General features: G+C 40.3%; 2 protein-coding genes across 8 annotated transcripts; both read right to left on the bottom strand.

The window, feature by feature from the left end:
- Positions 1-3432: 3432 nt before the first annotated feature.
- On the bottom strand, positions 3433-21183 carry LBR (lamin B receptor). The gene is made up of 14 exons (XM_005523296.3): positions 21048-21183; positions 16606-16786; positions 14916-15110; positions 13488-13571; positions 12894-13068; positions 12135-12328; positions 11314-11368; positions 9873-10067; positions 9139-9242; positions 8600-8725; positions 8334-8502; positions 7119-7199; positions 6890-7012; positions 3433-5887 (listed from the first exon to the last, which is right to left on the bottom strand). The coding sequence occupies exons 2-14, from the start codon at positions 16768-16770 to the stop codon at positions 5727-5729; spliced, it is 1827 nt and encodes a 608-aa protein (XP_005523353.1). The 5' UTR covers positions 16771-16786; positions 21048-21183; the 3' UTR covers positions 3433-5726.
- A 26733-nt stretch (positions 21184-47916) lies between these two features.
- Positions 47917-137732, bottom strand: ENAH (ENAH actin regulator). 7 transcript variants are annotated; one of them, XM_014252888.2, is made up of 15 exons: positions 137535-137732; positions 93544-93709; positions 91961-92138; positions 80703-80787; positions 66307-66626; positions 64298-65098; positions 62203-62510; positions 61819-61955; positions 61378-61432; positions 61034-61082; positions 58886-58952; positions 56423-56485; positions 52994-53072; positions 51752-51809; positions 47917-50955 (listed from the first exon to the last, which is right to left on the bottom strand). In XM_014252888.2, the coding sequence occupies exons 1-15, from the start codon at positions 137537-137539 to the stop codon at positions 50918-50920; spliced, it is 2409 nt and encodes an 802-aa protein (XP_014108363.1). In that variant the 5' UTR covers positions 137540-137732; the 3' UTR covers positions 47917-50917. The 7 variants fall into 7 exon arrangements, with proteins under 7 accessions (XP_014108363.1, XP_014108367.1, XP_014108365.1 ...); XM_014252892.2 differs by having other exon boundaries at positions 64298-64408; positions 137535-137728; XM_014252890.2 differs by lacking the exon at positions 56423-56485.
- Between the last annotated feature and the right edge of the window lie 6447 nt (positions 137733-144179).

Below are 144179 nucleotides of genomic sequence, written 5' to 3'. Positions count from 1 at the left end.
GAAATTTCAGGCAAGCATATTCGTGGAGGAGCTTATGAATCAATCCCTCATGGAATATTCTGTAGTTTCTCAAAATAGAAATGTATCATGGAGAGACCTGATGCAGTCTTAAACACAGTATAGAAAATGCCACACTAATGTAATTCAGTAAGTCATGTTACCTATAGCATAATTATAATTTCAATATTAATGAGGAGTTTTTATAATGTCATGAGGAAATACTTTCATTTCATCTGGTTCCATTTGTTAAATGGCATAAAGCAACACCAGGTACATTTAATAAAATGGTTATAATGGAATAGATTGGATTTTTGTATCACTTCCTTTTTTCCTAATTACATCTGTGAATACAGACATATGTTATCAGAAATACTAATGAATGCAGCAGAATATGTATTTTACACATCTATAAGCTATTGGAGCCATGTAGATAAATGGGGACTCTGCATTACAGTAGTATAAAGGTGACAATTTCAGACAGAGGATGCTTGGCTAGCAGACTTTTACAGCTCAGATAATGGCTCTTTATAGGCAAAAATTGCTGTAAATTGTCTGGACCATGAAATATCAATTGGAGAAGAACTGCAGCCAAAAAGAACTTCGTAAGGTACAGCTAATGTGGCTCAAATGATATAACCAGGCCCTTTCTTCCAAAGTTAATGAGGTTTGCAGTAAACTACAGCTTAGATTGCTGATGAAAATGAAGAGCATGCTGAGCAATTTTTGTTTCCTCTGTAAAATACCAACATCATCAAAGGAACTGAGCACATAAAGACACGAGGTTAAGCAGGGACGTAAGGGGACTGGAAATGTGGGGCTTTGCTATTAAAATAAAAATGAAAATGATAATTTTTGTCTTAATATTTAAGGAAAGTATCTGTATTTCTTTAGGTCAGTGAGGGACCACTGACATTTATAACAATGTTTTTACCCGATTATAACAATGTCATTACCTCATTATAACAATGTTTTTACCTGAGGTTCAGAGGTGTAAGATCAGCATTTTTGTCCAAAGCTTAGGAGACATGAAAGTTGTTCTTTTTACCTCCTTAACTTAAGCAAGCAAACCCACCAAAGAATCCTTGTAAGTTTCAGGAATGCCCTATGGGAACTGTACAACAAAATTTTTCATTTTGATTTTGTTTAGGTTAGGAAGGGGGTGCGGAGAGGGGGATATGTCACAACTGATCACTTGGGCTGTGATTATTTGTTATAAATTCTCACCAGGCTGAACAAAACCACCAGGCCATGGGTCAGGAGCTCTTGTTCTTTACTGTGTAGTCATTCAGCTGCAGCAGCAGCCCACTATTGTTGCTGAGGAGCCCCTAAATTTATACCATAGACTTCCACAAGTGGTGGTTAACAAGCCTTTAATTTTGTACTGTACACTTCCATAAACTCTCAGCTCCTCACAGGAAACTTCCCAAAGGTTTATTTTGGTTCTCAGCCTGGCTAGCTTCCATTCCCTGAAGGCTGTGATAAGCAGATGTAAACACATGCAGAAATTGCTGTATGATTCCAGTGTTCACCTTTTGTCTGCAGGATCAGTTTGCTTTCAGAGTCTTGACAAGATTATAAAATTACACACAGAAAAGATCATGAAATAGTTCTGCTTTGGTTTTTTACATCATCATTTGAGCAGCCTTGCATGAGCATCATCTGCCTTGCCACTAGAAAGGCTTTTCCATTAATAGTTACAATATGAGGGGGATTTTTGAAGCTGTGTTGCCAAAAGCAAAAATGGTTTGAATTTGAATGTGGCTTTGAGTTCAACATTTTTCCCTTCCTCTGGGCATTAATTTCTGCTTATATACCCCAGGATCTACCATTTATTAGAGATCTTTTCACAGGAATTCACTTCATCTGATTCTAAGCTTTAGGTGGATCCCCTGTCTGGTCAGTTCATTAACATTAAAGTTTCTGCAGTTTGAAATACAGGAGCAAGAAGGGCTTAAGTCAGGCTGACTAAACCTAGTGATATCCAGCTCCAACAGGCAGCATCAGGAAGCTCAGAAGCTCAAGAAGCTCCTGGGAAGCTTTTCCTAGAGGAAGGGCAGAAAATCTGTGTGATGAGCACAGCACCAAGTCACTTCCATTTGCATTTCCCAGGTCCCCCAAGAGAGTGCTGTCCCTCAGTTTATGCAGGAGCATCTTTCCCTTCTTCAGCCAGGGGTCAGGAAGGAACTGAAGAGCACAAGGACACAGGGAACTGCTGCCCTCTTCCAGTCCTTTATGCAGAGGGCAGGGAAACCGGTGGTTGCCGTGGAAAAACGTGTTCTTCCCGCAGCAAGGCGGGTGCTGCTCCTTAGGAACAGAGCTGACAGCGTGCAGCAACAAGTAAATAACCTGCTCCACCCAGCGTCTGCAGGTTGAGATGCAGCACTGGGGGAGACAGGAAAAGGTTTTGCTGGAATCCCTGGCTCTGGCATTCCCTATCCCTACTCAGAGGGCAGGGGAACAGACTACCTCGAGGTACAGAAGGAAAATTACTGGAGACATTTGGCTGCAGCACCAGATCGTGTCCAGAGGAAGATGGATGGGATGTTGACATGATGGGAATATGATAACCACAAACACACACTCTTACCTAATAAAAATAAACACCAGTCCAGTTTGGCCAACTTCCAATTTTTCCTTCAAAAGGTTTCCCCACTCTCACAATGGGACACAAAATGTTTCCCATGACATTTGGGAATGCTGTTATTGCTGACACTCATATACAAAAAGGTAGAGAAGATGTTTGAAAAATACTTGTTTAAAGGTTTGCTGGTTAAGACTTCTTTTAAAATACTAAAAGAGTAAAAGCTCTATCAAAGTATTTCCTTCTAATTTAAGGGAACTTCCCCAGCAGAAAACAGCTCTGTACAGACAGTGCAATATGTTCTCCATCCACACACAGGAAAGTATTTCCACCCACTCCCCCAAACAGCTTTCACTCCCCAAGAGGCAAGAACTGTGCTTCAGGAAGGTTTTCATGAGCTTTGGTAAATGTAATTTCAGCAAACATTTTTATTACCTAAGGGTAAATATCCTTCTGTAAAGAAAACTATCATTCCTGTTCCACTACAGTCTTGTAGGTCAAACTTATATTTATTTCCCATGCAGTAACACTTTGTGTGGATACAGCCTAATTGGTTTTGGTTTTAACTTTCTATTAGAGGCTGTGGGAGAAAATACAATATCCTATAGGCAAATTGAGTGTTAATTCTGTATTTTTGCAGCTCAGATTCAAGGTTTTTTTAGAGTAGCAGAAGGGAAGAAGAAAAAAATGCCCAGGCAGACTAAGAGAAGCACCCCACATGAGCTCCTAACACTCAGCCCACAAGCACAGGTACAATAGGAACTCCAGCAAACTCACACCTGTACGAAATATAAAAAAATCAATGTAATTTTTATCAAATAGCCCCATGAATTGGAAAAAAATTACACTACTTAGTTTTAAGCAAAACCTTTATTTTAGCTCATAGGCTTGTTTGTATTAAAAACAGTTACTTCAAAATCAAATTCACATAAAATTCAGCATGTAAATGAACTGAAGTTGTCATTGGTCAGGATTAGGTTCTGAAAGACACGTGCTCTGAATGACATTTGAACAACCTTGGGTGGCAACAGATAAAACTGGGAACAACAGCAGGAGCAGCTCCTGTTTTACAGGCTGAAGAATCAAAGTGCCCCCACCTTCAGCAGATTTTAAAGCACCAGCTGCACGCCAGGGCCCTTTAATGATTTCTCCATTTCCCATAAATTCATTCAGTGAGGACTGAAAACAGCAATATCCCAGTTTAATCTGCTGCTTCACATGAGTGAATTCTCTCGAGTCTTGTTAGAGGCACTGCTATTTTCTGCCAGCAATCAAAGTACTTGTCTTAAAATAATTTCCTTACAACACCAACAATCAAGCTACATTATATACACTTCAATTGTACAATTATCTTTAAAAAATGCCCGTGTACAAAATAGGTTATTTTATTTAAAAAAAAAAAAAATCACATGCTAGATTTCAATTACATCAACATTTTAAAATAACTGAAAAAAATGATAAATAACATTCCAATTTATTAGGAACACTCCTGCAAGCAAGTGCAGAACTATCTGCACTGTATTTAATATTCTAATAAGCTGTTTAGGGCAACTTGTGCTATAAACCTCATGTACAAAGGGTGTGAAAAGCTCTTACTTGTGACAACAGAATAAAAGCTAATTAATTAAGCAAGAGTATTTCAGTAAAATTATTCTACTTATGAAGTAAATACCACAAGGGCATCTCATTTACAGCCAGTTAGACGAAGAACACAGCTAGTGACCAGAACACATACATTAGTTCAAAAGTCAAATATATACAAAAATATATTAGAAAGTGGTTGAGTTTAACCACAGGCTCATGTAAAAAATGTTGTTTTAAATAGCAATAGCAAAAAAATAGCTATTTCTCTATCTGCAACAGTACAAAAGGCAACACCTACATATGAGGTAGCAATGCCAAATTAAAAACAAAAAGAAACCAAAAGAACAACTTTGGATTGAGGAGCATTTCCTATATTTTCATAAGCATATCTGTCAATACAAATATTTAAATGAACACTTCCATTGTTTCAAGAATTAACTACATTAATTTACAAAACCCTTTATTCAATTAATTTTTTTTTAAATTACTGGAAATTTGTTTAGTTACTGATTTCTCCTGTTTCTAAAAAAGCTGTTGCATTTTTCAAATCCAAACACTGTACAGCAAAAAGTTGGAGACTTTATTATACAGACTTGGTAAACACTATGGTACATTAAGACTTAATTTACAAAGATCAGAAGAAGCCAGCTGTGGTCATTTTATCCCTTTGTGCCCAACAGGCAGACACGGCACAATTTTTACCCCATGTTCAGCGCTAAAGGCAAGCTGAAGGTTCATTACTCCCTTCCACAGCCACAGCAAGTGTTTGAAGTGTTTCCCTCCAGGAGTGTGAGCCACAGCACGGCTTCCATCTCTAGGGCCGGGGCACTGCCAGGCAGTGGCTCAGAGCTGCGCCCAGGCTGTGCTGGAACTGCCTCAATGTGGGGTGGGAGAATGGAACAGCTGTGCCCCTTCTCCCAATTCCATCTCTGTCCTCCTGCAGGTGCAGGGCGGGAGGGGCCAGCTGAGCCTCTCTGACCAAAAAAATGCGATCAATGAAAAGCCAGGAGGGGAACAACCATACAGCTGAGCTGTGCCAGCTCTGGCCATGGGCTGCAAGGCCCCTCACGTGAGTCAAATCCTGTTTCCAGCTCCACTGACCAAAAAGACCTTGCTGCTCCTCCAATTCAGGCAACTAAATTGGACATTTGAAGTTAGATGGTACAAGTAACACCAAAAAATGAACTGGATGGAATTTCAGCATTTATTGTATTAAGAAAATAATATACTTTACATCACAGTGCTTAATTAAATGCAATAAAAAAATGTAAACTCAGAATTCTAGATAAAATTTAGCTTGAAAAATTAGGGCTCAAAGTTTTGAAAATTCACTATTTTTTTAAAATTGAAGTCACAGACAGTCAGTTCACATAACTTACATGTTAAAATTTACTCGTAAATAACACCTTTGACGCGCTCCAACATTGGGTCGGGTTTTGTTTGTTTTGTTTTCTTTAAAAGCCTAAATAACAAATGACCAAGTGCAAAGGTAAGAGGTATCTTTTTCTCTGCAAGGAAACTAACTGTAGCAATAATCTGCCCATCAGGCCCTTGGAGTGCTCTAGTAGATGTAAGGGAAGATGCGGTACGGGACGCGCTGGCAATACCTCTCCCAGGCCAAGCCATACTTTTGCTTACAGTGGTGTTCATCACGAGCCTCTCGATGAACAAGCAAGCAGATGAAATAGATCACGTAGAAATAGGGTAAAATGTGATTAAAACCTGCAAAGGGAGAAAGTTAACTTAGATACAGGACAAAAATCTAGAGATGGTAGCTATTAACATGTTTAAAGCTGATGACACTTGTTCAAGGCTAAAGCATTTTATACTCCTAAAGCATCAAATATTCAACAGGACAGCAAAAATTGTGAGGTATGTTCACATGCAGATAGAAAAAGATCCATAAATGCACAGAAATTAATTCCTAAAATTTAGAGTCACAAAATCTACCAATTTCACCCCCAATGCATACAAAACTGGCACACATTTTAGGCTCTTTAGTTACCAAAACCAGGTTTCCAGTCAAATCTCTGCGCCACAAAACTGCCCCACACAAGGGTTTCTATTTTGGCCGCGGACATGAGCCCAGCTTTGCTAAGAGCACCTCACTTGACTTGCAGATGAAAAGAACTGGAAATGACCCACAAACGTGAGACTGCAGCCCAAAAAGCCAGCTGTATTCTGGGCTGCATCAGAAGGAATGTGGCACCAGGTTCTGATTCACTCTGCTCTCCTGAGACCCCACCTGAGAGTTGTGTCCAGCTCCGGGGTCCCCAGTACAAGGAACACTGTATTACTAACAAACACTTTGAAAGATAATTTCACTGTGTTTGACGACCTTTCTTTAAATGTATTTCACTTCAAGTCATCCCTGTATATGGTAGCCTTTGTCTCCAAGCAAATTCCCACTTTTGAGGAATTTCAGCTGAAAACACACTCACTAGCCTAGGAAACTTGCAGAACAGCTGACTAGCAAGTAAGTCCCATGGTTATTGAATGATAAAGTGTCAGAAAGATGAGTAAATCTTTAGTATATGTCAAATCTGCACCAAGTTAGAAAGGGTAAAATGGAAGAGAAAATGCATCGCATTAGACATGACACAGAAATCTGCCGTTCAGTAGGGTTTGCCATCTCGAATAATTACCACTTGGCATTTCAAACCCAGTCAGATACAAAACATAAAAGCATTTTTACTCAAATCCACTTTAGTCTCAGAAACTCACCACAGGGTAGGGACCATGCCAGAGCCATGATGATGTCACCGAGGTAATTAGGGTGACGAACAAAACCCCACCAACCCGTGACAAGAAGCCCTTTTCCAGTTGCAGTGGGTATAAATTTCAGATCTGTGAACAGAGCATTGTGGTGAATGCAGTGATTGAAATATGTATTTAAATATTACAAAGAGCCATCAAATAAAATCACAACCAATGGAATAAAAAATTTACTCACTGGCCAATTTGGGATCTGCTGGATTCCGTCGGAAATTGTTTTTCTGAGAATTTGCACTACGGAATATGTAATACCCAATACCTGAAAATAAACATGATGTATTTTGCATTTTCAGTATTTTCCAGTTTTCTCAGATTCAACAAAAGCACTCACGTGCCCTCTGCCACACTTATGCCATCGAAGTTTTTTCCCCAGAGATTCAAATGATATTTTCTGATTCTCAGAGTTCTAACAAGATAGAAATACCATTGGAAACCTGCATTCCATGTGCTCCTTTTTGTTACTGTCCTGCTTTAGGTCACCCCAGGACAGTTACTAACTTTGAAGAGATTCTGAAGAACCTGAGCTTTTTAATGTAATGCCGACATACGGTGATGTGCTGAGCTTTGTATGGTTACAGCTCTATTTAGCAGCCTAGCACTTTGTTATAGCACCTACTCCATAAACTGACTACCCATTTACAAGATCATGATAATAAAAGAACCAGGCAATGAATGATCTGGGTCTGAAATTCATATCCCCCATAATTTTCACACAACAGCTTAAAGTTACTTTTGCTAAAGCTGCATTGAAAAAAGATGATCACAACATACTTCAATAAAGATGCCATTAAAAAAATAAATAGAAACCCAAGAAAAAACATTAGGTGAAGATGAAAAAAATATTTTCTGTTTTTCAGTATTGCACATATATTAAGTTGTACGTCTTCTCATTTTTTCCAATTCTTTGACATGTCTACAAAATATGAGTGGGTTTTTTTGGGTTTCCTGTGCAGATAATAGAGACAACAAGGCTATGTTGCTACAAATTTAATGTTGCCTAAAGATGTGAGATCTTTTCTCAAAGCACTCAGCTTTGATAAAAAAAGATGTTTTCTACTGACGTGTTTGTAACTGTGGTCATCAGGGAAGGAGATGGAAATAGTTACTTTTTCCCTAGGTTCAGTAGAGAGTTGCCAACTAGGTACTGACTATTTTTTTTAAAAGTGAACTCAGAAGTCACTTCAACTCCAGACAGCACCCACCTAGAGCTGCCTCTCAACAGAACAATTAGGCGTTTAGAGTCCCACCTATCCTTCATTTGCTAAAATGAAAATTTATTATATTCTTCGTATTTCACAGGAGCCAGACAATGACTGCTGCATCTGAGCTAAAACTTCACCTCTTCACAACTATGTTGTAACCAACAGCAACAATGGCATTTACTATAACTTACAGTTCAGAACAGTAATTGCAGCAGCAACAGGCCAAGTAATTGTGATGGGATGACCCACTAAGTAGAAGGCCTGCAGGCTGTAGACAAATGGAACCCACACCAAATCTCCAAATGCCAGCATGAATCCAAATCCATCATGGGTAATATCCATTGTAGTCAAAATGGCTTCCTAGAAACAAGGAGAAAAGAATTTTAGCATTTCCAAAGCCTCTCTCTCTTAACATTGTAATTAGAAATGGAAACAGTTGAAGGGGATTGACATTTACCTCATTCCAAAGAGCATCCACCACATAGAGGAGCTGGAAGCTGTTCACAAGAATCATGGACAGGGATGGCACACTGAGATTGTGGATCTTCATCTCAGCCAAGAGCATTGCCAAGTTTATAACAACCTAAGTTAGAAAATACTTTAATTTTAAAATTACTTGTAAAAGAAGGTGGTCTTTACTATTACACTACAGGCATTTTGACCAATGTTTAGGTTTAAAAACACTATAAACTATATCACAAATCAGTTTGCAACTAACCACATTTCTGAAGCTGTATAATCTCAACATATTAATACTTTAAAAAGAGTTTTCATTTGCCACAAAACAAAGGTAGAAATTTCCTTCAAGTGAATAAAAATGGTCATTAGAAAACTAGCAAGGTGTAGCTGTTTTTCAGTACTCATTATAAGTATATATACAGTATTCATAAATACATACATATGAATTTCCTTAATATCAATTGTATGTGTGTGTGTGTAAAAAAATCCCTCTGTGTAATATTTTAGCAAATAAAATAACTCAGATTACTGACTCACCCAGCCAATTAATCCTGGACGCAACTCACAGAAGTATTTGAGGTCAAAACTGCCAATACGAGGGTTTAATTCATGTCCAGTAAAAAAATCATAAATAAAATATCCTGCAGGTAAGACACAACCTCTGTTAGCAATACTCTTCCTTTTTTTATCTGCCACTACTCTCCTCCCCATAAGTAAAATCCCCCTTTCCATTAATGTTCTCTCATTACAAGTTTTTAGAAGTCTTCAGATTGGGAAAAAAAAATAAAATTTCAAGTGTATGTGCAAAATACAAAACAAAATCTACACAGTTTGTATTTTAAGATGCCCTATTTATTAGGAAGACTAAGCACTTTAAAAGTTCTCCCTGACACTTGTTCCTTCTTTCTTTTCAGCTTTATCCTGAAGCTCACACCACAGCATCTATGAACATAATCATATGGCTTTAATTAGTTATACATTTTCTTCTATTTAATTGCTTTTGTCTGGGAAAAATAATTCCTTTTAGCTGTGACAATTACCCATCCATCAAAAAAGGTGGACAAGAAGCAAAATACCATGCCCTGACTTCATGATATGTGGGACTGGGATTGCAATAAAAATAAATAAATATAAATAAATAAAAAGCACTTCACAGAAAAAAGCAAAAGTCACGGTCTTAATATAACCAGCCCTATATCTAGCCTTCAATTTGTAAAAATGAAACTACAACAAACAATTGGAAAGAAATTATCCAGAATGTTCTAACTCACCAGAATTTCCACCTGGTGCTAGTTCTTCCTCAGGTGCTTTCAGGGATCGAACGTACAGATAAATGCTCAGTGCCAAAGAAAAAGCTGCAGCTGACACTGCAAACTGCATGAAGTGGTCATACAAATAATGAAGCTCAAATTGAAAGTATAATAAAACTCCAATAGCTGCAGCAGTCAAAATAAAAGCATAAAACCCTAAAGGATGTAGAATAAAGGCATATTAGTCAAAATTTTAAAAAAATAAAAATTGTTCTAATAGGACCTACATAATCCAACATTTCTGCATTTTTACTTCTTACAATATTTGTCTATAACCCAGTAACATCTTGGAAATCCCACAGTTCAGACTTTTAGGGTACAGCAATATAACTAAGAGACTCTAAGCCCTGAAACTGCTCATCAAAAGGACAAGAGGCAAGAGCACTCTGAATACCTCTCAATTTTTTATGCCATAGGATCCAATTTCAGATTTTAGTGGAAAAATGGACACTGACACTACAAATGGATAATGATAGCAGGTCACAAAACCTTATCTGTGGGACAGCTGAGACAACCATATTCTCTGAATTATCTTCATATATACCTTGATACAGATAGCAGTAATTAAAGTACTAAGATGATTTACCAAGTGATAACATAAAACCTTTTGCATATGTTGAGAGTATAAAATCATGCAGAATGTATTGATGCCCAAACAGGAGCAGGTAGTTCTCTGCTGCTCTCAGCTAAGAACTTTCTATGGATCCCGTCACAGGGTCACAGGGGTTGAGGTTAGAAGGAACCTCCAGAGCTCATCTGCTCTAGTTCAAATGGAACCTTTTTGTACTTCACTTTGTGTCCCAGTGCCTCCTGTCCTGTCACTGGCCATCTACCTTTCTTCAAAAAAGCTTCTAAATTTGCTTATAAAATTAGCCTTTGAAGCACCAAGACGATATAGTTTGGTTTTTTTTAATAATCCAAATTACATAGCTTATTTCCTCCCTTTACCAGAATGCAGAAAGAATAGCAGCACTATGGCACAACTGAAGACAAAAAAAAAAAGATAAAGACAAAACAAGAAAGAGAGAAGTCCAAAACCAAGACAGGTATGAGACAGCCTCAATGAGACTCACTTTTGCAGGATGTAATTCTCCTTGTTTCTATTACTTACAGCCCTACTCCAACTTTAAAATGGTGCATCTTACCAGACTATGACAAAACTCAGCTTTTTCATGTGGTATTTGGATTCCACTACCACCCCTGTACAGTGTAACGTCTTGCTCTTGGGGCACTTAGTTCCTGATGATTACCAAGAAAAGGCTCATCCTATTTTATCCAAGATTTACAACAGATACATTCTCTGGTCAAACCATATCCTTCAACATTTGTATTTCATGGTGCTGAGGCACTGCAAATCACACAACAGAATCACTTTTAGAATAATCAATTGCAACATGCTTACCATTTATCCGGTACTGCAGTTTCCTTCCACTGGAAAGGGGCAGGCCTTCTACAACCTAGGAAGAATAAAATCTTGATGTTCAACAAAGTATCTTCTGTGGGCCCTTCAGGGGAGGAAAACCAAGCTCAACTCTGCCAGAAAGACATTCAGTCAAAGCAACCATCTGGAAACATTCAAACCTGAATCTCATGCATTGTTCTAAAAAACACTCGGGATAGCAAATGAAAAAGATTAACAGATTCAAATAAAAACATTTTAAAAAATAAACCTCTTCCTAACCAGCTTGAAGAAAACAGAACTGCTTCAATCATTGTGAACACGTACAGCAGTAAAACATGACTGATCTACTTCAGAGTGTCCTTTCAGAATCTGCCAGTAACCCTCAAGTCACAAAGAGAGGGAAGGAGAGCCTCTGCCTCATATGCATACGGCCAGAATGGTTTATAGCTTCCTGTAAATGAAGATTACATTCCAAAATGCTGGATATATCCATAAGAAACTGAGTATTGAAACAGTGCATGAATTTAAAAGTCAGATACCTAAAATTTTTCTAGAATTCTATCAAGCAAAGTTTATCCACACTTTGATCTGAATACCTATAAAATGCCTTCTGTGTTCTCTACTGAAAGGCTCTGAAACAAAAATTCTTAAGCAGCTGCACTGTTTTAAATTTACAGAAGTCTGCAGCAGCCATATTCCAGTTTATTATGAAAAACTCATTAAATTGCTTTCAAACTCACTGCATTTAGAACATACCCCACCTTCCAACCTAACACACAGTTTAATTGCCCATAAAGACCCAATTGCTCCCAACAGCCTACCTTTCCAATTGGCAGCAAGTAAAACACAGCTTGAAGGAAAAACCACAGAAGAAAGACACCAAACACTCTCCCCTCCCAAAGACTCTCAAGTGCTGGCAGAGGAGGGAAGTTCAGAAGGCTCGGATCATCTTGTTTGCACATCAACAGCAAGTAGAATACAGTAGCAGGCAGAAGAAATATCAGCATGAAGGTCCCTGTAAACAGACATCATGGCGTGTTAGAAGGTAAGCACAGAAAACTTAAAAAATTGTTTAAATCCCACTAAAAAAGCTCAATATTAACTTCAGTAACAAAGACGAGGTTGTCATTATCTTCTCCTGAACAAGACAGCAGCAATGCCAAAGTCATGTTACAGGACACTGAGACATTCCTCTCACTCCCATACAAGGTCATCTACCACAGGATCACACTCATTACATCCCTCAAAAACAATCAAAAAACTATCGAAAAAATACTTTACTGTCAAGTTTCAAGCAGCTAAGTTTTGAAAATGTGAAAGCTTTGCTGGTTATTCTTAATTTTAATCTAGAAATATATAAATCTCAGTGTGCAAGGAAAGGCACAAGATCTTCACTGTACTTCATGCAAGAACTAAGTGCAACAAATGTTCTTTGCCACCAAATCAAGTGAAACACAACAATTTTACTCTGAATTCTGCAGCCAAGGTCCAAAAAGCAGTGGTTGACAACAGTATAGTCAATAAGTAAAAACCATAAAACAGTACTAATTTTCAACTATTAAGACAATTTGCACACGTACCAATTCTTCCCCCAAATTCCAGCTCCTTTGTTTTTGTTGGTACTTTCTCAATTGGTTTTACAGCCACCAAAGTCTTTTTCTCTGAATAGATCTCTTCTTTTTTGTCATCTTTCCTCGAACGCAAGCTGTACTGCTCAAGCACACGCTTGATTTCCAGGTCTGGTTTTAACTTTTGCTGTGAATGAATAAAAATAATTTACTAAAGAGTTGCTCAGTGATTTTACTTTATTCTAGTTCAATACTGTATATTTCAGAGGACATTACTCACTATAAAGCACCAATATACAATTATCCATTCATATAAAGAAACTTCTATAACCAGGCACTGTAACCTGTTGGGCCATAATTATAAATCATCAGCAGTTCCAGTACAGATCATCCACTGCCACCCTCCTCCTTTCCCTTCTGCCATATGCCTGGGCATTAGATAACAATCAGGACTAAGGAAAAAAAAAAAATCACTTTCTCTGTAGCAAATTTACTTAACCTCTAAGTTTTATTTTTGCTTGATTATTGTATTGCCCTTTTCTAGGAATTTCTGAGAGACAAGCTAGGAACATGACAAAAAGCTACGAGCAAATTCCATGTTCCTACCTCCAAGATGATGCAGGATGTGTCATTTTTTTCTGTACTCTCAGGTTCACCATTGTACCTCTTGGTGTTATTCTCACTCGGTTTCTGGTTAAAGGAAGAAACACAGTTTAAGCTTTCAGGGTCCTGTACACTGCACTGTTCTGCGAAACTGAAATTTTTGTTTTCTATAAAATATCTCTGAAGAAATAAATTCTCTCATAAAAATTCTTCTCATGAGTCTAGCTTACACAGCTCTGGGAAGACATGACTTACATGTTTTATTTCAACCAAAGTTTTGTTGAAGAGAATACGGTCTTTCTAGTCACACAAGAGCAAACAGATCAATCCTACTCCTCATATAGAATCCAGGACAAGACCACCAAAGATTTCTGAACCTTTTATCCCAAAAGGTTAAAAGTACAAAAAGTAAACAGCAGCTGCTGGCTAAAAAACGACATACAACTAGCTTGTGATCCACAGGCACTGGATCACACAGTTCTAAAGGAGTTTACTGCAAAACAAATCCCACAACTGTCTCAGTGCCTAAGAGCAGCAATTTACTAAACCTATCTAGCTAGTTTATATTAATCTGCTTTAGTTTAGCTGAAACCTAAATAAACTATGATAATTTTCAATAAATCAGCAGAATGCATTTCCATTTCAAGGGACTGTGCCTCAGACAAGCGAGAAGCCATCTCAAGGGCACAAGAGGCAGAAGAAATGCTGTTTGTCTCTTGACAGAGAAACATCACCTCTACTCATCTTCACATAAAGATCACCAGAACCATTTTTAGCACTCAATCTTCACAAAAATGGTAAGAACAAACCTAATGAGCTTCAGCTAAATTACCAGATTTTGGTAAACTTAGAAATCCTTACAGTTTTGCAATATTATCCATCAGCAAGACTGTATTTAAATATTCCACACTGCATGCTTTCCACTACTATTGTAATAAACTGTATATGATAATAGAACTAATTTTATTTCAAATCCAAATACATACCTGCTACATACCAATTAACACACCAAAAAAGTAAGCTAACTTCCTTTTTCCCCATTTCACATGTGGAAGCAGATGGCTAATGACTTCAATATTAAATATTAAAAAATTTGTGTTTGTTTGGATTCTGAGAAGTTTGCAGTATCACCAGATTCAAGTGGAACTTTATAATCTTGGTTTACCTCTCAAGAATTTCCTCAAACTTTGCAAGCTAGAAACCCTATTTCTAAAGAAAAAAAAGCAGTTATGAGATATATTTTTGCAGGTAATTATGCTGTCCAGGGAACATGAGCTGCAGCTCGCTTTTATAAGCTTTTTTTTGCAATGGTAAACCCAGCCTGCATTAAACCAATCTTACACAAATAGCCGAAGATTCTTTTAATTAAAAAAAAAAAAAAAAAAAAATCGAGCAAAACCACATACAAAAAAAACAAAACAAAACCAATACCGGTAGAGCTAAGCTGGTCTCCTGAATGGTTTTCTTTTTGTCATCTTTGTGTTCTCTGCTTTGGGAAGCAGAACGACGTCTGCCCCTTGCTGGCCGACCAGGAGACCGAGACCGAGATCGAGATCTGCTGCTACTTCTTCTGGAGGGAGAACTTGAAGAAGACTGACTCTTCCTGTGTTTGAATGCTGACTGTGACTAAAAGAAAGATGGAAAGAAAGCAAAATCTTATCCACATCCTAAAGAACAATTTTAGAAACATGGGGTGTTTTTGTGCTGAGGACTCTGGCATACAGTTCTATAGATCTGTCTCGTATTTCCTCTACTGATGCTCTACAAAGGCTGTTGAGAAAGAGCAACTGAAGAATACTCATTTTGCTGGCAATTCCCAAACAAGCCTGTTCCAAGTCCAACTGCTGCTGGCAATTCCTGTTGAAGCTACAGAAAAGAGGATATGGATGTAAACTACCAAAGTGAGCACCAAGCTGTTAAGCACACCACCCTCTCAATCCTGTGCATAGGGAAAGGAATTGAGAGCTGTCTTGTAAGTCCTCAGAGACTGCTCTCATTTCCACTACTCAGCTTAATTAATACGTTTAAGATAGCAAGATTCATCATCTGTGTGAGGCAATACAGAGCAAATCAACACTAAAAAAAAACCAAGTCATCCTAAGCATTTCACTGTATCCTGTAACTATCTTCATGAACAGCTTACTCCAAAAGCACTAAGTGATTTCTCTGAAGTCTACAATGCTGATTTCCCCATGTAAAATTCCCACAATCCAATTTTTATAATGCATAAATGTTTCATGACAAAGAAAGGCATTTTCCCAGCTTGAGTCTGCTAACCTGCATTGCAGAAGTAACAAGTCAGAAAGTCTTAAAGCAGTGAAAACAGTTGTGTACCTCAAGGCAGAAACATTTTGGTCCCAAAAGAGAAGGCCAGTTACTGGGCATGGACACTGCCACCAAGAAGTGACACTATAGTTCACATAAAGACACACAAGTTGGCTTTGAAACTATGCAGGTTTCAGAACAGGCCATGGAAATGGACTACAGTGAACATTCAGACAGGGTTTTTTCCTCCTGCATTACTCATTTTCAACTGAAACTTCTACCAAGTTTCAAAGGCCTCGATGATATGAAATAATAACAATATGTAAAGAGGAAGGAATGTGTTTATATTACATGAACCCTTCTCAAGGGCTTGTAATTGTAATAAATACAGCAAAATACCACATGAAGCCTTTGAGGACTTAAACAAATAAAAGCTATTTGCAGATGTTTTAAGTATGTGCTTGAAGGGCATGCATTGTTTATATTTACAGTGACCTTTAAATGCATCTTCTCATTTATGACCAAATTTTCTTATTTAGAGATGGAAAACCATCAAATTAGTATCAACCCACTGATTACTACCTTTGTAAGGTACCCAAACCAATTTTTCATGAAAAATCATGCTATAGAGCTCCTGAAGGATTAGATTTGGTTGCCTCAAAAATATTACACTTTTTTTACAGAAACAGAACAACCACGATACTTTAAAGATGGAGTCATTCTGAACTTCTACTTGAGGCGTCGCATAAGAAACTAATTTAGCGCAGATTCCTTGAAGACACAGATAACAAGAATTTGAAAAATAACAACCCAGTCCTAAGTCGAAGTACTGATAATTAAAAACATGTGTACTCACCCTTATATCACTTTCTTTCAGTGCAAGTTCAGTTCCATCTTTGTACTTGACAGTATAAAGATGAGCAACATCATCGTAACTGGTCACTTGTACTTCATAGTACAGGACACTTCCCGGCCAACGGCCCATCACCACCTCGCCATCAGCAAACTTCCGGCTTGGCATTTTCCAAACAGAATCCCTAAAAAATAAATCAGTCAGTCCACATGAAAGCTAAACATTAGGCTTCATTTTCCCCTACTCTTTCTGTATCATGTAACTGAAAAGGGGACACTTAAAACAAGTCTCCGCTTTAAATAGGGAAAAGGCTGTGTGATAAGAAAACAGCAGTGATCTCTTTTCCAAACCAACAGTAGACAGAAGAAATAAGTCTTAAAATAGAGAGAAGATTGAAGCTGCATGTTCTCAAAAAACATCAAGATGTATTAGACTAGTACTGAGCTATGATATACAATCTCCAGCACCAGGCAAAGCACATCTTTGACCAAAATTACATAATGAAGCTCATCTTATCTAGAGGGAAATGCAAATTACATGGTATTGAAGTGTCCTCTAACCCTGCCTTCTGTGGTTCTACAGAAATTACAGAAGCAACGATTTCTGAGCATCAAACATCCCAAATCTCTTCAACACTTCCAGCCACATTACACACTTTCTTCAATTTATTGTGTCAAACACTCAAAAGTTAGGAAACTTTGGAATTTAAGCTCTTGTCTGGGTTGAATATTTTTCTTTTCCACCTCTTTAGCACAAGGGCATAATGCCTTTTCCAGGGCTCCATGGGAAAACAAAGCACAGCATCAGAGCAATGACAAAGTAACCTGAAAAACTAAATTCTATCCCCCTGTCTGCACCATCAGGTTTTCACTTGATATTAACAAAACATGGTTTAAGTGACTACTACCCTTGGTTCACCCCACCAGGTGCTGGGAAAAAACACAACTACAACTTAAATAAAGTTGGCTTTGAATGTAAAGTCCTGTATAACTGTTTGTAAAGTGCTTTGTGTTTTGTCATTGCCTTCTGAAAACGGATATCCAAAGTAGAAAATATTTTTAATCTGAATGTATCAAGTGAGACTACATCAAAAGTCTAAGGTAAAATGTACACTAACATCTGTACTGGCACCATGTGTACAACCTACACGGGAACTCAGAGGGGACAGCAGGGACAAAACACAAATGACAAAATGTTAGTGTCAAAGTATATCATTTTAACTTGTTTGCTTTATAAATAAGATATGAAGCCAAGCCAAGACAAGCTAAGGTAAATACTAGTCCTTAACTAGATAATCATTACATATTAACTAACCTGCAGTAAAAATTTAAGATTCTTGGGGAAAAAATACTGTTAATATTCAATCACAGACCTTCATCACATGTTGGGGGATGGGGATCAGTGAGGTTCTACAATCAATATTCATTTGATTTTCTGCATTTTCTGATGTTGTTGCTGTTGTTAAATTTTACACCTGTGTAGCTCTCCAAGTCAAAAAAACCAAAAAACCCAGCAGAATTCCCTCATGTGGATTTTATTACTAATATTCCAAACTGCTTCAGAACAGAAACATCTGGCCATCTCCTTTGCTGTATAATATGAAGGGAAAAAAAAAAAAAAGTTTCATAATTTGGTTTCACTGACACTTGCCAGTCAGAAAAATTATGAGTTCCAGTTCGTGCTTGTTAGACATGTGCTATTCCAGCTCTTCTGCCTTCTAACCAGTGTTTCTTGTCCCAGTTTCTTGTTTCTGTCATCTTCTTTCTGGACTCCTACTCCTCCAACTTTCTTTTATGCCAGTCAGCTTACCCCTTCAAATTCATAGCCCTGTTTCTTGTGACTTCCATATTTTCATTTCAAACTCTCCATTCTCTCCTTACCTCCCAATCTTGGAGTCTTTGTGGATTTTCTGCCTTTTGTGCCCTTGTTCACCAAACCAGTTGTGGTCCCCCTTTTCCACCTCTGCTTAAATCTGATCTCAATCCCCATTTCTGTCGCCTTGCCCAGTCTTCTCCACCCAAAAGGCACTTTAGGAGACCCACATCTACTACTGCTCTTTCCTAGTCCCCTGCAGCCAGTTTCCTCCTGCTCTTCCATAAATAGTCTGAAGACTGGAGCTCCCCCGAGTGCACTCAGAGCTGTCACCAGATGTCATACCCTGACCCATGACTTCATTTCCCCTCTGCCTGCTGCACTTCCTACACCCCAGCCAACTGTTTCTTCTCCTGACCTGCAGCACCTCAGGCATCAGCTGCAAACCTGGAACCTGACCAGGACAAGGCTGGCGGATCCTCAGACAAAGTTGTAAAAATCAGAACCTTTGGAGGATAAATCTTTTTCAAAAAGGGTAACATTTTTCCTTAAAGTTGTTACTAAGGACACCTACACTGTTTTTTCCAATTTATAGCAAGCACTTCAAAATTTAGGTGCAATTTCATGAGATAATAAAATGCAATTCTCTGCCAAATTTCAAAACCCAGCAGTTCTGTACGCAAACACAAAGCCCAAAGAAAAAGTAATCTGATGATTTAATTATTATGAAAGGCAGAAAGACTTTCTCTTCTTCCAACCTTGCTCTCAAAAGGAGCTGAAGTTAGTTTTAAAAAACTGAAAAATGTGGTTGAAAGACTGGTAGCTAAATCAGTATCACGAAGTTCAGCCTGAGGTAGATTTCACCAATATGAGATTCCAAAATAAACAAGTGGAAATATCTTCTGACTTAAAAGTAATGTACAATTTTATTAATGGGAAAACTTAGGTATTTCTCAAGTCTTTTCTTTAAATATTACAGCTTAATAATAAGCTCAAACATTAAAAGAAGTAAATGTAACTTCTTACCCTATCAAAAATTATCACCTTGTTCTGCACCCCAGTGCCTCCTGTGAGGGAGGTTTGCAATCCTCATTCCTTATATCCCACTTCAAAAAGCTGAACCTTTTAAAGGCAGCCTTCATCTGTTCAGATAACAAACACAAGTACTGGCATCGAGAAAAGACAGGAAGTCTTAAAAAAAAAAATTTGTTTAGAGATTACATTTTTAATTTACTGCTGTTTCAAACTCTACACACCCCTGATCATTTTCATAGTATCAGCTGGCATCAGCCTAATATTCCCAGTAGTTCTGCACAAACTTCTGAATTCCCAGGCTTCAAAACATGAATCCAAAGAAAATTATCTCATCTGATGAACCCTGCACTGTACAGACACCTGACTGCAAGTTTAGTCACTTATCAGGAAATTAAATTTATGTTTTCTGAACCATTACTATTTTCCTTTAGGAATCTATAGTCTAAGAGAAAGGATCAAAAGGACTTTGTATCCTATACCAAGCCAATTAATGCAAATATCCCTGAAGCTTAAAAGTTGGTAAAGAATAAAAGTTTCTGCTGACTCAAACAAGAATGAAATAATTAAAAAGAAACTTGGCTGCGAAACATATTGCCCCATGCATGCATTTCTGGTCTTCTTAATGACTCTCTCACTAGATATGTGGGAAGATATTTCAGCCTGGAGAAAGTGATGACTGTTACCTTGTAGCCACAGGGAGAGCACACCCCATCAGCAGAAGTTGGGTACAGTTTTAAGGATAAATAAACACTAAAAAAGTTTTCCCGCTTGGAAGAGCAAAGCTCTCACACACTCAGTGATTCCATTTACTAATTCTGCCATCTCACCACTGTTAGATAACGTTCTTGATGTCAGAGGAGGGAGCCAGTTGAATGCAAGAAGAAATGCAGGAAAGTAAATGAAATGCTGTCAGCCAAGGCTAACAGTACACAGAAAGTTACTACTGAATACACCAAAGAAAGCTTTGCAGGACGTTTTCAGCAACACCATTACTCTCTCCACATTTCTAGCTCTTCACCTTCAGAACGGTGGAGGCACCTATCTCTATCCAAGCCAACTTAAATTCACCACTTTAAATAAGCGCAAATAAGCCTCGAGGCAAAAATAACAATCCATCAACCCTCGGGCTGGGACTCGAGGATCTTCCCTTCAGAGAAGCTCCGCGAGCGGAGGAGACACAGCAAGACCCTGAACTCCCGAGGCAGGGCCCGAGAGCGGCGGGGCGCAGTTGACAGGAAGGGCCCCACGTGCCGGCGGAGGCCCGGCCCCTCGGCCCCGCCCCTCCCGCGGCCCGGGCCTGGCGCGGGGCCTCCGCCGCGGGGGAAGGGAGGGGCCGCGCCCCGCCTCGGCGGCCTAACGCCGCTCGGAGGCCGACGCGGAGGAGCCGAACAAAGCGGAGGCGCTCGGCATCGCCACCTCCGGGGCCCCAAGCGAGGGGCCCAAGCCGCCCGTCCGCCCACCGGGAGCGAGGCCCGAGCGCGGGCGCGGCGATAGGCCGGAGCGCTTCCCGCCCGGAAAGCCGCCAAGGAAAAGCTGGGGGAGGGGAGGGGGTGGGAAGTGGGAGTATCCCGGCCCGCCCGCGCCGCCATTCCCGTTACCTGGAGCCCGCCCGCGCCGGGCCGGGCCGGAGGCGGTTCCGCGGAGCGGCGGGACCGGGGCCCGAGCGCGCGCCACTCTCCGCTGTGGGGAACAACCGCCCCGCCGAGCGACTGTTACGGCCGCGCGCACGGCCCCGCCCCCTCTCCCGCCCGCCAACCGCGCCCATTGGCCGGGACGCGCCGTTTGAATCGCGGGGTGGCCGCGCGCCATTGGCTGCACGAGCGATGGCGCGGTCCGCCCCCCCCGCCCCGGGGCGCGCGCCCGGCCCCGCCCCGTCCCGGCGTGAGGGGGGGGGAAGGGGAGCGCCCGCCCCCCCCCCCCCCCCCCCCCCAGAGGTGATGGCGGGGGGGGAACGGAGCGCACGGAAGGGGGAGCGGGGCGGAAAGGTCGCTGTCGTGGCGATGGGGGCAGGCTCAGACCGCCTGCGCCACCCAGGCCCCGCCGCCCGTGTAAACAAAACCGAGTGTTTTGTTTACGGAGCTCTCGCGGCGCTGGAGGCGGCGAGACCGCGAGTATTCCTACGCTCTCCGAACAACAACCCGTGTTTCTTCCAGGCCTGCACCTCCAGCGCTCAACAAACCACAAAATGTGGTAAAAATGCAGAAAACAACATCCCCTCTCGCTCAAAAAGAAAAAAAAAAGACGAAAAAGCGGAGATGGCGAGGCAGCGAGTGCTTCTACACTGACCGAACAACAGGCTGTCCTCCGTCCAGCACTAAACAAAGCCAAAACGTGGTAAAAATGTGGTGAAAACGCATTGAAAACACACGACATTGTCCAAAAAAACAATAAAAACGGGCAAAAAAGCAGAGGAGGCTTATGAAGCAGTGAGACGGCAAGTGCTCCTACTCTGACAAACAACAGGCTGTGCTCCGTCCAGCCCTGCGCCTCAAGCACTCGACAAAGCCAGAATGTGGTAAAAATACGGTAATAAAAGTGCAGTAAAAGTACACCCACTCTGTCCAAAAAGAAAATAAAATGAGGGCTAAAAAACAGCAGCGTGTGGCGTGGTTACCCCTGTGCTTTTGGAGCAACTTTTCCAGAAAGGCCATTCGAGTTCCCCGACAGATTTTGAAATCAGGAAGTCGAAGCAATACTTGAACAGGCAGAAACAAAATGTATTGTGAAAAAGTTAACAAATCGTTCTTAACATTGAGGTTTAGTGTTCAAATAAGCTGTTTCCAGTGTTGGGATCTTAAAAGTGGTGAAGTGCTTTTAGAGTGAAATACAGATGTGTTTGTGCCTGCACAAGCATATATCTTTATGAACCTCCCAAATTTTCTAAATTTGGCTAACAAGTGATGCTCTGTCCCAATAAAGCTTCCTAAAAGAAGGGAAATTCCCTAAAGACAAGATCACCATTGTCCCATACAGAAAACTTGCCAGTGCCATGCAGACACAGCAAAAATCTCAGATAAAAAAGAACCGTGAAACAATAGCAATATCACAATGAAATAAAAAAAAAATAAAAACCACAGCCAAAATGAACTGACATGAGCAGGCCTCATGGTAGTCATGAGCTGAACTTGTCTGAGACATAATTGCTTATATTTGGGGGTTATTTTTATGGTTGTTTGTTTGTTTATTTGTATTGGTGTTTAAGTTTCTAGCTATAATTTTTGAATTAAGAGTATGGCAAGCTTTTTTCCTCTGAGTGGGTGCAGGAAATGGGACTTTCTGGGTGAATTATAAAAAATATATTTTTTTACTATTTATTCTGCTTATGTTCTCCTTGATCTTTTTAATTTTCGCAAGCAATTCTTTTTAAATTACATTTTGTATCTCCCCTATTTTTGTACCACAGAGGTCCAGTTTAGTTTGTCAAGCATTCATTGTATTTTTCACTACATGATGGAGTAAAAGATGTCTAAAGGAGTTTAAAAGTTACTCAGTCAAACCAGTCACATGTAAGCATAGATTTTAATAAATGCAGTCAGAGTAAATTTGGTTTTTAGTTGTGTTAAGGCAATCAGCTTTATCTGAGAGACATTTGATCATTTACTACACAAAAGAATGCAAGTGAAGCTTAATTTCTGGTTTCAGATAATGAATATTTTGGCTCAAGCTAAGATTTCTGCTTTATTTACTATTGCAAAGTTTACAACTATAATTTTAAGAGCTGTTCAGTCTAAATTACAGCAGGTATTGCTGGGAATGAGCCTGCTTCATTTTATTGGCAGCAGAGGCCTACAATTAACATGTTTAAATATGAAGGCTTTCAGTTGAAGTCTTGTTTAGAGGATAAACTTGCCTTCAGATAAATGGTTTGGATTTGGGATTGTTTACTGAAAGTGGATTAGAAACCTCTTGGGACACTAAGAACAGTTTATTGCAATTCTGTCAGTGATAATTGGTATACATTTAAGAGATTATTTCAGAAATATTTATGGGACCATCACAGGACAACTATAAAAATGGGACAAGTGTGAAATACAGTCAGCATCACTACCACCAAAATTATCTGCTGCAAATTAGGTCTGAAATTTGCCAAGATCTAATAAAGCATCTCAATCCCACAATGTAAAACTAAGAAAATAATTCTCTAGGCTTTCATTTTAATGAGAATCCCCAAATCATCAAAGTTGGAAGAGCTCTTCAATGTCCCCTAACCCAGTCATCACCCCAGCACTGCCATAATCACCCATAACCCCTAAAAAGTTGCAAAAACCTAAAGCTGCCAACACAAGAAAGTTGAGAAACATTCTGATAAATGGCTTTACCAGAGGCTACAGGGTGGGTGGGGTAATAAGCTTCTGTTTCCTCTCCTGATTAGGCCTTTACTTCAGTGGAAGAAAACACCCATAAGACTCATAGTAATGTGGAGGGTTTTATAGTCTGTTAAACAACCCATGTATTCATATATATTCATATATATGTGTCTGTGTATATTCTATGTGTATATGCCATATACACACAAATTTATATATATATATATATGTGCTTCTCTTTCTCCTTCTGTCTAGTATCATATTTGATCCAAGCATCCCAGCCTGTCCATATATGAAAATATATATACTTTTTGCAAGAGTGCAGGAAAATTCCAGGCTGGCAGCTGTGTTCCTGACATGAAGCCAAGCATTTACCTGCTGCAGCCAAGCTGCTGATGAAGAACACATGCACTGTCACATCACAAAACATAACTGGAAAGGAGGGCAGACTAAATTCTGCATGTGGACAAAACACTTCTCTCTGCTTCTCAAACATTGAAAAGCTGATGATCCACTTCTTAAAGGCGTTGTGAGTATGCTCGGGCATTTTGGGGATTATTCCATTAGTATATGTAATCTCCTTCCTATTTTTTCAGTGGTAGAATGCTTCTTATTGAAGGAGAAAGAGATTTGGGATTAACCTCTGAATGTTACCTAACTAAATCAATAAAGGTTTTGTTTGGACAGACCTCAGTAAGGCAGGGATTCCACCCTTGACCATGGAAAAAGTTTCTCATTATATATTCATTGATGGTGTAGTTTGGAACTTCAACCTGCCTATAAAGGAGCAGCCTGCTAACAAACAGTGGTCTGGGCAAATTAAGTTGAACACTTGCATTCTGGGAGGTTTTGCAAAATGTTTATCTTTAGAAACAGCTTTAAAAAAATACTCAAGGCTATCAACCATGCTGGGCTCAGCAAGAAGAGGGACACAGATACATGCAAACTGACTCCAGTTCTCTAAACAGGAGGAGAAAAAAAGCACATTGAACCTTTGATCTCCACAACAGTGCAACAAGTTTCCTTTCTGTGTTGTATGTGAATTTATAAATAAGACTCGTTATTGACTGAGGGAAGTTGATGCAATTCTCAGAGAAACGGGTCTTGAGATAAGAGTTTTGGCTACTGTATCTTCTGCTGGGCTGCTTACCTTGCCATTTTTGCAGCATGGCTGTTAAATTACTCCAGCAGAAAGCCCTCGGTACCGTCGAGTTTCTGAAGACTTATGGAAAACACAGAATATAGGATTTCCCAGTATTGGAAAGACAGACCCATTTCTTTGTGGCAAAGTTATATGCTTGAAAGAGTCGTGAATGTTTAAACAGAAAGTGTCTTATTTCCTAGAGAAAGATAGAAAACTTTAAACAGATTATTCTGAATACAAAGAAAAGCCACATTCATCCCCTGGGTACTCACTGACTCACAAGCAGTTTTCCAAAAGTCTTCTGGCTTTAAAACCTATATTCTTGGTCTTCAGAAAGAGGTTACAGAGCAGAGTGACTTCTGCAGGGATCTCCAAAGGATAGGAGGGACAGAACCTACCTTTTCCTGGTTCCTGTGTGACAACCTGCCCTGCATGAGGGGAGAAACTTGGCCTCAATCCCCACTTCTGGCACACTGACAATGTTACATCCCTAAACATGAAGGCACACTGGTACCTGAGGAAAAAGAAACAAATGAAACACGTGGCAAATGCAAAACAGAGCCCAATGGCTTTGAAGTGCTAACACAAACAAGTATACATGTATATATGTGCATGTGTATGTGTATATAATGCACATAAATATATCTATAGATAGATAAAGAATGAAGAAAACATTAACTTTCCTGTCTTATTTTTGCAACAAGTGCATGATTTTTATGCCCATGGCTGCGCACAGCTCTCTGCAGTAAGATGAAACTAACATTTCAAATGTATTTATTTGAAAAACAGGCTGGAGAGGATGCTGGTCTGAACAGGCATCAGAGCCATGGGACACAGACGGGCAGGGATCAGCAGTGAGGCTGCTGACTGGGCCAGTGGCAAACAAGGCCCTGCATCAAGGCACAATATTGCAACCCCCTCCAGTTTTCTAAATTGTGTTAAAAATTCACTGCAGTGTGGGGGAATATTTAAGGAAAATATCTCGGGCAAATTTGGACACAAAATTTGTAACAAATATTTATAATACTGGGATATGTAGTATCCAAAGTATCCAAAGACATGATTTTATTTAAAATAGCATTCACATTCTGTCTCTTGTATTTGATGCAACTGCTATCCTCCTACCTCTAATCTTATTCTAGAAAAAAAAAATTAATTACTCCAAACATGCAGGCCTAAACCAGAAGTGATAAATGAAGTTATCAGCTCAATGCATCTAGTGAATGATGAGCTCACATACTTTGACTTTAGGAGCTGGTATCACTTAATATCTACTCTCAATAAAATTGACTTCTTCTCTGATTAAACCTGTTCAACTGGTCCTGCTTATAATTCTTTAAAACACGGTAATTTAAATATTAATTAACTCTTTGAATTTAAACATCTATCTTTCTAATAACATGTTAAGATATATATACATGTGCTTAATGTGTCCACTGTGGTTTATGAGTATGGAGGGTTTAAACTGATTTAGACCTGGTGTTTACTTTTTAGAAGAGATTTCTAAAAACCAAACTAGAATATACGCATCAAGTTCAGCATTTCCAGAAGTATTAGTAATAAATATTAGAGAAGAGCTTCAATATATGTGTGATCTTAGGCATTGTTCATTGCTTAACATTTAAAATCCTTGCTTCAAAAATTATCCACATAGATTTAGTTTTGTTAGAAGCAATTTGAGTAAATGAATCAAGATGCTTCAGAGCAGAATTTGTATGTACAAGCCTACACCTCCCTCATCTCCACAAATCTCTGTTACCTTTATTCCCTACATTTTACAGTCTACCTGTGTATATTCTGGCTATGGCTTTATATGTGGACCATTTCTAGCACAACAACAAATCTGTGTCCAGATTCTTGATTAAGCACTGAGCATCCAACAGCTGGGACAGAATTGCTGGAAGACACTGTCAGTGTGAAAACGTTTCCGGTACCTGGAGACAGATAAGCAGCAAACAGAAATACTTCAGAGTCTTCTCTTTGTCTCTCTCCCCCGTTTCTCTCCACTGTTCCCATTTACCAGGCAGGACGAACTCAGCCCAAAATATGAGTTATGGCAAGCAGAGCCTAATGGCAGACTTCTCATTTAATTAAAGGAGAAATGATAGGATCATTCCTAACCTAAACTATACTAAACACGAAATTCATATTGAATTCTGGCACTAGGCAGACTGACCGTTTTTAGACACTTCTATGCTTAATTTTAACTGCAGAACCATCCCTGATGTTATTGCAATAATTGTCTGTTCCCACCATGGATACCTCTGTAGTTCTTGAGTTTCACAGTCACAGGCATTCCCAAGGGTCAGTGCTCTGATAAAAAAAAAAGTGACTTGGATATTTAAAAAAAAAAAAGGATTTCTGTTAGGACCAATTCCCACACAATGTTTGTTTATTCAGCACACAAAAGGAAACTGTACTTTGTTCTCCAAGAAAGCTGGTGGTGCTGCAGACATCATTACACTGACTGAGAGTCCCAGTAGGGGAATTCAGATGGCTCACAGGATATTTTTCCCAACCTGTGCAGAGCTGACCAGTCCACCAGTCCCAGAGAGCTTTGATGAGGTTTCTGAGGCCAAAATGAGACTGCTGTGCACACACCACATCTGGCATTGTCATGAGCAGCAGGTGGCAGGATGCTGGTTTAAGATTCAGTGTAGTTAAATACAGCGTTAAATACAAAAAGCAAAATCTTGGGTGCCTGATACTTAACTGCATGAAATTGCTTCCCCCTGCCAGGTAGGATGGTCAGGCTGCTGGGGCAAGACCTTATTTTGCTAGCCAGAAGTGCACCTCAGTGATAACCTGACCTGAGCCCACTCCCCTGCGCAAAAACAAAGACACTTCCTGCTCCTAAGTACTTTGCATTTGTGCCAACAGGCAACATGACTCACTGCCTTTACTTTTAAATTGTGCTTTCCCTTCAAAATGGCTCTGGCTGACCTGGTCTGGATGGATCCTTCCTTCTACAACAGCCAGGCCTGCGGTGGTACCCAAGTCCACCTGCTGGAACACCCACAGATCTTAACTGTGCATAACATTTTGCTGCACTGGAGTTATTTTACCCTTTTTCTCACTTGTTTAATGAAGAAAAATCCACTGTTGTGTGGCTCAGAGGTTATTCCTGTAAAGCACTGGTGTTACTTGTCTTACACAGCCCTGGTGAAGGCACATGGCAGGAGGGCCTTGTGGTGCAAAGACGATGGGGCAGGCAGGGCTGAAAACCACAGCAATCGAAAGATACCCAGCTCATTTGGTTACTTCTCTGTTCCCTTCCTCTTTGCTATATATAATGACATTTCTCAGAGCACATTTCCCCCAGTTACAACCTCTACTGACATTGCACCAGCCTTTGGTGAAGCTGTGGTAGCTTCACCAAAGCACGTTTCCTGGACTGGCTGAGCTCAGGCTCTGTGGAGGTGCAGCAGCCTCCCCATCTTCATCTGCCACTTCAGCACTGAGATACTGCGTGAGCTTTCACCTGAAGGAGGGAGAACAAGATGAAATCCAGGTGGAATTGGGGAGCAGCTTCTCATGGCCAAAAAAGCTAGGACTGCTTTTGCAGGCTGCAGCAGGCAAGGCTAAACAGAAATCAGGAGATCATCCCTGCATCCTCAAGCCTTGCTTCAAAGCTGGAGTTTTACAGCATTTTCAAGTTTGACATAGAGTTGTTCGAGGTTTTTTTTCTGTGCATAAATCAGCATCACTTGGCTTGAAAATATGTTTTTCAGAAACACTGTAATATTCAGACCACTCATGCCAGTTTGTAGACAGATATTGATCCAGCATCTCTTGTAGTTCCCCCTTTCCCTGCAGCCCTCACTTCAGAAAGGTCTGTTTCATAAATGCACAAAGTCTGTGGAGGCTTCTCTTTCAAAGGAAAACCTTGGGGAAAAGCCTTTCTGTATATCCTTTCTTGCCTACATATTTACATTTCAGTGAAGGAACTGTGCAGGTCACCCAAAATGCAAACTTTGCCAGTGACGCTGCTGCTCTGCTGTTCATTTGGAACCCAGTTTTGCTTTCAAGTTCAAAATGAAAAGTTTTTCTCTTCCTGCACACAGCAGCCAAACACTCCTTGAGCCTTCTGAGGCGCAGCACGTTTCCTTTGCTGGGAGAGGGGAAATTCCTATTTTCAAAGCATCAAATCCCTCCCCACGCCGCAGTCTGTCCCTGGTTACTCTATACACCCTCTAAGAAAACTGAAAAAAATGTGAAATACAACTTGTTTGACCACTTTGTATTTATTCGGTTGTTTTGCTTGTTAGTTGTATTTGTCTAAACTTTCCTTTCCCTGCAGGGGCATGGAAAAGGAGTTAAAATCATCACTTTTAAGACCAAAGGGAGCCCAGTTTCTGCTTTGCTTCCTTCCCTTAATGCTCCCCAGGTGTCTGTAAGTCAGCACCAAAGATTTCCACTGACTTCCCTTTGCAAAATGAGAGCCCTGCTAGTCTTTAGTGACTTCTGCCTACTCATCCCCTTTCTTCTGCCTTATTTTTGTTAGCATGGTAGAGCTGTTTTGGCTTTGCCATAGTTTTTCACGTGCAGGCAAACAGACAAACAGACACAACTCTCAAGGGTCCTGGGAGGAATGGAGTCATACACTGGAGACAAATTGTCTATAACTCAATAGTTAAAACAAATCAGAGCTTACAGGCTTATAAACATGCAATAAACTGTTTATAAATACATAAGAAATCTGTAACTGCAAATTTATCTCATTATATAGGTTATATATTGCAAATAATCCCAAATAATTACTGCTATAGAATTCACAACTGTACAGTTATGCAGAATGATGTGATTCATAACATAAAACCCCCATGTGTTATATATATATATGTGTGTGTGCAAAAGAAACACTTTTGAAAATTTCTAATACAAAATTTATATGATAAAGACAGCTATGAGCCTTCTCTGAAATTCCTGAAAGTACTTTTTACTTGAAATCTGCTCAACCCTCTTAAAACCTAGTTTATAGTTTCAGCACATTCAGTGTGTAAGAAGTTTGCCTGTGTTTCCAGAAGCCATGTGTTTGAGCCTTATTGTTTTGTTTCTCAGACAGGAAAAGTATTGTATCCCTGGCATCCTGAGCAGCTGCTCCAGGGAGAGCAGTTCTGAGATACAGTCTTCAGCCATGCTGCCTGTCACACCAATTTCTCCTAAGCTCCTGCAATATACCCCGTTTGAGAACATGGCACAGTGCAAATGTGAAACAAAACACAAAAAGAAAGGGGGTAAAAAAAGAAAGAAAAAAATTAAGAAAAGAGGAAAAAAAAAGCACTTCAAGCTTATGATTTTAATCTATTTGGTTGCTTTAATTACTTGTTTGCATATTTCTTCCCAACTCTCATTATCCCATTACAAAGCAGCCAAACTTGCCGAACACCTACGCCAGCAGCACAGTAGCAGAGCTGAGCTTTCATGTTGTGCTCTGGATATATGTAACTTCATGTGAGGAGCAAAACAAACCCTCAGCCATTCCTGCTCCCTAAATTTCATGCTCAGAGGGTGAGCGCTGGGCTGCAGAGCACAGCAGGGGCACAGGGAGGGAAGAGGCAGCACCGTGCCCTTCCCAGAGCAGCATTACTGCAGTGACACCACAACCATACAGTTTCCAACCTGAAGTATTGGGGGGCTTAGATTTGGGACCATCCCCACAAGTTATATCTTTATATCTATATATCTATATATCTATGTATCTATATATATATTTTTTTTATTTTTTTTTAATAGAAGCTGTTACCTCTCAGTAGAAATAGCTTTTAGAGATATTCTCAAAGAAACCACAGACAGCAGGATCATGGCGAGCTGCCTCTGGGCTTCACCTTGTGGTCTCAGGGGGTGGGTCCTGCAGGACCGTACAGATGGGAGGAAAAATTGGACAAGGCAGAGAGGAGAAACTATAATGAATTAGATATCTTTTGCACAAAACGCAGCGTTGGGGGTTGGGTGTCTTTCCTTTTGTTCCTTCTCAGCTTTGGAATTTTTTTGCGGGGAAACCTGATTGCTGGTTCTTGTTGGGTGCCTGAGAAACACTGGGAGTTTTGGCTGGGCCCGGGGGGAAAGGGGAGCAGGGGGTGGGGAGGGCGGGGGCAGCTGGGTGTTGGCTGATTTCTTAGGCTTCAAAGCACGACACTCTCGGAGATGTTGAGGCCTGGAGAAGGGAATTTGCCATCACCCAGACGGAGCTGCTTATTTTGCTGCTTCTTTTTCGTCTGCGGGCCCCCCGCGCCCCCTGTCCTGCCGGGACGTGCGGCAGTGCCAGGCACCGCCGCGGAGCTGCTGCTGCATCTTTCTCGTCCACTCGCCCGGGATTTCTATTCATTCCTGCCGTTCCAGCCGGTTGTTCCGCAGAGCCCTGTGCAGTGTCCTGTAGGAGCGCCGGGACCGACTGCCCGAGGGGGTTTGTGAAGCAAAGCCTCTCCTCCATCCTTTCCCTTCTCGGCCGAGAAGGCTGTCACGGGGTCCCTGGTTCTGTTTTGTTGTTAATGCTGTAGTTATTGTTGTTTGTTTGCCTTGTTACACATACTAGTGAAGAACTGTTATTCTTATCCCCAGATCTCTGCCTGAGAGCCCCTTGATTTCAAAATTACAATAATTCGGAGGAAGGGGGTTTACACTTTTCACTCCAAAGGAGGCTCCTGCCCTCCCTAGCAAGCACCTGTCTTCCAAACCGAGACACACAGCTACTTTATTCACAGCTGTGGTATCCTTGCAGTCTAGTCCATGCAGTCTAATCTAGGCTGTATTAGCTCTCTGGTATACAGGATACAGACAAAATAATTTTAAAATAGCAGGGGTAAAATTAACGAATACACTGATCAGTTAGGAAGAATCTGGTTTTGGCAAAGAGAATAAGACCTCCACCTAAACTGGAGTACTATGCTGGTAAGAAACATGGGAGCATTATCCATATCCAACAGGACATTAAGACTGTGGGCTACCCCATGCCTCACTAGGATAATTCCTCGTTCCTTTGGAATACATATTTCAACTGCTGTAGTTTGTGTGTGATTGTCACTGAGCAGATCCCAACAGCCCCCTCACCTGTCTACTTTATGTGCCTACACTGAGGGCCTGCCTGCCTCGGTGACTTAGTGACATTGGCTGCTGCAGGCTGGCAGCTTCTTTTAGGGATGAACAGCCCACACAATGTTCACTGCTTGGAAGGAAAAGGCATACACAAATTATTCTGGTTTCTTCCCTCTCCTTTCTTCAAAGTTGCACCTCTCAGCTGTCCCCTGCAGGACCAGGTTGTCAGAGGGTTTTGGCTCTGAACTGCCACTCGCTGGGTTATGGGGAGGATCCATCTTCTTGCTGCCACAGTCAGCTCTTCCTCTCCTGGGCTATCTGAGGCCTCTTGGAGAAGCTTTCACAGAGACAAGAAGAAAGAGAGCAACTCTTACACCACAGTTTATTTTTCCCGATATCTGGACAACCTCAGGAACTGTTGGGACCTTAAAAAAAAAAAAAAAAAAAAAAAAAGGCTTTGTTTCACTAGCTTGATAAATTATATTTTCCAGGAAACAAAGTTTCCTTTCCATTTTATCTATTGACATTGTAGCAGCAAATTCCATCTGTAACAGCTTCTGTGTTTGTTGCAACTCTCCCTTCAAAGACCTCTCATTACTAAAGCTTGCAGGGAATATTTATCACTGGATAAAATCACAAAATTCAGTGACTGCAGAACCAGAATTGGGTAACTTCAGGATGTGATTTCTGAACCTGCATCTACCTCCCTCTCAATATATGTATTTATTTTATCTTTTCTTTGAGGAAGCCATCTGAAAGCCACCTCAAGTACAACTTGAGGCAGACAGAGGTAAACCTATTTTTCCACATTTTACCTAAACAGTAGGATTTATTTGTTGTGTACATCTAACAAGCTGATGATACAGCAATGGGATGAGTTGAGAAATGTTGCTCTGTGCCAGTGCTATTAATTTATTATTAACTGAAAGATACCTCCCAGTGTTGAAATGGCCTCACAGGTTTTTTGTTTTTTTTTTTTCAAATGCTCTTGTGGGGATCAGAGATGTTCTCTAGGTGCTTTTATGTCCAATACCAGCACTCTGCAATAGCCTCTGGGTCTCACCAAGCAGCAGGTTGGCCAAGGCTGTGCTTCATTCTTGGATTCACTCCCCTCATTAAAAATCCATAGGAATCAGCAGTTCACATGTGTGTGCATGAAGCCAGGCTCTAAAGATCAGGGCTGTGGGCAGGGTTTGCATCATTAGCAGCCCTCCCTGATGGAGGACCACACAGTACTGAGAGAGTTCAAGGTAAATTACACTTTTCTCAGCAAAGCCCTCGTCCTCAGCGTCCTCACACACAAAACCAGAGAGGCTAACACTCTCAGAGCACAAGAGACTATTTACCAGACCCTGCCTTGCACGTTGGAGCACGAACCATGAACATGTGGTTTCTGGCTTGACAGGCTGCAATTAGACCGGGGGAAAGCAATCAGTGCAGGCTGTGACCCCTCACACTAGGTGTATGTTAAACACATCGCAGTTAGCATGCTAATTATCTGTGAGAAAAGCTGCTGTAAGGCATCCAGCCCTGCCTTCTCCTGGGAAGGGGAGAAAGTACTTGCTGGACACAAGGTATCTCACGGTATTCAACTTTTTTTTCCTATTTTCAGTGGAAGTGGAAGCCACTGCTTCGTAGAGGGAGGACTGAACAAAAGGCTTGAATTTCTTCATTTTCCTCTATGTTTTCTTCAGTCACTGGCAGATCACCGAGGGCTCATCGGCTGAGAAAGGCAACACTTCCTTGCAAAGCAGTTTGACCTGGCTGCCACCAAGGCATGGCCCAGGTTTCACTCCCTGCAGTGGTCTCCCGATGCACCCCTGGGCTCAATTCCAAAGCCAGGAGCCTGTGAGAGAATACGTGTGTGTGGTGTATTTGGGAGCCAGGGCTTGTGCTGTCTTCCCCAGCACACAGCTGTGACCTCGTCCTGGCCTACTTTAGATGTTGTTCTTGGGCTTATGCCCCACTTAGCCAAGTAAAACCAAGTCTGATTTACGAGGTGCTGGTCTTTAACAGGCTGTTCCAAAAAAAAAATACCAAGGCTAAGATACTTCTCATCCCTGCTCCTTCTCCCTTCCCACCCTTGTTTGTGGGAAATAACTTACAGTATAAAATCTTGCTCTGATGCTTCTTCCATGGTCTGTTCCTTCCCAACCTGTACTCGATGCTGCTTAAAGGCCTCCAAGAGCAAAGCCTGCATTTGCTGTGCCACAACACCAGTGTGTTATTTACTATATGGTACTTCTGCAACATGGTTTTGATGACCTGAAACACAGAAATATTTGTCTACCACTCTACAAGAGTAATTTCAGCCTGTGGGGATAAAAGGAACCAGTTTTTGTCTGTGATTTCACAATTGTGAGGTTAACTGTTTGCACATAGGCTAATGCACATGTGAAGATGCTGAACAACACAGAAAGGATTGGTCTTGTGCTTACTGGATCCACCCTCAGCTTCCACGTGGTGCCAAAAGCAGGGAAGGCTGCTCTGGCTGGAAAATTGGAGGAACTAATTGGGCACACTCTTTCATCAGGAAACAGCATCAAGCTCAGAACAGCATGCTTTGAACAAGCAAATGAATTTTTATCTGAAGAGAGTCCATGAAAACACCAGTCTTGAGGACCCCGAGGGATCTCAGCAGAAGCTGTGGGTGCCGCACAAATCAAAAGGTACAGCATAAACACACAAGAATCTGCTCCTTTTGAAAGCCCAGGAGACTCCAAGGGAATCAGTTGTTGTGAACCCAATGCAAACCCCCCTCGGCACCATCACTGCCCCCACAAAGCGATCCCGACACCGCTGTGACCTACATTGCTCTTCTCAGCCGTGCTCCCGCTCCCAACGCGTTCTGCAGGGTGAGCACGCAGCCCTCGCCTCTCGCAGCACCAACAGCCAACACAGCATCATTAGTGGGTCTGGCAGCCCACAGAGCAATAATTGCAGGCATTATGAAGCAGCCACGGCGATGACAGGCTCAGAGGGCAGTGCCATAATCAAGGGAACGTATAGATGGGAACAATAATAGCATACGGGAACTCGGAGGAAGATAACAAGAGGGTTATTGAAATGTGCTTTGAGGAGTAGAAAGATAACTCAGATAGGAGGGAATCAAGCTGGCATTTATTTTAATTCAAATGCAATCTCAGCTATAATCTATACATTCAGGACTAGCTCTAATTCAGACAACTAACAGACCCATATACACCCCACTCCTTCACGTATGGAATTGAGTTAGATCGCTTCAGACCTCAGCTGCACTAGAAATATTTTAAAATGTGGATTTATATATTCAGGGGTAAATTTATCTCTAGAAGGTTTTTGTGTTGCTAGGCAAAAATGCAGGAATCATTCTGATTAAACCTTAGACTCAGGGGACAGAATGATTATTTAACTTTCGATTATTGAAATACATAGAAGAGATTTTTAAAGCATTGACAGTGTTCAGAAAATTAAAAGTTTTAACATACTGGAAGCTACACATGAAAAAACAGTAACATCCCTTTAACATTACACCTGTGGCCTCATCAGCTGCACTTGGTAGCAACTTGTGCATATTTTGATTTTTGGGTGAGATACAGCATTTTATGCTACTCCCCAAAGCCTGCCAGGTTTTATTGTATCCCATTCACAGTGGGATACTTCTAGGTAAATATGCAGCAGGGCAGCATCAGTTCTAGAAGAACCTGCCTCAGAAAAAAGGAACAGAGGCTAGTTCCTGTGATTTTCTGGGTGCAGGTACACCCATAGTACGGTCATTTACTGCTTGCTTTCCTCCCGTTTCCCAAAATAAACATCACACACTTAAACATCACGTATTTAAATTCCTGTAATTCCAACAACCAGGGCAGGACCTTCCCAAAGCACAGCTAACCCGAGGTACTGGCTCCAGCCGTACCTCCAGGACTCCCCATCCATTCATCCCCCTGGGCTGCCGGGCTGCGGGAATTCAGAGCCTCTTCCCCAGCCCTCGGATTATCCAGGAGGGCTTTGCTACTGAAAACCAGAAGAGACGCTGAGTATGGAAACTGCGAGTGAGGTTCAGAGCGAGTTCACGGCCAGAGTTTGCAGGAGGGGCCAGACGCGGAGCGCGGCTCAGCCCCGCTCTGCAGGAAATGAGTTCTCCGGGGCCGAGCCTCTGCAGCGCCGCTTACAACTTCATCCGGCCCCTGCTGGCCCCCCGGACAAGCTGGTGGCACCTGAGAGGTGTGGGGCGAGCGGCCAGGGGTTTTGTTCGGGTTTTTATTGGACTTTTTTTTGTTCTCTGGCCGATGACAGCGCTGACAGCGGCGGTCCCTGCGTCCCCGATGGTTTCCTGAGCGCTGCTCTCGCCCTGATCGTACCCGCCCTGCAGCCAGGGGCTTTCCGAACGAAAGGAAGTTTCAAGTAATCTGTCGGGAATCGACTCCCCAGATGGCAGGGCAAGAGTTTTTAAAAAGGAATATACTGGATTATTTAGGTCAGCCTTAAGCTGCTTTGTGCCTTTTGTTCTTCCGTTCCCGAGCAGGTCCTTTGTAGTGTTCCCAGAGTGTAATATACTGTATCAGAACGTCGATCCTGTTGAGTTGCCTTAATGAAAACCTCAGACACTGCTCAGACAACAATTGCTCTCTATTAAAATAGTCTGAGCTGTGCTGGGTTTATGCTGTTGCAGCTCTGAAACGTAACACTGAAAGCAGTTTGGTTTGCAGTGCACAACAGGCTTCATAAAGGTCCAGCAGTGCTTTGCTGTGTCATTTCTCTCGTGTTTCCTGCAGTAGAGGATAAGTTACGTGTACCAAATGGCACCTGAAACTCTGCAGAAAGAAGGTAAGTGGTACTGTTATGCACTACAGCAGTAGGCCCATCTAGCTAATTTAGTGTTTCACCCTATAATTATAAAACATAGGTAGATATCTTCTACAGAGATCTGAAACACTGAACCCAAAGAGCATCTGTGCAGGACTACTATGCCAAGTTAAAAATTTTCCCAGGGGAAAAAACATGTATTTCAGATGATTGCTTTTTCCCCCCTTTTTTTAAAATTACTTATTTACTACTACAATAATTACTTATTATTTAAAATACATTTAGTGCCACTTTAGATAAAATATGCAGCTTGAAACCAAACATATAATTTGGGCCTTCAAAGACAGCTGTACCAGATTGTTACTTTGAATTATACAATAAAATGAGCTACGAGGGTTTTTAAGTTTCTATTACAACTCTTTCTCATTTGGCAGTGATTTTGCATATAAAGAGGTGTGTTAACTGAACTGAATGCATCAAATGCAGCCTTTTACATCACCTGGAGAACAGTGAGTCCCTTCTGCTTTAAAAGCAAACTCTATGTTCTTTCACATGACGTGTGAGATTCAGATGACTCCGGATCTTTCCTGGTGGGGAGGCTTGGGGGTGAACAAAGCAGAGTTTTTCTTGTTTAGTTCAAATCACTGAATCTTTGTTTCCAAAGTGACTTCTTTCAGCACTTAGAACAAGGTCTGTCCCTGGTGGTAAAGGACAATTCCCCAGGCTTGCACGGTGTTTGATGGGTTTTCACAGCAATCATAATTCGAGTGTGATTTGCATGACATCCATTCTCTCTTCCACACATGCACATCAGCGACTTAAGGTGACCTCAGAGAGAGCACACATCTGGATGAGTGCCAGGAAAACGCTTACAAAGCTGGAGATGTGTTCAGGACCCTTCAGTCCCTCCTCTTGATTACATTGCTCCTGTCCTGGGACACATTCCTTCCTTGGACAGTATCCCATTGAAGAGCATTGAAATTAACCAGCCTGACTAGGGAAACACATCTGCCATTTCTCATTTGTGACAAACATCAAAGAAAAGTGGCTTCAGTTGAGCTGAGATGTTCCAGGACTGACATTGATTCAAGGAAAAAAAATTCTTAAAGTAAATAAGAATCAGTGGGTTTAGTACATGATATTTAAAGCAAAGAATCAAACTCATAAAATGGACTGCAGGGAAATTCCAGCTGGAACAAACCCAAGCCTCATCTAACCTTCATCTCAAAACAAGGTCAGCTGTTAAGGTCAGGCCTGCTCACTCAGAGATTTAAACGTCCTTGATATGGCATTTTAAGTAGGTCAGCAGAACACTCCTTAGTGCCTGTGTTAACACCCAGCTGTCCCGCCCTGCATCACATCCCTGCAAACGCTGCAGTTGTTAACCTTGCCAGCAGGTGCCACTGCAGGAAATTTGTTATGAAATACATAAACCAGTCAAGATTAAGAGTTTTTGTTACTTGGTACATCACCTACTCAGCAGCTTTCCAGAATTGCTTAAATCAGAAGCTGGTGATTGGAAAAAAAGGCCTAAGTGTCATATCACTGTCCCCCCTGTCAGGGGACTGAATTCTCTTGGGTTTGGTGCAGAAACCACAGCATGGCAAAGAGTGAAGCTACAGCAGAAAGGCTGGGCATGACAGCTGCTGGTCACTGCATTTAACCCTCTCTGGCAGACGGACAATGAGTGACAGAAACCTTGAGAAACAGCCATGTTTGCAGCACCCTTCCTACAGTTTGTGCTGCCTGAATCCTCGGAGACCTGCTGGTGCTCAGGCAGCCTGAAGTATCCCAGAAGCATGGAATAAGCTGAGTTGGAAGGTATCCATCAGGATCGCTGAGTCCAGCTCCTGGTCCTGCACAGGACATCCCAAAAATCCCACCCTGTCTCTCAGCTCCTTCCATAAGGAAGGGACTAGGGAAATGCTTGGGTTTTTTGTTAGCTTCTTTCTGAAGTTTCACTGTGAACTGTTGGTTCTTGATACAAGAAACCTGGCCAGGCACACACACGGAAATCCAGCAATCAGCAGGCACCAGCAGCCACCCGTGGGGAAGATCAGGCTCCACCTCTGCTGGAGCACTTTCCTGGTGAGGCTCTCAGTCTCTGCACATCCTGACACTGCTCAGAGTAGGAAAGAGCCAGTAAACTGTCCAGACAATGCTTATCTGTCCCTCAAGAGGTTGTGGGAGAGTGGTGGGAGAACCCATCTGCTTTTCTTGGCCTACGTTCGCTGGAGACAGACACTCAGTGACAGGAGAAGCCCAGCTGCTGGAACACTCCTGCCTGCTGCCAGCTCAGCAGCCTGAGAAGCCTCGATAAAGTTCAAAACGCCGCGTGGGGCTTGGCGGTGGCAGCCTGTGACTTATCCAGGCAGCAGCTCACTCCAGCAGCCAGGCAGGAATCACCACACCCCAGCCACCCCCAGCTGCAGCAGCACCTTGGCTTTGTTTGTAATGAAACTCGTGGGTGTGGAGGTGGTGGTGGGAGATCAGGTGTGGTGGGTCATGTGCTGGCATAAAGGTGACATGGAGGCAGACCTGCAAATTGCAGAGCAATAATTAAGGGATTGCTGCTTCTGAGGAGAGTGGTGGTGAGCACAGGAAGGCAAGAAAACCCACCTGAGAGAGGGGAATAGGAGCAAGACAGACCCTTAAACAACAAGGTGTCCACACAGCTCCTGGACATCCTCTGAACTGAGGGAGCTTACCAGCTTCTGAATGGGGTGGAGAGGGACATAGGAGAGAAGCACTCACCTCCCAGCAGAAAATCCTACCCCAGGTTCTTGGATTTTTCAGAAGGGAATTTCTCCGCAGGTGCATCCACAGGAGTGCACTCCTTGTGTAATGAGCCTCTTTCCCTTTGTAATCTCACTCATTTCAAGTTAAATTATTAAAACATCCTTACAACAGCACCCAGACCACCCAGCAGCAGCACAGCAGCCAGGGAATTGGAACAAATTCCTTAGGGTAAAAAGCAGCCCAAAGGCTCTTCTTGAGCAAATAAGGCCCCCTCTTGTCAAGCCACAGTCAGACAGATGAAGCCTTCATCCTCTGGAGATGCTGTTTCACTCCAGTGCTTTGTCTAGGCTGGGCAGTTTAGAGTTGGAGGCCTAACCAAGATAGGAAAGCTGAGATGGTGCCAGTCCCTCCTGGAGCTGTAGGTTTCCTTTAGGACTACCAGCATGACCCTTGGCATCTTTAGCTCATGACTTTTCCCTGTTCCCAAGATGATTTCTTCCAGTCACAGGAAAAGAGGATGTTTCCTTTTCCTCAGCACCACTCCTGAGTTACTCCTCCATCACTCCATGGTCAGAGCAGACTTTCAGGCAGATGAAGATGGCATCTGTTCTGCAGCAAGGTGTAACCCCCCAAACACACCCCACTGTGTAGCAGCACCAACATTCACTTAACAAATAATATTTCCAGGCCCCTGTCAGCAACAACTCTCACTTTATCAACTCCCCAAAGCCTTTTAGCCCTCAAACTCCCCTGCCCATGGGATGGCTCTGTTCTGAATACATGGGCAGGGTTAGGAGCTCACAAGACCATTTTCTGCTAACTTTGATGAACTCTGTGTTTGTGGCACACAGAGACATTGCCTCATGGCAGGAAACAACTCAAACCGCAAAAACATTTCCTTTTCTTTCTTTTTGTCCTGAAATTTTAGCAGCAGGTTTTGGGGTCAGCCCCTTAGAAATGTAGCAGTATTATTCTCAGGCTCGTGCTAGAAGGTAAAATGCTTATTTTTTTACTGGGTGATTATTTGAAGGATGGTTATTTTTGCTCTTCAGAAAATTCTACCTGAATGTAACACCAAGAGCTGAGGTCCCGAGCCACTCAGTCACTGGAGTAAAACAAAAGAAGCAGAGGAATCATTTAATAAAATCCCTTAGAAGAATGAATGCACTTGAGCAAAACCATCACTAACATGCACCAACTGCACATTTGGCAGAACTGAAGCAGCAGATGCAGATTTTCCCTTTTCCCCCAACAACTATTGGTGTTTGATTGTGCCCTACCATCACCACTTGACATTTTAACAGTTTTTTTTGAACATGACACAGTATCTGTGCATGCTCAATACAAATTTTGGTCTATGGGCAAAGCACACTAAACACACAGGGTACATCTGGCTGTCCACAGACAGTAGGTTCTCTCATCTGCATCTTTTTTGCACTCGAGAGAAGTGGAAATTGTTAATTGTGCACTTAAGTAAGAGTTCAGATTTATGGATTGAAAGCCTATCATGAATTAAATTGCTTTGCTAGACTAAGAAAAAAGCACATGCTGATACAAATAGTGGAAATAGCCTAAGTTTCTTGTGAAATCTCCTATGTAGTTTGCTAGGAATATTTAACCTGAGTATGGAAAATTCCTTTTAAACAGTAGTCCTTGCACAAGCAAAACTTTGGTTTTGAATGAGAACAAAAGGACCAGATCCTCTAATCAAAATCTATTGCCATAATCTACTTTGTGTTCATGCATGGATTTTCTTTGGACAAATGTAAGAGAAATGTGGGTATGGATGGATCATGTAAGGAAACTCCACTAATTTCCATTCTTTTCTAAGAAAAACACACCATAAGACAGAGAGGCTGGGAAACTACAGTGATATCAGTCATTTCTTGTAAGAAAAAAAATAAAGGATGCAATTTTCCTTATTGCTGTCTTGGTCCAACACTGCCAGTGAGCCTTTTGTCTCTATCCCACACAAACTGCCATCTCACCAATTCCATTATATCCTGAGACCTTGGAAAGATCTTTGATCAGTTTTTAATTTTAAACAGAATCTTGCGTGTTTGGGAACAGAGGTCATACACAGGAACATTTTCTCCTAATGGGTCCATTGTATTTTTCCTGAAGCTGGTAGAGTGTAAACACACACACATCACCATTTGTACCTTGGTTCCCACAGACCTTATTTTCCTTCTTCATCAGCTCCAGCTGATTTTATTTTATACCTTTCTCATGACACAGCACAATTTTGAGCATTGGAGAGGAACCACCCTGCCATTCACTCCTGCTGCTGCCTTTGCAGGGGGATTTCCCAGCAATAATTTACTTCTCAATGCACAATCACCTGAGCAACACTCCAGACTGAGCATTCCAGAGGGGTATTCTGTAGGATTTTATTTTTAAGCTGTATCCTTGATACTGAAGTACTTGGATGTTTGTACTGCTGTGTCCTGAGGCTTGCCAGGTGTTTTTCCTGCTTGTCCAATGGCAAAGAGCATTATGCCAAGTAGCACAGTCCACATCACCTGCCTCCTCTCTCCTTCCCTCCACAGCTCCAGACTATTTTCCCATTCATTCCAGCATCACTGTTTTTGGATAACAACTGAAGAAGACCCTGTTGTGGTGGGAAGAGAATGAACACACCACTAACACAGGATTGTTAATAAAGCCCCAGTAAAATCCCAGGGAGGAACAGGTCTTCTGGAACCTAAACTTTACTACTGATAGCCAATAACCCAAATCACCTTGGCCAAGTGTCATGGTTTAACCTCAGCTGTCAACCAAGTACCACACAGCTGCTTGCTCATTCCTCCCTCGGTGGGATGGGGAGGAGAATCAGGAAAAAAACAAAAAGTAAAAAACACCACTCAGGGGCTGAGGTATTGATAGTACTACTACTAATGGAGAGAGAAAAAAAACCCAAGGGAAACAAGTGATGCACAACACAGCTCAGGCTCTGCCATGAGCTGAGGAGAACCATCTCAGCGAGTGAGAGGATGCCAAGGGAGAAGATTTAGGAAGTCTGGAGGAAAAATGTGAGTCCATATTCATATGTCTACCTTTAAAGATGAATTTAAGCTTTAAAAGACCACAAACAGACTGAACAGTCACCTCCTGCCTCTTCTGAAGCTGTTTTTAAGACTAAAATCACTTTGTGGAAATTGTTCAGATTCAGAAGGAAACAGTTCCATTAATAGTTCAGTGATGCTTCAGCTGCTCCAAAGGGGATTTTCAAGGGGAAGAACTGAAATTAATTGGAACATGAAATCTATATGCAGTTCACAACATACAAAAACACTGTTTTTAAGTCACAGTTTGCAATACAGAATCTCAGTCTGGCTGTGATGCATCTGTGCAGCACTTCAGTGAAGTTTTCGTCTGGGAGCATGAGCTTTGGCAATTAAAAATCCCTTCTGAGATAACTCTGTAATGGGAGCATTTTCATTTTCATTCCCTTTAAAGCAGGCCTGTAGCCATTTCTGAAATTCTAGTGAAGAGCCTCTCCCTAGAAAGGACTTTTCCTTACTTGTTGCAAATTTAGTGTTACTAAAACTCAGTAGCAGAGCTCCAAATTCCCTCAAGGCTTGCAATGGTTGCATCCCTCTGCAACACCTGCTCCAAACTGCACTAGCTGGAGATGCCATCCAGCTCCTTGCTCAAAAAAGAGCCCTTACTTGTCAGTATCTCTATCTAGTATCTATGCCTCAGCTATTCCATCTATCCAGCAGATCACCAGTAAAAAAAAATAATTTAAAAAAGGTGCCATTTCCTGCAATTCACATTATATTTTATTGCTTAAAGTATTTTTCATAGGTGCATAAAAAATGCTGGGCAGTATTTACTAGATTGTAGTAACTACGAGACGATTGCATCTGATGGCTGGTAACATTTCAGACTGAAAAATCCCAAACTAGTATTGACTTCAGAGAAGCTGAGAATACTCAGGGCTTGAACATGTGCAATGTTTTTCTTCCTGATAGCTGAGAGCACACAGGGAAACCTTCACGATTTGGGTCCAGTAAACAAAACGCAAACCCTTTTGCCTTTAGAGTAACATAAAAGATAAATTTGGTCCTTTTATTGACTTATTTCTTATTGACTTATTTCTCTAAAGGTTGCAGGTTGACACTGAGGAAGAGCAATGACTTCATGGCAATGAAGCTGTCCTTCAGCAGATACATAAAATTTAATTATTACACAATGAAAAACCCCTGATTTCCTGGTGGTGCTCAGGGCTTCAGGGCCAGGCTGTGCTGGATCCTGCAGTGCTCAGCCCCTGAGTGATGTCCCTGCCAGGCTCTGCCTTCAGACCTGAACTCATCTCCCTTTATGCTAGTCAAATATGTAAAAGGCATGACTATGGTTATGTAGTTCACCTCTAATGAAAAAAAAATCATAAAAGTGAAAAGTAATGCACCAAGAAATTGCAGTAATTTTGATGCATTCCCCTTCTCTTATTCTCCTCTGGCTTTCCTCACATAGTGCTTGGGAACACACGAAACCCAGATGCTCTAATCAACATTAATTGTTTAAACCATGCTAAATGTGCCACCATCTTTGAAGCCTTTTGCAACTCTATTCCTTCCTTTTCAAGGAAGGAATTTGCATTTTTGGCTGTCAGAATCCCTCTCTTCTGGAGTCTTCTCATTTGCCCACCACTGCTGTGGACTTGTGACTTCCCTATATACTTGCCCTGAAGGTGCAGCACCCAATTCCTTCCCTAAGCGAACCAATAAATTGTATAACTGTCACATTTTCAGCTTGCAAGTTATTTTGTAAAAGTCCTCAAAGAGTGCTTTTGTTTTTATTTTTTTTAAAGTAATTTATTTAAAGAGTACTTGAAAGCTGTCACTGGTATGCAATGTGTTCCCCTTCCTTGTATTTTGAGATCTGTGTGGGAAAATCTTCTTGTGAAGATTTTGTGTAATTTTGCCACCACAGCTTCACAAATGCTCTCCTGACTCCAGAGTACCTGAGAAGAGCATTGAAATCTCTGAAGGATTTTGTTTTCCCCCCATGTAACAGAACAACCAAAGCAAATTTTAGGGCCTCACTCAGCAATGCTGCCTCCAAAAATATCTCAAGCACACACTGAGCTGCCAGGATAGGGAGATACCCCAATCTCTAGCTTTGTTGAGTATCACTTACTCATCTCTTTAATAACAGGCTTTAGGGTGAAAACAAAAGAAAAAAGGTGACAAGCAGTGGATTTCCTTTCTCTGCTGGACTAAGGCCTCCTGATCATCAAACAAAGCCTGAACCTTCACATCCACAGCGGACTGCACTGTCCCTCTGGGGACACAGCATTTATTAGGCACTGCACCTCCCACGTCCTGAACTTCCAGAGTCCAACAGGACTGAACTCCTGGGCATGGTGGTCACCTCCTCCTCACTTCACCAATCCCAGTTTTCTGAGTGCCTCACCTTTGGGAGGTGGAACACATTAACTGGCTCTGTGACTGAGACATTCACTCCCATACAGCTAATAGGATGGACAGTAAGAGTAGGATATAAAAAAGGTTCTCACCTCTGAGAATCCAAACACTCTGGCCGCATTTCTGTCATCACTCTGAACACAGGCAAGGATTTTTCACTAACCCCATAAACTCCTTGATGAACCAACTCCATCAGCTCTGGGCTCCTTGGACCCCTCTCTGCTTCCTACACTGCAGTGTCAGCCTGGGACTGAGAGCCAAGCAGAGCTTCTCTCATTAGTGGAGCAAAGATTACCGAGCAGAATTGGCCTGGCACTGGCAGAGAGAAAGATTTCAGTCTAAAAGCTGTGTACAATTCTGATTCTCAACTTCTCCAACTACAAGGCTTCCTGGCAGTGACAGACACCCCTAGATCCAGTCAGGATGCATTTTTTCCCTCAGGGGGCTTTTGGGGCTGGTTCTGCAGTATCACAGGGCTTACTGGGCTGTGTAGAGTCTAACAGGTTTCACAATAACAGGACTGGGGAAAAAATGTCAAATAACAGAAAATTTACCTTCAATACAGATGTAATTTTCTAAAAAAAATTTAAACTTCCTGTTTAAAAAGTGATAGGCAAGCAGCCTTCAGACTGCCCAGAAAGCCACCCCTCCTGACTATCTCAATTTGTGGATTCCATCAGCATCCAGGGTTAAAAGCTGTTTGTGTTTTCAAGCCTCCTGCATCCCTGTTCATTCCAGCAGCATCCTTCCCTGCAGGTAGACTGAACACTTCCAGAATCCCTTACACTCCTCTTCCTGTACCCACTTCCTCAGTACTTTTTTTCCCTCTGCCTGTGTCAGCAGGACAATTCCAGAGACTCTGCAAGGGAAAGCAGTTCAGCATACTTAGAGCACATTAGCACAGACAACTTTATTGCTGAGTTGATGTTGTTCAGGGAATAGCTGGAGGCTTAAGTGGCTCCAGCTGGTTGGTGATGAAAAGTTACATTAGAGATGGTAAATATCAGATGATGATGGGAGATCCCTTCCAACTCTACGGTGCTTGAGCAGCTGAGGGAGAGACCTGCAGTCACAAAGAGAAGTGAAAATGTCACACAGGTGACAGCTCTAAAACAGGCTGAGAAGGAGGAGAAGGTGGTGCCCATCACTGAGTAACAATGATGGCAAAATTATGCATCTCAGAGGAAGTATCAGCTTGCAGCTGCCACAGCCAGAGCAGCAGCACAGCCCAGCTGCAGCAGCTGCTCCACATCTTCTGCAATGAAGAGTTTATCAGTAGGACATGAGAATAATATTCACTAAGATCCAGGACAGCAAGCTCTACAACGTAGATGTTAGAAAACACAGTTATATAATGACAGAGTTCAACTGGGATCCAGTTACAAAAGGGAGGCAATTTCCAAAGGTCCTTGACTTTCAGCATCACCGTGACAACCAACAACCCGAGGAAGGCCCTGAGCAATGGAAGACGCTGATTACCAGGTATCCTGCAGACTGGGCTGTGACTGTAAGGTTTGCCTGAGCTCTTCCAACATCCAGAACCACCCCTCCTCTGCCATATCTTGGAAAATTACATCAATTTCTATTGCACATGTTTTTAACTAAGATTATATACATAGACTGACTAGAATATATCTCCTGATGTATCAATTTCAACAGTCTCATTGACCATTTCCATGGTGTTTAAATAAATATTAACTCCTGGTAGGTCCTCATAAAGACTGACTTAAAAACATGCTCTTCTGATCATGCAAATACACGTTGTGACAGTATTGATTAAACATACTACCTCTCCCTCCTTTAAGATTCCAAGATAGCATGTAAAAGAAGCCCCATTTCCCAAAACCATCTCCTAAGATAAACAATTTAAGTGATCTTTAGCCTGTTTGTCAAGAACTTTGAACTGGCCCCACCCAGTTCCTCTAGATCACCGACTTTTCCCTTTTTACCCTCTATCCATCACCTCCTACCCAGCAACAGCCTACAGAATCAAGAAATTTACAGCCTTAAAAGGAACTGTTAAGTCTTTGGTAAAAAGCCAGTTTGGGAAAAATTTTTCTTGCTTCCCATCTTGTTCACCTACTGAAAACTGAGGGAATCCTCTTGATTTTTAATTTTCTTTGTATGACTAGATGTAAAAGACATTGGCAAGAAATACTCAGCACTGGAACTGAGCCAAATTAAACCTTTTCAGAAGAGCCCATGACAATCCCCACTCTGACCAACCACAGACCATCTCCCTTCTTTTCAATACACAACTTTAAAAAGTAGCTACCATCTGTATCTTGACACCGATGGACTGAGTTGGTAACACTATTAGGACATTTACATCAGAAATGTTTACACTTGGTGCCTAAACACTGCCCCAAGAACAGCAGACCATTTTAGAATCTAGTGATAATTTAATTTAAAAAATCCCAAACCTTTATAACTCAGTAAGGTTGGTGCCAAACTTGGCACTGGGACCAAGGTTTGCCAAACAACAGCAGCAGCCAAGTACAGCTTCAGGATGTCAAGTCAAGGACATCTGAACAGCTCTGCTCAGTATTCTGCTCTAAGACAAATCAAGCAGAACAGTCCTTAGTGCACAGAAGCCTCTGATGATCTGCCATGGTAGGTTTGCTTTATTACAAGTATTGAAAATAAGTCATGAACATAAAAGCAGCAAAAGAAGTCAGACTGACTGCAATTATTTCCCCCCACAGTCTTTCCTTCTCCCTCCCATGTTCTCTGTGAGACCAAAGTGTGTATATACCATGTGAGAATGTAAATCACATCATGCATTTGAAATGAATTTTAATTTATGTACAGCAGTTACCATTCATGAACGTACACAGTCCCTGCAGTTACATTCTTTATAAGGTTAAGTCTTCACTGCTCTCTACTGGACCTTCTGATGGAGAAACAGCAAGGAGAAGTGGAATCAAAGAATAAGGAAAGATCACAGTCATTAAAAATTTGGGGACTTTGAGTAGTAAATCTCAGAGGGTCTTATATGAGGTTCCAGAAATAAATGGTGGCAACGTATATATATTGCAATTTTATTTCATTCGCTCAAACAAAACGTTAGCATGTAAGAAATTTAAAATGACACAATATGATAAAAATAGCAGAGAATGAACTGAGAAACTAAAAAGAAGGTAAACCTAAATGCGTGAAAAGTCAACATTCATTAGTGAACAGCTTCAGTCTTTGATTGACACTTGATAACTTTAAAACAACAAACTGGAAATCATTATGACTGTCTGAAGAGATTTCAGCACCAGCACTAAGGGTTTTACATTCAGTTGGTTTGCGGTTGACTCGGTAGCCACTTGTCTATAGTGCAGGTTTATCACAGGTCAGATCACAGTGTTGAGGAAAGCAACGCCCCCCTGGCATTACGAAGGATCCCTTAAACTGCCCTCAGCTTAAGACATCCATTGTACAAAAGCACAGAACCACCACAATATGGTTTTTAAGGAACTTAGTCACCAGTAAGCAAAATAATCGTAGCTTCTGCAGTTCATTTTCAATACTGAAATCTCTGGAAACGGCGCAACTGTCAGTAGGTCAGGAAATGTCTACAGTAATCTTTAATTCAATCAGATTTTCTGGAAAGAACCAGTTCTTCAGATTGGGATTACAGAAAGTATGAATGTAGAAGCAGCACAAAAAGACAACAACTGTTCCTTTTTCTTTTAAACAGAAATCATGTTAATTGTAGACCAAGGCACAAAACGTTTAGTGCATAAGCCAGTTCCTTGCACAATCTAGAAGTTCAGCCTTTAATTTTGGACCACTTATAGCCATCCATGCTATTCCACTATGTAACTCCTGAACCCTCCTAGAAACGAATCAAACGTGATTTCTGACAACGGTAAACATCCTTACTGCTCAAAAGTCTGTGTAAAACAAAAAGCTACATCAACAAAGATGAAAATGCCTCCTCTTGTTTTGAGAAAAACAGTACTTGACAAGCTTACTATGGATTTTTTCTTTTGAATGCCTTCAATAAATGCATGCAGAAAAGTGATGTTGTTTCTCCTCTTTACTGAAAAAAAAGAATAAATGGAGTTAGGCAGTATTTCCACTGTCGTCTTCCCTTAGAATCTGAACCTGTAAGATCAGGCAATGTTTGAATGGAAGACAAATTTCCTATTGAAGCCTTTCTGAAGCTGTTAAGTGCTGTTTTGCTTTGGTGTTCAGCACTCTAGACAGTCTGTTATTGAAAGCATCTGTGCCACGAATGGAGCTGCCTGTACTCGTAAGCAAATCTCTCCACAAATTGTAGGTAAACTTTTCTTCTAGATCAGCACAGATCCCAAAGCAAACACAGCTTGGAAAAAATGGATAGTGCAAAGGTAATGAGAAGATTTAAATCCATATTCTTTATCCAAAGCACTACAGAGCCAATTTGCAGAATTTCTATCCCACTGAACTTTACCTCATTAAAAAACAAAATTAAAAAAATAAAAATTTACACTTGTAAGATTGAAAACCCTGGGAAAGAGAGAGGTATCACCTCCCCTAAAAATTATTCCCAAATTGTTGAGCAAAATCAATGGCATATCATTGCTGTTTTTTTTTTTTTTTCGGGATTTGCGTTGTGTGGAGCTGCAGGGGTTTTTTGTTGGTTTTGAGTTTTTTTGGAAAGGAGGGTGGCAGATGAATTAGGAGGAGAAAGGGCCATTTACTGTGACCTGATCGTTGTCAGGTAACTACTGCTGTTCTGTTTCATTAAACAACCAAAAAAAAAAAAGGAGTCTCAGAAAAGAGTGAAGCAGAGGGTCATGGTGAAAAGGTGAAGGACAACGCACTTACACAGGGGCACCCTCAGCAAGTCGGATGCCTACAACATTTTTTCTCTCACTGAGAAACGAGTTTGGTTCACCTGGGAGTTTCAGAACCATACTGGAAGTTATTACTGAATTTCAAATAGAAAACTGAAAAAAGATACAAAAGGATCAAGTACCTGGTTCCATTAACATGGTTACTGATAAAAGTCATGTTTTCCTCATTATTACACATGCATGTAAGATGAAGAAAAAGTGTAGAAAGTAATAAAAATGTGTCACCTTCCCCCTCCCTCTTCCCACATCTTTCTGGGCATAAATTAAGCCTTACAAATGAAAAGGCTACTCTGTGACATGCAATTTTTCTTTTAATTAAAAAGCTGGCTGTGTTGTGTTACATTACAAAATGTCCACATGCATAAATCTAAAAAAAGCCCCAAAATCTACTGTAAATCTACAACATACTAATGATTTACATTTGACTGCTGATTCGCTTTATGTCGAAGTCTTAGATTTGGTAAAGCATCGTAACAATGTAGGAAGGCATCTACATCTTTAAACTCTGGACTGTATTTGCTTTTTTTTTATTTTTTATTTTCCTAGAAAATTGCATGAAGGCTAACTAGAGAGGCTTCCTATCATAAAATTCCAAAATCTTGATATGTCATCACCGTCTAGGTCATCCTTACTTACAAATATTGCCCTTTAAAAGCACACATCTCCAATTGTTCCTTGTCTTGTGAACCGAACCTCTGCACATCTGATCTCTTAAATTACTCATGGAAATGTCAGATATGATAGGAAGACAAACCTGAGATACATTTGAAGTACAACAGTATAACTTGCTAACTCCTTCATTAATAAAGAAAACCTCTCTGAAAAGCCTTCCCAAGCTTTTCCCTGTTTTTTTTTTGTCTTAACAACAAATTCTGAAACATGTGCAATTTTATCTTGACATGAGTAGACTTCAAAGCACTGTGATCTTGTCTGATAGATGTAGGAATTTCTGCATAATCATTACAGTAACTTTAAGAGTCTTTTCCACCCCGCTGTAAAGGTCAGAAAAAAGCTGCAAACTAGGAGGGGAATAGCATTATCACCAGAGTGATGTGTCTGAAGCTTTTCAGAATAGGTTGTTTCTCCCTCCTTCCAAGTGTCTGTCTGTCTGTCTCCGTTTTCTTCTAACAGCTCACAAAACGTAATCAGTTTTATATCAAGTTAAAGAGTCACATCGGCTTAGTACGAGTCTTTCTATGCAGTGTTGGACTTGCTGAGCTCCTGCCTGATAGCTGCAGAGAGACAGAGACAGAGTTAGCAAATCAAATAAAGTCAGGGCAGGAAGCTGGAACACAACACTGACCCATCAAAGCAGGCTCATCCTGGTCTTACAGCATGAATAACCTGCACCTAAGGCAGCCCCATGTGGCTTCAGACAAGCTGCATTATCAACCAGGCACTAACTTTTTCTTCCTGTAAAATTTATGTTGGAATCTTAATTTTTAGTTCTCACTTCCGCCAAGGTTATACATCATAGAGTTTTATTTCGTTCCTGACAGGTGGACCTTTAATATTATGCTTTCTCAATGATTTCCCTTAAGTACAGAAGACTACACAGGAAAATAGCTTCTGTTAAAATAAAAATGAAAACTGTGAGAATTCTTTTCTTTGCCTTTTATGTTACAGATCAAAGAGGTGACTGAAAGCTGGAAACACAATTCTCCTCTGAATGTTACTAGTTTTGAAATACATGCATGCCTCAGCAGCTCTGGATTATTTAAAAATAACCCACCTACCACCACATGATACTAAGGGTAACTTCAAATCACTCCAATACAGCATCACTTCAACCACTCTTCAAAGACACATTGGTGTCAATGTTCCACTAGAACAAAACCCCCCCAGAGAGAAATCACTGAAGCACATCGATTGGAATAGGTCTGGCGCAAGTGGTTTGCCACCAGACAAAGAACAACGCTACTTTTACCAATAACTCACTGTCAGGCTACCAATATATTGTATTTACAATTTAAAGCACCTGCAGCTACTCTAAAACTGAGCAGCAGCAGTGAACAGAGCAATACTTACCATCAATGAGTTCTTCCTTTAATTTTGTTAACTCCTTCCTCATTTCATCTAAAATGTCCTAAAATGTGTCAGAGCATAAATAACAGATTAGCAAACAGGTTAGTTTTGCCACCTTTAAATTTCTGCAGAGACAAATCTAGAATTCTCCCACTACAACCCTTCCCATTAATCCTTAACCCTTATGAGAGGCATAGCTTCCAAGTTAATCCTCAAAACCTAAGGCATCCCTACAAGATTATTAGTGCAGGTACAATGGAGAAAAAATAGTCTCTAGAAGTGCCACAAATTGATTCCTGTAGAATTTATGAAAGGAGAAGGGAGAAGAGTGAGAAAGCTTTGCTAGAGGTGAAATATGATGTGGAATGCAAAGAAAGGAGCTCACTAAACACCACAAGCCAAGGAAGTATTCCAAGAAAAACAAGCAAAGAAAGAAGAGTAATCAAGGTATCAAGGTCCCAGTCCCAGTGGAATGTGATGGAATGAAGGCAACAGAGGGAAGTGCTGTCCATGCTTTCTTCTAAGCTCCTCCAGAACCACTCACCAGGCCAGAAGCCACTCTAGAACTACCTGTTCAACCAACCAGAACCAATCCATGGCCCAACCTAAAGCCAACCACAACGTGGGAACACGGTCTAGAAGCAACCAGAAGTTGCTACCAAAGTAAAACTGACTCTAGAATTACTCAGCGAGCTGCAGCCTGCACCAGAATCTCCCTCCCCACTTGGGGATGGACCCACTGATCCAAACACCGCTTGGAGATCCTTCACCTCCAACTCTGCAATTCCCACAGGATTCCTCTGCTCTTGAACTGGAGAGTTACACAAAGGACAGCATCCCTGTATGCTTTTCCACCACCAAACTTGTGACCACGGGTGCTCACATCTGATATTAAAACATGGTGATACTTGTTCTCCTGGAGCTGCCCCAAGGCCTTGTTGCTTGTTTGGGTACACAGAAGAGAGGGAGAGGTTTTCCAGGCAAACTCATTTCCCAGTTCCATCTCTAATGTCAACACCATCCTGTGTGTGCTGCCTAATGCAAAAGCAGGAACTTTGGCTTTCTAAGCCACCATCCTACAGCTCCAGCTCCTCAGAATACTGACACATGGTCGGGCAAAAATAAAGACTAGTAATTGCTAAATCATTGACTTTAGAACTGGCTAACAAAACAGTTAAAACTGGTATTGGACAATCCTTATATCCAATTTATATAGCAATCTTTTTTAAAGCATTATACACATACCTGCTTCAATCTGTCATAATCTAGACCTTCTGACTGTACTCCGTTGGCACTGGGCTGTCCCGTGGGTGTAGATTTTGGTCTGCAGCACAAAAACACATCCATGAGTTACTGGCTGCTCATTAATACAGGTTATATAGGACTCCCCCATCAAAACTGATGACATTTGGTAAGAAAAACATTGTAAAAATCAGAATGGAAAAAAAAAATGTTGGGAGTGGGAGGATGGGAAGAATCAAGCAGACCCAAAATACCACGCAGAATAGAAAACACCACCCAAGAATGTTTTCCACACACTGGGAATATTAATTATCATAGGGGTTATTAGTTCAAAACAAGAACTTTAAAAGCAGCAGACAGATTTCACTGTCAGTGGTTTCTGACTTCTTCATAATGGGCATGAAAAGCTGAATGCCTTCAAATGTCAAGTACTTTCCTTTTTTAACTGCTTGCTCATTCAAAAGAGGCTCTCCCAAGGAAGCACTCCCACCAGCTAATGACTGCATGTTGATTCTGACTGTATGAGTGCTGAGCAATCACCCTGGGGGATTTTCAACAGTTGACAGACCCAAGCAATGTTATCCAACCCCTCTGCAACCTCAATTATTCCATCAGTTGCTTTCTAAAGCTACTGAAATCGAATACTGTAACAGTAGCAAGATTCATCAGGTGATACTTGAGAGGAAGTTTTAATGTTTTGGACTATGTCACCTTTGATGTTTGCTTATGAGATACTCTGTTTTAGACATCAACAACTTGCTTACCCAGATCACCCTGCATTTTTAACACATATTCCAAAAAAAGGGCGTTTCCTGCCTTTTCACTTCTCTTTCCTGATCCCTGCTTTCATCCAAAGGTAACTCAGACTCATGGACTTACTAGAACTATGAGCAGAGACAGAGCCTGGATGTTTCACAGCAGGAATACCAAGAGTTCCTCAAAGAGGGAAGAATGTTCTGCTGTTCTTAAATACATTTTACATCTTGGCTAGCATTCTTCCTCCCTGTAAACCTTCAAGCCAAAAAGGAGCTGTAGATAAAATCCCTGACAATTCATCTCAAGAGGTTTCCCCGATGTTTAGAATTATCACAGTAGGCTAAGCTTAAGGAAGGGCAGAGTATAAAGCAGACTAAGCTGGGTCCTACTTCACTGCCCTTGTACATGGCATCTCTGAACAAAATAGCCTGGCCTACACTCAGTGTGTCCCTTCAAAATTCCTACACAGGAGGATTTCATTTAGCACTGCATTTTTCTGCATTTGTTTCATGAGGGTGCAGACTGATTTACTGCAACAAAGGTGGACAGGAACAACAAAAAAAAAACCCCACTCTATTTCTTTTTTGTTTTACAAAATCACTACCTTGAGTTTTCATGCATTTTCCCTTACAAGACAGGAGTTTATCCATAAGGAAATGATCCTTTGTTCAGTAAGAGCTGAATGAACCTCACTCTAGATTGTCTTGTTGATTTTTACAACCTGACAAGACTATTTTCTGACTTGCTAACTGAAGAACAACACTCAGAATGTGACTCCCAACAGAAAAAGGTGCACACATCAAAATGTTGGTTTGATACTTGTTCTTCCCTTGGGATCACAAGCCTCAGCTATCACAGCTGTAAAGACTGAAGTCCACACAGTTTAAATGTAAGTTTTCAGAGAGAAATTGCTAATTACTATTGCCTGAAACACACCAAAAGCACACAATCCACCGCATTAGACAGAAGATGAAATATTCGATAACTTGATAGTGAAAGAAGCTGGGAAACAATTCACCTTGCAACCACCAGAGAACCTACTACTGTGTGCACTAATGCTATGAAGGCAAACCACAGCTTTTGATCTTTTACAAAACTCTACATGTTACAGTGCTTTGTTCAGTATGGAAGAATTCCTTGCCCAAAAACATTCATCAGCTGAGATCTTTGGCAATTGCTGTTTCATCAGGCACCTGGTATTTAAAGAGTTACTTGAAGTTTACACCTGAAATTGTGAGCCTTGACCTACTCCAGGCAGAACAGCTGAGTTTTTCAGATAATTCATATATAATTTCTGATCATTTCCACTGACTCTCGTTCTGCTCCCATACACTATGGCATGACAGCATTTATCCAACATGACTGAAAAAAATCCTCTTAAATGCAGCTTCTGGCAATTGGTAACAGGAACCTTGCCTTAATGGAAAAGCCCAAACAGTAGTGTACTTTCATTTTTTTTGAAATTACTTATGAATTTAATGTACTAATAAGATGACTTCAAAGAAAAGCTCTACAGAAACTGTTTCTTCATATTTTTAGAACAAAAAGTCAGTTTTACCCACCATAACTATCTACTGCTGCTGTTAAAAATCTCCGCAGGAAACCTTTATGAACACTGCCCCTCAATCTTGACAATGTGTTTGTTCCCTTTTTGCTTTCCAAAATGCAAGACATTCTTAATTCAAATACTGAAATACCATAATTAGCAAAACAGATGATTTCTAATCTCAGGAAAATCTAGCTGTGTTCCTCCTCAAAGTATGCTTTTTTTTTTCCTTTTTTCAGCCTGAATGCAGTTGTCATTTAACAAAGCATTAACTATTGAAACTTAGTGAACAAAAACTTCCCAGCTATCTGATGCCAATGTGGCTAAAGAGCTCTCCCGTGTGGTTTTTCATAGCATTGCCTCACAGGACAGTGAAGCAACCCTGAGTCCCTAACACACCTTCAGTCAAGCATGCAAAGGAAAGATTTTATTCATGCCAACATGCAGAATACACCACCCAAGATAAGCAGCTAAAAGGGGAACTTTTCATACAAAAAAGATTAAGTAATCACCACAACAAGTGCCTTCATGTAAAACAAAGCTGGAATTTGACTCGGTAATTCTGAGGGGCTCTGCAACACATTTACCTCTGGAAAGGTCTCAAAACCTGAAGGGTTTCAATGTCAGTACTTTATGATCACTAGAGAGTGAAACTTAGATCTCCAGTAAAAATACACATGATGTTAACTAATTTGTGAATATGTTCCAAATAGAAACATTGATTTAAGTTTTGAAAGTCTTTAATCAAAAAGCAGATGTGAAAACACGCCTAGAAAATTAATTCCCCTTCCTCTATATCTAAACTCACAGTTTTGAAAACCTGCTTCTTAAAACACTGCAAATGGTCCACTAAATCCTGGCAAATTCAACAGGAATTTGGACCTTTGCAGGTGGAGACTGCCAGAAAACCAGTATTTTATATTAATTCATACTTGGTTATTAAGCCATCTCAATTTGCCTTTGACACCATCTGCTTTTAACCAGTCCAAAAGTGGGCTCACCTGGACAAACAAAATGTGGAGGAGGAATGTGGTGGTGCATGTGGTGATTACCAACCCATGTAGAAAAAGTCCAACCCTGAACTGGTCAAAGGGGTTATTAGGAAGTCTCAAATCCCAACAGGATGATACCTGTTTAATGAATCATAGAACCTGTTTTCAGAAGCAAGCAGATTTTTCCATGGAGATTCCCGTCTATTAGGGGGAGAAACACTACCTTTAAAAGCTATAATAGGTCTTAATTTTGTTCAGTTTTAGCACCTTAAACACCATGGGGTTTCAGTAGATTCAAGAGTTCTACTTGCATGTTTCAGGAAACAATAAAAGCCTACAGCTTAAGTCTTTTCTGTTTGCTGTAAAAAGTAAAGGCCTGATTTTAGGCAGGACACACTTGTTTTAAAATACTTATTGATTCTGAATAACAACAACTGCATCGTCTACCTCTGTGGAAGCTCTGAGGAGAAAATTCTGCTGACTTGCCAGTTTCTAAGTCTGCTTTGCTTAATTCCTGTAAGTTATCCCTGACTTCTGCTGGGAGAACTCACACCCTCCCTGCAGAAATCAGGAGCAGGCTCTCCAGTCCTACCAGGTGAAAGAAATCCCATTCTGGCAAACAGAGTATTCGTGTTTCAAACAGCAGCTCCCCTTGTCTAACTCACTCAAACAAAGCTAGTTTAACAAGCTGCTTGCTGAGAGAGACTTGGCAAATGTAGAGAAGTAGGAAAAATCCAAGGCTATTCAAGAGAGACTTCTTCTAACACCTTCTCTTTCTATGAAATTTTCCTCATCCTGGCAGAGCAAGCCATCAACACTGACTAGAAAATTGTATCAGAAGGCCTAAAGTACGTGCTGTGGCACCTTCCAGCAGGTTATGACAGCACTGGAAAAGAATATTGATGTTAAATAAAAAAAGGACTCTTATGTTGGAAGTACTTTTACAGTATATACCCAGGGGAGCTCCCATCAAATTAAATTCTATCAGCATTTTCCACTGGATGAATGAAGACAAAAGCTTGACGGAGAGAGTGCCCCAATACATCTAAGAGAAATCTCAAAAATCCTCTGTACTCCTCTAGGTCAGAAAACATTTTTAAACAGACCTCAGCAACCTCTGAATTTCACCATCTGGAAAAAGGTAAGTGAAACTGGATGCATGAAACAGTTTACAAAAACCTACTGCTGTAGAGGCAGGTAGAATCAAGACCTCAGAACAGCCCAGACTCCCTAAAAGAGTCTGATATTGAGAGCTGCTCTACTTATTAATCCCTTTGCCCTAAGGATAAGCAATTTGAGGAAAGTATCTATAGCCAAAGGGCCAGATCAGCAACTGTTTTACACAATGTGAACTCTAAAATGCTCTTTAGGACTCCTTACATCAATGACATCTGTTCCCCCTCAGTGCCACATTTTGAAGCAGATCAATGTATCAGTACAAGAGACCTTGGTTAAAGCAGGTCAGACCTACTGGGGAAGAGGGGTAAGAGGGCAGGGGAAAGTCAAGGCCAAAGGTGATGCAGTATTTTGTTACACTGACAGTGTAGCAGAGAACAACACCACCAATGGCACCTGCTCTTTGACAAAAATCAAAGCAAGCAACCAGAACCAAGGCTGCAGACACCTCAAAATCCTGGATTTATTCTGAAAGACAAAGATACTCACAGTGTTTAGGGCTGCATTTTACAGGTGAGGACCTCAAGGGCAACTGCAACTACAAGTGAGGCCACTCAGAGAATAATTGTTTTTAATACTCTGATCACCCCATCTTCTACAGCTGTTTCCAACAGCCAGATTTTAAGGAGAATTCAAGTAATTTCAAACATTCCCAAGCTGAATATGTTCTTTTGTTTTCTCTCAAGAAATTTTGCTAACTTTCTCAAGATTATTGGGGGTCAGAACCCTTTAACCTCTGTGTACACAATACACAGGAATTAAATGAACCACAAACCTTCTGCTTAAAGTAAACAACAATTAAATATACCTCAAAAAAATTGCTAAAGCAGCCATTTCACTTACTGGAAACGCCTACCAAAACACTCCCTGCCTACCAAAGTTCCAGCTGACAAGTTACCAAAGACTGGTTGATGCACTGAAGGATTTGAAATATTGCTACACTTCTTTGGGATGGACTTTCTTAGATTGGTGTGAGAGTTACTTTAAATTGTCACAGAATCAAATCTTAGCAAGATGGCTTAAATATCCACTTAGGCATTTTATGAGCAGCACAGAAACAGAAAGAGCACCTATTCTCTAGATTTACTACTGAACATGTGAACTACAGCACTGAATTTGGTTTTCCCTTGCACGAAATTTCAGACTACAAATAAAGAATTAAACATTGCTGTAGGCAAATACACACCTTATTAATTCAGGTTATACACCAGCAATTGTTAAAGAAACTTTTGGGTACTACTTTTGATTTTACTGTCAAAAAATTTCACTTATTAGCATCGCAGTTTCACAGCAGCAATTTCAAACCCATACATTTTGCTTTTAACAGTATCAAGATGATCTTTACTATTCTAGTCCAGTACCTTTAGCAGCATGTGCAACAAGGACAAATGTAAGGAAAAGACAGATGGTACAAAAGGGGAGTACCTGGAAATAACAGGTGACTTGCTTCCATTCACTGTATTTGTCCTTTCCCAAGGCTTTCTTGTTAGTTCTGGAAAACAGAGTGAGAAGATAAAAAACTGACTTGTTCTAATAACTGTGCCATTTATGTGAGGAAACTTCAAGCACCTGGCAACTCAAGTTAGCTGCTTTGGTGTTTTGCTCTTTTTCCTACATTGCTTTAGCTCTTTCATATATTAAGCTTCCTCCTGTTGTATTCATCTGTGAATGCATCAAACAAGAGCATCTTAAAGTCTCACTGATCTCCCAGACACTGTAAATGCCATTTGATTCTTAATCCAGCTGGGAGGTCTGCCTACACTTTATGTATTTGATTGCTTCAGCTATGAAACATGGAATCCTGTAACCAGTCAGCTTCAAATACTTGAGGAAGAGGTTTTTAAGCTAAAGGAGTTTTCCTAAACTGTTAATGATGTAAAATATTATACAATTAAATGCCATTTTCAGTGACATGCCAGCAGACATCTGACACGACTAGAGTACCTTTCAGCAACGAGAAAGAAGAAGGCTCATTCCTTACGATCTGCACAGATTAAAACAGCCTTTCTGTAGTGTGGATTGCTATTAGTTGCTATCATTACTTACTCAGGATTTCAGTGTGCCACTGATCAGTCTTCATTTCAGATTTGGAGTTTGTTTGGTCTGCTCTCTTTATTTCATATTGCTTAGCTCTGCTAAGCTGGGCAAGCAGAGAGGCAGAAAGGCCCTTTCAGAGTCTCATACTGACCAGAAGATTCCCTGGGATGCAGCTGGATACTGAGAATATCTAAATTGCAGAAGTCTGTCAGCACAGTCTGTAACCCAACCAAGTACAGGCTACTTATGCTGGTAACAAGCCTTAAACTTAATTTTATACACCAGTCTTCAGGACTTGCCCTGACATAGGAGTTGTGTCTGCAAAACTGAGAAACTTCTGCTATGGTTGCAGTTTGCTCAAGGATGCCAAGCGTTCCTCTTAAAACACTTTATAGACCTGTTCCAGTGATGGGGCTCAGCATTACCAGAGCATCTCACAGCAAGAAGGGAAGAAAAATTCTCAACTGGAAGGGAATGGTCAAATACTGAATGCATTTGACATTTTTACCAGGTTTGATGAGGCTTCTTACCATCACCAATTAAAGGAACGACTTCCACTGGCTTTAATTTCTTTGTTTTTGGGCCTGTGTTATCAGAAGTGTTCCAAAAGCAGTCATTTTCCTTAGGCTAATGTCCTTTCTCTTTAACAGAATGTGTTTAACAGAATGAAGCAGACTCTCTTAAAAGAAGAGAAAAAAAAGGGGTGTGTGTGAAAAACTTGATTTGTGTGATGTCATTTATTTCCTTGCAGTCTGACTTCTCTAGATGAGTGCCTGTATCTCAATACTAAGTTTGCCAGTTATTTCCATCTGGACACACAACTCCTAGCACTCCTTTTTATTCCCCAGCCAGGTGTCACCTGGGTTTTGTTCACACTACAGCAGTGGTTTTCAATATTATAAAGCCTGCACATCGTCAAGTGGATGAATCATCTAGAGAAGTGCACACACGGGCAAGCAATCAGCAGAGGAAGCTGGAACAGACTGAATGCTGGTATATTCATTATCCAGTTATTTCCCTTCTGCTTCCACTGCTTTTTGGGATGACAAGCTGCAGGGTTATATGGCACAGCCCTCCCTCTTCTGCAGGTATGTACTGAGAGGTGGCCAGGGCCACTGAGGGTACAACAAGGTACTACTGAAGAGCAGGAAAAGAAAGTCTTGAACATCTCTTGAGAGACAATAATTTACAGTATGAATACATATGCCTGCTGACAATACCTCTTGGCCAGCTGCAGAATGTGTAAGTAAGTTTTCCTTACTGAATGCAGCAGAGGTGCTGGCTATGCAGCTCCAAACACTGCCTCTTCAGCAGAGGGATCATGGGCAAAGCATTTCAACACTCTGCACTTAAATTCTTTTTCACTTATGTTCTTTTTATCCATCATCTTCTGAACCAGGACCCATTCTACAGCAAAATCCCAGGCTGTAATCATGGGAGAAAAGGAAGGCTCCAAAATTCAGCAGAGTTGACTGAGATCTGTCACTAGATTTTAGCATGACAGAGTACCAGAGTTCACAAAACTGAACTACTTACCAGGTGTGCTTGTTGAAGAAACCTTAGAAGATGAAGACTCTGATTCTTCCTGGTTAAAAGGGAGAAGAGAGGGAATGGGGAGAGAGAAGGAAGGGAGAAAAAAAAATCTTTATAATCTGTTCAATTCACAAGAGTCAATCTCAACTGTTAAAATACTTCAGTTTTTATATATATTTAAAATGGTTCTGCTCAACTGTATATAGAAAATGAGCAAGCATTTCACAAAGTAGTGGTTATATGTGTGTATATTTATACAGTAAAGTATAAATAATCTCTTGTACACCACTGGAATCTGATAATCCTTGTATTGAGTAATGTGCATTAGACAAAATTTCTCAACTCACAGTTTTATCTTCTTTCTGCTCTGGTTCTGTTGATCCCTTTTCAGCAATTCTTCTCCTGTAAGCAGAGACAAAAGTTACCAAGCTCATCATGGCTTTAAGATGGAAGAATGTTGTTTACTGCAATTAAAGACTTATACAGCCTCATGAAAATTAGTGTTTTAAGAAGTGCTTTCAAAACACCTTCAAAGGCAAAGCCCTCCTGCCAAAGCAACTGTGCAATTTGAAGTCTGTATGCCCTCCCCTACTGCTGCACAAAGGCTTACACAGAAATACTGGGTTACACTCAAATAAAAATGGCTATTCATGAAACACCATCAGCTTCCCAAAGCAACCATGAGCTGCTGTCTATCTGATCCTCAGCCAGCTGCAAGCAGGCAGCCCAAATCCCACCTGTGTGAAGGATGACTAAGCAGCTGGAGCAGAGCAAGAACAGCTCCTCACCTCCTGGCCAGCAGGGCACTCATTTCTTCCATCAACCCACTGCCTCCCAAGGGAAGGGGTCCATTTCCACGGCCACCGTCTGTTTTGGATGAAGCAGAGCCTCCTGCTCCTCCACTCGAACTGGAGGAGTCTTCACCCTTCAGAGTGCACAAAAAAACAGCAGATGTGCCAACAGAATGAGAGCTGACTTCATGAAACCAGAGAAGTCCACGTGCAAGAAAGACGCAACTGCATAAAGAATGGGATGGGCTGGCAGCACATCCTGTAATGCTTTTTTTTTTAATGAATTAAGCCTACCCCAAATGTCTTGATACTGCTATTAACCTTGAACAAAGGTTAGAACCAGGGACAGGAATCAAAAAAAGAAACCAGAGTTATATTTACCCGTGAAACTTTCCTAAGTTTGGCTCCAGCAAGCGCAGCTGCTAGTCCAGTTAAAGGGCGATTATCCTCGGACACGAATCCCACTGAAAATCCAGAGGCTGGGAGGGGGGGAGCAGGAGGTGGCAGGGGAACGGGAGGAACTTGGCTGGGCAGTGGAGGAGGCGGAGGTGGCGGCGGCGGCGGCCCCGAAGGTGGGAGTGGAGGAGGTGGTGGAGGGCCAGGAGGAGGTGGGGCTGCTACTGAAGACTGAGCTGGGCCAGGGGGCAGGGGAGGTGGAGGAGGAGGTGCAGGTGGTCCTTGGACAACACCTAGTGTCAGAGAGGAAACAAACAGAAGACGTTAAGGATTTAGAAAACAAAGGTCTTACTTCCATTGAAATGGTGGTTCTTTTGCTCAATGTATGAGACATTAAAACTGCTAAGATATTGGGCAAGAAAACACTGAGTTTCAGCAGGAGAGAAGCATTCTTATTCAATCTACTAAAAATATTACACAATATGCTGTGAGAGATCAGACAGTTCCAAAGACATTTACATGAAACCCCTCCAGTCAGGTTCTGTGCTGCAACCAAGAACAACTTTACACCAGGAAACAGGCAGAGAGTCAAGTCAGGCATGAGCATTGTAGCAGGAGGAACAATAGAGTGTGCTCACATGGTTGCTAAACAGTATCTCATTGTATAACAAAGCACTAACACATCACCCAAACATCTGAACCCTTGAACTGTTTGAGTGCCAATGCTAATTTCTAAGCTATATGCAAATCTTTCCTTTAAAATAATTCCAGCAATCGACTTTTATAATTTAATACAAACACTAATTAGTGAGTTAGAAGACTGACATATTTCAAGCTGATGGGAAGAAGCTCTTCTATTTTTATCTATCATTCTTTTACTTCTTTAAATTCACATTGTTATCCAAAGTGTGCTTTGAAAAAAGAATATTCTGATGATCATTTTATTATTATTATTATTAAAAGAGTTGAAGAAATTTTGACTTAGACAACAGCTCCACACGTCCACAGATTCTACCTCTGTCTCACCCGAGCTGCCATAAGGCAGGAAAAATGCTGCATAACTACCTTAAACTCTGAAGGCAGGAATTTCACACACCAGCCTTCCTGATTTCCTTATCTGCTAACCACTGCAGAAATTTAAAAGCCTGTTAAACCCTCTTGGCATCACTCACTGTCTGAGTGCACACTTTTATTCCATACTAAAGTGAGGCCATTCACTCTATTTCCACTGCATCCCAAAGCAGCTCAGACCTTCATTTCAGACAGGAGGATATAAACAGGGTCCATTCTGCATGGCTTGTACCAGGCTGCTTACCCCTAGGAGCCCCTCTGCCCACACCTTCAGAGCTACTATAGAGTTCTGTACAAAGACCTATGTCTATTAAAGCAACCTAAATCTGTTAAATCAATATAAAAGCAGGATTCAGGTCAACAAAGACACGTATTGCCATGTAAAACTCATTTCTATCATACTGGTGGAGTGCTCACTGAGGCTGTCACCTGCTTAATCTAATTTTTTGTCTGAAGTCATCTTAGCTATGCTGGTAAAATACTGCAGAAAGACCTGTCTCTCTATATCTAAATACACACATATATATGTATGTGCACACAGCCATGCATCAAAATACAATCAGTGTCCAGAAAGAAATGCTGTAGGTCACACACTACTTTCTAAATTTGAATTATTCCTCACTGAAGGTCATTTACATGTCCAGAGCCACACATATGCCCTTCTATGCTGGCTGCCATTAGGAAACTAATGATCCTGCCTGGTAACACCACTTTCCAAATAAACCAACAGTGCAGGGTTTACCAAGCAAGAATTTGACAAACTCCACTCTCAATAGGTGAATTCTTAAGAAATTAGAGTTTTACTCATGACAGGCCACAGAACATCGGCTCCTAGGCAGAGATCTGTTCCATTTCCCTTACCCTGGTTTTCCAAAGGGCGTTTGGCTGTGGCATTAGGATCGCTGCAGCTTTGGAAGCAGTGTGTTAATTCCTGGGGGCAGTTAGGGGCTCTGACACCCACGGGCTCCGCCCTGCTTAGCGCATTAGTAGCAATAACAGAAAGCCTTACCCTGCTGGCTCGGAGGTTCAACCGGCTGAGAGGCTGCCTGCAAGACTGGCTCAGAAGCAGAGGAGTCTCCCAGCACAGAGTTTAGAGAGTTCTCAACAGAGGCAGGGGTAGCTGCAGAGGGAGAAGGGAGAACACTAGGCTTGGATGAGGGAGTCGAGGCATTCGGGGAGTTGGGAGAAGGAGAAGCTTGAGGTCCAGAGAGTGACAGAGGCGGAAAGGAAGGCAGTGGGGGGGGAGGAGGTGGCAGAGGCGGCGTTGGACCTGAGGTAGAAGGTGAAGGAACCGGATAAGCCAGGTTTTCAGGAAGCCCGTTAGGAGCCGTGGGAGACGTGGACATTTGGGTCACCGGATTGGAAGCCGACACTGGGAGGACAGGTCTCGGGCCAGTAGCTTTGCCTGGTGGGCTGCTTATCATGACTGGAGGAGACGGGGGCAGAGGGGCGAAACTGGGCGCGGACCAGGCAGCGGGCTTTGTGTTGGGAGGCAAAGTCGCTGCGGCACTGACGGGAGAAGGGGGCCGAGAACTTTTGCTCAGCGGACGAGGAACCGTAGCGTAATGGGGGAGAACGGGGTGGAAAGCTGAGCCTAAGGATGTAGCAAAACGTGATGCAGAGTGCCTTAGAGGCGGTGTAGGGGGAGTGGAAGTCGGTGGTGCAGAAGTCACTACAGCGTACTCCGGTGTGGCCTCTGCCATTGGTGCTGAGACTGCTTTTGCATATGATGGAGGAGGTGCTGAAGGAGGCTGGCAACTGGAGTATTCAGGAAGTGGAGTGCTATACGGGGAGTTGTCGAAAGATGGAGCTGGACAGAAGATGGAAAGCAGCAGCAAAGGCAGGATAAAAAAAGGAGAAAGAGAAAAAGGGAGCTAATGAAGCAACAAAACCAGCATTCAAACAAAATGTAAAAATGTAGACTACAGTTAGTACCAGAGGATTAGGCACAAGTGAAAATACAGTTAGGAAAGTTTTACATATTATCAACAGCTGCTCTTAAATTTTACCAACTCTTTTTGTGCCAACAATTGAATTTATAAGTACGCTCTAGAGAAAGTTTTCTCAAATCCCATCTGTGAGATGGATTAGATATAGGGTTGAGCAATTGGTTTTTTACCAGCTTTTATCTTCGTTTGGTTGCAAACTGCAAGCAAATGTAGTGATCTTAACATTTGTTTCAACTCCACTAATAAAACTCTTACCACAGGCAGCAAGTGTCATCTCTCTATTCCCCAGAAAAAGCTCCATAGCAAATATTGAAAGTACTGGGAATAAAACGACCAATAAAATCCTCTGCTCTAAAATGACTTACACAGTATTCCTTGACTTTCACCATGAGCTGACTTATGTAAATTGAGTTTGAGACCGAAGAACAACCAAGCACTTGACTAATGTTCCATTATATTACCAAAATGAGAAAGCTTTCAGTTATCACTGGATACATTTCCGCAGGCAGTGCATTATCTTATCTACAAATACACACAACACGTTTCACTGAAATGTTACTACAATGATACATTAAGCAAGACCTCAGACTGAAAAGCATTTCTCACACTGTTACTTCGCCTCATATAGGAACATACCTTCTGTGTTAACACACTCAACCTGATACCTTTTAGGGGTCTTTTTCCAACTTATGTAATGACAATACATTTATTGAATAGAGCAAACAATGATAAAGTATTTAGAAAGTTTAACTCATCATACTTTAACCAATGCTGGAGGTGCCCAAAATGACTCAGGTTCTTCCACGTAATCAGAGAGTGTGGCAACAGAGTGAGCAAATAGTGCAAAAAAATTTATTTCAGAATTAATGGAAAATTATGGCAGGAAAGTCAAAGCTCTTGGACTTCTTGCCATAAAAAAAGGGAAGGAATTCCAGAAAAATGAAGCCTGAAAGTGACTGTTGCTACACAGCTACACTCACTGCCATTTGTTTGTTCTCTCACACTCCATCACGCAAACACATAAAGAGCAGTCTGGTGGTAGAACATGCTCGGGTTTTGAAATTCTTACCAGCATTTGAAATTCTTCTCTCTCTTTCCCATTCCAACTGTTCCCTTTCCAACTGTTCTTGCCGTTCTCTTTCTTGCCTCTCCCGTTCGAGTCGTTCGAGTCTCTCCCGGTCCTGCCTCTCCTTCTCTTGTCTCTCCCTTTCTAGGCGCTCTTGCCGTTCCCTTTCTTGCCGTTCTCTCTCCAGTTGCTCCTGCTCTAGGCGCTCTCTTTCCAGTCTTTCCCTTTCTAGCCTCTCTCTCTCCAGCCTCTCCCGTTCCATTCGTTCACGATCCAGCCTCTCCCGTTCCAGCTCCTTCTGCCTCTGTTGCTCTTGCAACTGTCTACAATTGCGAAAAAAGGAAAGAGACTAAGCTGCAAAGCAAAAACCAAAAATATCAAGCAACTGTTTACAGGACAAGGAGATAAACTAATCAACAATCGTGGCAGCAGTGAGAACAAAAGCACAGCATTTGTACCTACGTGGAAGTCTTAATTCTAACGTGCCATTTTTCTGAGCTGGATAATAGTTTTATTATGTTTACAGCAAAAGGAATCACATATCCGATTTCCTCTTAACTAATTGAACATTCTGAGAGACAGCCTTCAAGAGGTAAGAATAGAAAGCTGACGCTGCTAATTTTTTACTAACTGATACAATCTTCCCAGTTTGGGATATGGAGTTACATTTGTTCTTTGCATGGTATTTTATACTCGAAGCAGTGAATAGAAGTACAGTGAAATAGCAGTAACACAAATACTCATTTAAAAAAACACCCCCAAATAAATTATGGTTTTTGGACTAACTAGTGAGGTAGAATTTACCCAAATTTTACAGAAGCATCAAAATGCACACATGTCCATCCCCACTTGCATAGTAACACACACAGCTGAACTGGCAACAACACGAGAACACCCTGAAGGCACAGAAAAACTGGACATGGTCAAAAAAATCCAGGGTGCAGCAGCCAAGGAAACACTGCAGGGAGCTGGCAGGGTTTCCAGCTCATGGGAGTCTTTGCACAGCAAAGCAGAGAGGGGGAAGACATGAAGAGGAGGAAAGCAAGTATAAGCCAGGCTGTGGAAATATCCTAAGGGTAAGAAAAAACCTTCCAAAATTCTCTGCCAAAGCCACTGGCTTGGCTGAAAGGACTTTCCGGGAAAAAAAACAAAAACAGTGGGAAAAGCTATATACCACCTTTTTGATCCTCTCTTCTCACCTTGTTTTACCTTTTCTTTAGGGTTGTTTAGGGCTTTTAAAAAGCTATACCTTTCTAGTTGGTTAAAATACAGTTTTTTGATTTTCAAAGCTTTTTCATCTCCTTGGGATACCTTGCTGCTGAAACAAAAATTAGGCAGATCTTCCTCCCAGCTGTGGCCAGTACGTTCCTGTCAGTACATAATACTGAAAATGTTGGTAGTTGTTGTTCTCTACTTGAATTCTTGTTTCCAAAAAAAATTATAAAATCATAACAGCTAGAAAGAAAATCTTGTCTATAAAGCACAGAGCCATTTCTTCTGCCATGTTTCAGATGCAAACTGATGACAGCTTCTCAAAAAACACAAAGCAGAGCCAGCTTTTAACTATAAAGTAGAGAGGAGACCTGAATTTTGAAACCTCAAGCTACCAGATGTGTGATTTCTATACTATGCCACTGGGCAGTTTTAATTGGGACAGTCATTGGCAATACTCTGCTGTATAAGTAGAGTCGTAAGGACTGAATTCTGAAAAGGAACTTCAGCTGTTTCACTCCTTTTCATGCCCAGAAAATAATGAGCATAACTGCAAACCCCAGCCCATGAACTATTGTTATTGAATTCCAGCTGATGTTTTTCCTTTACAAACAAAAAATTGAAATTTCATAATTTCTTTAACGAAATAAGTTCCAGTTATGCACAACAAAAGGACTTTTTTCACTATTTAGCTCATTACCCATCAAAAGCACAAAACCAGTTCTGCTCCTTTATAGTTTCTTCCCTCAGCCATATAGCAAAGCTATAAGAGCAGTCACTACGAAATCAGAGCTGCAACGCAGCATGAGTTAATGACTGATTTTTAGCCTCTGAAGCCCACTAAAAAGTCTGGTGATTGACCCATACACATTTGGAAGCAATGGAAGATTTCTATAAATGTTAAGAGAATAAAATATAAACCACATAAATTTAAGCTCCAAGAGGTATTAAAAATATTTTTGACATTATATTTTTGCTTGTTCTGTACAAAACTGATTTGACTATGTGCTCTTTTTTTCCCCTCATATAAAACCTATTATTAGAGGGAAACAGGGTTTTCATCAAGGCTAACTTCAGCTTGGCCATGTTAAATTTTCTTTTTTTTTTTTAATTTTTTTTTTTTTGTAAAGGAGAGGTGGATGCACATGCTTGTATCTAAAAGGCTATTGAGAGCAGAAGACAACACTGACAGACTCCAAAGCAGCTTTGTATATTTTTGTCATTCTTTTGCTTTCATTTGCCAGAAATGAGCATATTCTACCTAGAAATGTACACTCCGTTCATCCTAAACCTAAAATGTAGATATGGCATTTGGGATCATAAACATTTAATGTTATATTTAGTTTATAATACTGGAAGGTATCAATTCCCTGGATTTAACAGCACCTCAAGCAATTGCCAGAAAATTTCTTCTGCTTAAGTTCTTCATTTCTTCACAGAAATAGAAGCTCAATATAGGTCACTCCTCACACAAGGGCAGCACTGCCAAGGCTGTTTTGCAATAAACCAAACCAAGAGCTCTCCCATTTCATATTTCCATGAGCAAACTGGAAAAGAAGCAGCGAGGTGCTCATCATAAAGCTCCTCAATAATATTTAGTTATTTAGGGTAGCAAGGATGATGGCTGATTATGAAGAACTACTGATGGATCATCTAATTCCAACTAAGCTGCGAATAAAAATGGCAAGTAAAACTCCACTGAAGTGCAGCAGGACAGAGAGAGGGAAATATCTGCTAAAATAGTTTCCAAAGGGCTGGACTTTGAGTTGCCTATGGACTCAGGAGTAAGATATTAGGGTTACACCAGGCAGTTCTACAACATCCATTCATTGATGTGTCCTGTTCAAAAACCTCAACCAGATGCTATACATCAAGAAAGGATCACAGAGCAGTACAGAAATGGCACCATCTTGCCTCACAATCCCTGCATCCCTGCTCCCAGGTCAAAACAGAGAGAACAGCAGAACTGAAAATATTCAAAGAGCAGCAACCCTTCACAGGTAGTTCAAATGTACCCAACACCTTCCATTTAAAAACAGTTCAGAAAGCTGGAATTCAGCATTCTGGGAAAGACAACTGGAGCTGTATGAAATCCTGAGTGATGAGGACACTCCATCACAACAGTTGGGAGGAAATATTCGATGCAAATAATGAGAGAAAAGCTCAAAGGAGAAGAGCACCTCTGCACATCAGGCAGATGAGCTGTGGAACTCCTGGCCAGAGTGATTCAAAGAAAGAGGAGGAAAAAGCCCACAGGAAAAAAAACCCCAAAACAATCCAACAACAATGGGAAATCCTTTAGAAGACAGAAATTGCATCATGCAGAAGCTGTTGAACCAAGGGATGCCCAGAGGATGGGAGAGCAGCGGATGGAAGTATTCCAGGTGTTCAGCCTGGCCCAGAAGGATTTGTGTCATAAAAAAATAACAACATAACAAATCTAAGTGTTTAAACTGAAGCAAAAATTATTTCAACTGGCAATGAACACTATCAAATTATATTGGCTAAGAAAGATCTAGATGAGAAACAGTTGAGATACCCATTTTTATCCACACAGGACCTGAATAACAACGTACCCATTATTTAGTAAATATTGAGTGACACAGTATTAATTTTTTTTTTTTTTGTAAAAGAATCCCCATTTTCCATTTCTTCAGGAAATAAAAGGAATAAACCCAGAATTTTTTTGCTAGAACAAAGTAAAGCACTTTACTTACAATACAAATGCTCTACCAAGAGAGGGCAGCAAAATACCTTGAAAGCATATCTCATACATATGAGATTAAATACTCCATTGTTGAGAATAATTTCTCATTATATGTCACTGAAGCATCCCTTTGTCAACAAAGAAAAAAAGAAAGCCAAAACAACAAGCAAAAAAACAAAAAACAAAAAACCCAAAACCCAGCCAAAAAACCCACAAAAAACCTCACAACTCACTACGTTTCTACCGTCATTTTAATAATCTTAATAAACTTTTTGAATAGCAAACCAAAAGGTGCACAGGTCAGAAGATCAGTAAGCCAGTAATGCAATTACGTTGCTTTAAGACAACTTAATAAGCAAGGAGGAATTCCATAAACTACACACTAGATCTTAGCAAGTGTTACAGTTGTAGCTAAAAAAGATTAGAACCACATTTGATTATTAAAAAAAAATGCATCAAATCCCTCTGGTTTTGTTTAGCTGGCATCAGATAGCATAATTCTATTTTAAAATTTTGTCAGAGATCAAAATTATATTAGACAAAAGCATTAGTAGATTAAGGAGAGTCATCACACGTCAATTAAAGTACATCTGAATGTCAAGACTGGCAGTTCAAGAACCCTGTGAAAGCAATACCTGAAAATCCTTCAGTCTTAGAAAGCACATCTGGCCACCAGGACAACTTCTGAAAAAGCTAAAGAGGTACACAAAATGCCCCAGAAAACTGTCTTGTAGAGAAATACTCATTATATTAGACAATGTGATCATTCTAACTATTTTAGAAGTGTGACTTATTAAATTGAAGAGCTAATTACATGAAATAGATGCGCCTGCTGTAAAACTGCACATGTCAGTCACACACCAGGTACTGTTACTCATGTTTAGATTCAGAGTCAACTCCAGAATCTCAGAATAGCTGCCAGCTTTATCACAGGGACTGCTCATGACATTTTCTTTGTGGATTTCAATTAGCTTCATGTCAAAAGCGTTTTGGGAAACTTCAGTTTGGGGTGTTTTGGGGGAGGCTCTTGGTTTTGTTATTTTTTTGTGGTGCTGTTTTTAAATTAGCTTACTTTAATACTGCATCAGCTTTTAAAATTATTTCCCGTCTTGCCCTTATACTTCTGTCCAGTTAAGGAGGTACTGGGAGATGCTGTCTGAGGATAAAGAAAGAATCATATTTACAATACTAACTTGTGACTTAATATGAGCATTAATCCTGCAGTTCTTTGGGCAGCCAAGCAGCAGGAGCATGACTACATTCTTGAAATAACACATGGAGAAAAAAAAATGCAATGAGCAGAATTAAGCACACACTGTTGCATCCCTGCTGAAAAAATCCCCCCACACTCTGTGATGGTGAAAGTGTTTAGAATATCTCCTACACGACAACTGCAAAACAAAATTGCAGTTAATTTACTTACTCAGGTACACACAAAGCCTTCCTGGCTTGCTCTTGATCATAAAAGGAATAACAATTAAGAAGTCCTGCTGTATCAGCTCCTGTTATTATATGAAATGAGCCAACACCACATGCACATGGAGATCACTTTCCATTTAGCAAGTAACACTACTTCATTCAAAACCCTGTGTGTATGATGGGTAACTAGGAAGCTGTCTCAAATTAATCCATTATTTTTTGATCTGTATTGGGGAGGGGAAAGGGAACAGGTGGGGTTTTAACTTCTGCTCCTGAAGGTGAATGACTGTGAGATCCTGTGATCCTTTTGCTGAAGACCTCAACAATTAAAAGAATTGAGTCCTCAGTTAAATCTCTTAAAATATGGCCATTACCATACAGGTTGAAGAGAAGACAAAGATCTCACCTAGATTAAGAAACTTAATCAGTGTTTACTGGTAAAACAATACTCTGTTTCAGAGCAGACTTAATAGCCAGAGGAAAGCTGTTCTTTTCTGGGACACTTTCCACATTCAAGCCTCCGTATCTTTGTCACCTGCAGCAGAGTTACTGTATTTGTGGAAAGACTCCTTTCACCAGAGCAAGGATGCCTTGAAACATGAAGAAACTCCCATTGTGTCAAAACCCAGAGCCTCTGTCACAAGGCTACCAAGAGAAAAAAAAACTGTGAGCAACAAATCCAGAGTTGAAACAGTTTGCAAAAGCAAAGAGCTGCCTGCTCTGGCAGGTCACCTTGCATCCTCAAGTGGAAGTTGTGCTGTACATTCACATAAATCTTCAGGATTTTAACACTAGCTTGCTTTGCTCTTGGCTGTGAGATCAAGCCATTACATTTTTTCCTAAATGGATGATAGGGAACTGCACTGGGAAGCCCATATATCAACCTGAATAACAGAGTTCAGCCACGAACCTGGAAGGCTTCTTGTCACAAAGCCAGACACATTAAAAACAGAGGTATTTCCATGAACAGTACAAGGGCATCTTTGTATCACATCCAAATTCGGCAGGCACTGAGCTGACAGACATTCCAAGATGAACAGAAACTTGTTTGAAGCATTTAGTTTTAAAACTCACTGTAGAAAACAAAGATCCAAGACAAAACGGGCAGAAAACAAAATATCTTGAGGAACAGACCTGACTGAAGTAATTGCTGCGTTGAATGAAGAGGTCAGCTGCAGCAGATAATACATAATATTTGACAGCTGTTAGTTGTCATTTATGAACACACCAATTTCATATTTCATTCTTTGCTGGCAGAAAAGCTGTGCGTCAAAGCAGGGCATCAAATCATTCAGAAAGGTCAATATGAATAATATCCCTGTTTTGTCTGCTTAAAGATACCAAAAAAAAAGGCAAATGGGGGAGAAAAAAAAATACCACTAACATGTACTGAAAGAAGACAGCAGAAACCATCACTTGAGTCATTAAAATATAACATGGTCTTAAAACACACAAATGAGGGGAGATTTTCTGTGTCACACATGATGTTTTTTTTTCTTTTTTTGAATAATAGTTACTTGCTTGTGCTTCACTTTTCTGAAACAACAAGGTGTGGCAGAAGAGAGATACAAGGATGACACCCAGAAGGCAGCATGAAGCTTGCCAGACTATTTCTGGCTTCAAATATTGCAGTAATATTCTGCACTTATTGTTCTGAAAGTTACTGTTAAGGTATTCAGTGTAAGAAGCCAAATGTGGTTCTAAGAAAGTACTCAGAGTATGCATCTTTATTTCTATGCTTCACTAGGGGTTTCTTTATGTTTTAAAGAGAAGAAAACTAGGAATAACCACTGTACTGAAGTTCTAAAAGTAAATGTATCACATCAGCTATGATTAAAGCTGGGCTCATCAATCCAAACCAGCTGAGTTGTTCAGCCTGGAGTGTGTCAGTGTACCCAGGCTTTCGGGGCTGCCCCAAGCTCCTCTAACCCTGCCTCAACTGCGGAGCAACAAACAAGACAGCAATGTTTTGAGTTTTATTCTCAAACGCTGTTAGCCCCAGCATGTGGGCACAGATAGCATTATCTAATCCAACAGTCACTACTTACTAGAATACATCTCACATGATGCTTCTCCTCCTCCCACCACTGAGTCACTGCAACAAACAGAGCAGCTGGCTGCAGACAGGCTACACAATGTCTGGCTGAGCCACAGGCACCAGCACCAGATGCAGGCTGACCTCAGCTCCATCTGAAGCACGCTGTCCTCTACACAGAAGCAGCTACCTTCTGATCACCAGGAACTCTGGACATCAACAGAAGTAGACACAGACACAGCCAACCTACTTTATTCCTGTTGAAACTATTAACAGGGAGAAAAAGGGCTTTGACACATTATTTTGAACTTAGCTCCTAGCTTGATTTTTAATAGTTTAATCCTCTGATCATCTTCTGCACAAGTTCAGGGAAGTGTGTCTGTTATGGCCCTTCAAATTTGCAGGAACTTATCTGAGTAATCAAAATGGAGTACCAGCATTAAACTTGCTCTTCCATCTTTAATATTAAATATTTATTCACCACTCCAAAATTCAGCATTAACCACAGAGCTCACTCTCCTGTATGGTCACACAAACCTACTGAATACATATCCAGTGCCCACACATTATGTACCATGGAATGAACACACACCACCCCCTAAATTTCATAATTCATGTACAATTCTCATCTTAGAAATTTGCAATCTGTATTGACATCAAACAGGCAGCCTCCACAGAGGCTGAGAATCTTCATAAATAAAAAGTACATGGATGCACTAATAACGTAAGCTCAGCAGAAGTGATCAATATTTAACCCCTCTCCTAAGCAATCTCAGCTGCATAAACTTCACTTTGCGTTATCTAAACTAAACTCCTGCTCTAAAACTCTTACCAAGTCAGCTTTATTTTCTGTCAAATGCTTGACAGTCAGGATAGCTTCTACCTGAGCATAATGCACATGGTGTCAGAGAAACCCAGACAAGACTTAGCTTGGTACAATGACCAAGAAACAGGGACTCAGAAGATCTGCCAAGTCTGACTGTTAAAGGCCAGAGGTTTGTAAAGTGAGTTTATGTATATGCTCTGGAACTGAACTACTGGCACTCTGAACAGTGCTGTGGACCTTTGGTTCTCTAAGCAGCAGTAAGAGGTGAGACTGTTTCAAATTATGGTTGTTTTTTTTACATTTGTATCAAACACTTTACACAATGTGAAATGATAAAGGCATGTAATTGACTATATGTATCATGATTTCAAAATACTGCAAAAATCCAGGTCCTTACAGCTATATTTTCCAATGTTCAGGCAGCTTTCTCTTGATCAGTCACCATTACATGTAACACTTCCAATGTCTCTTTGATTTCCCCTGTACACTAATGTGGTCTGCAGGTTGGTGGTTTTCCCCTCTAAAAACAGGATGCCTACTGTGAACTCTCATTCTATTCTGATCATCAAAATCCGCAATATCAACCAACTCCTCCTGTTCTCCTTCATTCTCACGTGTCTCATCAGCAACAAGGACTCGATTAGTTCAGCAAAACACCAAAACAAATTTGGTTGTTACAGATCCCACTGGTGCACTGATGCCTGTTCTTGTGCTCCTCACACTTCCACAGAAATCCTCCTCTCTTCCACATTAACTAGGAAATTCCCTCTTGGTATCTGTAAAATGCTTTACCAAAACCCAGGAACAGCCTTTCTGCTTTTGCAAATACTGTCTGGGTCCAGTTTGCTGTCCTATGCTTTATCTGTTACCAAAGTCAAATTAACAGGTTTTCATTTCCTTGATCAAAAGGGATTTAAGGTTTAAGAAGAAGCTTTTATGTTATAAGCTAAAAATGCATTAGCTGGAAATAAAAAGAGCTAGGTTTTATCAGTCAGGCAAAAATAAGTAGCCAGCCACCATGATAAAGACATGAAGAGACAACTAGAAACCTGAAATGTATTAGATAGAGGAATTCTAATAGACTAAGGGATCTATTAATGTCCTTGGATCAAACCCCATTAAGCCTAACTTTCTTAATCTCTGTCTTTTCAATGTATTATCTCAAACTAACAGAACATGAACTTTCCTGGCAGAAGCTAGATCACAGAAAGACACCTGTAATAATGGAATTTTAGAAAAAAGAAGGATCTCAGCAGTAGGAAAACCTACTTTAATTGGTGACTTCCACTCAGTAGTGTATTCCACTGAGTACAACTGGAGCACAATCTCGTAAAAGGGAACCACAGTACCCAAAAATCTGGGAAAATGTAGAGCAGCTTCTAACTCCAATTTCATGTTCTGCATTAAGCAGAAAAAAAGCCACAAGAACTGAAAGATTTCAAAGACATTCTATCGATGTCATCAGAGTACTGCTTGATGGAAAAATGCTCTTCTCAGTCTTCTGAACAGATCAGTGTTACCAGCATCTACAGTTATGCTTTAACCATACAGCATCTATTACACCTATCCATGAAGCCAGGTAAGTCTCTGAAAACTACAAGTTGAAAGAAAATGAAACAGGCAAAAAAACCAAACCAAACAACCACACACAATAATGAAATGAACAAAACCAAAAAAGCCAAACCAAACAAAAAAAAAACCAACCAAACAAAAAAAGCCCCTTTTGATTCCATCTAAACCATGTCTATGCAGTTACAAACAATACAATCACATGAGTGGGACCTCTCAAACCCTAAATCAAAAAGCCAACAACTACATCATATTCACGTGTATCTCTAGAGCTGTGTGCTCAGTTATAATCTAATCAATCCATATGCCTTTTAAAGAAATCCTACCTCCTTGAAAGAAGCTGTTGGATAAACAGCACGATTTCAGAAGCAGAGGAAAACTGGAAGCTGTACATCTGGCCACTAACTAGGCAAAAGTTACAGGCTGTAGGAAATCAGTAGAAACAAGGCTACCAGGGACACACAGCCATAGGCAAACTTTCATTCCTTTAAACTGCAATAGCTACATTCATACTGAATTGCAGGATGCAAATTTTTTTCTCTTAGCATTTCTATATATGTTTTCAAAGCAGCTCAGGTGTATGTAATAATTACTAATATGCAGGGGGGGGAAATATAAAACATTTTTTAAAATAAAAAAATATTATTTTTACTGTAGTTAAAAATTAAGATTAGAAAAATTCAGAAAAAAATGGTTTTAATATGTAAAATAAGAATTTTGCCTTCGAGCCTCTTAGTGAATAACACACTGCTACATTTGACAGTCTCTGAACTTGCACTAAAACTAAGAATCCTTTCACAGGATGTTATGAAAACCACACCATATCAATACTAAATTCTAGCACAGGCACACCCTGCGTTCTCTTTAACAGTATCATCATAAACCAAACTAATCCTATAAGCAAATGAAGTATTTAATAACTACAATATCTCTTAATATTCTGCTGTTGCGTTTTGCAAACTTGAAATGTTTTCGAGTACTTACGAAAGAATTCGGTCAAGTTTTGGTCCATGACGTCCCTGAAGGACAGTAGGGGGCTTGTACGTCCTCATCATTCCTTACTATCTATACAGTTCCTCTGTTCCTGGAGCTCCTGGTCTCTTTATTTATGAAGTGGTGACCATTTTGAAGTTATTTATAAACATTAACTCATTAAATTCCCAAGTGTCATATTAGATACCAACTCAGTGACTCATATTCCTGACAATGTATTTACCACGGCTGGGAGAGAAGGTAAATTTATGTGCACGAGTAGCACACACAGGCATGCCATGAACTAATCTTGTATTTTAAAATGGTCTTTGGCCCTAGGTAACTCTGGAGTTATTAACAAATACGTATGTCAACTGAAGCTGGCTCATTATCAATCAGTGGAATTTAGAAACGCTGCCTGGCCACCATTCTGACAAAATGAAAAACAACCCACAGAATAAAATACCCCTTCAGCTCAGGGTCAATACTCCTCAGTCTTGAGGATCAAAAATGGAAGCTGGAGTGTTTTAAAGCTTGCTATTACTGTACTCAAGTGAGTGCAAGTTAAGGAAAATTACAGCTAGCTTCAAGTACTCCCTGAGAGGGAAAGCATGTGCCATTTGTTAAGGTTTCTTAAAGGACAGTAACAAAGTTATCAATTCACCAGAAAAATTACTTCATTACACCTTATGTGTAATCTTGGCTTCATAAAAAACCTCAGTGTTTCAGATGGCACATCTGGTCCTAGCAGCCTTAGAAACTGTATCACTGCACAGCAAGCAATACAAATACTTAAGTAGGAAGCTCTGCAGCAAAATAAACAAATGCTTTAGCACTTTTACCCAAAATGTAAGGGCATCTAAATCCTTTGTAAAATAAAAATCTCTGAACCAAAATAATGTACTTCTACTGGCAATGAACTAATTTCACTCTTCAATTCCCAATTTTCCCAAGATCCTGAACACTGGTTATAAAAGCAAAGGCAAACATCAGATCCGTTGAAGAGCTCTCTTTATCATGTATGTCACTCTTCACTGGTCAGTCCTTTGGCAAAATATTTCTGAAGAAATGTTTCTATTTCTGCCTAGGAAAACCCTGAAGGTCCAAACCACATAATTTAACTTTGAAATTAGTCCTTCTCTGAGCAGAGGGTTGGACTAGACCTCCACAGGGTCCCTTTTTCAACTTTTAATTTTCATGCAAGCAGATATTTTTCTCCAGCTTAGAATGATTTAAAAGAAATTTTCCTGCACTTAAATGGGTGTCAGTTACACACTACTAAATCCAGGTACACCTAAGAGGAGAGACATGAGAGCAGAACTCAAAGACAACTATTATCAAGCCACATTTTAAAGAAAATCCCCACCCAACAGACACACATTCCACAAGCCATAGACTTGGCAAAGGCTTTCTTCTGATCCATCACAAACCCCATGTTCCTTCCCACGCAGTAACATTTATTCCCATTTCTTGCATTCCCTGTAGTCTTACTGCTCCCCACAGGATTCAAGTCTGCCCACACTGCCTTTACCCTTTACTGAGATTGGAAATGTCACTTGTAGATATGTTAAAAGTAATATATACTCAAACCTTTTCTTTCCAACTATTTACTACTCTCTACATTATGGTAGTAACTCTTGTTCTTACAGTCTGAAAGCTGCAAGAAAGTTACTACAGAAGACAAGTGCTAGCTTAGAGTTCATTGAACTTTATTATAACCACATAGTTACAGGAGTAATGAGACTGAAGAAGCATTTGTGATATGTTTTAACAAAATTACGTGTTTTTCTTAAGCTTAATGACACAGCAGCAATAGTCTTTCCACGGACAATCTGTCTAGCAGCATGAGTAAACACTCACTCCAGTGCTACATCCTTTTTTCAGGGAAAAACAAAACAAACCCAGAACCAGGCTTCAAAGAGGACATTGCATTAAATGGAAACAAGTAGAGCATACTGATCAAAAAAGCCAAGCCATAAGAATGCCATCTGGTAGGATGTCCTTCACATACCAAAAATTTCAAGAGACTTCCAGAGCTCTTAATATAGGACAGCACTTTTTTCTGAGGAGATGCCAATCTACAATGCTTCTCTCAAAAGTATTTCAGCATTATAAATTTCAGATAATGCAGCCTTCTAAAGGAACAGACAGCAAATTAAAATACTAAAAGCCACTAATGTAGGACAGAAAAAAATATCAAAAGAAAAAAGGCTTTTTAAAAGTCTGTCAAAGTAAGTGACATAAAAGACTTTTATCATGACAGCAAACTTGCACATAAAAACATCAAACAGACAAATTTGTAATGAGCTTCTTCCTATTTGTTTTTAAACAAGGTAACTTTCAGATAAAGTGATTCCTGCTCAGATTTAAGAACACACAGAAGAAAAGAGAAAGACAAGTATGACCAATTTTGATGTCAACCCTTTGTTCAACATACATAGCTTGTTTATCAAGTGAATTATTCCTAAATTGGCAATCTAGTTCTGCTCACCTTTTCATGAACAAACTAAATGCTGAATAGCAAAATAGAAAAAAACTTCTAATTAGACCCAGCATGTTTAAGCATTCTTCCAGTTACCAGAAAAAGTTATTGAGTGCATTTACACCATCAGTCTGGACCACCTCCCATTTATTCAAGGCTCCTGGTTCCCTGTATCTGTCCTGCATGTTCCCAGCATCCCTTCAGGAAGGGAACAGCTAATCTCCTGGAAGTATTTTGATGGTAAAATAATCCAGGACAGCACCACAGGCAATGTGCTTGGGACAGCCCAAGGTCTTACTGTTCTCTCTTAGCCCAGTGCAGCACTGTCCTACAAGACTTTGCCACTTCATACACTCATAACCCAAACACTCACCCTACAGCACCACCCCATAGTGCCACAAAACAAAAGTGGGAATATGGCAACCACAGACTTTGTAGAAATTGGGCGCTTCATCAATACATAATGATTATTAAAAGAAATAGGAAAAAACCCCACATGTTCAAAATGCTACAGGTCTGAAAAAATATTCCACAGGGATAGAAAGGGAATGGAGCAGCTTAGCTTGGAGGAAGCACCAGCTGATCAGGGGAACACAGATCAGTCACTGAGGGCAGCACAGATATAACCAGCACTGTTCCAGCTGAAAATTAAACTGTTAAAGGCTCTATCAATTTATATACAAAAAAAGCAGAAAATTAAGGTTTTTTACTAAAGAATACGGTGTAAAGGCAAACAAGATTTCCAATAGAATGTTCTGATTTAGTACATCCACACTCAGGACCAAAACCCTGTCATTCATGATGACTCAACTCTCTGCTTCTAAAACTTCCTCTCTTGCTTGCTGCTTTTTTCAGTGTCAAAAACTGAACACACAACAGTCACTGGAAAATTAATTAGCCTGGTTGAAAATGACAACAGTGAGATCTCCCAAGGCTTCCCCTCTGATCTTCAACTATTTCCTGGCATGCCAATTCCAACTGCATTGTTTGATGGGCAGAGAGTATGAACAAGGGATCCAGAGACAAAGCTTTTACAGAGGGGCACTAATGAAAACTGTGCACATACAAATGCTGCCCTCATGCAGGACAGCAATTCCAAGTCCTTGACATTTATTTTCTCCTCATTAGGAGTTATCACTTCCTTGACCAGAACAGCTGTTTGCTTTTAATACCGTACCTTCTCTGGATTTCCATTTCTTCTTGTGATGGACCATTTTGTACTTGAGGGGGAAGCTGTGAATTCTGTCGAGGCAATGTAGGACCTAAGAGCAAAGACAGATCGTAAATTAATGGTTTGAATTTTTACCATGCAAAAAAAAGCACAAAATAAGGAAAAAGGCCAGCCATCACACAGCATTTTAAGAACTGCTCACTTCTGCTTTTTAAGCCAAACAAGCTCAACATAATGCAGCAAATAAAAACTGCAACCTCACGCATGTAGAATGTTACCTCACACATCTGCAGAATGAATTTATTTCACATGGATGGAAAGGTCTCACAGAAATGCAAAACAAACTTTCTATATAATGGAATTTGACAAAAGCTTTGAAAAGCACTCCAAGTTTGAATTTTTCTTAAAACAACGAACAAATACTCTTGGAGGAGCAGGAAAGGCTCAAAAAATTAAAACACTCACCTAAATAGAACACTGGAAAAGGGGGAGAAAACAGAACAAGGAAAAAAAACAAAAGAACAGGAGAAAAATAATCAGAACCATATAACCACATTGAGAGAAGGAAGATAAAGTATGCTTCTACAAGTCACACCAAAATTTACTCAGATTTCAGGTCATCAACTTGGATCAAAGACCTTTTGTGCATAGGTAAGTATTGTGTCCAAAGGAAAGGGGGCATATAAACAAATGTGCAAACTGTGAATTCTGCTTAGCATGAGAGAGGCAGAAGGGAAAGTCATGTAAAATCATCTTCAGCCTTTACTGATGGGAAATTATGAACCAAGTAACTTTCAAGTAATTGTCTGTGTGAGACCTGTATTCTAGAAACAAAAAAAAAGCTTTACCATTTTAATCACAAATGTATTTACAGCACAAAACTGTGTGAAAAAAAGTGAAGGATGAAGTGTGGAATGGAATACAGGAGACCATGAATGCATTGCTGCTGTCAGGCAGTATCCAGGAAATTATTTAGACTACAACTATGATCAAGATTATGGAATTTATAAGAAACAAGAATTAAAATCAATTAAAATGTCAAGTTTTGAAAATGTCCAAGAGCAAAGCAGCAATTTTTCACTGAAATTCCACCAAACTAGTTAGAGTTACAGAGTTGTAATGAGATCTTCCCTGTCTCAAACATCAAAACCCAGAATTTTTTCCTATCTGGACTTGTGGAAGTCACCCAAACCCATAAAAAGACCATGTGTGATACACTGACACATCATGGACAGGCAATTTGCTTGAGATGCAGCAAACAAGTCCCTTGTTTAAAAGCCATACAAAAAGATTAATTTCCTCAGAATGTCACAGTATTGTGTCCACTGTGATCTTTAATCATGAAAATTATAGAAGTGTACACTATCTATGTACCCTGCAATTACAAAAAGTAATGGAACTTAATTGTGGAAGATAAAAGCAGGCAGTGTACTGCAGAGGTGGTGTCTTCCTTTAGTTATTTTTCCAGCAAGTGTTAGGCCCTTATACCTAATGGCTTGTTGCTGCTTGGGATGCACTATTTTGGCTTCAAGTATCTCCAAGAGACACCCACAGGTATAAAACCTATAGTATTTTAAATGCAAAACATTGAACTGCAATGATAATTTAATTATTAATTTATCATTATGTAGAAATATCTGCCACGTGGCTCATCTGGAAAATTTTTCTGCTTTAAAACTTCCGTAAGATGCATGTCCTCCTCTCCTCTCCCCTGAGTGACAGGTGGAAAGCTTTAATGACCATTAAGCCATGACTGCAGCTCCCAGGCAGCTGGGCTATTTGCTGCACCAGGCTGCAGCCTTTCATGGGCTTTTACAAGTAGACACAATCCAGCAGCAGTTAAAGGTGCTATAAGCACCACTGCTGCTGCTTGCCATGCCCAACAGAACACCTGGAGTAAGTCACGGCTCACAACTTGAGCTGCAAACTGCAAGCAACACTAAGTATCAGGTATGTGATGAAATTCCCATCCTATTCCTCAGAAGGAAACACACTGATCTAAAAATTAATAATGAAGAACAAAAAAAAAAAAAAAAAAAAGGTTACAAGGTGTCTGTATACCAACCAGAACCACTTTGTACTAAAAATGCAGTAAAAATGAAAAGCTGAAGCTTCTACCAATTTAATCTTTAAGAGTATCTAAGTTTGTTTTTTTTGAAGAAGGTATTATCATGCTGCAGTAGCTGGATGCAGACCACCACTCTCCAACCCTTCTACCCTTAGTCCTTCTTTAGCCAACACTTCCAGAAAGAAAACACCAAGCTTCAGCTGCACTGGCTATTCCAACATACCTAGCTATGAGAAAACCTGTTCTTGCAGCCTCCAAACTTTGTTCCAGAGCACTGTCCTTCAGAAAACCACATTATCCATCAATTCTACACAAGGCAAACACGAGCAATCCAAGTCAGCTTTAAAATGGCCACCCTACTCCAGTGATGGGCTTCTTTCATAGCTATGCACACAGGAGACAGAACAAAATCACCTGCTGGCAATTAACCTCGTGGTTCCAGTACTTCTTATACATTTTTGCCACAAGGAAATGCAACCTGAGTATACCAAAGGCTCTCAAAAAAGGAAAGTTCAGCTCCCAAGTCATCCATCCTGTTTTCTTATGAAATTTCCCTCTGCAGCCACCTTGCTAACAAACATTAGAAAATTAAAGGCACATGCCAGGTGGAAAAGTGTGTTTTATCCTGGCAGGTTTATTACAGCAAGCAAAGACTACCACTTCATTGCTAAAATACAACTGCCTGGGTAGGACAGGTGGCATATTAAATAAACAGGAACTAGCTAATAAAAGCCTCTCTCAGAGGCTTTTGAACACTTCAAGATACTTCAGAAACATCAACCCCCATGAGAAATACTCAGATACCGCCTGGAAAAGAACTCTGATCCTCCTACAGGATTACTTTATCTTCAGAAGCCAATATAAGCCAAGTGAGAGATGAGGTTGAATGGTCTATTCATTCTGAGTTTTAAAGAAAACCTAACATCTCTCTTTTTCTAAAAAAGCACAGATGGTGCACTCTGCAGCACATTCTGACAGACAGAGGATATAATTTCATACTAATTTGTTCAGCAGCCATTCCAGTTTCAGTGCTTTCTGTTTTTCAGCTTATTCTCACCTTTGCATCACCCTTCCTTCTCTATGACAGTTCAGTCAACTGTGTGGTGAGAGATGGACTGGAAATCTAACACATTAAAAATCCCAGGGAAAAAAGCCTGCATTGAGCATTTCCACCAGCTAGATGACAGCCAGACCTGGTTCTTCATGCTGTCACACAGACAATTATAGTGGCATCAACATCACACATGAGAACATCAATATCAGGCTGCTGGGGACTGCTTGAACCAAACCAAGCATCCCAAACATCACCCTTTTAAACCACAACCAGAGTTACAGTTTATCAAACTCCTCAATTTTTCAGCCCTAATCGACTGGTTACCTTGTATCTCTATTCAAAAGCCAAGCCAATTGCAGTTGCACAACCCTATGAAAGCATAACTGGCAATCTGGGGAAAGAAACACATGGTTTGTCCTCCCTCAATGCCTTTTGTTCCTCTGTTGCTTTCCAGTTACCTTGTCTGTTTTGGAGTGTCACACCACACCCTACCCCACTTTTAATGCCAGCTGCATTGTATGTTATCAGTGTTGACACTGGCTGATATTGAAAATAGCACATTCCTATAGCCCTAAAAAACCCCAGGCATCAGCTGTTCAAGATTGGCACAACACATGTCCTGCAAGTCTCACACTGAGCTACAGTTTGTGCTTTCATTTGGCTGGACAGGCTTACATGGGAGCTGGTAACATAAAGATGGATGAAATGGGGTTTGGGGGGGACCAGTGGGGCAGCCAGATCACGTGAAATCTTCCTCAGAATGCCACATGCTCCAATTCAAGAAGGCAAAACCACAGAAAACATCACTCCTGTGATGTTTTTCAGAGTTATTTTCAGAGTTAAATTACTGTATTTCAGAGTACAGCAGTAAAAGACAAGCCCTAATTTCTGAATAAATCTAGAAAAGCTGGTCAACTATCACATGTAAGAATTTTAGTTTGAGGTGAAGACCTCCATTTTCTCCCCAGAGAAACAGTTTATATAAACAACTCAGTAACTAAGAATTTCCACTCATTCACTTCTCAGTATGTTAGTGCCAAAACTAAGCAGTGTTCCAATTATACAGTCTGACATCCAAATCAAAGTATGACTTTTTTTGACTGAGATATGTCTTTTACAAGTCTTTTCAAAGACTGAAAGCGGACAGCAAATTTATTTGTACATGTATATGGTATAAACATAAGGGAACCGGCTAATCACAATCTTTAGAAAATATTTTCTTTAAGGACAGTTTGAATACTTCTATTAATCAGAGCCCACACCCCAGGCAAGAGTTCAAAGATACAACAAAAAATATGTATTTTTGTTAGGGTATATAAACTTATTTTTTTAAAAAGTGTTTGACTAAACGGTAAAATGTTTTCTGAATGAATGGAAAGCAGGCTTTTCAGAGATCTGTGCAAGAAGCAATAAGAACAACAACCATGGTGAAGTATCCCTCTTTCATGTGTTTCCAGCTCCTTCTCCCACTCAGAGCCTGTCCTGCTCTAGGCCATGCCAGAACAAAGTCTGGGCTGATTTGCTAACCAGTGTTCAGCAGAACCAAAACCATGTCACTCCTCGAGCCCTGGAAGCGTGTTACAGGTTCACATGCAAGACTACGATGGCCAAAAACAAAGGCATTAACTAGTGACAAAACTTTCTCTTGTATTTCTGTTTGGGTGAATCATCTTCCAGCCAAGACTTCCCTTCAAACTTCCTCACTTACAGTTACCACTCTGGAAATACCTTCAGCTGAGTTAATTCAATCATCACTCCAAACCTGAAAGTAAACTCCTTCCACTCCAAAAGCTGTTTTAACTTGATCAAGGTAATAAAAGGCAACGAGAATAACAAAACTATGCATTAAAACGCACATGAATTTAAGTGGAGGTAAGCCTTCTATCAGTGCCAGCAGAACCCCCTATCAGTGCCAGCAGTGCCCTGGAAGGCAGGCACTGATAACCTGGGAGCCAGGCTTGGCTCAGCACCAGTGTGCTGGGGGACCTCAGCAGCTTCCAGCTTCCCTCTGCCACCCTTTCATGCTGGGGGACACAAAGCTTCACCAGCAGGCAACTACTGCTGCATAAGGAGACTACAGTATCACAAACTTAAAGGAGCGAGTACTGAAGTTAAATATCTCAATACTATCTACTGTGGGATATTTATAGCTTCTCCTCCACCCTTAGCCCTGTCAAAATTTGTTTAAACAGCAATGTTATAGGTGATGACTGTCACTATTGGTAGATATTGTATAATACTACAGAAATGAGCCTAACCAAGGTATATTTCACAACTATCTTCATGACTTCTATGAAAACACCCTGCTCCCAAAAGGCAGATTTAATCTATCTACAACTTCTACTGATATAATTTTTAAAGACAACACTATAAACCCTTAACAGTAAAATATGCTGATATTCCTCTATGTTTAGTAAACAAAATTTTATCCATAAATTAATGTACTTCTATTTATATTTGCCATTCAGTTTAGACCAGCTACCAGATTTTAATTAAATTCTTCACCTAAAACCTAATGCTTTCACACAATACACCACTAATTCTGAAGAACTAAAAAAAAAAAAAAAAAACCAGAAAACTAGAAACACCATACAGGCAACCCTTAAAGGTCTGTATAACTCTGAAAACTTAGCAACCCTCCCTTCATTTCCAAGCACCACAACTAACACTTATGATGCTTTCAATAATCTTATGTGCAATTACAATGAAGAGGAAGTACTCTGTCCAATGAACAGGTAGAACTTCCTGTAAGGTCAACATTTTGGTGCATAAATCAGGATTACATAATCAGTATTAGCTATTATAAACAAGTAGTAACGACCCAAAAAATTTTTTAATCAATCCCACATTTAAAAGGAAGGGGAAAATCTTGCTAGCAAGACCAGAGATATTATCCAACTTTTGACAGCACAGGTAATAAAAATACCATCATGTTACTCCTGTTCTGACAGGGAGTGCTGACAGCCTGTTCCAGAGGCTTGCTAAGAGTGCAGGTATAGCATAATTACTTCATTGCTGTAGAATTTTTCTTCTCCCAAAACAAGTTTTAGCATGACATGAACCAAAACAGTACAAAGAAAAGCACCCCCCAAGCTCCACATATACTTATCTTATTTCAGTCTTCTGTAGTCTCTCTATATATTCTAATTAGGCAACCCCAATTTTTGTTTCAGTTTGCATTTCCCAAAGATATTAAATTATTCAATCCATGATTTGACTGCATTCCCCTATCAGCAAGGATTTAATTACCTATCTCTGCTGGAAGAGAAAGGACTGCACATCAATATACAGCTGTGAATAAAGATTTGTATATTTAATAACTGGACAACCTAACTTCTAGAGTTACTCATTCAAGAGGAATTCAAAAACCTTGAACCACAGGGGCTTTTTCCCCTCCAGGGTCAGAAGAACAAAATAATGACACCTTGGAAACAAAAAAACCCCTCTGTTTCCTAAGTTTTTCTCTGAATTAAACTGTGGTCTAAGGCAATACCAGACCAGATTCACTGAAGCTCTTCCTGACCTTGCCTTCATATCCAGAACATTCCAAATTCTCTTCAAGAACCAAAATATAACTATTACAAATTAGTACAAAAAGATCTCACATCTATGTAATTCTATTAGAAAGAATTAAAATAGACTTATTTACTGTTGTGACATCCTTCCTTCAGTTCTTTTGCCGCTTTCATCTTCTGCAACAAACAACTCCGAGGACCTCCTCAGATGTAAATTACACATCTATAAACCTCACACTTGGTTTCCAGTTCTCTTAGCAAGGCTTTCCTGAGGCTGAAGATAGATGCCACACAAAGCAACACCGATTCCAGCTGAACTAGAAGGTGCCTTTTGCAGCAAAACTGAGTATGATACTCCTTTGTTCCTCCCAACACAAGCTTCCCTTACATGACCTTATTCCTTCAAAGAAATAATCCATTGTCTCACGTATCAGAGAATTCTCAGCCGTCTAATTTCCTTTCATTGAAGCTTTTCTCTTATTCCAGAGCCACTTTGATTGCAACAATGAGCCCTACTTAATGCAGATATGAAAATTTTCTTTGTAATGCAATGTAAAACCTTTGCAGCGAGCTGTCATCTCCAGACAAGACCAATTACTGAATAACACTGCACACAGCCTTAGAGCCAGAAACCCCCCTCATCTGACCTCTTATTAAACTTGATGACATGCACTTGTCATTTGATGAAGGTGTCACTTCTGACCACAGTGAACAGTTATTTAACGTAACAAGCGCTAAGTCTTTCAAAATTTTCCCAAATGAGTGCCAGAAAAAAACCTTGGTTCCCTTTCAATGCATTTCTGAAACAATGTGGGGCAGGAATCTGCAGTATTTAATTCTTTAAAATTCCAGGACAAAGTCCTGTGTTGTCCCTTCTCTTCTGGATTTGCAGGTTGCCTATAATCTGCCCAACCAGCTAGCAGGAAAATAGGGTTTGCTAATGCAATCATTCAAACCAGAACGGAGCTAAAACACTTTGACATTTAAATAAATAAACAGGGTTCAACCATTTGAGAAGTTAGGACATTCATTTTATCAGTCCTATAATTCAGGGGGAAGATAAAATCCTAAATCTGCAGCAGATTTGCAGCAGTTTCACTGATAAAGCAGCCATTGCTTCTGAGTCCTTTGAGACAAACCTGCACTGTTTTTTTAGCAGAAAGCTGCCACTTGCAGTAAAGCCTTTACTCTTAACTTCAGAGATTTTTACTCTGCATTCTGAACTCATCAGAAGGACAAAGAGCCCGTCCCTGTGAGCTCAGCGGTGCCTCGACTCCAGCAGATCCACTAGAGGGAGATCCTAAATTAAACAACCTCCAATTTTGCCAGCAGCCAGTAGAACAGCTGAGGATGCCAACTAAAAGATCAATGACATTTTTCAAATATATGCAAGAGAAGGAGACCATGATTTAATTTTATTTTAAAATAAGTGCAAGAGAGCCATATCCAACAGCTGACTTGCAAACCAAAAGGATGTACACAACTTAATCTTTAATATCCCTCAGAAGTCATTTAAGACTTCTATAAACCCTTGCTTAAAATTTAAAATTCATCTACAGCTTTATGAATTTCTGAATAGTATGCTCAGCTAACATTAAAACTGCTTTCCTTTTATGAATAAAATACAACGTAAAATAAGCAAGCTGATAAAATAAATTGCCAAAATGAGAAGGCACAGCAGAAAATAAGGATACTGCAAGAATCTAACCTTAACTGGATTTAATTCTAGAATAAAAGGGAAGCTATCTATGTAGGATTCCTTTATTTTATTTGAATTGAAGATTCTAGATGCCATTTTGGATACAGTAGAAAACAAAGGAATTTATTTAAACTAGTAGAGACAAGTTGTCATCTTCAAGTACAGATTTTTGAAGCAGTATCAGCAAAATACCAACGAGGGTTGCATGTGTTGGACATTTTTAAAAGCCAAGCAGATACAATGAAAGAAACAAAACTAACCACATATAATGTATTGATCATCACATATCAGTGTAAGTTTATTTTATGACACATACCCTCCCAACACCTTTCCAGAAAGAGTAATTGGTTTATAAAAGGGAGGCAGTTGCAATCCATTTCCTAAAATGAAGAGCAAATATTAAGAGCCTCAGAGCCAGTGACCCGTCTAAGTAAATATTCATCTATTTCAGAGATGCTGGGGGCGGGAAGAACCCTAACACCAAGGATTCATTTCTAGCTGCACTTTTGGGAAATTATACCAATCACAGAGAAACAAAATTTACTGAATTTTGAGCAAGGAGCATAATTAGTTTGCTTCTAAACTGCAAGCAACTTAGCAACCTATTTCCATTATTGAAGCAGCATGTTCAGAAAGATACTTGATCTTTTTTTACTTCTTACACTGATACAGGTCAGAAAAGTAACATCTAGATCATTGACAATATTACCAGCTGATAAACTTAGGAGCACTTGTTGACAGTACTCTAACACAGAAACATTATGACCATTTATCTTTAAACATTGGAAGTGATATGAGGCTGAGAGAGCAATTCCGTGTGCCTTATTAGGAATATTTTTTTTTTTTTAAAGCACCAGTGCAAAACCACAACTGCTGAAACAACGCTGATAATGTTAAGGTTTGGTTTTATTTCATCTTGATGGAAGCTAGGGCACCTATCTGTCTGTGACACAGGTGACAGCTGATCTTAAACCACTACAGCCCTTGGCTGACAGGAGCCAGGGAAAAACAATTATCTCCTGTGCTCACCATTAGCTTGTGATGCAGCTAATTAATGCATTTTGACTTGTGCCTGCTGCTACCAAATCAAGTTCGCAAGAAGGAGAAACAAAGTGACCACCCTGAATTCAAAAAACTTAAAGGTTACACCCAGGCACTTTCAAACTTGTCATAGTTACAAAGCTTAATTCATTTCCACCTCAAAATTGTTGAGAACAAACCAGAGGACAACAACACTGTAGTCAGCACCCAGGCTGTGATAAATCATATACAGTTATGAAATTTAACAATAGTAAAATTTTAGTATTATCCAAGTCTTTACAAACTTAAGTGGCATCTCTGTTTAGTAAAGTTTCTACTACTAAACAATATAACGATGCAGCAGCCCACGAACACCTTGCATAAAGTAGCAAGAGAAAGAGTCATTAGACAAATTACAAGCCAGAAAATACAAAAAAGGACACATTGTCTAACTAAAAAATAAGCAATGCCATCCCTGCCTGTCATTTCAGCCTCTCTAGCAGCACAGGTTTAGCGTTATGAGGAGTTAAACTGAGTTACGAAGGTATGGATATGCATATATACACACTGAAATACATAAATTCTTCAAGTACAGGTAATGGGAAAGAACTTAAACCCTTCAAACCTGTGGTAATTCCCATTAATCAGGCCTTTTCATCAGAAGGGTACAAACCAACACTTCACGTGTTCCCAAATGTTGGTTGGGAGACAGGAGATGAACAGTCAGAATACATGAAAAGTTTACACCTGAGTAACCCTTAGGGAAAGCAGAACTGAGGAATTTAGAAGAGAAAACACCCAGCTGAGAGGTAGGAGACTGGGAATCACAACTGGGTTATTTTAGCAGGCAAAAAGAAAACTCCTAACTCGAGCTATCAACATTTCTATTTTGGCCTTCTAGGTTGCATAACAGTGTAAGCACTGCAGAATGTACCATCCACAGTCTAGACAGCTTAGTTTCAAAAGGTAAGTCTTGAAATGACTACCAAAATAAAAACCAACTTGATAAAACCACCTTTTTTGCTGTAGTTGAGACAGCCCTAGTATAGTTATCTACAGCCTCTCTTCTACACAGGAGAAAGAAAACTGGCACACAAGTACTATCTCTTGTTACATGGGCAATCTTTAAAGTTTAATGAGGACAAAAGAATTCTATTTGGTTACAAGAACACAAAAGACTCTTAGTCTTTTAAAAGAAACTCCCTCTGTGTGTGTCACAGTGTTACACTGATCATTTTGCTGTGGAGCTTACCTAGAATATGTTATAGGTATCAGCAGAAGACTGAAAGCCAGGCATTTTTCCACCACTGTTTTATAAACCTATGTCACCCTGGTCTTCAAACAAATGAAATTACAGACCAGGTGTTCAAATAGTATGTGCTCATCTGAATGTTAACCCTGGATTCAAGGTCTCTGAGCTAGAAAACTCTGTATGTAAGAACTGCCAGAGAAGATTACGATTACCTGAATTCCAAAGTTTGGAAGGAAAAAACTTCACATTTTTATAATAAACCAGTAATCAGTGAAAAGCAAAAATACCAACACACAGTAGGAACCTGGATGTCTCTAGAAATCCTGAAAAGTATCCTTGTTACAAGGTACATGCTTCTTGGGCAGGTCTTTTTGTTTTGCTTCCTTAAAAAAAAGGGAAAGCCAGCAGTTTCTGTATCTAATACAGAAACATAAAAATTGATTTGCTTGCTAGAAAGTGCAATTACAGGGACATCAGTCGAGTTGAGAAGCACTGTTAAGAAATAGTCATTAGTTAGACAAAACACCCAGATAATTAAAACACCTAGAAGCTTAATCATGATTAGAAACCAGACTTACAGACTTTCATGCATAAACATTTGAATTTTTCTGTATTTGAACAATCTTAGGAGAAAAAACTATTGAAGAGACTCTTACCAGCTTCCTGTGAATTTAGTACTTCTAAGGCATGCATCATGGCACTTGCGAAGACATTGGCATCTTCTTTGCTGCCAAAATTCAGACCATACACCTGCCTAGCATCACGCCACTGGTGGAAGGTCTGTGTAGCCTGATTGTACTTCAGCCCTTTTGGAATGGCACAATTTATTACCACCTATAATCATTTAAAAAAAATACATAAAATTACTTATGTTCAAAATTGCTGTTCCATCAGAAGTTTCAGCTTTGCGTAGATTTTAATTCCTCCACCACACATGTTAATTCACGACCCATAATCTTTGAAACACAAAGCTAAAAACACAACCATTTCAATTTTCAAATTCCAACCCTGCCTGTAATCAGTGATGAGAATACACAAGGGGACTAATGAGATATTTTGTATCAACTTTTGTAGCTTAAGTGTCCTCACTTCAAAAGATGCAGCGACATTTCCTGACAGCGAAGTAGTAACATCAACAGCTCTGACTTCCAGCAGCAGACTTCTTGATGCAAAATACACATCTGAAATTCAGGAACTCAATTTCCCATGAGTTTCACAGGGTATTTGTTAGGCTTCTTTTTTAACCAAGTTATCACTTTCTCCCTGTGGCTGCTGCACCCCTTGGCCTGCAGGGCTTTCAGCAGCAGTTTACTGGATTTGTAGCAGGATCATAGGGTATCATCTTGCAAGATTGTTGTAGCTCACACAAAAGATGATAAATTTGAGCTATTAGGGGAACCATTTACTACAAGCCATCCACTAAGAGGATCCCATTGCACTTGGATAACTCACCTCTCACCTTTTTCTGCTGAATAATGGGAGAAAAAAACCCACATTTGGTATCAGATGAATGCACAGAGACCGTTTATTACTTGGAGTAAGTGTTTAATAACAAATCACACAGGAGATTACCAGTCTAGGCTTCAGGTGTGTGATAAATGACCAAGAACAGACCAAAAGAATTCTATGGAATGCTGGGAGGGAGGGAAACAAATATAAGAAGCTTGCCTCAAACAAAAGATTAGTTTTTTAACCCCATCCCAAGTATCATATGGCAGAGCACCTTTACAGACAGAGCACTAATTTGCCATTTAACCATGATCCAGTAATTTCATCAAGGAAATTAAGATGCAATCCCTGTTACTCCCTTCTCACTCCCTTACAGTGGTAGATGATCAGCATTACCAAGTATCAGAAGATTTTTTTGAACAAGATGATCTGGGGAAATGAGATACCATGCATCCAAGTTTGGATGAGATAGGAAGAGCTAAAAGAACTGCTGGTGTCTACACAGGCTGCAGCTCACGGAGTAGAGTGGGGGAGAAAAGCTTTCAGGTTGCCACTTTGCCTTAAAAAGAACCAGATGACTTCTGTGTACACCACTAGCCTTTATAAATAGATATCTGTAGGAAGGAATGGCAAAAGAACTATTGCCTTGGGGGTATGCAAAGTGCTTAGTTCACAGGGAAAAAGCAATAAAAGTTCTGCTACTTCAGTTAAAAAAAAATCAATTTATTTTTCATTGGTCCCATAATTTTGCTGAAGACTTAATATTCTATATTTTTATAGATTTCCTCACCTGATGATCCTGAATCTTCCTGCCCACTACTCTGAATGTGTTGTTGCCTGTGTGATGATATATGTGAACTCTGCTGAATCCAGTTGATCCACCAGCTGGTACCCATTTCTTATTGGCATCGTCGTAGACCATTACAGCAGCTCGTGCTTGGCAGATACTCTGTTCACTGTTAATATACAAAGTGGAGAGGAAAATAAAATTACTTGTGGCAAAGCATCATCTTTCTGGTTGACTTGTTGGGTTGTTTTTACTCAAAATCTTCAAGCAATACTCCTTGCAAGCTGCTGAAACCTCCACCTTTCTGAATACAAAACCACCAGGACTTTGACATTTTGCTTACATGCATTCATTCTGAAAAGCTGTGGTCCAGACAGACAGGCCTGACAACTAATAAAAGAGATCAAGAAGGTATTCACTTGTTCTTTTTGCACGTTTTTCTCCTTACAGGTTTTTTTCCCCTCCTTTTTCCTCACCACCAGCCACAAATTTTAAGTAAATGCCATAACCATACACAAAGCTTTCTGTGAAGCCCAAAGAGGAAAGATCTGGAGTTGCACTAGCTTCATACAATCTACACTTTCCCAGTGGAAACTACTTCTACAAGAAGTGAGAACTGGAAGGCTCTTGCACCTTTTAACATACAGAGAAGAAAACAAACATACAGAATAAAGTCCAGCACAAAAATTCCACTGGCTCGTAAATGAGACACATTTTGGTTTTGACACATTTTACAACAGTTGACACACAGATGTAACATTTTCTCCCTGAGAAAAGGTTCTACTGATCACCAAAAAGTACAAACTCATCAGGAGATTGCCATCAGTAGCTAATCCTGATTATGCCAGTCATCTGGAAGCTGAGCTACAGCCTGAAGTTAAAAAGGAGCATATCATGAATGTCATCATATAAGAAACACATGAAATCAGACCATACCGAAACCAGACTATTTATTAGCAGAGGAAAGGGTGATACCATGCAGGCTGTCTTTGTGGAAAATGTCCAGCAGATGCAGACAGGAAATAAAAATAGAAAGTAATGATTTCTTATCAGTAAGTCAGATTCTCTGAACATACCAGCCCAGCACATCCAACATTATAGAAAGCACATGATGCCTGCCTTGCAAGGAATGTGGCCTGCCATTTGGAAAACTGAGAAGGCTGAAGAGACATACATCCTTCATGGAAAGGAAAGGAGTATTTCTTCATCTTTTATGATAGAGGGAAAGGATGCCTCCCGTGGCCACCCATCTGTCTTGGGTTTTTTTGTGGTTTTTATTGGTTGGTTGGGGAAGGGGTGTGTGTGTTTGTTGGGCTTTTTTTTCCTCAAAGACCATGCTGAATTTCCTAGTATCTTATTCACATCTCCCAAAACATGAAAATTCTGAAGTACATCCAGCTGTTTTGTTAACTTTGAATACTGACATTTTTGAGAAAACAGACTCAATTTCTATTACACTTTCCATGGCATTCTAATAATTAGAAAAGTGCTCAACACTGGGATGCTTTTCAAGGCTCATGGAGAAGAGAGAATACTGAGACCATGTCTCTCATGCACGTGGGAGATTCATGATCAAATGAGGAAATAGGTTCTTAATTTTAAAAATGCACGTGTTCTAATCCCATCCCCTATTCAACAGCTAGATCAGAATGGGATTACAACCTCTAATTAGACCACCCTTTTTCTAGTTCCATTTAGGGATATTTAAGTCCTAATATACATAACTAAAGTGCTTCTTTTCTAAGCATATTTTATAGTTTAGAGTGGAAGGACCACATCTGAACCAGGAAGAAAGATTAAATGCAAAGAAAATAAATTTTGGTAGAACTTTTAGGCATTTCACAGTCCCATTAAATACATGCCACAGTGAAATACGGTTCCTTCACTTGAGGACAGTGCAAGAACCTACTGGATTTCTTTATTTTTAGATGTTTTGGCACACATCTTAAAGTGCAAACCTAGAAACATTCCGTACCGTTCACAAAGTACATCACAAACAGTAGTGGTTTTTCTAAAATGCTTGACAGTAAACTTGGAAAACTTCGTAATAAATTTTAGCTGTAGTTCAATTTGGATCAATCACAAGCATGACAAACCATAGGTGACAGGACCTAGATACTGATTTGGAAGCAGAGCCATGTGGTTTGCAGAGTTCTTGCCAAAAAGTAACTTCTACTCAGTCATGTGCCAGACTAAAAAAAAAAAGATTCTGTTAAAAATTGAGACTATGATTCTAAGCTAACATGTTCCAATTACTGCAAAGGTAGAACCAGAGAGGGACTGAGTAATGGTACAGTGAGCAGGAGACTTAATAGACAGACCATCAAATTTCAGGTGCTCTTATTCAGCCTAAGTTTATAAAACTTTTTACATTATTTTATTTAAAATACTAAAAACATAAAGAAATAAAGGGTAAGGAAAACCTATTCATTTTAGAACTATTCGGTATTCAAGCGGCACTCTTCACAAGTGCGAATAAGATGACCTTGAACCAAATTTCTAGCTTTTCTTTAACAACTGCTAAACTATTTTTAGTTCCACTTCTCAGGCCATGTCTTACAACTGGAAGTATTAACCAAGTCTAGATCTCAAGTACTTCATGCTCTATTTAAAACAAAACAATTTTCATAACAGGGAATTATTCATATAAAAATATGAGATGATTCACAAACTTTTAAAAATGACAAATACAAACAATTTCCAGCTGACCTTTTCAATCACTACACAATAAACCTTCTGCCTTCATTCCATACAAATCCTATGACTAAAATTTCAGTGTTCCAGGTGTGTAATTTTGATGTCCAGGTATCAATTTGAAGGTGACATACTCCTCTCTTGCCAACAGTTCCCACCACACAAGCACTTTGTTTATCAGACTGCAAGAGTAAGATGGAAAAATGAAAGAAAAGATCTCTATCAGAAAGAAATTAAACCATCACAGGATGCTAGCCTATTTCCGGGGTTCAACAATGATACATTAGTAGGTGAAGGAGATATTTATTCAATTACTCTCTCTTATTAATAAGGTCTCTAAAGTGACCACAATTCCTTCTGAAGAAAAGCATGGAGGCATGAGTTTAGCTCTGCTCTTCAATGGCCATTTGATAGCTTAGCATCTGAATATAGTATATGTCATAATTATCAACGCCACCCCCCCAAAAAAATATAAAATGCATACTAGAATTCCATTAACTTCAAAGGGTTACACCAAAGCAAGAATTAACAGTTAGCTCATGACTATCTTTGACAGGTCTAATGAAAAATAAGGTTTATGTTTTTTCTGAAGATTCACCTTTTTCTAGGAAAATTCTGATTTTAGGATACAGTGTTATTAGAACCTGAACCAGTCACTTGTATGCTACAAATATATATGAACTTAAACTTCAGTGCAAAAGAACAAGAGCCAAGTGAATCAGAATGGTATCATTTATTATATTTCATGCTTTTCACGCTTATGACACTTTCCTGCTGTACTTGTAAGAGCAAACAGGTCTTCACTCATCTCAGTATTTATACATGAGCTCTTCCCAGTCCCCAGGGTTTGCTGTAACATGTGTGTCCCTCACATGACCTGCACTAGGATGGTTTCCTTCATTCACTTCACCAGATTCACTTTGGTCTGATCACAAATGCGGATTTTTTACTTATTACCTTACACTGGTGGCAAATAAACAAATTGTCTCCAGTCATGTTACAAGAGAAAAAAAGGGTCTTCATCTCTTTGCCATGTCATTAGGCCTTCAAAAGCATCCTACTGGGTCTACTTGCCTATCTACAAATTTTTCTCTTCCTGGTGGGGTGTAATGATTCCAGAAACCATTAGACTTGGATTAGCCTGCACCTTTTCAATATGTGAGTTGATTAGGGGATGTGGGAGATTGAGCATCTCCAGCTTCACATGCTACTGCCAAAATGCACAGCTGCTCCAAGAACTGACTGCTAAATTATCAAGGCAGTGTGTTGAGGAACTATGGTAAAATATTAACAAAGGAAAACTGAGAAATCCTATGTTCCCAAGTAAACTTAGTAAACTAAGTATATGAAATTATTTGCAGAAAACAGAAAATTCATACAAGGGAACATTCATGCGAAAAAGTGCTTACCAAACCTTAGGAGACAAAGTGTACAAAGCTCTCTTCCCAAAATGTAAAGCTTGATAAATAGCTGGATAAATATATGTTAGGAGGAGTTATTCTCCAGACAAAGATGTAAGGTTCTGATTGTTAAAGCCAGCCATTATTCTGGTTAAGTCCACCTACATCAATACCATATAAAGCCAACGACAGGGTGGCTGGTTTTTATTTGGGGTGGAAGAGTGGGGGGAGGTCTGGCACTCAAAAGGCTCACACAAAAAACCACAGTAGTAATGAATCATAAGTATAAGATTATTCTTATGGGAGAATATACTTTCCTCCTCCAGTGATGAGATCATACAAAAAGCTCAAAAACCATAGCAAACTGAACCCTAGCAGACATCATTCTTCTGCCCAGATGGAATGTGTTCATTCTTTCACATCCCAAGTTCTTAAGCTCAATGCACAGTGACACCAATCCAGTCTGCTGACCTAAGCCTTTTTTTTTTTTCTCCTCTCCACAAGAAGTGGATACTTGGTTTTCCTCTCTCAAGAACTAAAAAGGATAAACACACTTCAAGGATCAAACTCTTATGTAAAACAGCACAATTGCAGCCAAGAAAAGATCATTTAAATATACTAACAAAAGCTGTGATTGCTCTGATTTTCAACCTTTAGTATTTTCATCAGTAATGTAACAATGAAGGTTTTGAAAAATTATATCCCATTACCACTGCTTCTGATGATTCAGGGTTTTTTCTATGTTCTCAATTTACAGAGACATAACAACATGTTCTTAAAATGTGCAGTCTTTGCGGGGCAGAAGGAATGGAAAGAGACACTGATTCATCAAATGCCTGTTTAGGATTTTCAAACCATGTGGCACAAAGCTAGAAAGAAACTCCAAACATTTCCAATTCTAAAATCTTAAAAATATACATTTTTGAAAAGCAGCTAAATGCTGGTCCAGATATAAAGTTCTATATCTTAGTGGTGGTGGTTTGCAATGTAATTTTTCCTGCTTGTTCCTGAACCCCAACTGGCACGTCACAGTGAAAATGTATGTTCTCAGTTTTGCTCTTAAAGAGTTAAAACCAATCAAAACCAAAACAAAATCCCACATATACTGTACCATTACTTTCTATTAACTAAAACAGACATTGTAGACAAAGTTATCATGTATGCCAAGTTGCTCATCTGGCTTAACAGTTAAGCTACTTCTTAGCATCTTGAAGTTAACACAAAAATGTTTCCTGTGCCCTCAAATATGCTCCAGACTGACCTCAATTACATAGCTTAATATTTATTTTTGGGAGTAGTGGAAGGAGCTTGGATTTGTTGACAGGGGAGATGTGAGTGAGGAGACAGGGAGAACTTTGGGTTACTTTAGGTTTTAGCTCTTAATCAGCTGCTTTAATTTTATTAATTTCTTCAACTTTAGCACTTCAGCCAGAAGGGCATCTCACAGGAGGCTGAATGTAACAATTATCACCTTCTCTTGCCAACAAGACATCCACACCATCAACAGGACACCATGGAAAAATAGAAACCATTAGGGCTCTGCAGAGGTTAACACAGCCATTCAGTAAGTTCAGTAAGTTAAGTTTCTCTAATACATCCTCAGCTGAAAAGTAAGAATCTCAATGTTCCCTGCATTACTAAAAGCCAGTTAAACATGCTGCTGGCAAGGGAACATCACATGTTTGGTACAGCAGAAGGAATTAAACTGTGCTGTGCCACTTGTACCCAGCTCCAAATGATGCAGCTTGCCCACTCCAACACTTGAGCCAGTACAGAATTTACTTGCTATTTAGGTTTTAAAATAGGACTCCATTAGGAGCAGCTGATTAATCTGACCTGTTTCTATGTGGATTCTTCTTCAGACTCTACAACCCCCCACAGGACAAGAGTCCTTGTTGATTCCTTCCAGCATATCCAACTCAAACAAGAGTGGCTGCTAAAACAGGAGGTGAATGCGGAGGGAGAAATCCCAGATTGCTTCAATAACAGCTCTCCTGTACTTGCCTGTGCCTAGAAAACTTTTGATTGATAACTGAGAGCTTCATTCATTCATCTCTCCCACTTTTCCGTCTCTGATAACCGAGAGATTCATTCATCTCTCCCACTTTTTCTTCTCATGAATTACTCAGAATACAGATTAGATGCAACATCAGAAAGCAGCAGAAAATCCTGCATGGGAAAGTCCCAACTAGAAATAAAACTAGCACTGCCGAGAAGCAAGGGAAACTGAATCGTTGGGATTAATAGCTGGCAAAGGAAAGGTGCTTTGCTTTTGGCACAGGATTCTTCAACACTCCAGAGTTTTAGCTGGTACACAGTTTGCTGAGAACAAACTTTCTTTGCTCAATGAGCACCTTCCACTGAAAGAAAATTGGTTTTCATCTTGTGCATAAAAGCATTTAACATTAATTTAGGAGAAGTCTGCTCTCGGAGCCAGAAAATCCTCATAAATTTCTCTTGTTGCTATAAATCTGTTCCTTGATGATTCTGCATTTGTAGCTTGTTCCACAGCAGCAGGTGAATATAAAACAGTTGAAAGAAATCATTATAGGACATTCAGGCAGATAGAGAAATATTATTTAGAACAGCAGGTTGATGTCAAATGAAGGCCTACTTTTCACACAGAATTCTCAATTTAAAACCTAAAGAAATTTTATCTATCCAACATTTCACATGCTATTATTTCACATTTCATGCAATGGACAAATTCTGTGTTGGCAATTAGATATTGTCTCTAGGTTTGTCATATGCTGGTTCACATAAGAATTCACCTATTCCCCCAAAGGAAATCAGGAATATCTAGGAGAGAATATGACAAGTCAAACCAACAAATACTGACACTACAGAGACAAACCTTAAAAAACCCAGAAGTATTAATAGGAACTAAAAACAGCACACTGAAAAAACATAGATTTTGAATAGCAGGAAACCGGCTGTGTTAAAAATGGCTAACTGTATATGCAATAACATAATATTAATAAAATATATTATACATATGTGACTAATTTTATCTACCCTTAAATTCATAAATACTCCCTGAACTTCAACTGAAGATCATATTAAGATACCTCAGTTCTCTCAATTTAAATAGACTGTGTAATTACCCAAAACCAGATACCAGTTTTTTAAGAGAAACAGACACTAAGATCCTTACATACACAGAGGTGGGGGGTGTTTTTTAAGCAATTCCTTCAGCAGACACAAGGAACAACCATTTGCTGTCTTGTTCCTTTAAAAGGTATAGAATACTGAACTTTCATTATCCATCATTCCAAGCTTGAGACAGAGAAGAACATGGATATGTTGCAATTTTATACACAGATTTGGTCTTCACCTTGTATGCAAACTTAGTGATAACTTCATGGAAATACTTTATTAGAAGCCTTCATTATTTTAGCTTGGAGGTAAGATTTTTAATGAAACAACCTGCAAGGGACAAGAGCAACACTTTTCCACCGTCTTTCGCTATTTTCTAGATATTTTCATCCCACAGAGTATCATGAAGATTTTTTTTTTTTCAATAAATGTTTCCAACAGACGCTTCGAAAAAAATTCAGGACTACACAGAGGCCAACAATTTCATTATAACACATTTACAATGACAGGAGACATCTTTCTAGCCATTATTTTTATACTGGTAAAATAAAGCCCTGCATTTAGACTCCACAGAACCATGAAATAAGATAATTCCGTTTACGTTTGCTCCATGCACTCATCCATATTCTTGTTTTCTTTTATCCTCTTACACAGGGGTGTTCCCTTAGACATGGCATCTTTAGTAATTTATCCTGATTTTTTTCTGAAAATATTACATTGTTATAATCAAATCCATTTTTCCACTGATTCTTCAAACATGTTTCTTCAGGGCATTTACTACTTTGCTTACACTAAAAGGATGTGCAGAAACCATGCAGTAATTGAAGTAGATTCCATTTCCTCAAAGCAGATTCAATACAGTGGCATCACAAGCCAAAGGTTTTGTCACAGTAAAGGCTAATTCTGCCTGGGTAGTGATTTTACTCAACAACAAAACAGGAGCAGAAGATCCCAACCATGATCTTTCACCCATCTCAAGACAGATTTTTATCAAAAATCAATTTCTTGGTTTGTCCCTGTTGTCAAAGTTAATGGAAAAAAATCTCTACAGCAAAATCTGGGAATGAACCAATGTGCAAGCACCAGGGTACCCTGTAATTGAACAAAGCCATCAACCATAAAATCAGTATCTTTACTGAATAGGAACAATCATGACAGATTGAAAAGTTCGAAGCTTTTAACCTGAAGGTCTTAAAAGCCCAGGATCAAAAGCTAGCCAGACACATTAGTTCTTTCCTACAGATAGTCTATTTTTTGAGGGCTTGTTGCTTTCTTTGCTTTTCTTTGATTTCATGAATCTGAGCCCAACATACTGTGGAAAGCCTTTTTAAGCAGTCATGAAAAACAACATCTCCAACTAGACTGATATCTGATGACTTCCTGTGAAAAGCTGCTTAACATACATACATACATTTCCTATTTACTATACATATCTTAACAAAAAGTGACTTTCTTCTGTTATTTCCTAAGTTTTCAATATATGGTACAACAAATCACAGCTTTCAGAGCCCAGACTCCCCAGGCAATCCAAGTTCCCGAACGTGCTGCAACAGAATGCATCATTAAATTACCTGCACCACAGATCATGTAACTCATTTTACTTTCAGATAACCAATGCCCAGCTCTGCTTGGAACAGCAAGAGAGCAGCGTTTTTACATTACCTGTTTAATACAAGGGCAGCCTCTGACGTAGAGAGTTGTGTAAAGGAAAGGTGGCGGCTAGTCTTTGAGTGACACATTCTATCCCATGTTAGCATTAACATATGAATATGCAATTCATGGTTCATTACAAGAAAGATTCATTACAAGAAGGAATTGTCTTGCTAAAACTTAATTTCACCTGAAACAAAACCCAAAACACCACCATATTTTGTTAATTTAACTCCTATTTTTAAACACCAGGTTGACATTGATATTAATTAAAACTAGGCCAGGTTGGATGGGGCTCTGAGCAATCTGGTCTAGTGGAAAGACCATGGCACAGGGGCTGGAACTGGGTGAACTGGGACTGGCTGGAACTGGGCTGGAACTTCAAGGTCCCCTCCAACCCAAGCTTTCTAATGTTTATGGATTAATCATGAAAATGTGAGCAGTGAAGTCCAAGAAAAAGCCTTGGTCTTAAAACAAAGTTTTGCTCCCAGAGTTTCCAAGTCTGCACAAGTACTGCAATAGAGGGAAATAAAGTTAGGGGCTCCAGTTTGATGAACTGCATACAGAGGGTCCATCAAACTGAACAGCATGCACCCAACACACGTGAAGGTACCAGATGGTGACAGCATGAGGCCACTCTAACAGCTTTATGGGGTCATCAAGGTAAGTTCCTGACAGCCTGAAAAAGACAAATGTCATGACCATCTCCCAGCAGAACAGGAACCAAGCTATGGTTGCAGAGGCTCAAAGGGTTGCAGGGAGCAGTTTGACATCTACCTGGTAAGCTGTTACTCGTGCATTTCTCAGGGGGGCCAATACCAGCTATGATGCTGTTTAATGCACTTGTTGATCACCAGGAAAATGGGATGTAATGAAACTTCGGCAAGTCTGTGGATGCATTTCTGTAAACTGGGGTAGACTGGCATGCTGAGCTGCTGTTCAGAGGTTTCTCAGCAGACTGGAGAAATCAGGTGATAGAAACCTCAAGAAATCTGGAGGCAAGGGCTAAAACTTGCACCTGGGACAAAATAACCTCAATGATTTAGAAAGTGATTATTCCCCTCTATTCAGACTGCATCTGGCATATTGTGCCCAGTTTTGGGCTCCTCAGTGGGAAGAAAGACTTTGACAAATTGGAGCAAATCAAAGAGAAAACTATTAATGGGGTGAGAGGAAAAGATGCACCAGGAGTGGCTTCACAGCTGTGCTTGTTCAGTCTCTAGCTAAGGCAGGAACATAATGGCCACTCTCAACTACTCAACAGGGAATTACAGGGAACAAGAGTCACAATCTTCTCAGAAGTGCACTACAGAAAGGTAAGAGATAATCAAAAAGTGCAGAAAAGGAGCTTTTAACCAGGCAAGGAAAAGGTGCACCAAGAAATCAGTGGGAGAGGCTGCCCAGAGGAGCTGTGGAATCTCTCCGTCCTTTGAGACTTCAAAATTCAACCAGCCAAGGTGATGAGCGCAGATGAACCCCAAGAACTCCCACCTTGACTAAGACAGTGTGTGGCTCTAGAAAAAATAAACTTCTTTGAGAACATGCCACTAAAGTACAGATATACAAGTATCTTATTTTTGATGAATTCTGCCTTAGGACCTCAATTTATTGGCATGCTCTTCCCAAAAATAACAGCATGCATTTCACACTTGAAGTTTCAAGCAGCCTCTCCTTCTGTAGCCTTTAAATCAAGATCTTAAAGACTGCTGGTAGAATATTCAAAGTCTAAAAGTAAGAGGTTTAAATGAACAACATAGTAGTTCTATCACTGATGTGTACTACCAAATAAATGTCTGAATATTTACTAATAAGCAATAAGCCTTATTTCTTGCATGCTCTCCTCCCAGCAAAACACCTAAGATTGATTCATGAATTTCTGACATCTCTTAACAAGTCTGTACTACAAAATACTTCAAATATAAACAGAGCTCTTGACAATCTTGTCCTCATTTCCAAGGGCACTAGGATAAGGCAAAGTTCTGGGCCTTATTCAAGCAGCTCTAAACAAATGAATTCTTAAGCAACCCAAGACCTGTCACGGTGTAGTAGGCAAACACTGATGTGTAAAAATTAGCCCAGTTACAACTGTTTCCTTGTACAGGAAAATCTAATGAGCATTCTTACGTTGTGCATTCAGTAGAGACATTTATGATAATGTGTAAAACAAAGGAATACTAAATTTCCACTTAAATCCCTCTCTACAGTAGAACTCTGTTATCCTCTTTGAGCACAGGTTTCCACATACAAATTTCACAAATCAAGGAGAGGTTACCATCATCAAGTTGACACAATCTGGAAGCATTCTGCTTTCACTTCAATTATGGGTTATTTACATTTGCTATTGAGTGCAGTAAAAGTTATCACCCATATTGAAATATGAATTCAATTTTCATGCCAAACTGCTGCAGTTACTCATGGAACAGCACATTTTTCTTGCACTCTTCTCTTCTTTGATCCAAATTACTTTTTGGCAAGGCTAAGTCAGTCTTATTTTGAATAACTATGATTTCTTTCCAACATCATTTTATCTCTCAATATCACTTTTCAACCACTATTTTTTCACTCCTCCTATACCCTACATATTAGCAATATCCTTCCTGAAGTGGCTACTTCAGAAGCTCTTTTTCCAAGTCTCATTGCAAGTCAGTCAAGATTTTAACTTGAACAAATTCCTGATTCCGACTCGTACACCACCCCCCAATTTCCTCACTTCTTCCAGCAATGCTCACTAATACCCTTCCCTCAAGGTACTAAGGCTTGTCATTAAATTCTAGTCCCTTAGGTATAATCTCAACTACTTACACTTTTCTGTTAAATGCAGTTTAAATTAACCTATAATCATTCAAACCTGTGATCAGTTTTTCCTCTGAATATTCTTCATACAGTGCTATTTCACAACTAACAGTAAAAAATTCTGCATTTCCCCAAGTCTGAGTCTTGATTTCATCAGTTATGACTGTGATAATACCAAGGTGGTAAAGGTAATGTGATCTAAAAAATTCTACCACTATGTCGATGTTATTTATAAATGAAATCCTTTTTCTGGAGCTGGCAGAGGGATTCAGAGGAATTGTCCTGTCATGTATGTGCTACTGTAATTCTAACGGAAGGGACAGGTTACCTGTACAAGCAAAAGGTTTGAAGTGCTCTACTCTTCCTCTCCAGACTTGAAGGCAAAGAACATCTCAAGGAGAAACTGGAAAGTCAATGCTAGAATTCAGTGCAAAAGTATTTTGAGACTCAGTGACCCACTTTGAACAGCAACAGACGACTGCAGTAACTAATTCAATCTAGTTAATAATTAACATTAACATTTGTGCATTCATTATATCTAACGTTCTGTCCTAGAAAATTGGATGATCTAGATGCACCATGAAACACTGAGTAGAAGCTGTTTGATTTTCCCACAATGTCAGCTATTTCAAGCATCTCTTGCAATAAAAATCAAGCAGCTAGAGTGCAGTGACAGTAAGCACACAGCCCTCGAACAGAAGTGTATCAACGCAGATGTGTGCTTGAAACACTTGCTTGGAGGGGTTTTACCCACACAGAGCAGCCAGCTCAAATGGGTATTTGCACCATCATCTCAATGAGTAAAAACAAAAACTATTTTTCGACATCTCTCACCTCTCTGAAATAGGTCTGTATCAAAATTCTAGCAAAATGGTTACACAGTGAAAAAAAAGAGCAGTCTCACTCTAGAGCAGACAACACCCACCTATAAAAAAAATACTAAATTATTATGCAAGGTCATAAAAGTTATTATATTGATCAACATCTTTATCATGAATTACACACTGGTTTTTCCTCTAGAGAGCAGCTCTTCTACTATTTCAAACCTCTTGGCAAAGTAATTATTGCTTCAGACTGCAATACTTTGTTTCCCCCATTTTAGGATGCTTTGCTTGTTAGCTTCTTAAATGTTGTCACTGAGATCTGCCTTCACACCAGAAAAACAGTTACCAAGTTAAACAGTGAGAAACTGTGTTTGCCTTGCTTTCCTGGTCCCAATTCCTAAGCAGTTCAGCTGTCTCTCCAGTTGTTCTCTTTGCTTTGCAAATGCTCATGTTTAGAGACAAAACCTCGATTTTACGACTCGAAAGGCAACTCTTTTTCACATTTACTTTAATCTTAAACGTGTGTCCCAGCTGGAAATCCGGAAAACTTGCTAATCTGTTAAACAGCAGGATCTACAGTAACAGGGACACATCCACGTTCTGATCCATTAAAATACCACCTACCCCTACCCCCAAGTTTTAGAACAAATTGCATCACATCTACTGGTGATAGCAAAAGGAGATTATATTTCCCAAGAGTCCTTTCATTTTAAACTTTTCCAGACATGACAAATCACACTTTCAAGTACATCTGCATGAACAAATACAAATAATTATTCAACAAATCCAAAACCTCTGCATGTGAATTTCTATCTGTACTTGGGCACAAGACTTGACTCCAGAACAGCCAAATTTTGATTAAAACATCACACAGAAGAAAAAAGTCTACAGATTTTTATATTTTCATATATTATGTTTTACACATAATGCATTATTTTACAAAAAAAATGCCACTGGGCAAGTCCTTTATACTCAGTGGTATTACCAGGTCGGGAAGTCCCTTAAAGTTCTGATAAAAATATTTTTTTTCCTTTAGGGCAAGGACAAAAGTAGTTACTGGCTTCCTTTACTAGAAAAACAGGAAAATAAAGTTTTCAAAATAGCAATCAGATCCAAATAAACCCTGATTCAGCAAGAGTACATTTATAACATTACTATCAAAACTGGGAGATATGTTTAGACACTTTCTTCTAATATTAGTTAGAATTGGATGTCAGCTATTCTATTTCCTCCTTTTCAAGAAGCATAACTGACTACACCTTATCTCACCCTGAGACGCCAGTATTTAAACTGAAAATACTACTACTTTGTACTTAATTTTACTGCTTATCATTTCTTACCCAAGTTTATTCAGTGAATCATTACATATAAGGAAGTAATTCTCATTAAACTGGAATTAGAAATTCCAAAGTAGGAATACAAACATCCCAAACAGAACAGCAGCTCTAGCCAGTTCAGGCTTTTATTCTGTAGTTTTAAGTATTAAAAATACATCAGAAGAATAAAAAGATAGAGGCCTATACTAACCACTATACATTCCAAATGAAAAAAAAAAAACAAAAAAACAAAAAAACCTTGCAAACTCCAACTGGGAAAAGAGTATTTAAAAGCAAAGTTATATATTCATTGATTATCTGCACTAATAAATTATTTAGAGGAGAAACTACAGCAAAGGTGAGCTGAAGAACAATTTTGCTCACACTAGGAAATTAAGACTCCTTATCAGCATATCCATTGTTTAGGTTTGCGCTAGCTGCAAGTGCCAGAAAGCTTTATCTGAACAGGGATTTTCACTAGTTCAGCTAATCCAGCAGTAATTATCGGAAAACGCTATTTTAACGCATAAAGGCAGCACAATCCAGCTGGCATCCCAGGGGCCTCTCTCATTGTACAAGATAGCTGTTGCTGGGCTCCAAATGGAACGTGCCTTTCATCACTCTACATCAACACTCCAACCATTGTATTATCTTCCCTCTCCAGCTACAGCTTCATTTTAGAAACCACCTTTTCCAGGCAACCTTGCCTTGTTTTAACCAGCATTTTATGATGTTACTGTCTCTCGTACTCGTTTCAGTGCTAAGATAACTTAAGCTTTGTGCCAGAGAACATTTGACTGCTATTTACAGCCCTTAACTACTGGGCTGGGTTTTTCCAGTGTCCCGACGCTCTTTTCACAGCTATGCTCGGAGGTTTCATCTTTAAACCGCACAGGGAGTGTTCTGCATCTTCCCTCTTCACAGAAGCTTTGGGAATCCTACTCTCCAACCAGGGCCTTCAGGTCTGCTTGCAAACAAGGACTTGTGAGGCAGTTTGGGTGGGGTTTCTCTGGTTTGGTTTGTTTTTTTCTGGTGTGTTGATGGGTGTTTTTTTGTTTTTTAACTCAAGAGTACTTCCATGCTGTAGCACACACGTCAGTTGGGTAACACCAGCTACACACACTTCACAAGATTTAGCTCTCTTCAGCTGTTACCTGCATCTAATGAAAGCTCTCTTTTAGGCCAATGATACACAAGACAAGGGGATCAACACCAAAGAGCATTTTCAGATTAGCTATGCATTCATACTTCAGAATACATTATGAGATCAGCTGCTAACCTGAGGTAAGCAACAGACTGCACAGCCAACCCTAAATAGGTTTTTTGCAGGGAGACGGAGAGAAAAGAGAAGTTTTATTACCAGCTTTATGCCATATGTGGTCATATGTTAAAACCACGGTTTAATTAGCTGATCCCTGATAAAGTCTAATCCAGTTTCCATTTCTGCATATCCAATTGTCCAAATTCATTTCTTCAAAAGCAGACAACGAAATATAACCATAAAATTTGGTTAATGTAATGTGACACAAAGTCAACAGAACTTAGTTTATACGTCTCCGTGCATAAAATGAACAGGTAATGTTCTAGAAAACACTAACAACCTTAAATAGGCTGCAAAAAATCACATACTTTCAACTTTTTTTCCACTGTGACCTTTTTCCTCCCCTACATCAGCATATTAGTTGTGAGGGTTGTTTTGTTTATAGGGTTTATCTTTAAAAGTAAAAAAGGTAAACTGCTTGCTCTCCCTCCTCCCTTGTACAAAGAACAGCATTCACTGCCTCTATGAAGGACCTAAGGGCTGTGAGTCATTTGTTTTGGAAAAAAGCTCCCAAAGGCTATCAAGCAAGACTGTTGAGATAAAGCCTTTCAAGACTTACATCAGGGTTTCCCAGACACTACGTGTACCAGTAAGTGCAGACTAATCATATTTTGTCAGACTGCACACTACTTCTGAATCCATCTACCAGCATGCCAGCAAGGATAATGTAACCATAAACTATTAGAAGCACATGCTACCCCATGTAAGAGTCCTGCTTCTGCATCCTCATGCAAGTTGCTTCAGAAGTGCTTCGGGGCTTTTTACAATGCTGAGACAAATAGGAAGCAAAACCAAGCGGGGGACTCGAGGTTCCTACTGCCAGCAGTGACAAAAAGAAGCAGAAAGCTGCAGAAAGGCTGTTCCAGGCCAAAGGAGAAAAGAAGCCCCAGCAAACTGGTTAGCTTCCCCACCAGCACAATGCTCTGAATTAGCCAAAGTTCTGGTTTGGTTTAGAAACTTTTATTCCAGGCATCTAAGGCTGCCAGCAACCTAGGCAGTCTAATCAAATCCAGGCCTTGTTAGAAGCAGTAGTTTGGATGTCAGTAGCTGTTTTCCTTATGGTTCTGTGTCAGAACTACAGCAGCATTTGCACTCAAAGCAGGACAGAGATTATTTAAATCCAGCTATGGCAACACATCTCCCTCCACCAGCTGGGGCATCAGGCAGTGTTTTTTAACAGCTAATATCTACTAAATTAAGTGGACACACACAGATGTCCACAGGAGCAAGACTTGTCAAAAATTAACCCAAAACCAACACAAAAGCACAGGCATTTTGAAGAAAATATTCAAATGAAAAAATACAATAACAAGTGCCAGCATGCAGTCTTACCTCTTCCTGCCTAACAATGGTCAGAAAAGTAGCCAACACATTATAAGGCAGCATTCAAAGCAAATTGGAAAGTCTGGGAACAGACTGAATACTATTCACAATTCCTCACAAAATACAGCATACAGCAAGATCCACCATGAGCACCTGTTTTTCCTTCACCTCAACAGCTAAAGAAACAATTAGAAAAGCCTTCAAAGGGGTAAAGCAGCACCCTGAAACACCTAAAAATAGTGCTGCATCACATGAAGACAGTTTATGGAACAGCCTCAAGAAAAAACATGCATGACTTTTATAATGCAGTGTAAGCCCCTAGGGATACCTTCATACAAATTTAAGAAAAAAAAAAAGAAATAATTGTACAAAGTGCAGATGTATAAAACAATTTCTTCACCTCCATTAAGTAACCAGCATTCACACTGCAAGATCTAGTTAGATTAACAATGGCTTGGCCAAAACAATCCAAATAGTATTGTTACTGCCAAGAGCAGGGACTTCCTGCTGAGAGGCAAATCCACCTCCAAGTATGAAAACCATGCTCATAAAAACTAAGATTCCCAGTTACCTGTGGAATGTAAGATTTGCCACTTTATAACCTTTTCTGTGACAAATCCATTGATGAGTAGTTTGTCATGAAATAGCGTATGTAGGGGGGGAAAAAAGCTGTAACTACTAGTGGTCATTTGTTTGTAATAATTTGGCTCAGGTAATGTGGCCACATACAAAACTACCACCAAAAATACCACCTTCCTACCAGGAAGGACAAAAGATCACACAGAAGTGACAGGCACTGCCTTTCATCATTAGCCAACTTTTTTTAGGGCAGGGGGGAAGCACTGCTAAGTATATGGTATTGACACCAATTCACATAATGAAAGATCTAAAGCGTGAGGAAAAAGTAAGTTAAATTTGCTTTCTACAAATACGAGCACAAAGTAGCACACTTTGGACTACAGCAGACATACAAATGGAAAAACACTTGGCAAGGTAAAAGAGCATGAAAAAAGGACACAGGAGTTACAAGCTTACAAAATAAAGAAGAAAACCATTCCACACAGAGGAGAAAAACCTGAGGATGTACTAACAACATCCTCCATAAACAAGAATAACAGGAAAATTCCTCTAACAGTAACAGCAGTGAAATACTAGAACCGACTATGTAAAAATATTGTGAAATATCATGAAAGATTCTGAAAAAAAGTTATACATGTCAAGATAAGTTTATTTGACTCTTTATTCTCAAGCTGCTATTTTTGGAGCACCCCTGTGCACACACAAGTACCCCTTGACCTCACAGCCAGCAGAGCACACTTTGCAGGCAGAAGGTGCCAGCACCCCCGTCTGACACTGCTGTGGGGAGGGACAGACCCCCATGACATGAAACCCCCCAGGCAGTGATGCAATTCCACAGGTATCCATCACAGGTGAACCCTGCCACAAGAGAGAGCAGCCCTGGCTCCATGCAGAACAAGGTCAAGATCCAGCAGCAGAGTTACAAAATGTACTGCAGCACTTAGGTGCTGGTTTTGTCGCTCCCACAGCAGCAGGAAGCTGTCTCAGAAGGTACAGAGTAAGAATCAATCAGCCAAATCAATCTGGCTTAGATGCTCCCAGACCATGGCTCCGCTCCCATGTCTGAGAAACACCCAAGGAGCACGCATAACTTTATTAGGATCTGAAGCTACAGCTCAACTAATTTGCAATTACGGCACCAGCTGGTGGCCTAAAGCACCGTGCTGTGTCATTTGAGCCTCTCTATGGCTGTGGCAGTAAAAAAAACCCCGATGCCTACAGTATCCCAACTTCCTTTAACATTTGAGAGACAAAGTTACATGTAGGAAATCAACTGAGCAAGGATCTAAATACTCACTTATGATAGTTTAGGAAATGAGAAGTCTTCTCTGAATTCAAAATATCTCATCAACATAAGCGAGACACAGCTCAGCAGTGTTCCTACTGTTTTTACTCACACTTCTCCAAGTGATTTGTATTTTGACTTATCTGCCCAGGATAAACAGTCCCTCAAATGCAGCAGTGTCTAGAAATGATCCTGGTAAATTATGAGTAGGCATCTGATTAATTCAGAGTCCCAGGATAACAGATTACAGAACAAACTCTCCATGTTTAGAGCAGAACGTTCTGCCTCCTTACACGTGTGACTTCCACAAGATACACCAAAGACTTTCAGGTTGCTGATAAAGGAACAGCCCCTTCCCACCAAAAAAAGAGGGCAGTGCTTGCATAATAATGATTTTAACTCAAGTGTTTCCCATACACTGGCAGAGCCACTAAATTGTCTGTTTTCAAGCTCAAAAATCAGCATTTGTCCTAAATATTTCAGACAAGGTATAAGATACAAATATTCCAAGTCTCAAATATTACACATCACAGCACATGCATAGAGAACTTTTTGGGCAGGGGGGAAGAAAAAGAACAGAAGTTCTTCCTTTACCATCATAGGAGGCATTTACTATTCTGAGAACCAGAAACCTGGTCCTCATAAACAATGAGGGAGTGTGAAAAGTAAGGCTGAATAATCAACATCACGAGTTACCTGTTTCCATCGTTTCTGGAACCTATTAGCCTTTAGCAATAACTTGCCTTAAAATGAAACAAAATGAAACAAAATTAATCCCAAAATTAAACCAAATTAATCCCTAAACAGTCTAGAAACAGACTCCTGATTGTAGTTCCCAACAATTTTTAATACAGTGAAATCATAATTTTGTTTTTAGTATTATTCCATGTAAGTTTCAGTGGTTTCAATTAAGGTGCCTAGTGAAACTCATTCCACTGTGGTTACTCAAATGGTATTTGTTCCAGCTGATAAGAATATGCAAAATTTTTGGTCAATCAGTCTGGATCTTTATCTGCTTCTTTTAAAAATTCTGGATTACAGATGGTTTTTAAAAAGTCCTGAGCATGTACAGCTTCTTTTCATGTATTGTGCCCTGTCAACTTTGCTGTCTGGAGCTTCTCCCTTCTGAGAAAAGGCTGAGAGAGCTGGACCTGTTCAGCCTTGAGAAGAGATGATGCAGAGGTGACCTCATCAATCATTTCTGTCAGCACCTGAAGGGAAGATGCCAAGAGGAAGGATCCAGGCTCTTCTCAGTGATGCCAGGCAATAGGACAAGAGCCAACAGGCAGAAACAGAGGCACAGAAAGTTTCACCTGAATATGAGGAAAAACTTTTCCTGTGCAGTGACCAAGCACAGGAACAGGTTGTCCAGAGAGGTTGTGAACTCTCCCTCACTGGGGGCATCCAAGAACCATCTGGACACAATCCTGTGCAGTGTGCTCTGGGATGAGCCTGCTTGAGCAGGGAGGTTGGACCGGATGACCCACTGCGGTCCCTTCTGACCCGAGCCATGGAGTGAAAACATGCTGTGGCACTGAAGTTGTTCTAGAAACCCAAGGATGTCAGGCACCACAAACATCTGCAAGTGCCTGGTAATTCCAGCCATGGCAATTTGTGTCTGTTCACCACCCCCAGACATGCATTAGCTTCTCAGATGCTGCAGTCCATATTTAAGCCCAATTTAACTTCAATTATCAACCACTTCAGATGTTTATCCTCCAGCTGCTACTACTTCTGTCAGAGCAGTGACAACAAATGCCCGAGCCATCAATCTTACCAATGTCCCTGAGAAACCTGGTATCAGTTGTCCTGTGTAATTCTAGTGTCTGGATAAATTCTTCTAACACCTTGGGACAACTCTGACAATTATATTCAAATAACTGACCACTGAAGGCTGAACAATTATTAAATCACTCTTCCCAAAAAGCAAGCTTGAGAATTTTGGGCTTGTGGTATTTGGTAGTGGTCCTGAAATCAGCTGTTGCTCTCCAAAGATCCAGGCCCTATGAGTGGCCTTTCATACCAGGTGTATAAATAAGTATAAAGGATGAAGAGGAGATGTTGAACCTTCTCTTCTGCTTTTTGTAACAGAGTGGTCTGAATCTGTCTGAAAAAAAGCAGAGAAGAAAATTGTGTAGCAAAGTTTGCACAGATGTTCTCTGTGCTAGAATTAGGTCGGTGCTATCCATGCTCTGCTTTGACATACGAAGTGACATTTTTAGAAATACTGGCTAATGGAAACTTAGAGTTAAAACTTGCACATATCAGCAAATTTGTATTTTTGAAAGTTTTGACTTCAGCATATATGGAGAAGCTATATTTTTAACGAATTGAATTTAAAAAAAAAAAATTGTCAGACAGTACACAAGGTCTGTTTGCAGAATGACTGCACAAATTCCTGCTCTGTGCATGCCATTTGACTCAAAGTGCAATCCCAAAGAAAACAGGTCCCTGTTTTTCACATACCAATTGTTGGCTTGAATCAGTGAATTCATTGTCTGAGTCTGCATGATCATAGCTGTAATGTAATTTAAATGAAGTTCTTGTTCCCCAAACTTTTAAAAGTACTTCAAATACCTTCTGGTATCATAACATCACTTATTATTCTAAAGCAGTCTCCAGACTTGAAAACTAGGTAACTTTGGGAGGAAACAAAAGGCACCCAACAAAGCCCCACACACTTGATAGTGAGGCCATTTAAAAGAGCTTTCTATCAAGTCCTACACCTGAAGAGACTTGCACTCTGTTTCTGAAGGTTCTTTACAACCAGAAGGCAAAGCACTGACTTCTCCCACTGTGCACATTTCAGGTGGTGCCTGCTGAAACAGTGGCTCACTGCAGAACCTGCCAGGGCCTCTCCTGGCAGCCAGGTAAGCACCAGGGTGTGGCACAGCACCCGGGACAAAAAGCTCCTTCCAGATCCTTCTCCAGTTGATAACAAGTCGGCTGGATGCTTACAAAGGAGAATTGCAATACACCAGCCCTTTCTCCAAAGAGAAAGCCATAGCACTGAATTAATACATCCTGTAATAGTAACTGTATTCCAAGTTTAATTTATGTGATGCAGCCTAGATATATCTTACCCAAAATCTCTATGCATACGTTCAACTAACAATCCCATTCCAGCATTTCAATTTTCATCGGAAAAAAAAATAATCTTTCTTCTTGCTTAACACTTTTTGTTCGGCTCCTTTGCTGTACATGGTGTAGAATCCCAACAGCTAAAAATGCTGTTCTTTGCAAAATTTATGCTGCAACAACATCCAGAATCATGCCTACCCTTCATCAATATTCAGTTCTGGATACTCCAGTGATAAAACTTACACCAAGTGATTCGGTTATAATAGCAAGCGCCTCTAGACAGCATTTCATTATAAATTTGCTGTCACTACAGTCTGAGTAGGAATCCAAATTTATTGCAGTACTTTTTTTAATCTAGGTTATGGTATTATCCCCCTATAAAAACAATTAGCAGAAAAACTATTCATTAATTAAAAGGCCCCAAACAAACAGTGAACACCCTTTCAGTCAGAGTTCCATTTTCCAGGACAAAAAAAAGAAAAAAAAAGGCATGTGAAAATAAGTTATGTTCAAAACACCTAAGTACACTCAGATTTTTGCAGCTAGCCATCAGCAACAATACTACAGAGAAACAAAACAGCTAAATACAAAGTTGGGCCTCTTAATTGGATCAGAGACGTAATGAATTAAGTTCACAACTGCTTTTAAAGGAAACACAAGGCAGAGGTTTTCTGTATTAACAATTATCCACCTTAAAATGGGAGCTCATTTCTAAAGGCAACTCGCTGTGGTCAGCAAATATCCTCACTAGGTGTTACCCCTCTGTAATTCTAAGAGACAAGACAAGTAAGGCTTCCTGCATCATTCACTGTTCCATTTTACAATCTGAAAGAACCTAATTTGGCCTAAAGTTAAATTACATAACCTCCGCTCCTTTCAATGGGAGCTTTACAACCGTAAATAAAGACAGCTTTTGGTCCTGACATGGAAACATAATTGAATTTTGAATTAACTAGAACACAACCACATTTTCTTGTACACAGCTACACTCTTTACAGCCAGCATCAAACAGGCAAAAAAATAAGAAATCTGCTGTAACTAACTGCACCTTCTGAGTGTTTATTACCTGTGAAGGTTTTAAATAGCATTTCAGATTCCCCAGAACAAATAAGGAACTCATCAGCTTCTTGCCTGTACTTCAACATTAGATTGTTAACCTCTTTAATATCCAAAGCCCACAAATTTCCATTTTTCGTCACTGAAGAATTACTCCTACTTCTGATCATGACAAGCGAGGATATAAGAGAAATCAAGCCAAAAACCTTCATTAGTATCAGATTAAGATTTAAAAACATCCAGAAATGCTATGAGAAAATTCCTGAAGTAATCCTAATATTTACAATGCACAGACTATGCCAATCCACAGACATAAGCAGTAAGAATGCAATGGCCAGCATACAACTTAAAAGAGGAGTAAATTCAAACATTTCACTAGACTTTACCATATCATAGATGTTGGGTTTTTTTTTTTTCAGTCAATATATCTCTTACACTGAAAAACTCAAGTGTCAAGGAGAGCACTTCCATCAAAGTCACAGTATATAGAGTGCTGCCACCATAACTATCTTCTGAGGTCACCATGCTTCAGTTTTACAACTCTCATATCAAGGAGATAAAGGGAAGGCAGGTTAAAGAGCCAGCCAACGACACTACTACACCATAAAAATCTACTGACTTTTCTCCTGACATACAAGGGTCCTGGGAATTTAAAGTTTAAGGACTTAGTACTCACATTCCTGCATTACAGGTTCTAAGCTTGCAAATTTAATATTCCATTATGCCACAGGATTTCTGTTCAGTTTTCTGTGCTTTGTTCTAAACACAGCTACATAGGGATAGCTAAAAAAAAAAAAGGGGGGGGGAGGGAGAAGAAAAACCAAGCAAAACTGACCTGTAATCTGAGCAATGAACCAGGTACAGCAGCAGGACAGTGACCTGATGCAAGAGCTGCAAGGAATAGCTGCAGGAAAGCCCCGTTCTTGCACAGGGTAAATCATACACAGGAGCTCTGCAAGTTTCAGGCTCTTCCCTCCAGCCATAAAAATTACGCAACATGCACTGCCTCAGTGCTAGACACACAAAGAACACTTTTATAGAAACAGTGCCATAAAAATATTACAGACTGCTAGAGCAATCACCAAAGTAACCTGTCAAAAAATTGTCAAAATGTTTAGAAAGATCTTCCCTTACTAGTGCAGACCTTTATTTGCTAAAAGGAATAAATTGGAAGGTGCTGTTTGGATACTCTAAACTCCTTCATCTGCATATCCACTTAATCCACACTGAGGAAAATTAAAAATGCCCTTTTGCTCTTAGGGTAGCACAAGCAACATGATTGCTCCTCCTTTTCATTTTACTTGCAAACAAATGCATTCACTGTACTGTACTGCATACCATGAACCAGGCTGCTTCACAGAAGCAGAATTCACAGAATGACAGGGCAAAGGGAAGCAGTTGCAAATCTGAACTTGTGATTTGACTCCATGTAAATAAACCCCTACCATCCTAAAGGTTAAAAAATTCCATACAAAGATAGTGAATTTCTGGACTTTGTAGCTACAGGAAGTTATGGCAAGAGATAAGATCAGCAAGCTACAAAGGAATTAGAGGAATTCATGGGTAACAGGTTCTTTTAAAAATATAATAAAAGGAACCTATAGGCATGTTCCAAAACATCTCAAAATAGACAATGGATTCTAGATTGCTGGCAGAGGGAGAGGAAAGGAGATCCCTAAGGGGCTGCTGGCAATTTCTTCCAAGCAGCTTCTCCTATTGCTGCTCTCCAGGATGGTGTATGGGCCTACACTGATCAGTGGTTTGTCCCAGCAGGGCACTTCTCCAATTCTAATGCTACTCTAGTACTGAAATCTTTGTAGTTCACACAAAACCTCACTCCTTCCATAGGCAGGGAATCACAGAATCCTGGTATCTGTCTTGTTTAAATTACACATCCTGTTTTCTTTGTTTTGTTATCAAGGCAGTTAAATCTAAGATAGGAAGCAAAGTCTTTTAGTCTTTTAGTTAAAAAGTCATTTTCTATTGTTTTAAGTAGTCAGAAGGAAGTTCCAGTTTAAATAAACAGCTACTCTGCCCAGGGATCACCACTGGGGATGTGATTTTTGGGCAAGCTTTTTGAATCTGACATTAATTCTAGATGTAACAGCTTTCAAACCCATTTGCATTATTTCATAAGTAATCTACTGCTACACTACTTTTGATATATTTTTATCTAATATTTCATAACCAACCAATCAACCTCAATCCAGTCCCTACAAGCCCTGTTCTCTGGTTATCAGGTAACACCATAAAAGCCTTGCTCCATGCTCCTCCAAGAGCAGGCTATCAGATGTAAGGAATTTAGAAAGCTCAATGCAGTGTGAGACTGAATTTGAGACAACTAACAGATCTGTGAGCTTTGTGAAGAAACTGTGAGGAGTTCAATATCCAAATTTTATTATGAAGAGAAAATAAAAAGAAAAAAGAGATGATGATTTCAGCAGCAAAGGAGCATGCGTATGTGTGCTAGTGAGGCTGGTGTGTTTACAGGCGAGATGTGACAATGTTGCCCTCATTACTATCACACACACAGTGTTTAATCTCTGTGGTAAGGAATTATCCAGGAAAAGCGCTTAGACTTCCAAGAGACACTAAACCCAACAGGAAAGCTGAACACAGTGAACTTTACAGGCTGGCACAGAGATACTGTCTGCAGTCCTCTGAAGAATTTTAAAGCAATCCCAACTACCTAAGTAAGGTATGATCTCCCACATCTCAGCTCCCCCAAGGCTACTAAAAGGATGGGAAGTTTGCCAATCCCATCACCTTTAACTACTCAAGACCAATACAGCAGCCTCTGGCCAGACCTGCTGCAATGTCAAAAGAGAAAAACAACTCCAGCTCTTGCTTCAGCTGGAGAGCTAACAATAGATGCAGTGCATTCCACGGATCAAATAGAGCTGCAAATAATCCCAGCATTTTTTGCCATGGTCACATGGAGTACACAGGCTGTCACCGAAGTTCTCCCCAAACTGGGAAATACGGGGGGAAGTCTTGGGGCTTCTGCAGCCTGCAGACACTTTTTAAAATGGCTTTTTATACCATTATCTCTGAAGATGAGCAAATAGATTCTGAAGTGGTTTGAGCTGACCAAGCCTCATGTAAACCATAGAGCAAGACATTCTAAAGCCAGGAAACAAAAATTCTCATTTTTAGACAATAACCTGTTTTGCAAACAAGGCATATAAAAGATCTTTTAAAATGCAGACTAAATTTAGGATTGATACTTCAGTTGCAGTTTGTCCAGTTAGTCCCAATCACAGAAAAAAAACCCTAAAGATCTCTAGAGGAATAAAATGCTTTTTAAATTGTTTTAATTAACATTAGAAAAACTGTTCCATTAACTTCATAATTTTTAGGAAAAGAATGGCAAAAAAACCAGAACAGCTTCACAAAAAAATTCTGCTTCTAATTTCTACAAAGCTTGCAATGAAATACAATTTTAGCAAGTGCTAGACATCATTTATCAGCACTTAGTGAAGCTTAGACAAAGCACTAACCAGGTAAGCCCTCATAGCAACATTTATTTTGACCAAGCATAATTAAATTCCAAAACTTAAGTTTGGAAGTTAAGCTAAGTTATAGGTAAAACCCAGAAAACAAGGAGGATGGCTATATGCATATATGCATCACACAAGCTTGTAAAACACCACTACCAATGAATTCCTCTTTGCCCTATTATATTTCATGGTAGCAGCTCCACAACAGCTGGGCTGTAAAGATGGCCCTGAGGATGTTCTTCTGATCATCCCATCAACAGGTACCTGCAACCCTACAATAATCACCTGCAAAGCATCCTTGGCAGAAAGCTGACAGAAAGACACTCCCTGCCAAATGAACATATGCTTCGTTAAGAATACCACAGAGAGGTTTAAAATGCAAGTATCTATTTCAGGTTTTCACTTGTGCCTTTGCTGGCCCCACTGGTTAAGATGTGTGGCTGGGAGCAAAAGGCAGCGCTCGTTTTTGAATGGTACGTGATGCTCCTGATACAAAAAATGGCCACTTACCTCACACATCTGGATTTTACCTACAACAGTAAGTTAAGCTCTCTCTGTACATGGAATTAGCTGGATAAAAAGCTTGGGCACTCTCCCCACTCCGACTCCTCTTCTGATCTCTTCTTCCATACTGTTTATGAAGCTTTTTAAACCCAACATCCAATAGGGAGACAACCAGCATGAAGTCACTCACTTAAGCCTAAAGATACTCAGCAGTGTACAGGAGATGAAAGGAATCCCATGAAAAGCCCATAACTACACATAGTAGCTTGTTGCAACACAAAAGGGAAGCAAAATGAGAAGGTTCTCACATGTGCAGGCTATTTTGCAGACACAAGTGGTCATACTGTCACTTTTTAATAAAAATTCAAATAGTTTCAAATAGAAGTAAATAATCCGTGATTACCAGTTTAAAAGCTTATCCCCTAAGTGTACCAAGTAGCTACACAGAAAATTAGTATTTGATAACACCGTCTAGCAGTATTTCCAACACTTTCAGACAATTATGAAACACAAATAAGCCATGTACAAAGGAGACAAACCACCTATCTCTTCAGGTAGCATTTTTGCTAGGTGCAGAAGCCAGCACTACTGCTACTTAAATCTCAGCAAAACTATCTCTCATTGTACAAAGCTTCTCCAAGTAGAAATTTATTTTCAAGTAAAACATTTTATTTTAAAAAATTATACTTACAAACTTTATACTATAGAAGAACATAGTATAAATCACAAACCACTCTATAATGCATTAGACTTCCTTATACATTTCTAAACGATGCAGATTCCTGTTTTGACAATATACCTCATTCTGATGAAAACATGGAATTTCAGCTGAAAGTCGGAGCAAATTTAAGATTCAGTACAGAACTCTGCTACAATCCATTGCAGCAAACAACAACCTGAACCAGACTGAAAGGATTTTAATCAGGTGCCTGCAACACACTGGTACCATGGTAAGGGAACAAAATCTGAGGCATAGTGCAGTTGTGTAACTACAGCAAGAAGAGTTCACCGTAAAAAGAGGGTTATTCCTGCAAAACCAACTTCCTCCCCCTCTTTCAGGCTATCTTACCCCATAAAGACAGTAGGCTGTCTTACCCCATTAACTGGTCCACCCTGCTTGGATCCCAAGAGGGTAATCCTTTGCAAAGTGATCCCTGAGCATTACCAGGGGAGCTCACACCATTCTCACTCTTTACGCTTTAGTCTTTTCTCTGCAGTACTATCAGTGGTACCAGCAACAGATTGCTCCACACTGCTTTTTACAAAGCTCATTTTCTCAACTGTGGAAAAATTTGCAAGCTTCAACCACAATTGATGACTTTTTTTGTATCTGCACTTACTATGTACCTTCTTCCCATGAGAAAATCCTGAATGTCATAGCTACAAGCCTCAGTTTTCAGGAGACTGCAGTTGTCAGGCTTACACTGAACAGATAGAATTCCAAGCTGAGAAACTCAGCAACGTTTTCCACAAAACTACTGTATTTCAGTTGGTGTTGAGAACCTCAGCCCCTGGAGGGATGTCAATCAGGTCTGCAGAAGCCCATGGCCCAGATTTACACGCAGAGCAGATGTGAGGTTTTGAATGGGGAAGGAAACAAGCTGTCATGTCTATAAAGAACCTATGTTTAACTTCAATCACAAGAAAAACATCAGCATAAACTATTAGTAAAAACCTGCTAAAAGATAACAAATGCATCTTCAATGCCACTTTATGAACTAATGATGTAAAATAAGTTTAATTTCCTCCAGTTCTTCTGGAGTCCTACACTAATTAGCACAGAGGGCAGATGCCGTCGAAAGACTTTGTTCTTGACAGCATTCACAGGGCATTTCTGTAAGAGATGTATACACAAAATTACTGTAAGGAGAGCAGAAAGGAGATGTGGAAACCTTATTCAGACACCAGATGCTACACTCAGAGAAAATATATCAAGTGCAGCTTTGCAATGCCTGTGTTGCAGCACAACCATAAAGAGATGGATGAGTATTCTTGCTTTCAGAGAGGACAGGAACCCAGAAGAAGATGCAAGCAGGGTAGGAATTCTGACTAATATTGGCATACTGGAAGAGTGACAGAAAAAACAACTTCAGGTCTACATTTAGATACATTCCAGTGAATAGATGCAAATCAGTATATGACAGACTGGACAACAATCAGCGTTAGTTTCCAAATGAGGAGGACCAAGTAGAGAGTAACAAGTGGCAGGAGGTCTTAAAAACACACCACAGTGAGAGATGAATGAAATTGGTGGGCTAAATCTTGAAAAGACTCAGGAGAAACACAAAGCCTCACATACACTAGAGGCAGCTTCAGAGAGAATAAGATGGTCTGTACTATGCACAGTTAGTGAGTATGGAAGCCTTAATATACAGAAGGAAGATTTAAATAATGTAGTGAGACAAAACCTCCAAGGATAACTCAGAATGGGGAAAAGTTTCCCAATAGAGGTGATACCGTCTCAGATTAAAGATACATTTAAATGAGGTGCCGAAACTCCAACCTACAGACCAGAGTCTGCAGGAAAAATCTGTCTGCCTGGATGGTCTCTGGCATAATTTTTCTCTAGAGCCTCCGAAGATTTAGGCAGAGAACATTCTGAAAAGTTGTTCCTTGCCACTTCGGGGGTACCACAACAACTCCTTCCTTAATAACCCAGCCTACATTTGCCATGTAGCCAAAACTCACAAAAGTGATCCATCTCATCATTTACTGTAGACCAGGTGCACTTCCAATTATCTAAAAGGAGTCACTGGAGTGTCCCAGTCAGTTGAACATTACCCATCTTTTAGTCGTATGGTAAAGGAGAGATCAATTTAGTCCAATCCAAAGCACCTTCAGAGAAAGCCACCAGATCTAACCTACACAAAACATTAGGACAATGAACAAAGTGTTCCAGTCCTGTCTTAAAAGCTGACAGATAACTATTGATGGATGTTAATTGGCTTAAGTTAGCAATTCTGATTAAGCACCGTACAAGGAGACCACAGATCCCTGGAGTTTGGGTTCCTCCCTGGCAAGCACACCTTGTTGTGATCAGTTTCCTTCATGTTCATCTAACAGCACAAGAACTACCGAGGGTTACAGTGATTTTAGGGAGCACATACAGCTGACAATCTAGCTGTTACAAATTTATGAGTCTTTCAAATATCATGGCACATTATGTTTGGCCTATTTCAATTTTTAAAAAACATGAAAAATTACACTGTATTCTGGTTAAAAAAATAAACTTCAAAGTTAAAAAAAAAAGTACAAGAGTAAAGAGCGTCTCGAAGTTTTGGTTGCTTATATATGAAGGAAGGAGTGACTTGCAGTTGTAAAACCATTAAAAAGTCTTAGTTACATACTTACTCCTCTCACCCCTCCCACCTTTTTTCTCAGACTGCCTCTGACTTTGGATAGATGAACTGAGGAGTAAACGAACAGCTAGTAGGTTTCTTCATTATTCAATGTGTAGTGACGTTTTTTGCACATTAATCAAGACTTGTTCTGAATACCAAATTCAGAAGTTATTCACAGTTTAAGCACAGTGTCATAAAATATAGCATTTGAGAGCTTCAAACTTGAGTTCAGCTTCTTTTTAAGAAATTAGCAGAAGTTGGAAAGAAAAGGAAGAACAGACAGGAAGTTGTTTCCTCCATGGGAGAGCTGAAGCACAACAACTGGTGCACCCAATCTTCTGATGTTGCTCATTTAATCCAAGATGATCATGGGGCCTTTGTCTTCAGTGGCCATCTAAGATTCTCTCTGCTTTGAAGGACTAAGGTAGATGCTGAATAATTTAATGTTTTGACAGATCAGGCCCACAGTCTTAAGTTAGTCAGTAAGAAAACAAGCCAGGACACAGCTAATGAACACCCCTGACAACTCTCAACCAGCACCAAAGGACAGAAATTCTTTGAAAAATAAGAAGCAGTCAGTGCTTGCAGAAAACACTGAGCTGAGTCCATGAAATCATCTTATCTTCAAGCAATTCCCTACCTCATTCATTAGAGACTTTCCAACCTCCAAAACAAAGACAAACTAAACAAAACCAAAAAAAAAAAAGCAGGCTTCAAACCACCACCTATTTCTATCTGCAAACCAGAATCCAGGCTCTGTTTTAGGGGAAGAAAAAATCAGCGCAAAATCATTCACATGCTCCAACATCCATTTTGAGATAATTCTGCATCTGCTGTATGCATACAGGTATTAATTAATGACCAAGAACTAGCACGGTGTTGTTACTGCTCACATATACAGGAAGACTGTACTGATTTCTTTTCAACAGCCAAACACAACTTTGGTATCAAATCTACAAGATTTGCCCCAGCTTAATTTCAATTTGGGGGGAAAGATGATGGATATGAAAAGGTGACTGTTTTGGCACAGCCCTATTTATAGAAGCGTAGCACCTGAACTTAACTTTTAAATGCTCTTTGTGCTACAACCAGAGTGTTTCTAGAACATCCACTTTCTACTCTGAGTTCGTTTAAGATTTACCTAAGCACCCTACCTGCACACTACTTAAAACTTACAGCTCAGATTTCCCAATTTCCTGGGTGTATTCTAGAACTTTTCTCCATCTACACACTAAAATAAGTTCATTTCATCCAAGTTACAAATGAAAATGCTATCTTCACAATTAAATTACATCCTGCCTCCCTTCTCAAGAAGTGGAGACATTTTTACAAATTCCTACTGTTTCCTGTGCCAAAAGATAGAATTAAAACAAGCCATCATAGCATTGAAAGTCACAAGCAGTTTTCTCATTCTCCCCAAACAGTTGTGCAACAGAAACAGAGATCCCTCTTCTCAAAACAGAAAGCAAAAAGCCCCTGAGCATCCCTGGCCATGTATTTAAATAATTTCTGTGACAGAGCTCAAGCTTGATCTCACCAAATGCCTAAGAATTTTTTAGGTTGCATCAAGTTCTTTGTGTACACAAACGTTTTTTATTGGACCTGTTTGAGAACCACTCTCTGGCACTGAGGTTTGAATTAAGCATCAGACTACGAGAAAGGCATTTGTGTTACTAAAGACTGCTTGCTCAATGATGCTTTATAGATTAGAGCCACCCCCTTGGCAAAACAAGTAAGAGAACAGTACTGAGAGGTGTTTTGAATCTTTTCCTAGCTTTACTTCAACTCTTTCTTTCGGTTTCTGCTTTATTCAGAAGCTGTACATAAGTATATTTACTATATTATTTTTTTTAAAAAAGCTACTTTCAAATCTGCTTCAAATTTAAAGAGATGTCAGGCAGTTTTAAGAGCAGGAAAGTGACAGTATTTGACCTGCTAATTTAAGTATCTACTTTAATTTCAGCTTAGATTTTGTGAATTGTCTTTCAAAACCCATGTGAAAATTCAGAAAACTGACTAAAATAAGGTCGATTATTACATAGTATAAACATCATGCCACCTGAGACACAACGCATATGTTACAAAACCACAGTATTACAAATCCTCAGCTTCCCAATTTCTGTTTCAGACATCTATATTGCTTGACAGACTTTGAAGTAAAGATCAAATTAACATCCTCCTAAATTTCAAATATTACTTTTGCCTTGTTTTCCACTACAGAAGACTAACTAGATAATAAAATAATGCCTTAGCAGATGTTGTCATTTGTCCATTACTTAATTACTGGTTCCAGAGCCACAGAGGGTAATTTTCCCAAATACACTCTAAACATTTATTCCAGAATCCATTGAGAATAAATGTACAAAATTTAAATGCTGAGATTGGTTTGGTTTAGCACTGGGGGAATGGGGAGGAAGGCAGAGGAGGCATGAACATATTCAAATATTATAGTTAAATCTAATAATTAAAAATTAAACAGATATTTTGGTTTAAAGATTCAGATAGTGCCATCTGCATTAACCTTCTCTGCATCACATATAAAGGTTTTCACAATTCACAGCCTGGTATTTTTCCCATGTAACAAATTTCTCCCTTTTGAAGTGTTAACATGTTGCTTGGCAATGCCATCCCACCTCGGGGAAGATAACCACCACCCCTTTTTGTCTGGTTGGAAGCCTGATTCTGTTGCACAGGTGTCCCATCCATCAGAAAACAAAGAGAGGCTCTGCAAGTGCACTGACGTCACCGCAGCTCCGGCGAGCCCCAGAATAGCAGCTCAAATACATACTTCATACTCCAGTGCTACAGGAAGCCAGAACCATACCCCCCTGCTAAAGTATAAAATGAACGGGCAGAGATATGTGCCGGGAATACCAATTTAATATATCCTGTACTAAGTGACATTCTGTTTGTTGCATAGCAACAGGAATCTACTGCGGAAAAACAATATGGAACTTTTTTTCTTTTTTACTTGCCAAGCTACAATTAACCCCAGTCTTCCTGAGAAACAGAACATTACCTTTGTCACCAGTCCACCACAGATGCTATCTCCAGCATTTACTCTGTTTCACGTTAAAATGTGCATTTAAGTGGCTGGAGGGTATGGTGCTGCCAGGAGAAAATTCCCTGCTGCAGTGCATATGGCCAGCACGATTTTTAATTCTACAGTAATGACCAAGAAAAAGTTCTCAGATGCACAAAACTTCCATTCTTAAGCATTAAATGCTTTAGTCATTTTACAGTATTTCTGTCATACTATGCAAAAAAAAAAATAATTAAGGTACTCAAATTCTGAAAGAAAAGCCTATGACTTTATTTCTAAATGCTTTTGCTTTGTTTTGTTTGGGGGATTGGTTTTGTCTTACAAAATATTAAAAATGAGCACCTACCCAAACTACTTTGAATTTAAAATCAATTTATCTTCAGATTTCACAACAATGTATGTACACCTACATACCTCTTCATGGGAAAGTTTTCTGTAAAACAGTATGAACTGCACAAGATTTCCCCATGTTCCCAAAAGAACAAGAAAATGGCAATCACTCAAGTGGCTGGGAAATTGTTACATTGATACACCATAAATTATATAAAAATACACACCAGCAAATTGGAGAGAATCCGCTCTCAGGTGTTTGTTTGTTTCTTTGCTGGTTCTTGCTTAAACACCCTCCCCACTCCCAGACAAGACCAGGGTAAGCTCCCTGAGAGTTACAACCAAAATACCTGATGAGTGGGCTTTGGAGTGAGTCTACTCACCCTACACCCCCCGCCAAGCACCAACATACTCAGGGCCCTGGAGGTTAGTTCAACCCAGGAGGAAAAAATGTGAGATTTCAAATATGTGGATTCAAAATCTGCTGAATTCTGAGACTGGTACTACTCAAATCACCAAACCCGCAAGCATTCCTCACAGTTACATGAACAGTCTTTATATCAAGGTTTTCTTTTTATTGTTGGGGCATGAAGCACTGCAAGAGGAGAGGTTGCTTGCTTTGCATCCATCTGCCCTAAGAAAAGGAGGCATGGAAATTCAAGGCAAGATATCCAGGGTACCCAGAACTGTCTTAACAGTACACTCCTCTATCCTGTGGTAACTGGGGATCTCAACAGGGAAAATATAAAATCCTACTATTAAGTATTATTAAGCATTAGTCATGTCTAAAGATGCAACCCTTGCAATGCAATCCACTTCTATCTGCATCTTACAGATTTACTATACAGAAGTCACACTAGTGACCAAGACCATAGCTTGACATGAGATGGGCTCTAAAAAAGGCATTCCAAGCATCCTTTTCCCCCAGTTATTTCCAGTAGTCAGATGCTTCAAAGGAAAATAGATCTTCATGTTTCACATGGAAACAGTAACATTTGAAAAGTATTTTCACAGGTTTACTTTCTGACATTGCATTGCAGAGAACAATCTCCACTTCCTTTATGCAGACATCATCTTTGCAGAGTAATACAAAAACAAACAGCAATTTAAATAGATCCTACAGCTGCTAACCTGTTTTCAAACACCCAATTCCTTAATCTCTGAGATAAGAATTACACTAAATATTGCTGTGAGGTCAGACATCAAAACTATGAGCTTCCTATAAAAAAATTAACCACGCAGTAAATTTACCTGTACCTGCAATGTACCTGCAACAATCCACAGAGTACAAAATTTCCACTTGGTGTCTCCAAAGAATTGAGCAACTTTCTGAGGAACTCGGCCCTTGGATGTATGAAATTGCCCGTGCCCTGTTCCCCACCACTGCAGCAGGTAATCTAATAAAAGATACTGCCTCTCTTTCTAAAACCTTTGTCATGTTTATAAGCTTAGAGCAACACAGCTACAGCTACAGTATTCATAACCTGCAAGGCAACCTTTCTGTTTGTCTTACTGCCAGCCATTTGTGGATTTAGCTATTGTTGGAAACAGTGACAATTACAGGAACACAGACCTGTTCTATCAGTGAATAAGAAAGGTACACAAAATCAAAGGAATACCCTGTGGTTTCAAAGTCACCTTTATAGTATGCCAAAGAAGAAGCCTGAAACCACCCTATTCCTCCAAACTTTATGAACAGACTACTCAAAGAGACTGCCAGAATACAACATCAAGTCCCTGAGAGCAGCAGTCCAGATTTCTTCACCTCACAGCTTAGATGCAAGGTCAGATGTAAAATGCAACAGTAATCATTCTGAGGATAATCCATATATGATGCAGTTAACACAGCTGATGGCCAAACTAAAGGCTACTGGACTCATCACACCACACTGTGGAAACTAGAATGGTACCACTGCAATCCTTCAGACTGCCGCATGAAATCTTTAAGATGCAAAATCTATTTGACTGACTTCTTTTATGTGTTTACTGCTTTGGTCTTCTTCCTCAATCTCAAAGTAAAAAAAAATATCCAAAAGCTACTACTGCACTTCCACTCAGTAGCTAAAAACCCAAGGAAACCATTGAAATGGTACAAAACCTCATTCTCAATTATTCTCCAAAACATGTAACACTAAAGAAGCAGCTGAGCTGCTGGATTCAACTTGTGCTTAAGTTCAAACACTTATTACTCAAGTAAGTTCTAATCATTCATCTCATCTTCCTACTCATGATTAGACACAGGTTCCCTGGTAGCTTTCCAAAATGGACCTCTCTCCTCAGCCTCCTCCTGGTCAGAACAGCAATGAACTGGAAAGGTCTTTTATGTCTTCCCTCAGTCAGTAAGCTCTAATTAAGGGGAAAAAAGCACTGACTACCAGAGACAGATCTACTGTCTCCAGATTCAGCTTCAGACCAGATGGTCCATACCTGACTAGGAAAGCAGTCCTGTGTTACAAATATGTTTATTTCACATACATCAGACACTTCCTGCACCATCCTCCTGTTCTACTCACACTAATGTGATTCAACTAAGTAGATCAGTGTATAACAATACATTAAAATATAATCTCTGACTATATTCAGAGATTTCTATCAAAGCAGAAGTATTCTGAACTAGGAAAAAAAGTACTTCTAAACCTAATCTTAAAAATAATACACCAGTATTTCTGCTGGAGTAGTACATAACGAAAACATACTTGTTCTTAAGTAGTATGTTCATATACAAACGTGAAACTTCAATACTGATCATTTAACCAGTGCTGTCATTCACTATTTTGATTCATCATCTCTGCCAAAATTAGGCTCATTTGGATTATGTTTCACTGTTTGGTCAGTCTGGCCACACCATCTATTTCAAACAATAGGTAACTATGTTTATTCTCAAGTTGTGAAGTCCATTTACCATCCACAGAAGCCAATTGCAGATTTCTAAAAACAGGCTTTGCAAATGTGTTCAAGAATCCAAGTTTTCTAGGAAAGCTTCACTGTGTCCAGTTTTAAATACAAATCCAGCAAGCTGGTTTTTTTTAAATCTGTTTTATTAAATTTAGCCTGGGCACTCTTAAATAACAGCATTGTTTAATGGACTAAGGCTTGCCAAAAGGATCATACACTGTCCTCAAATATCAACAAGTGTCCAACACAGGAGATATAATAAAAGGTGTACACATCACTATGCACTGTTTATAGAAGATTGCAAGCTTTTAAAAGAAAGCAAAGGGCAATGAGATTTTTATAGAACAGGAAAATACAGGGAGAAAACAAGTTTTCAAAACAAGTAGCAATGTGTAGTGTTCATTGTAACACATTATTGACATGAACAACATACACTAGCTAGAAAAGGAAAATTCTTGCTCGCCTGGAGCTGGAAGCTTGGAACCTGAAAAAATACACATATTCAACATAAGTTATTTGAAGAACTAGTGTTTTTAGGCAGCAATACTAGCAGGTTCAATGCCCAGATTTACTCAGAGCATATGCTTAAGTCACATTGGCAAAGCCAACGAGAAAGCTGAAAGGAACCTAGAACTACCAACCACCTCTTTCCACCAATGCCAGCAAAAATACCATTAGTGCAGCAGTATTAAAAGGTTTGTTGGGAATACATGAACTACAACAGAATCTTAAATCACCTTTCCACTTAGTACTTCCATTTTCAATCCCATATGACAGGGAAAAAAATGCAACTTCAATGGAAATCTCCGCAAAATATAAACTTCTAGGAGACTTGACCACAAATAAAGATATACTAGTCTACACAACTGAAACAGAAAAGTGTTCACCAGGAGCCAGATGGGACCACAATAAAACACTATCTTAACTACATGCCTTTGCAACTTTGCAACTACTATGCCCTTGAAAGCTCTTCAGTTTAAAAGCTGCTTTCACTGTATAGTAACCAGTGAAACTGACAGCTGTCAATGGCCTAAAAAAAATTTTAGGCATTAAACTACATTTTAGGAAATTTAAGGACATACACAGAAACTGATTTCCTCTAAAAAGAAAATTTAAATATTTCTTTACTTGCTATAAAACTGCAACTAATGTATAATACAGGTTTTAGCTATACCAGTGATTGCTCTTGCTCTTTTATCATTCTGCTTAATTCCAGGCTTTAAAAGCTCTTCTGTTTTGAACTAGGTGGCAAGTATACTAGAGCAAACGACAACCTTGCCTTATGGAATTTGCAGTAAGATTACTGGATTACTTTGTAATCCAGTTCAGGAAACAAATTTCAAATTTTTGAAGAAAAGACAATGAAAAAAACAATTTCAAACAAAATCCTTCCAACTGCGTTTGTGCTGCAAACTAGAAGTTTAGAGTTATTTCTGGCAGCTCACCAGTCCAGCAAAGTAGCATTTTTGTATCACCCTCTGGAGTAAAATCAGTTTCCACCTCTTTCTCCCATACTTCACCTGGTGTCAGCACCTTTCTTTACCATAATTTAAAAAAACAAAAAAGAAAAAGCCCACAACACCAACCCACAGACTTTGCAAAGAAGCAGACCAATTTTGGACTAAACTGAAAGCATTTTTACTATTCTTCTTTTACATAAAACAGCTTTGCCTGGGGAATTTTCAATATGTGAAACTAAGAGCAAATATATATTTTTTTTCCCGGAATATTGACTGTGTTTTTTTTTTTAATGAGCCTTGCCTAAAGATTACTCACAGAGACAAGAGAGTTGTACTTCAATTCCTCACATTAACTTGTGCATCAAGTCCCAAAACATGTGCTTATTACAAGCAGTTCAACTGGAAAGACTAATCTGAAGCGGATTGACACATCATCTCACATCCCACTGAAGAGTCCCATTTTCTCCTCCAGGCTGTCACCAGCATTTGGGCAGGAGACCCAGAAAGATGTCACATCACCTCCCCAGCAGCAGTTCCATAAGCCTCCCATACGTGCCTTCAGAACCATAACATTAGGAGCAGCACACACCACCACATAGCACCATCAGAGGCTGGTAAGCACAACATCCACATTCTCTTCTGGAACATTTTTAACATTAGTCATGAAATAGCTAGAGTGAAGGAGACTTGTAATACATAAGAGCAGGGGAGAGGTTTAGCAATTAGGAGAACAATTTATAAGGAGTATTTAAAGTAAAATTCAACATTTTCCTCTACAACCAGTATTGGTAGGGAGTATTTTCAAATCCGACTCAATTACTTAGATATACGTTTTTATTTCTCATGTTAGAAAATTTCAAAGTTAAAATAAGGTAGCGCAGCTGCTTCTAAAAGGGGGAAAAGTTTATGTTTATTATTCAACGAAAAAAGCTCCATACAAGCCATGTTCTTTTCCAGGTTTGTGAGAACCCATGGGAAGTTAGGGCGGGAGAGGCACAGCAGGGACACAAGAGTGGCTCCTCACCTGGCAGGTTTAAATACAGGCAGATACAAAAGCAGCTTCATTCCCACATTAATCCCAAGGGAGATTCTAACAGCCCAAAAACATAAAGTAGTTGTATTGAATTCCCAAGGACTGTCAGGGCAAGGTGGGGTGGCAGAGTGAGGTAGGCACCAACAAATATCACAGCTGATAGTTCAGAAAGGCTGATGTGACTTCAGTCTCGGCTACATTTAATTTGAGCTACTACTAGAAGTCAAATTTTTTTGAATCAAACACAAAAAACACGTATCTTCTGCTCTTTCTCACCACTACAGCTCTCTTAAAACCTAAACATGCCTGGATGTTTGAAGAGCTGGCACATGTATTTCTCCACTGCTGAGTGGAAGCAGGCATGAACTGTCAAAAGCAATTCTAGATGAAAGGTCAAAGCAAAGAAGGGAATAATATCTGTTTCACAAAATACATTTGCTCTCTCTAGTAACGAAAACAAATGACTCTATCCAGTGGTTCAATAACCTACTTCTATAATAGTTCCACATGAGCTGCCCTGGCATGGCAAGAAGCAGCCCTCATTACAAAGTATTTCCAATCACATGCCTAAGGCAGCGCCGAGAGACGTCACTTAGGGCAAAGCATCCACTGAAACAGGTGCTGGGAGAAAAATGTTTCTGCTTTTTATGGAAGTGGAGAAAAAAGGCTCTTAGGCTATAGGGGCCCGAAGCAGGATGCCAACTAACTCACTCTTGTTTTCTGACCTCCAACAGCAAACATGAAACCCTGAATCAGAGTCAAGAAAAAAACTTGTACATGCCCTTCCAGAGAGCATTCCTGAATTATACACACTCCCAGACTGTTTCTAATTTTTAGAGGCTGACAACATAATTGCTAAGATGGTCATAAATAGCTTTGTCTAAAAAAACTGTATTCTCATTGCTGCACTCTCCATTCACATGGTAATTTTTTAAAGATTTATACTTTAACAATCAAAATAATTCACTAAACTATCCAGAGGCCTTGAGGGCAAAACAGCTGTCAGATCCCATATCAGGTGGGCAGAAACAGCCTGTCCAAAAATTACTTGCAACTGTCACAAATAAAGTGCAAGCTAAAGACCACACTTCTATCAGACAGATGACTCAGTCCATCTGTTAGTTTACTTAAGAACAAGGAAAGTAACCTGAATTCTTGTATCCACCTGAAAAAAAAATCTGCCCACACCACCAATTTTTCTCTTGAGATACAAGCAATTTTAGGAACTGTATTGCTTGCAGTTATGCATATCCAGTCTAATTTAACTGCATGCTTGCACTTCCAACATTTTGTCAAATATTTCTCAACTAAATTAAGCTTCCTATTTCAAATACACCATTCGGGCAAGTATTAAAACTAAAGGCACAATTCCAAAGAGTTACCTTATGTATCCAACAATAACTTAATGTCATAAATCAAATTTATGGCCTTGCTGCTGTGCTATTTCACCACCTTAAGTAACTGCAGTTATTGCAGCAAACTGAACTGTACTATTGTCACTGATGATGCTCTTGTATACCCACCTTCCTGGAAACCCCAGGAAACGCGTGTGGGTTCCTTCAAGAATTCCTAGTCCTAATGAAGGTACATGCTTTGTTACTTCTGCTATGGGCTTTCACTCAGTAAACAGTGAGTATGGTATTAGTTTTCTTAGCACAACACTTAAAAATATAATGAAGGCTTACCAATCCAGGCATAAAATATGCTGACTTTTAAATAATAACATGAATTGCATTCTGTAGCAACATATTTGAGCAGAAATGCTGCTGATTGTAAATAAATAGAAATTTCAGTGTGGCTTAGAGACCACAAATTTAGCTACTGTTTAAGCTTAAAAACACAAGTGAGAATATAACATGACTTTTCAGAAAAGGCAAAATCTATAATAATTTAGCTGTTTGCCCTATCTAAACATGGAATAAAATTCATATATATATGAAATTCATAGTAGCCCATCATAAACACAAATTATGATACTGGGCTCTGGAAATACTTGAATTTCAAATTTCTTAAAAATACTGTTTCTTTCTCAGTTCTTGGGAACTTGGGTAATGAAACACAACTAAGCAGTCTGCTTTCTGACCAGCACGCTAATGAAAAACAATTCTTTCCCACACAAAGAAATGGATGTAGTAATCCCAAGGGAAGGCTGTACAGTTTGATTTTTAAAAAGTCAGTATCTTGTAAAGCTCATTTATTTTTATTGCAGTTAACACTCAATATGAGCCTGATATGAAAGAAAAAAAAAAAAAAGAGGGTAATTCAGTTAACCTTCACTGTAGAATCCCAGCTCTAGCAGCAGAGTTGTGTTTACCAGCTTCCGTAATACAGACTTCAACATATGCTACAATAAAAGTCTGTTCACACACGTTCTTCTTGTACAAATACGATGGGAAGTCATGCTATTACTAGAACAGGGACACCAAACTCTGCTGTTACCTACATCTTCACCTCTTCCCCCCACCACATTCCAGTCAGCTGGTGAATGGAAACCTCACTGAATATGCCCATCCCTGGATACCTATTATAATATAAGTGCTTTCAGGAAACTGTATTAGGGGCAGCACTTCTGTCAGCTAACAGAGTACAAAGAGAGCAACAGGTGTTCATGGGAATCAGCTGTTTACCTAGGACAGGAGACACAGATACACACAGCCCTATTCAAGCTGGCTCCTGAACCAAGTAACTTCATACTTAGGCTAGACCATTTAACTGGGATATTTAATATTCAGAGTTTCTCTGCAACCTAAAACCCCTAACAGATGTTATTCAAATAGCATATCATTTCAATTTGAATACAAAGCAGACTTCTGCAAGAATTAATTCTTGTGTAGTGGTGGTGTTTGTGTCTTACAGAATTGCTGATTGTTTTAACATTCAAAGATGCTCTTCACAATGATGTTTAGTATTATTTGACAGAAGGAAAACCAGTTTGCTCTTTGGTAACTGACCAGCTAATCACACAGACAAGACTCAAGATCTTAACACAAAATCATCAGAATTAGTTCAGGCTTGTGATGCCTGAAGAATAGCCAACGCTTCAGGAAAAAAACAGCTTACAGGAAAAAAGTGAGGATGCTTTTGCCCCACCCCCCACAGTCTCAATTCATCTATTTATTTTTTTATTCTTTGGAGCACCAACTGCATACTTACCTGCCCAACAGCAATGACAAATTGCAGTTTACTCATTCCACGAGCCCATCAATATTGTGCCAAAAGTATATTTTTAGTATAAACTGCTAAGACTTAACAGAACCTGCAAACAGAGGAGCTGTATATGAAAAGCTGGTCGCTTGTCCCATCTATCCTGTCACTCCTCACCCACCAGACCTTGCCTTGACCAGCAAATGCACATTAAAAGTCATTGCCTGAACAAAATACAGCATGAAGATACTGTTTAAACATGTTTCAGAAATATACCATCAACCATAGTCTAAACAAGTCCAAAGAGAGAGCGTGCAGTGAAAGCTTGCCATTCTACTGGAGTCGGACCAATTAAACAAAACTGAGTAAATTTAATAGTGCTTCTATAGAGAGAAAATACTTCTTTAACCACATCATTTTTTTAGCCTGTGTAGTTTAATTGGTACAGCTTGTTTCTTTTTTTCCAGAGGGTTGGAACCAAGTGTTCTGACAGTCAGTTTCCTTTGAAACACCACATGACCGCTCACCAGAGTGACCCTCCAAATCACAACTGCATGTCCCCCTTACCAGCTTGATGCTCTGCAGGCCCGAGCAGGTAGCAAGCTTCAAGGCCAGTAACATATTCATTTACCTACATTTACTCACTGCTGCAAGTCAACTAATCAAACATCTAAATAAGCAACCTAAGGGTAGGTTCAACCTAGACACTTTCCTGTCGTGCTGGTTAAGAGAAATACTTGTGCTCCCTCCAAGCTGGCACAAGTCCTAGCACACATACAGTTACATCAGTGAACAGTGAGCAGTCCTGCTGCCATAGCTCACTTCACTCGGCATCACCCGCACAATTCAAGCACTTTTTGCCAGCACGAAACCCAAACTTACACGGGGCTTCCCAAGGTATTTATGCCAAGTCTTGCTCGGTTAGCAGGGTTCATTGTGCTAAAGGCTGTCAAGATAATTAAAAAGAACACCTCTGCTTAAAAGATCTGGATACTAACTGTAGGTTTTCCAAGCAGTAACTTTTCATTTGCAGGGTATCTGACTTCTACATGAGCAACATGAATAACTGAAAATAAATTATCACAAGACAAAACAAAGCTTAAAATAACGTAGGACATAAATACCTACAGTTAACAAAGAAAACTAGAGGGAAATACAGGAACACAATTCTAAACAAAACAACAGGGAGATTGTTCCCATGCTTCCCACTGCAATGCTATTCTTTCCATTGAAGGTGCACTGAAAGAGGGAACCTTCATAGACAAAAAATTTTATTAGGATTTTCCTGCAATTTACGGGAATTCTAATGGCTCATCAGTTTTATGCAGCAGAGGAATTTGCCGACTTTGATCACGCAAATTTTGCCGGACCTCTACTCCGAAGGACCTCACGACTTACAGTCGTGTCTTTAAGACAAAGAAGGTTCATATCCAACTGCAAGGCAGACAATAACTTCCAGGCGAAAAAAAAAGGAAGGCATGAGTAACTGGTTTCCCCAGCTGTCTGAGTGAGGGGCAGGCCTGCAGGGAGCACGGCGTCCCCGAGCAGCCAGACCAGCGCTCGGCCACCGAGCCGCATTTCTCACCGGGTCCTGCACCAATCCAGAAAGGAGATTATGGAAACAGAACAGGCGCTAAAAGCGAGCTGGGGGGAGGATGGCGGGGGGAAGGGGGGGACGGGCCGGGGAGGCAGAAAATCGCCTTCAAATGAATGAGCCGGCGGGGAGCGGGAGTTCCCGGCGGGAAGGCACCAGGCACCCACCTCCCTCCCTGCCGCCCCCAGCCGCGGCCACCTCTGTGTTTACATCCCAAACCTCCAAACGCGACACTTTCTCGGCTGCCAAGAGGGGGATCCCCCCTCCCTCCTTCCCCCCCGGCGCCTCTTTATTGATTACCGAGGGAAAAGCCCAGCTGCTGCTGCAATGCAACACGCGCAGGGTAAGGCGGAGGGGAAGGGGGGGAAAAAAATCACCACCGGCAGAGAAAGAAAGGAGACGGGCAACCGGGGCTCACGCCGTGCCCGGCCCGGGGGAGGCGCCGGAGCGGAGCCGCCCCCCGCCCCGGCCCGGGCCCCGCCGCCGCCTCCCGATCGCAACTTCGCCGCCGCCGCGGGGGGACGGGGACGGCGGGCCGCCCTTCCCCCGCCGCCACTAACAATGGGCCCTTCCCCCACCGCGGGGCTCCCCTCGGCCCGGCCCCCTCCCCCGCCGCCGGCCGATCCCCCCAGCTCCCATTCCCGTTCCCGGCTGTGCGCCGCCCGAGCCGGGGGGCGCGGTGCATCGCCCCCCACCCCGCGCCCGCCGCCCGCTCCGGAGCCGGCCGCTCACCTCATGGTGCTGCCCGCGGTCGGGGAGCCGCTCCCGCTGCCTCGCTCGCTGCGCTGTCTCCCCCGCCCCGCTCCGCTGCTCGCCGCGTCTCCGCAGAGCGAGACCCCCGGAGAGCGAGACCCCCGCCCGGCAGCGCCGCCCGCCCGCCCGCTCCGCCGCTCCCTCCGCCGCCGGGCCGGGCCAGACCACCGCGGGGAGCCGGGGGTGGGAGGGGACGGGAGAGGTGGGGGAAAGGGGCGGGGAGGAGCGAACCACCGCGCGGGAAGGGCGGGGGGAAAGGAGGAGGAGGAGAACGAGCGGGCGGGGGGGGGGGGGGCGCGGGGGCGCCCGGAGACCCCGGCGGGGCCGCGGGAGCGGCGGCGGGCGGGGGGCGCGGGAGCGGCGGGCGGGAGGAGGAAGGAGGGAGGAAGGGGCGGGCGGCGGAGGCCGCGCCCACCGCCGCGCCGTGCCCGGGCGGCTCGCTGGGGCTCGGCGGCCCCGGCGCGAGGTGGCGGGGGTGGAGGGACGGGGCGGGCGCAGGTGAGGCGGCGGCTCCTCCGGAGAACCGCCCGCCCGCGGCAGCTTCTCCCCCGGCGGCCTCGGGAGTCACCCCGGAGCGGACGGGCTGGATGTGCTCCCGGAGATCCGCGTCCCGGCCGGCGGAGCCCGACGCCTCCCGGCGTGTGAGCACCTCCACCCATCCGCAGACCCTTCCCCACCCGGCCCGACGCCGTCTGCACCGGGCTCTGTCCGGCCGGGAATCCTCGCCCGGTACAGCGGCGCCGGTGCGGGAGGAAACGCGCAGCCCCCGAGCCCCCCTGCCCGAGCTCGGCAGGTACCGACAGGCGACAGCACTGCGGGCAGTGGCCCCTCCGTGCCCCCGGAAGCCAGTGGCCTAAGCCTTTTGCAGGAATACAGGAATGTTATTTCTGCATCCTTCAGTAGCCCTGCGCCGTCCTAAATGCAGATTTCGGTATGCTTTCGGTACCCGCAGCGGACCCAGCACACCGTACAAGTAACTTCAACCCAGCTCGTGTTCGGTTCCCTTCTGTCAGCTAACGAGTTCTCTTTCGTTCTCTTTCGTCTCGGTTAAAAGAAGTGATGAGCAAGTGTCTTAGCAATTCCCAGTGCCGTTAAGCCATCTTGGTGCTTTTGCACCTCCAATTTCATTTTTCCGTAATGAATACCAGTGTTTTCTAGGGTCTAGGAGTAAAAATATACATGAGAAACAAATGCGTAAGAAGCACCTTCTTTATAAGTGTCTAGACTTTTAGATAAAAAAAGTGAAGAATTTTAAAAATATGTATTTCTGATGTAGGTTCCACACATTTGAGGGGTTCACTTGATCATGAACCTCAGCTATTTGACACCACCTCCTCCTTGATCAGTGAGGCAGAGTCACTCACTGTCAATTAAAAGTGTCAGTAGCACAGCAAGAGATGAACTAATCAATGAAAAAAAAAATGGCCAGTTGTTAGAAAACACTAACTCGGGAACAAGGACAGTCTCTGAAACTGAAGCTAATAAAGATTAGTTTAGTAAGAAAACATGTTTTTACTGGCATAGGGATGATGTCAATGAAAATGTTGCAGTAGAGGTGAATCACAAAATGTAGATGAGTAATCAGAAGAAAAGCGACATCATGATCTTAAAAATTGTGTACCTTTGTCAACAATGTAAAGACAGTCTGAAAAAGGCACACAATTGCACCTGGTAAATAAAATTGCTTTCAGCAAATGCTGAGGACTCTAATGACTGGCAGTGGACCTCAATTCTTAAGGCATAATGAATTTTCTAAGATGTGGGCTTCCTGTCACCAGAACATCCTCCAAATAAAAGGTTTGGAAAGAAAGCCATTCTGGCAGTGAAAAGTCTCTTGAAGGCAGCCAAGCAGAACTGTTAAAATCTGTATCTAAATATCTCTGTATCTATATAGATACATCTAAGCTATATGTCTAATGGGCTTCAGCAGGTCCATCAGCAGAAGGAATGGCAGAGACAGTCAGAACAAGGAGGATTTTGTTCAAATATACCAGTTGTTCTATAACAGAAAAAATCAGAATCATAATGTGACTGTCCTGATGCAACTGCCTGGTCTTATTAGTCAAACCTAAAAGAATTCTGACTGTAACAGGTATAGAAAACACTGAAAGTATGCCTGGGTTCCAGGTCTGCCTGAGAGGGAATGAAAATAGCCAGAAGCTGTTACTCCTGCAAAATAACTATTATTACTATTTGTGTTATATTACTTGGTGTTCTTAGCCAAATCAGATACGGTCATAGCTGGATTTCTCAAGACCTACGCAGTGGTACAATATAATTTGTAAGAATGCCAGAAGAATCATTTTGCATGCTGGCATCGCAGATGTCACCAAGTGCAAAGTCATTTTGGACGCTAGCTTAGCCAAAAATCCCACTGAATTAATCTGTAACAAAACACTAAATCTGCAGTAACTCATATTAGCAACTACATGAGAAGAAGGCGAGCCAAAATTATATAGGGCAGAAATCAAATTATAAACATTGAATGCCTCTTTCTTTCCAGGTCAGTTTAGTGGGGTTATTGTCAAGAAATTAAAGTAGTCTAGTAGAAGAATGAGTTAGTGTTGTGTACATGTTTATGGCACTGAATTATGCATAGAGAAATCTGCCCGCTCTCATAGCGACTGCGTGCTCCCAAGCTGTAATAACTCAGTGTGTCCTGTGTCCAAATCACTTGGTGCAACTCTGCTGTCACCTTTCTCGCTGACAGGATCCTCCAGCAGCACAGCATGGGTGTCAATGCCCTCTGCATCCTCTCCCACTGCTCTCCCTTCTTCTGGCAATGACAAAACCGATGTAGCAGAAAGCCTTCTTAGCTGGTGGTGTCACACTAATAACCTGAGGCCCATGACAACCTACGAGGCAGAGCCACATAATGGTTCTTCTAATCAGTGTTCAAAGATTGTGTTCATGTCCTTCTTCCCCTGGATCCAAGCAGCTCAGAACACCCCAAGACCACTTTGGATTCTTCCCTCTTGCATTTTTTGCTGCTCAGCTGCAACTGAGGACTGGAATTCAGATGCTTCCAAAAGCTAAGCCAGCTCAGGTTGAGGGTGTGCCTCCTCTCCAAACAGCCTGACTAATGAAGGCTTCTGAATGCTACAGAAATGGCTCACCCAGGCATAAACCAGAAGAGAATGTGTTCCTATTTCATATCAGCCAAATGCAAGGGGCTTGGCAAGCTACTCCTGAGTAAACCCAGCAGATCTCATCGCATCTCATCAGTGTGGATCAACCTTGACACAGGGTCATGAGGAGGATGCATGATGTTCTAATGTTCTGGAGATATTCAGGGAATCTAAGAGCTTCAAAAAGCAGAGTAATCCTTTCTCTCACAGTGAAATTTCCCCCATCTTCTCTGAAACAATCTCCCACTTTCCAGTCTTTGTTTCTTTAGAAAGGAAAAAGTAGCTGAGATCTTCATATGTCTTACAAAAGTCAGTGTCCTAGGACAGCAGCAAGATTACTTTGGCCTTCTTCGACGACTGTAAATAACATAATGCAGGATACAGTCAAAGAAGTTTCTGGAGCAGGGGAAAGTGTTGGTTTTTTTTCTGGTGGTTTTGGCTTTTTGAGGGTTATTGTTCTTTTCACTTAAGACATCCAGAATTTGGTTTTTGAGTATGTAAGAAAAGATATTTTATTTCACTTGTTTGGATTATTTTCTACAGAGCTAGTATAGAAAGAAAACACAATTTGCTATATAATAGAAGTGAGAGAGTTGCAACAACAAAGCATGAGCTTTCTCTCCAGAGATAGTGAAGGGCTTTCCAAAAATGGTGGACTAAAAGAAAATAGTTCTGACAGTGTGCTTCTGGTATCATTGAAGATTATCAAAACAGAAGTGAATTAAGTAATTGAACACATTATCCTCATCAGTGATTATGTTAATCTAATTTATAAATACATCTTTTGCTCTGGATCCGACACAGAGCTGACACCTGAACCAATTCTGTGAGGTCATGGTTAGTTGAACAAAATGAAGATCCAGCTATTATATAGATAGTTAAAGTATAGTGGCTAGTATAATTCTTCCTGTCCTCTTCTTGCTTTCCCTCAACTCCAAGTCATTTTCAATTTCAGGTTGCCATGAGTCAGCCGACTGCTGAAGTGTTGCATAGCAGACCATTAAAGGAAATGCTTTCAACTAAAAACTTGTTAGTTTTATTTTATTTATGAAATTACACAGTTTTTCCTAACTGCTTTCTGGGGAAGGGGAAGTAAATGATCTCTAAAATTCTCTAGGAATGCTAAAATAAACAGTTATTGGCATGATTCAGCAGATAACAATAACAATAGCCAACAAGGTCTTAAAGAAATAGTATTTTTATTCTGATGTAAAAAAGGCAAACAACATCACTAGCAAAGGAAGCAAATCTTTTGCTATCAAACAGTCCTTTGACTCCAAAAGGTGAAACTTGATCTTCCTAGCAGCATATCCTGCTCCTTGTTATACAAGTAAGCAACTCCTAGATCTTCCATCAGGCACCTCCAAAGAAGAATGAAAAGAGCAGCTGAAGCTTTCCATTGTGCTACTTTCCACCAAGGTTCCTAGAAGTGCCCCCCACACTCAAATAGAATCAGCACATCAAACCATGAGCTTTCTGTAGATGTGAGCTGGGAATATGGTATGTGTCTTTCAGGCTGTTCCCAGTAGACTCAAATATTTAAATGAAAATTCCTTGTATAAAAAGGGATTGTTTTTTCCCCCCTAGGTTTACCATGAAAAGAATTTGTATTGTGCTGCAGGCTATTCAGTGAGGGTTGAAGTCTCTTTTTGTGTAAGTAGTCTATCAAGTGTAAATCAATGTGTTGTGTGCTTAGTGTAAAAATGCTTTTCTGGCACTCAGATAAACTATGATTGTTGTTTTGACCCTTGTCTTTCATTCACCTCCACTCAGCTGCTGACTTCTGTGGTTTCTGCGATGAAATGTTGTTTTAGGACCAGTGCAATTGACCAATCTCATCTCTTCCTTTCCATCTAATTTTATACTCTTATCCCCTAATAGTCTTATTTGCCACCACTCTGCATTCTTCTTATGCATTACCAATAAAATGTATTCATTATGTCCTTCTCTCTCCCTTGCTAATGTCTTAGAACAAATTGTACTCTGCTGCTTTATCTTTTGCTGGAGCAAAGTCCAGGCACAAAGCTGGCCCTGGATTTGGTTAAGATTGTTTTGAGCCATCTTTTCTTACAACTCTAGATGAGTTATTCTCTGAGGTCTTTAATCACAGACAAAGATTTGGGCCATTATTAATTAGTTATTATTAATAATTGTTAAGTGCCTACAGTGCTCTGGTAGCTTAAAAAAGGGCAGGCTTTTTGCCTAGGAGAGCTATATATGGTATGTCTACGCTGCAGTCTCCCATGTTTAAGCCAGCTTTCAAATACTCAGGTATATACTCAGGTATTATCTGGTGCTCAGTGCACTCTACCTAAAAGTTCACTGAGCTCTGCAAGCAGCTTCTACAACCCCAGCAGAGGTTTGATTTCACCAGAGCACATTCACTGCACTCTACCCCTTCATTCTGCCAGAGATTAGGCAGGCAGATGCCAAAGGAAATGGTGTAGCCTTTCAGTTGGAAGTCTGTACTGAATTTCACCAACTTAATGCTACCTTGCACTACCCTGGGGTTATTTCACTCAGACTCCGTTGCAAATATGTTCTGTATTTTGTCCATCTTTCTCCTTTCTCCTCCCTTCTATTTTAGATGAATGACAACACACTTACTATTGCTGGTAAGTTTTCATTCACTACAAAGTTGGAATAACTTACGATGGAAGTACTGTCCCAGTTATAGATGAATGACAACACTTTTACTATAGCTGGTTACTTTCCATTGACTGCAAAGTCGGAATAACTTGCAGTAAAAATAATGTCCCGATTATAGATGAATTACAACACTTTTGCTATTGTGAGTGAGCACCTGTGGATTGCAAAGCTGTTAGTAACCTACAATACAAATATTGTTCCAAGAAAGGTTGCAGCTTAGTCAGATGATAACCTTTTTCATCCTTTTCCAGCACTGCAGATTCTGCTTTCTGGCAATAGCTATAGCCAGTTCCATAATTTGGATTTTAAATTTAGTAAGTGATAAATCATGCATGAGACCCAAAATATACAAAGCAGCAGTTGCAAAAATATTCTTCCTCAGTATTTTAGAAAGAACATCACAATTTTTTTTTGCCAAAAGAATTAATGTTTCTATAAAAAAATGTGAAGAAATAAGCTCTTAAGAGATTACAACACTAACACATGCCATTATTATTACTATAACTAGTTAGAAACTATTTCAGAATGTAGGTATACTCTTTAAAATCAATGAAAAGGAATTCCTTTTCTGGCCCTAAGTCATGTTTCCAGATCTAGGGATCTGTATCTTAACCATAATCACTCTCTCTGCTGAGTATTTATTTATTCTTCACTTCCTCTGTTAGTTCAGCTCCCATGTGTCACAAATACAACCACATAAACAGTGATGGATTTTCTCCAGCTCCTTCCACCCTCAGATGGCAGAGAACCACCTCATACCCTATTTCCTGTGTTACACTGATGGTTTATTTCTAAACAACTCATCCTGAGTGTTGGACACAGACTGGTGTGCTGCAGTCAGGAATTC

The sequence above is a fragment of the Pseudopodoces humilis genome, chromosome 3 (genome assembly GCF_049639895.1).
Source record: "Pseudopodoces humilis isolate 2021_Gansu_Grassland_sample_001 chromosome 3, ASM4963989v1, whole genome shotgun sequence".
NCBI classification, from domain to species: Eukaryota; Metazoa; Chordata; class Aves; order Passeriformes; family Paridae; genus Pseudopodoces; species Pseudopodoces humilis.
Note: the sequence above shows the minus strand (reverse complement) of the source record. Positions and strands in the feature narration are given on the sequence as shown.

Bases quoted from the DNA above. Each gene is read 5' to 3' on its own strand.
- LBR (XM_005523296.3), bottom strand. From the start codon at position 16,770: ATGCCAAGCCGGAAGTTTGCTGATGGCGAGGTGGTGATGGGCCGTTGG. The intron at 11,369-12,134 runs GTAGGCTGTTGG...TATTCTTCCTAG, and splicing joins ACTTGCTGCCAATTGGAAAG to GTTGTAGAAGGCCTGCCCCT. The intron at 8,726-9,138 runs GTGAGTCAGTAA...TTTCTAACTTAG, and splicing joins GTCCAGGATTAATTGGCTGG to GTTGTTATAAACTTGGCAAT.
- ENAH (XM_014252888.2), bottom strand. The intron at 61,433-61,818 runs GTGAGGAGCTGT...CTCTGCTTACAG, and splicing joins AGTGCCCTGCTGGCCAGGAG to GAGAAGAATTGCTGAAAAGG. The intron at 56,486-58,885 runs GTACTCCCCTTT...TCCCCCTAATAG, and splicing joins AAGTCACCTGTTATTTCCAG to ACGGGAATCTCCATGGAAAA.